This window comes from Oratosquilla oratoria, chromosome 16, assembly GCF_046742065.1.
Source record: "Oratosquilla oratoria isolate Oo_2021 chromosome 16, ASM4674206v1, whole genome shotgun sequence".
Taxonomy (NCBI): Eukaryota; Metazoa; Arthropoda; class Malacostraca; order Stomatopoda; family Squillidae; genus Oratosquilla; species Oratosquilla oratoria.
In genome coordinates, this window is record NC_134792.1 from 46,062,201 (window position 1) to 46,174,700 (window position 112,500).

General features: G+C 39.2%; 2 protein-coding genes across 4 annotated transcripts; one reads left to right on the forward strand and one right to left on the reverse strand.

The window, feature by feature from the left end:
* Nucleotides 1–15,974: 15,974 nt before the first annotated feature.
* On the reverse strand, nucleotides 15,975–43,168 carry LOC143033951 (adipocyte plasma membrane-associated protein Hemomucin-like). Of its 2 annotated transcripts, XM_076199649.1 has the most exons (8): nucleotides 43,077–43,168; nucleotides 41,001–41,110; nucleotides 38,801–39,018; nucleotides 38,390–38,506; nucleotides 38,089–38,257; nucleotides 37,058–37,192; nucleotides 35,160–35,430; nucleotides 15,975–29,382 (listed from the first exon to the last, which is right to left on the reverse strand). In XM_076199649.1, exons 2-8 carry the CDS (start codon nucleotides 41,108–41,110, stop codon nucleotides 28,048–28,050), a joined length of 2,355 nt encoding a protein of 784 aa, XP_076055764.1. In that variant the 5' UTR covers nucleotides 43,077–43,168; the 3' UTR covers nucleotides 15,975–28,047. The 2 variants fall into 2 exon arrangements, with proteins under 2 accessions (XP_076055764.1, XP_076055765.1); XM_076199650.1 differs by lacking the exon at nucleotides 38,801–39,018 and having other exon boundaries at nucleotides 43,077–43,164.
* A 541-nt stretch (nucleotides 43,169–43,709) lies between these two features.
* LOC143033958 (uncharacterized) lies at nucleotides 43,710–98,815 on the forward strand. Of its 2 annotated transcripts, XM_076199673.1 has the most exons (5): nucleotides 43,710–44,818; nucleotides 58,932–58,990; nucleotides 74,036–74,098; nucleotides 82,885–83,073; nucleotides 95,910–98,815. In XM_076199673.1, exons 1-5 carry the CDS (start codon nucleotides 44,335–44,337, stop codon nucleotides 96,267–96,269), a joined length of 1,155 nt encoding a protein of 384 aa, XP_076055788.1. In that variant the 5' UTR covers nucleotides 43,710–44,334; the 3' UTR covers nucleotides 96,270–98,815. The 2 variants fall into 2 exon arrangements, with proteins under 2 accessions (XP_076055788.1, XP_076055789.1); XM_076199674.1 differs by lacking the exon at nucleotides 74,036–74,098 and having other exon boundaries at nucleotides 43,883–44,818.
* The last annotated feature ends 13,685 nt before the right edge of the window (nucleotides 98,816–112,500 follow it).

The following is a 112,500-nucleotide window of genomic DNA, read 5'->3' on the forward strand; positions in this document are numbered from 1 at the left end:
CTATACAGGCACTTCTCCAGTCCTCCGGTACTCTACCCGCTCTCCAGCAAACATTAAATAACCTCACCAACCAGTCCACCATCACTGAACCTCCGTTATTCAGACATTCTGCATGGCATCCATCCAGACCAGGTGCCTTACCTGCTTTCATCTTTACAATTGCCTTCACCTCATCCTTCCTTATTTCTCCTCCATTCTCCTCACTCATCACTCTCATTTTCCTCGCATTTCCCACTGCAGCTATCTTTCCTTCCCTATCCTCCTTCACATTTAGCAACTCCCTAAAATATTCTGCCCATCTTCCCCTTACTGCCATCTCTTCCATTATCATCTCTCCATCTGTACCTTTTACCTTTTCTTCCCTACTTGATTCACCTCCTCTTCCTCTCTTAATTTCTTTCCAAAACATCTTTTTATTACTTTCAAAATTTTCTGTCATACTCCTACTCCATTTCACATCTGCTCTCCTCTTTGCCTCCTTTACCTTTTGCTTTACTTCTCTTTTCTTTTCTTTGTACGTCTCATATGACTCCCCCGTCCTCTTTTGTAACCAATCTGTGAATGCTCGCTTCTTCTCTTCTACAACCTTCTTTGTTTCCTCATCCCACCATTCACTACCCTTTCTTCTATTTCCCCCTGTCCTTCTTGTTCCACACACCATCCTTGCACACTTTAAGACTCCCTCCTTGAACCATCCCCATTCCTCCTCCACCCCCATCTCTGCTCCATCCTTTACTCCCTCCCACTCCTTCATAATAATAATAATAATAATGATAATGATAATGATAATGATAATAACAATAATGATAATAATCAAAATAAAGCCAGCAGGTGAATAGGACTTCGGATCTTTTGACTATCTGTATATGGACGTGTCTTGTTGCAGTTGTAGTATTCAATGCTAAAAAAAATCATGGAGTATAACTTGCGGATACACAGGATTTGTTTGAAAAGGGTCTTGTGACACGAGATCGAGGCCAGTGCATTACAGCTTAACAGTATATATATATATATATATATATATATATATATATATATATATATATATATATATATATATATATATATATATATATATATTTAAATATTTAAATTACGTAAGACCCATCTTACGCGTTTCAGTTGGAACAATGGAACCGACAATGATTCAGCGATAGTATTCAACAATGCTATTGTTGAGTGTGTGATTCACCGTGGCCTTGGATCATGTGCTGGACTCGTGATCGACGATTATTACCCTCCCCGATGAGTGCTCAGAGATCATATACTGTAGTCCAATTACCGGGTGATGTTGTGACCTACACAGAGCGTTGTGAAGACGCTACCCACAGCATCGGAAAGCAGCGCGTTTTACTTTGTTACATTTATCTGATTGCAATATACAGGATAGGCACTATGCTTGTGGATTGGTTCCCGTCGGTCTCCATTTATTCAGTTTCACTTCTAATTCATGTATTGAATGAATGTTTTTGTACGGAGAGTTGTACTTTGTTGTATTTTACATTTTCTTATTCATTGATATATATTTGTCTATTTGTTTTTTATCTATCTATTTATTGTTGTCCTCTTGATAATTTTCGGTCCGTACAAGGATAACTTTTCTGTCAGTCTTGTCAACATTTCCGTAGTTCCTCTTTTCTTCCCGTACGGGAAAATCCCAGCTGTCTCGTTTTTCCTTGTCGGCCAGTTAGGCTGTGAACCGTTTCGATGCTGGTAACATGTCAGAATGTCTCAACATATAATATATATGTACATATATATATATATATATATATATATATATATATATATATATGTGTGTGTGTGTGTGTGTGTGTGTGTGTGTGTGTGTGTGTGTGTGTGTGTGTGTGTGTGTATATGATTTGGAGACAATATATTTTAGTCCGTGGTCTATATAATTTATATACACAAAGAATAGAAGTGGCCCAAGAACGGAACCCTGAGGAACTCCACTCGTAAAAAAAATTCCATCTAGAAGTTTTGCCATTTAAAACAACTCTCTGTAATAGTCCAACTTAATAGGCTAGCACTTACTCCTTGTGAAGTTAATTTAGTAAGTAGCCTTTCGTGGGGGACGGTATCAAAAGCTTTTGCACAGTCTAGGTTTATTAAATTTATATTGTTTCTTTTGTCACAATACGAGATCTGTGTTGTAGAATTCGAGTAAGTTGGTCACGCAAGAACGTTTCCGTCTGAATCCATGCTGGCTATAATTTATCAAACAGTTCTTCCTGTGAACAAACAATGAATACCCAGATCTTACATTATTTGTTTTTTACATTTGCATCCTTTTGGATGCCGTTTCCATAACCATTCAACGGCATTTCTCCCGTTGCTGTTTCCTCTTATTATTTGGCGAGTACGCATTCAGTTTTTATTTTTGTTTCAATACATACTATTTAATCTACTTTTCGCTTATACTTTTGTCTCAATTTGTCATTTCCAAATCTATATATCAGTTTTGGGTGTTATTTTGGTATGCGACCTCATTTATGGCGTGATCTCAAAATTTAGGATTTTGCTTTGGTATGCGATCTCATTTATGGCGTGATCTCAAAATTTAGGATTTTGCTTTGGTATGCGATCCTAACCTAACCAACTTAACCTAACCTAACCTACCTAATCTAATCTAACACAACACGCATTTCTTGCTTATTTGTTAGGTTAGGTTAGGTAGGTTAGGTTAGGTTAGGTTTAGGTTAGGTTAAGTTGGGTTAGGTTGTTGTTTTTTTACCTATTTTAAAAATATTGAGAGCGCATACCAAAGCAAAATCCTAATTTTTTAGATCACGCCATAAATGAGATCGCATGCCAAAACAGCAAAAAAGATAAGATGAACATAGATCGCTACTATCAGGTGAGATCGCATACCAAAACAAAAGCGCGACTTTGAGATCGCATACCAAAACAAAAGCGCGACTTTGAGATCACATACCAAAACAGCACCCAGTTTTGGTATTAATATTGTTCTATAAAGTAATTTTAAACTTCACACTGGCCCACACTAAGGATCCCTTTATCATTACATTTATCACCTATTACATGATGTATCCTAATCTTTATTGTCAACTTTTCTGCTTCCAGAAGAGATATTCCGCATCTGCTTACCGCAAAGATGGACAACACGAAAGGCATCGCCTTGCGCAGGGATGCACTCGTATTTACCTGGGACACTAACAACTTTTGGAATTTGTGAAGTTTTGTCTTACCTGCTTACACAGCATTTTGTATTTTTTTTTTTTTTTGCATCATATTACGACAAATCCAACAACTTTTCTTGGCAACGTTTCTTGCGGAAATTAATATAAGGAATATTGAAATAAATAATTCACACAATTTTCTGCTACATGCCATTTTGTCTCATCCGCTTGCACAGTAATTTGTATATTTTTTGCATCTATATTGTGAAAACTCCAACAAATTTCCTTGATAAAGTTTTTCCCTCAAATTTATAGTAAAGGATGATGGAAAAATAATTCCCACAACCTTCCCGCCACCCGCACGTCGAAGCGGTGTCATGGCTGTCCAGTCATAAAATGTAAGATGTACGTTGGTCCCTGCACGTATTTTTAGGTTAAGTTAGGTTAGGTAGGTTAGATTAGGTTACAATATGGAGAAAAACATACGTTTTCCGAAAAAAAAATAGTGGGTGATGCTCGCAACAAAAATGGCTTCTTCGTTGGCGAGTAGCGGAGAGGTTGCGGTTTTTTTCATCAACCTATAATATTAATTTTCCCAAGAAGCGTTAATAAGAAGAGTTGATAAATTTGTCGTGATATTGATACAAAATATATACAAAATGCTGTGCGAGCGGGCGAGACGAAAATTCACAAATTCCCATTTTTTTCCGGGACGTGATATCCAGAGCTCACCTTAACAAAAATAACTAATAAGTATCCAACTTCTTTATCATGACTATTGGCAACCACATGCGGCGATGGGCGGTAGATTGGGGCCCTACGATATGAAGGACCATACTCGCTTGTAGGCCTATAGTTTTACCCCGTTTGCCAAGCGAGAAAAAAATTCATATCAAGGATTTGGTTGGTTTCGGCACCCTCACTTAAATAGTTTGCCCACCCCTGGTTTAGCATATTTTTCTGGCTTTCGCCTAACGATTCTATTCGGCTAGAGGAAGCCATTTTACGACTCAAAGGGTCCTCCCGTTCTGCAGCAGTATAGTCCTTGAGTTCTCGGATCGTTTGCTCTTGAGTCACGCTCAAAAAGCTCTGCTTTCTCCAGAGTCGTGGAGCAAGCAACGACAACCATGACCCACTCCCGGGGGGAATCCAAGGCGTCTCTGGTCAACTTACTGACCGTTGGTGTCGTCACTAAATATGTCTGCTTCTAATGCACACACACACACACACACACACACACACACACACACACACACACACACACACACATATATATATATATATATATATATATATATATATATATATATATATATAAGTCTAAATAAAAATATTCTAAAAAACGATATGGAAGTCGGGGACAGGTGGTATTACGGTGACACTTTGTCCTAAAAATATTCTTGAAAAAGCGCTTGGGTAAGTTGGGGTCAGGTGGTATTCTTCTTCTTCTTCTTCTTCGCGTTCTCCTTCTTCTTCTTCGCGTTCCTCTTCTTCTTCTTCTTCTTCTTCGCGTTCTTCTTCTTCTTCGCGTTCTTCTTCTTCTTCTCGTTCTTCTTCTTCTTCGCGTTCTTCTTCTTCTTCTTCTTCCTCGTGTTTTTCTTCGCGTTCTTCTTCGCATTCTTCTTCGTGCTGGGGATCCCGTGTTGGGGTTCCGCCCCGAGGCCGAAGGGGAAAACGAGGGATTAGAGCGCGGAAAGCTGCGGTCGTAGGCCGCTGTTTGCGCAGCCAAGCCTCCGGCGAAGCCGAAAAGGGCGAAGCCCGTGGCTTGTATATATATATATATGTGTGTATATATATATGTATATATACGCATATATATATATATATATATATATATATATATATATATATATATTCGCTCAGAATGATCGGCTATTTTTATACACGTGTATTTGTATTATTTTATTCTTTTTTCTTTAACGTTCAAGCCAAATATGCTGCTTACAGGGACGGAAATGTGAAATTACAAAAACCATCCGGAGCCTCAATAATGGCCCGACCTTGCGATTTTGATCAAAATCCAGGGAATATCCCAACTGGGAATTTTTGAGGGATCATTTGGGCGACGTGCTGGGCCCTAGGGCGTGTACATGGGAGAAGGGTTAGACAGGGGTTCTTAACATTTTTTCTCCAATTCCCCACTTTTTAGTGAGCCAACTCTCAATTTCCCACCACAGCATTGGTCTTTGACAAATTCGATTTTAACCCATGCAGTGTTTAGTACGTAAATATACAGTGTTGTCACTTTTACCCAAACATGACTTACAATACCTCATATATTGGTTATTTTTGTTATTAAAACAGTCTGTAAATGGTTGTGATTTGTAAAGTAAGTCAACATTTGGATGTAATGTATTAAATTTTGAAGCACTATCGATTATTTGTGGGTGGAAACAAATTCACGAAATGTGACAACAAGAAGACATCAGAAACAAACAAAAAGAAACAAAAACACATCGATTAATAAAAAAAAAAAAAAAAAAAAAAAAAGACGGTGGTTCTTCTGTCCAACCGGTCATTCCCCACTTGGCAACTCCGCCATTCCCCACCAGTGGGGAATTCCCCACAGGTTAAGAACCACTGGGTTAGAGGAATGCCGCCACTTTATTCCATGCGTGCCGCACAAGATGGCTAGAAGAGTCAATGCAAAAGGAGACATGCCTGTCGTCTTGAACTCTGCAATCTGACGTAGCACGTCACTGAGCATCTGATATAAGCAATGTACGCTCGCAATATTTATGGGCGGCAGTATTTCAATCTCAGATGACATTTCGTTACCAATAACCAGCGCTTCTTTCCTTGGGGATCAGTATCACACCGTAGAGGTGGAACCATGGAGGTACGTAGGTGAGGAGCCCTATGAGTTGCTGGGAATCGGAGTATAGCGCGGGATTCGAGCTTTGAAAATAGAATAAAATAAATGAATGTGTCAAAACAGTCTTTTGATCCCATCCAATATGGTCATGTACTCTACATGTTATTAGGTTGAAGATATGCGATAATGGTGAAGGTAGTTTTGATTAGATTTATATTTTGAATCTCTCCTATAATCTGTTTTTTTTTTCACACTTCGAACGCAGAAATAAATTTGCACGATTATTTTGTCTACCGCCATGCGATTTTATTCAGCGGAGGGTTTACACACATTACCAACGAGGCAGTGGTGGTGCAACTGCAACGGTTTTGCCGTGTGCGTTCCTGCGATCACGAACCGTCGCCGACTGTTGTAATCGAACCGAACGCTGGTGTCATTGCTGGGTTTGTTACTTTGTAGACAATCGTTCGTCAGTTCAAAAAGTTAAATCATAATATCCCACCCCCTCCATCCTCTTTCCTTCCATATCTGATTTATATATTATATATATATATATATATATATATATATATATATATATATATATATATATATATATATATATATATATATATATATATATAAATATATACACATATATTATGTTACCATCAGCTCAAAGAAAGTCTAAGTACCTATTTACACTTTTTTTCTGTACAGATGGATAAAACAATTGTTTCGGATGAAATATCTTCTTAGTTCCACCCATGCAAAATTCTGTAAGTTTTGTTCATATTACTTTGTATGCAAAGCAGTCATTTGTGTTGAGTGCAAACTGAATAAAAATGAGTGGTAAATGCATTTAGCCTAGTTACGATCAAAGCATAACAAAATAATGACATGCACGATTATCCGAATTTAATTTACAGTCTCATTACTGTATCATCTTTCGACATAGATTAATATTTTTTAACGAACAAATGTCATCACCTGTCATCACGAATGGTCACATACAAACGCATAAATGACAGTCTTCCATATTTCATTATCCAAGTATCTCCCCTGGGGCGCGTATGCTCAACCACCCCGATCTGGGCCTCTGAGGAAAACCGTGAAGGACGGTTGCAAAGCTCTCTCCAACCACAGCAACGCTACCGGAAATCATAATGTGGAACAAAACTCCATCGGTTTAGAGGTGCAGGCAGGCAAGTATGTCTTGGGATATTTGAAAGAATTGTACAGTGGTGTTGATGTGCCGGAAATTTAGTTGTCAATTCTAGGAAATGCGCGTTCGATTGCAAGCATTTACGCGATAATGAATTTATAATAGTGTTATTGATGTGGGAAAATATCTTTAAAATTGGACACATTTTTGTAACGATGGAGAGGCGAAGGAAAATGAAGTGAATGAAAGGGGTCTGGAGAAAGGAGGGGAGATTAATGGGTAGCGTGATTGGTATTGATGAGCTGTGATCATGAAAAGGAGTAGTGTCGTGAGTGGGTGATGAAGTGGCGAGGACAAGACGACAGTTGACGCGGCAGCCATGACTCAACAGAAATTGGAAAGATGCGCTTCACTGGTATTGATATCAGCACGTTGATGACAACAACTACAACGGAGAGTCAATACATGACAGTTGATTTTTCCAGGCCTGTGTCTTAGAAAATTTGTCTTGGCTAACACCAGACTATTTTCACATTAAGTTAGACCTCTGAGCTACTGAAGGAAGATGTGATCAATCGAAAATATTCATAGAAAATTACTATTAGAGGAAATAACCTTGGAGCCTTGATATGAAATTATTTAGCTGAAAGTTCCTTGTTAAGACTAGAATATTTTAAAATGACTCATTCAGAAGGAGGGTGGAGGGGAGGGGAATATGTAGGGAATGGAATGGGTGGTAGTGGTTTCTACGCCTTTTTCTTTTTGTCTACCACCCGTGTAAGGGGGAAATAGCTTTTGGTATATGTATTATTATTATTATTGTTATCATCATTATTATTATTATTATTATTATTATTATTATGTGTATACATTATGACGAATGTAGATAGGACATTGTGACGAATGTTCCCTCTCCTCCTATTCACGTTATTATTATTATTATGTGTATACACTGTGACGAATGTAGATAGGACATTGTGACGAATGTTCCCTCTACCTCCTATCCACGTTATTATTATTATTATTATGTGTATACATTGTGACGAATGTAGATAGGACAATGTGACGAATGTTCCCTCTACCTCCTGTCCACGTTATTATTATTATTTATTATTATTATTATTGAAAATGAGCCTGTGGCTACCTGCTTATGGTGGTCCTTCAAAATGGACAGCGGAGTCGCCCATTTTCAATACCCATCAACCCCCTCCACTCTCTCCGTCAGGAGGTGCAGTCCCGAGGGACTGGCACTAGATCTCCGGACTGGGCCCAGGACCTCTCTATCAAATTTAGCTGTATTCCTTACCCCTCTTCATATGTGGAGAGCTGATAACCGGTGACTGCTCTCCTCTTCCTACCACGTAGCCGGTGACAGAGTCCCACACCGATACAACACAAACAGTGGTCCATAGTTGTCCGAAAGGCCTATCTGTAAGAGTGAGGACCGTTGCCAGCCACTTTGGGGCTCTGGGTTTTCCACTCGGTACAGCTCGAGGCAATAATTTATACTGGTACTACTCTTATTATTGTGACTTATTTCTAGCATCATCGGCATCGTCATCATTATTACAATTATCATCACGAATAAAGCTTCGAAGTATCTGGGCTAGAGGCGCTTGTGGAATCAGTTTGTGAAGGTGGTGGGAGCATAGGCAAAGTGTTAGCACAAGCCATTCAGTTTTAGCAGCATAACCATTATGTTACTTGGCTCGCAGCATATACGTAAATAAACTAAATAAATTAATGCATTCATAAATACCCATTAACAAATAGAGATAAAGTTGCCAAATGTCATAGATATGGTTATGACGTTGATAGTTGATAGAGGGGTGGTGTAGATTTGTAGTTCTGTATCTATCAATACATTGAAAGTACTGGTGTTTGGAGAGGCAAACTATACTCGTTGCATCGAGAAATGGCCGTTAGGGCGGAGCACTGGGAGTCCCCCTGTGGTGCCACATATAATTATTTTATAATTTTATTTTATTTTATAATTCTATTTTATAATTTCATAATGTTGCCACTTATAATTATATTACAATTTTTTGTCACACATCATCACTGAGGTAAAAATCAAAGCAATATTTTCTATACAAAGGTTTCGTTTCCTCGAGTCTAGACATGGTATATGAGCAAGAGAGAGCGACGTTGCCGCTACAGCTAATCTCTGGTCCCGCCCCCCTCACACTGCATTCAGAAAACATTGCATCCACACGCACGTTCTCGCCATGGATCCCCGTGTGGCAACACCGGGAAATCTGGCCCCGCCTTAGCGGTCATTTCTCGTTGCGCTGAATATAGTATAGGTCTTCTTAGCTTTAATGTTCCCGTCTTCTCTGGTTTATACAAACATGCAGCCTCCGAGGGAGACTCGGGGGTTGCCAGATTATACATTATATACATATGTACAAGTGTTGCCATATTCTGATCAAGTAAATATTTGTCGCGTCGGTTGGCAAGGATGACAGGAGTATTTTGAGGTCTATGTAGGGACATGATTGATTATTTTAGATAGTGTCTCTAATAATTAAAGTGTTGGAAATAGATAAAGCTTTTTCCCAAGCGGAGTTGGTCCTTGTACCGGCCCACTTGGGCACAAAAGAACCGGCCTACCGGCCATTGCCCAAATGTCCTAATAGCCGGTTCGCCCGTGTGTAGTGTGCAGGGATGATGACGCAGTGGGATTTTAAACATGTTATTTAATATCCCTGTTGCATAAAGGATAAGGGAAAAATGTTTCGTATTCTGTTTATTCTAACGCAAAATTCGTATATTACTGTAAAATATTCAGGGCTCCTTTGACTTTTTTTTTATTATGCTTAATTTGTCGGCCTTGTGGGCGGCATGTCCAGACTAGAATTGCTGCCCCAGGGCATATGCATTCCCCACCCCATGTGAGGGTCCTGCAGACGGGGAAGTGGGAGTGAACTGGGTGGAAATAGGTACGTGCTTCTGATTTGGCTACCTCCCTTATAAGAGGGGAAAATCGGTCCATAGATAGATAGTAATATTCTTGTATATATGTCAGGTTTACACCAAAATTCGTCATTTCTCATAACCGTCACGCACTCACATTTCGCCACAGACACACCGGCGACATGTCTAAGAATGTTTGAATCTGTGGAATTTGGTCGACGAGCTGTCAGTTTATAACGGGAAATATTTACGAATGTCTTTCGTTGCCGTCACATTAAAACAAAATTGACTATAGCATTATTCTTTTCATAAGAACTGTAGTATATTTGAACATGAAATATTCAGCAATGAAATATGTGTTGGCATCTTTTTTATTTCGTGTCGTTCAAGTTCAGGTACTACTAGAGCGTTAGTAATACAATAGGCCTAATTTACGACAGGAACACTGATCATTGTTGATGAGATACGAAAACTAGACCTAACTCTCGTGCTTCCTGCTTGATTCCCCCTCGTGCGTTCAGAGGCCAGGGGTCGGTTCCCAACGGTTACCGATGCCTTTAACCTGTCCTACCAGTCCAAGGAGACTGTATGAAGGAGTGATTGTGCCAACAGCACTGTATGGGGCAGAAACGTGGAACATAAGAGAAGAAGAGAGAAGGAGTTTGAATGTGTTTGAGATGAGGTGTCCGAGAAGTATGGTGGGGGTTACTAGGCTGGATAGAGTGAGAAATGAGGAGGTGAGGAGGAGAACAGGGGTGAAAAAGGATTTGGGAGATAGGGTTGATGAAAGAATATTAGGATGGTTTGGACACATGGAAAGAATGAGTGAAGAAAGACTAGTAAAAGAGGTATGGAAGGCAGATGTGGAGGGAGTGAACATGAGGGGACGTCCTAGGATGAGGTGGATGGATGGGGTGAAGGGGGCTTTGGGGAAGAGGGGAATGTCTGTTGAGGAAGGAAGGGAGAGGACGGAAGACAGAGGTGAGTGGAGAATGGTTGTATATGGATGATAGGGGGTGGGGTAGTATGTGTGAGTAAATTTTGACGCAGCCCGAAGGGATTTCTCCCCGTCCTCGCCTTATATGCAAAGGGGGACGGAGAGGGGGGGTCGCCGATTAAATGAAGCGGCCTTGCTGTGGATGTACTGTGTCTTGCGACACTGCTTCTGACCCAGGGCGGTGGGCAGGGTGCAGGGATGACCCGTCATCCAGGAGGTGCTCAGATGAGAGGAAGGGTGGGAGGGATGTGGAGTGTATTTAGGGATGAATTGGGTGGGAGTGTTGTTATGCCTTTCCCTTTTTGGCTACCTCCCTTGGAAGGGGGAAAAAGCCTTGGTATATATATGTATGTACCAGTCCAAGGTAATGGTGGGAACGGTGTTTGCGTATAAAGTCGTTGACATGGCGTCCAGATTCTGCTGTTGCAGACGCCAAACGATTCCACGGAGTTGAGGAGCAGGTAGCCTTGATCCTGATCGAGGACTCAATCACCAGAACCCCTTTCTATCGGGGGTGGGGGTAAATACATGAAAACTATCTTAATGGAACCGAATCAAAAAGTCTCCGTGATGAAGAGATGTGTTCCACTATTCGATTCGGTTCCACTGTCGACATGGCGTCATAACTGGCTCCACTGTCAACATGACGTCATAACTGGCCCCAGTGTCGACATGACGTCATGCTCGGATCCGCTGTCAACATTACGCCATGCTTGGTTCCGTTGTCGACATGACGTCATACTTGGTTCTACTGTCGTCATAACGTCGGGCCAGTGGAGTGCAGAACGGGGGGTGGTGGTGGGTGACGGTGACCCCGGGCATCTAAATGGGGAAGGGCATCCAATCAACTCATTTGGAGAAAAGAACTAACATCTGAATGGTTTATAACTAAACCGAATAAAGTGTTTATTTTAATTTTCAACTGTGTTTATATATTCAAAATATCTTCCTTTCTCATGCTATTTCTCAATATGCCTTATACTTGCATCTTTGGGACATACAATCAAGGAGTTGGCTCCGGGAATCACTAGACCTCTGCACACCACTGGTCGAGCTCCGTTGTCGACATGACGTCACAATTTGTTCCACTGTCGACATGTCACAATCGGCTCCGCTTTCGACATGACGTCATAATTGGTTCCGCTGTTGACATGTCACAGTCGGTTTCGTTGTCGATATGACGTCATATTCGGCACTGCTGGTCGACATGACGTCAGCGTGTGTGTAGTAGCAGTCACAGTACTCTCTTTCCTGAGATGGGGGAGGCGAAGGAAGTCACGAAGTCGTCGCTTAATCCCTGCCCAACGGCTTTTCCTCGTCGTCGCCAAGTCTAAGTCTCTCTTGCACGTAAGATACACATACCATACATACATATACACATACTGCAACTTTTGCACCCTATTACATAAGTTATTGTACATGTATGCCCTTAGTTCAGCTCCGACAGTTGCACAGTGATCCATTGCAAAATCGACAATAATACTATCAATATAAATTATAATAAAATATGTGAAGCCACTCAAGACGAAACTAGTCAGGAATAAAGTATTTCCCTCCTCCCTTTTGTCGCCTATGTTCGATCCATTGGTTGCCGCCAAACGATTTTATTCAGCTGAAAGAAAACCCATTTAGACGTCCAGTAGGTTAGGCTTATCGTGATTAAACATTTGACGTTTTTTACTTAGTTATTTCATTTATTTTTGCTCCCACCAATCGATTTCATTCATCTGAGGAAGACGTACATCCAGGTGATAAGGCCAGTTCCCTCTAAGCTGAATTAAATCGTCTGGCGGTAATGGTAATAGCAGTAATGTATATGTAATTTGTGTTCATGAATCTACTGGTATCTTGATCAAAACTATACTAGTGCGTGAAAAGGAATGTAGATACTGGTAATCGCTATATTTTTTCCTGCATGGAGGTGGAAGGTGAGTGGAAGAAGGGGAAGGGGATAGTTAGTGAAAGAATGTGGGACGGTATCTATCGATCTTGAATGCCAACATGCCATGTTGTACTTCCAGCGTCCGACAATAGGCTTGTGCGACCCATCAGAAAAGTATTCAAGGTTATTAGTGGTAATAATGATAATAATGTTGATAATAACATTTTAATGTTATGATATTGGAATTTTTTAGTATATTCATTTATTCACTGATAATAGTAATATATCAATGCTGTTATAATATTGATTTTTTTTTATCTATTCTCGAAACCCTCACAATCTGTTATTCAATGCTTAGGGCCCTACAGCTCTTCATGAAAAATTCCAGTCATGAAAGCCCGTTGCAGTTACATCTAGCAGTTGGGTGGTGATAGTGTACATTATCATTTTCATTCCCCGGTTTGGTAAGTTGTGTATGGGAGGTGCGAAATGTCGGTCGTGTTTAATTAATAGTAGTTGTGAATGGAGTCTAAAATGTGGAATCAACTCTATTAATACTGACTGGATGCCAGTACTCAAAGGCGACTGTTGGAATGCTCCTCTAATATCCGCTGTTGAAACCGGGTCTGATAATCTATAAAATGTGGCCTAGTTTGGCAGCTCATATCCTGCTTTAGCGGGTTTGAAAATAATTATATTCACTCTATGTCACCAGCGTCAGTCAGCGTACCGGTACTGTTGCTATAAATAGTGAGTCCGGCTTTTAGACAACCCCCGCCCTGGAAAATGCCTTATCGTTTGTAATGACTGCGTGATTTTCAATGACTGCTCAAGAAGAGATACATGTAAATATGTACAAATATCTGATTAAAATATAGTTTGTGAATCTAGAATTTACGTAAAAAATACATGTAAATATTTTTCTTTCACTCTCCCATGAATGTTGATGAATAGACTATATTGAGTTTGCACCAGGCCCGCTGGTGAGACATCGAAAAAATATTTAAAATATATAAATTATAGCAGTTATCACGAAGTTATAAATTGGGATTTACGACGCAAGCGTCGCCTTGGTGTGGGTCGGTACATAACCGACACCATCCCCTGAACAAGTATTATGCCTAATAGTGAAATCACCGCGATATCTCTTAAATGAAGGAGCGTGCATTTATAATTATAACCTGTTAAATTGTATTCATTTACATTGGATTATGGGGCGGAGATGTTAGCCATGGGCCCATGGTCGCCAAGTAGATCAGTTCCACCAGTATATACGATATATCTTCACATACAAATTGGCATGCAGCCCTCCATGATTGGCCTGTCCCGTATTCTTCCACTCCCCTTCCATCGCCACGCAGGAACATTCCAAAGTGGACGTCCAATTACACGTTTGTGTGGTTGCTATTAAAATATGTGCGAGTCTAGAAGCAACCAAGACGTAACACCGCTAGCATGACTATGATCGTCACCACCAGTTTTCAAATAAAACGCACATTGTGTAAAGACATCTTCATCAATTTGCACCTGATTAATACGTCATTAAGTGCCCGTTTCTGATTTGGTCAACTCTATGCAGATATATTTGTTATCCCATCTGTCTTGGCTCCTTGTGCACCCTGCCACACTGCTCGGATCAGAGGCAATGCAGTAAGACACAGCAGGGTCCGAAGCAGGTTTATCTACATTGCTTCATTACATAGTGACACCGCCCCCCCCCCCACTTATTCACTCAAGAATTTACCGAACAGACAATTACACATCCCTTCAAGCTGCACCAATCTCGTATTCGTTCACAAGCATTCCCCACCCACTCCTGTTTCTTGCACTCGATGACTCTATCGTCCTGTCCATCCACCTCATTCTCGGTCTTCCCCTGGAGTTAATTCATCCATCTCGCCTTCCACATTCTTCTTGCTAGTCTTTATTTAAATTTGGAGGTGGATAATAACGAGAGTAGTCATTGTTATCACCCACTCCTGTTTCTTGCACTCGATGACTCTATCGTCCTGTCCATCCACCTCATTCTCGGTCTTCCCCTGGAGTTAATTCTTCCATCTCGCCTTCCACATTCTTCTTGCTAGTCTTTATTTAAATTTGGAGGTGGATAATGACGAGAGTAGTCATTGTTACCTCAATAGAACAATCAGAAATACTAAATGCCATAAGCAGAGTACATATTCTATATATATATATATATGTGTGTGTGTGTGATTCACCATGGTCTTGAATCACGTGTTGGACTCGTGATCGACAGCTATTTCCCTCCTGGAAGAACTCAGAGCTCATGTATGACCGATCTATGGATAACTGTGTGACTTTACACGCACAAACACCCCCAACTCCCCTTACGAGAGTTGGAGTAACCACTCACAGCACAGCAATACTGAAATTACTCCAGCCCTGGGCGGAATTCGAACCTGGACCGCCATAGTGGCGGCCGGGAACTCTACCATTGTGCCACCAATTATGCTCATTTTAGAAACAACAGAAGAAGACTTGCAAAACAAATTGAGGGATCCAAATAATGAAGTCTCCAACTGGGTTTAAAGTTGAACAAGATGAAGAATATTCAACATTGAAGTTCAAAGTAAAGGAAATGATCAATGGCAAAGATCTTTAAATAGTTGACAATTATAATTACTTAGGCCAAATGCTAAAATAATAAAAATTAAATAAAAAGATGTATCCTTACTGGCTGGTAAATATAGGATCATAACAGGCTCTATCTGTATGTCTGAAATACATTTGCTCACAGACGTGAATCTTGACTGATGAAAAGGATGGAGACTATGTTAATTAGTGCACAGTGAAAGACAGGAAGATAGCAAGCTGGGTAAGAAAGCAGAATAGAACAATATATATATTTTTTCTTTTCTTTTTACTTGATACAGGAGTGGATATGGAATGGAGCAAGTCAGGCAGACTGGAAGTAGGATCAGTTATATAGCAAAAGTTACCAACTCGAAACAACAAAAATACTTACACATATAAATGGACCTTTTTATCAATAATTTGCAGTAAGTTGAAAGAGTGCAATGTTCATACAAAGCTTGAATCAAGGTTAAGAAGACACGATAATTCTTGAAATCTTTATGACAAGTCATCATTCAAAACCAATAAAACATTAAAATAAAATTGCACACCAAAATTCAGCAAAAACCATAACAAAACTAAACACATCTTTATAAACCTTTTACTAAAACAAATATTTGTTAAATTTGTACCACATTCTGATTTTCTGCTGTACAAACCATTTCAGTGACAATGGACATAAGATATTTGATACTGGTTTCTCACCAACTTTTGAAACCCCATTCTTGTGCTGCAGTTCTACTGGGGTCTGTAAAACTTAGAGTCTATTTATTCTAACCTGGCAGAGATTTACAACAAAACACAAATATCAGTCACTAGAATAATAATCTCAGTGTATTCGATAGCATTTGGGAACTATGAGATATTTAGCAATAATATCAAAGAACATCTATACCAAATTAAAGTAAATAGTACAACTATAAGGTTTAGTGTTATTTTTCTAAAGATGAACTTGATCACTGATGTATACTACATAATATCTTGTACTTATACATAACCTTCTTACAAGAATAGCCAATAGGTTTTATTCTTAGAAAGCATTATGATAAAAATAATGGCAACCTTTGAGTTCCACTGACTGGAAGGCTACAGCCCCAAAGTGGCTGGAAATGTTCCTTGGATCCTCCCACAGATCTCTCTGGGGAGAAACTTTGGATTGTTGTTAGTGTTTTCTTAATGTGGAATTGGGGACCAATGACAAGTACCTGTATGTAGTGATCCTGCAAGATGGACAGCAAAGCTGCTGATTTTCAAACCTGTCAATTCTCTTATCTCCATCAAGAAGCACAGCCCTGAGAGGCTAACATTTAGTCTTCAAACTGAGCCCACAATCTGTCTCTATCACCTTCATTTGTATTTCTTATGCTTTTTTACACATAGAGAGCTGACAACCAGTGACTGATCCCCTCCCCACCTACCACTTTCAGCTGAGGACATTGAAGCAGTTCCATACTAATATAACATAAACAACAGCCTAAGTTTCTTCTCAGACAGATCTGTGGGAAGGCCAATGGACCATTGCCAGCTGCTGTAGGGCTTTGGGTAAATTTCTATGTCACTGGCTTACAGTAGTACAAGGGGAACAGTTGTGCCAGTTATCAGTTCTCCTTATATGAAAATGAGGAAGTACAGTTTAAACTGACATAGAGATCTGAAGCCATGTTTCAAGGCAAGGGGTGCAACTCCAGATGGAGGTAAGGGTACTGATGGCAAGATGATTCTCTCTGGCATAAATTTTGCAGGACAACCACTTACAGGCACCCATAATTGGTTCATCAAAAAGCATTTGCACTCAGTTACCAGATACAGTATCCCTAATGGTAGGACAAACACAAGAGTAAACACTCACAAAACACTAAAACTTCAAAGAATAGATACATCTAACTGCACAACTATGTGATACTATTCTGGCTAGTCCTTATTTTTCTTTATCATACAAGCAAAGAATCACTGGGGAATTGGAACCATGTCAGAGGAAGCTGGAAACAGACTGCACATGAGTATGCAGCTGGATGATACTTTGGGTTGGGTAACAAATGAATGCACCTGAAAATTATGTAAATAAATCACAAAAATTTCTATCAAAATGTAAATAGACAGTGCCCGCAGTATTCTCTCAGTCCTCATCATCGAATCAATCCATTGCCCCACGTCTTTCTTGCAGGAGACCCATGGCTGCCAGGTAACCGGCAACAGCCACAGGATTAGCTCATAAATGAATCAAGAAAGAGATATTGTGTTGCGGCATGGGTCAGGCTAGTATAAAGCAAACTAAAACATAAGATTCTTTCCTCCTTCTCCCTCTCTTCTCACATTTTTCTCTTCAATAATAGCCATTCCATTTCTTCTCTCATTCCCTACCCTCTTTGTTCTACTTCCACAGTGCACCACCTCCTCCTCTTCCACTTACCTCTATCATGCACTTACACATCTGCTTCTTCCACAATTATTTCTAAGTACTTATTTTCCACACCGTTTTTGGTTTTCCTTTTCCTTTCCCTGCTTTCATATTTACCACATACACTATTTTGACCTGCCTACTCCTTCCCATTCTCTTCACATGTCCATACAACTTATGGAAAGTCTGTTTATATTTTCCTCTATCCCGACCCAATCCCTAGTGTTGTCATGTTTTCACTTTTTAAATCTTTAATCTCATACTACACACAACCATGAAACAGTTTATCTTTACAACTATTACTTATTCTGAACTTTCACAATTCATTTCTGTATCACCATATGTGTGCATGTATTTGTTATGTAGTGTTGTGGCAAATATATATATCAAAATCCTGAAACCAAATGTTCAGCATAGAGAAGAAAATAAAAGTACAAGAAGATTAAGAAATGCAGTAATGTGCTGCATGTAGTGCACATACTGTAGTAATAAAACAACTGCTTTGGATAAGAAAATGGGTTTCAAAATATGTACATACATACCACGCAACTGCACAAAAGTACTGTACAATAACCATGCAAATTCCATACCAATGGACAATGATAATGTACCTAACAAGTATGGATCATATTGTTGAATCAATGATCAATGTTCCATTGATTCAGTGTTTCAATATCCCAGGAAATTATTAACTGAAAAATATTTGACTTTATGAATAAAATAAATATTGGAAAAAAGATGAATCCCAGTTAAGTACAATGAAAAATCCCCAGAAAAAAAAAAAAAAAAAAAAAAAGTTTATGAAATCCCATTTCTTGACTATTTATTTCAATATGCCACCTTTTCTTCAACTCCCAAATCCTCTGAGCATGGACCACTGTTAAAAATTTAAGCCATCAGTTTACTGTCCTATTTGGTTGCTTAATTTCTTAACATGCTTTGACTTATAACATTTTCTTGCAGTCTGACCTCTTGTTTATGTTTATGTCAACTAGAGAGAGTCCTCAATATCTATCAAGTTTTTTCCTTTAGTGTATTTATACAATGTGATCATGTTGCTCCTCTCCCTATTTTCCTCTTAACTGGGTAATCCCCCAACTATAAGTCTCTCTTAAGGACAACTATAAAGTTGGAATCCATCTTCTGATACTGCTCTGTATCTTTGTAATCTTATTAAATCCTCTCTATCTGCATTCTAAACAACCACACTGTACTTAAGACTAATTACAAAGCACTTGTTACAATTATGTCTTTTCAAACAAATTTCAGTAATGACTACCACGAGGTATATGTTCTTTTGACTATACAGTTTGTGTGGCTTTTAGGGTCTTAAGCTTCTGTTACCGTAACCATTTTTGCAAATCCTTTTCCATCTATAAAGTTCTAATATATCTACCAGTTTACACATATATCTTCTTTATTGTCTTTATACTCTCCTATTTGCAGCAAATGACACTTAGTGACATTAACTCCCATCTGACATTTCTTTTATTCCATGAACATTTTCTACTCTGTAATATCTATCTTTTGTGTGCACACAAGCACTCACTCAAAAAGAGAGAGAGAGAGAGAGAGAGAGAGAGATAAGAGAAAAACAAGAAGGAAGAAATGAGAGATATAAACAAAGGTCTTACATCTTATCCTCAAAAACAATTATGGACAGGATGCCAAATACAACCTAACTAATTATGTAAGTAAACAGTGATTATAAATGGAATTAATAGAACATTTTTGGTCTTACATTTCCAGGAAATATCATGGCCAGATGATGACACCTTGCTATGCTGCCCCACAATTGCAATTTATCTTAAGAAGTACTGCAAGGTGGACCACCATCTGATCTCCTTGCCAGTCCCCTCATGACTCTGAAACTGGACAAGGGTTTTGCCTTGCCCCCATGTGCATAATTCCTGAGGGTAAGTTGTTCTCACTTGCACTAGGGGAAGGTCAAGTGGCACCCACCTGTGCACAGACAGCCCCTGAGGGTTGCTTGGCCCCATTTGTTTGACTGGACAATTGAGATCTTTGGGTTAGTTGGGTGGGTAGGACCACAGTCATCACCACATGCTAAGTCACATTTCAAACTGGTTGTAAATGTGTGTCCCACATGCTATATTCAATCATTCTATCCCCACATACTCCTCTCCCATTCACCCTCTTATCTTGGCTCCTCCTGGATGACAGGTCATCCCTGCATCTCGCCCACTGCTTTAGGTCAGAATCAGCATTGTGAAACACAGCACATCCACAGTAAGGCTGCTTCATTAAATTGCTGGAAAAAAAAGAAAAAAAAAAAGAGAGAGAGAGAGAGAGAGAGAGAGAGAGAGAAGACAGAGAGAAATCCCATTGGGCTGTGTCAATTTATTTTTTCACATATACTCCCTCATCCCCCACCCACTCCCCCTCATGCATCGCAGCATCATCCATACACAACCATTCTCCATTCACCCTTATCTTCTGTCTTCTCCCATCCTTCATCAACAGACATTCCCCTCTTTCCCAATTCCCATTTTACCTCAGCCATTCATCTCATCTTTGGTCACCCCATCATGTTCACTCCTTCTACCTCTACCTTACACACCTCTTTTACTAATTTTTCTTCACTCATTCTTTCCATGTGTTCAAACCATCCCAGTACTCTTTCATCAACCCTATCTGAAACTACCACACTCACACCTGTCCCCTTAAAATAATGATTTTTTTTTCAAATTTCTACAAAAGGGTAAATCAGGACCACATGATTATATGCGAATATGATCTGCATATCTATATTACTGAATATGATTTGGCTCTGTATAATTTTAATTTTTTTGCATGTCAATGTGACAGTGGTATGTTACTGTTATACTTACATTTGGCCTCTTCCATGGAAGATATGAAGGTTAATAGTATATACTGGGATCAAATCCCTATTAAAATAGATATCTATCTTGCACATCATAATTATTTGAATCACTGAAATTCTTATGTAAGAAAATTTAACTCTGAATATTGGGGACTTTATTTAGCTGAAGAAATTTGATGTTGTGAGCCATAATGTATAAAACAATGTCCCTCATTTTTTTTTATTTTCTATTTGTTTCAAGTCAGTCAGTAACATGATGCTACTTCAAAACACGGTAGAATCCAAATAAAAGGTGCTATAGGATAATTTTTATCATAAATATTAGTATTACTTATCTATGTTTATTGCTATTACTATTCCTATTATTACTTATATCTTTATGTGTGTGCTTTGTCTTGACCACCCCCTTTATAAGGGGGAGATAGCCTTTGGTGTGTATGTGTAGGTGTGTATATATACCTAGTTATATCTTACAGGAAGGGGGGGCTACGATCATGGTGTTCTGTCTCAGTATCTCGCCATGTCTAATTTGCTCTTAAATTTGTGTATGGTTTTTGCACACACTATTGTTTTGTCCAGTTTGTTCCATACATCCACCACTCTGTGGGGAAAGCTGTTCTTTTTCAGATCCCTTCTATAACTCCTTTTTGAGCCTCCTTCCATGTCCCCTTGTGTGTGTGTCTGTGTGAATATTGTTGTAGTTGTGTGTTTATGCATGTGTATATGTGTGTGTTATCATTATTACTGATAGCATTATTCTTTTTGTTCAACCTACGAGATCACACAAATTCAAGGTGAATGGTCCTGTCAGGCCATTCACTGGTTTCAAGTTAACCTAATTCACTACAAGATTTATCTAATCTTTCTTAAAACATTTTACCATTCTACCACTCTCTTCCCCCTACCCAAATCATGTTAACATGAAGCTGTATAATATGATTTTGTATAATAAGAGGATTACTCTACAGTATATACTCTATGTATATATATATATATATATATATATGTATATGTGTGTGTATATATACTATATATATAAATTTTGGCTCAACTTTCACTAGGCCAGTCCATTTATCCTCAAACAATTTTCCTCCATAATTTCTTAAATTAATAGAACATACTTTGACAAAATGTTAAGATATCAACTAGGACAACTTGTATGGCCTATCTAAGAAACATTTCAAAATAATTTTCATTATGTGCAGGTAGTATTAATTACACTTTGGAGGTTGGCCTATCTAACCAATTAATTATACTATTAATTTTGACCCAAGTGTTGTTGTTTTTTAAATGTTCTCTTTGATTCCATACTCATGCCAAGTAGAGCCAATATTATCCGACTTCTTGGCGTCTACTCTGGTCACTTCATGATGGTGTTTCCTTGTTTGATTTTTTGTTTTTTAAAAAACTTTCCATAATATGACTCATAATTTTTTCAACTCTTCCTAATCCCTTTCAATTCATCAGGCTGTTTACTTAGTCCAAAACCCTACAAAGACACTTCACTGTTATTTTGAGAACTGCTGATCACACCTTCCCTGTTTCCCTGTGTGCCAACATTTCATACAGTACATTGTTGGTGTTTTCATCACCATAGCTAAGCTTATTTCATTGTCTCCCCTTTTTTTTAACTTTCTGAAGATATGTTTTAATCCAAAGGTTCTTATCTTCTGAAATTTTCTTTTGTTTCACTATGTTTTACATAAATATACATATATCAACAGCTTTTTCCCCCTTACAAGGGCGGTAGCCAAAAACAAAGGTATAATATCTACTCCCACCCATTCAATCCCCACATATTACACTCCCAATTCAACCCCATCCCTCTCAGCAAGCCCACTTCACTTAATCAGCGACCCCCTCTTCGTCCCCTCATGCAGAAAAAGAGAAGACGGGGAGAAATCCCTTCCGGCTGCATCAAAATATCATTCGCACATACTTCCTTACCCCCAATCCCCCACCCACTCCATTCCATGCATCACGGTATCATCCATACATAACCATTCTCCATTCACCCTATCTTTTGTCTTCTCCCTTTCCTCAACAGACATTCCCCTCTTTCCCAATGCCCCTTTTACCCCATCCATCCATCTCATCCTTGGATGCCTCCTCATGTTCACTCCTTCCACACTTCTTTTACTAATCTTTCTTTGCTTATTCTTTCCATGTGTCCAAACCTTCAGACTGCATCAAAATATCATTCACACATTCCCTCATCCCCCAATCCCCTATCCACTCCCTTCCGTGCATCACAGCATCATCCATACATAACCATTCTCCATTCATCCCATCTTCTGTCTTCTCCCTTCCTTCCTCAACAGACATTCCCCTCTTTTCCAATGCTCCTTTTACCCCATCCATCAATCTCATCCTTGGTTGCCCCCTCATGTTCACTCCTTCCACCTCTGCCTTTCACACCTCTTTTAATCTTTCTTCACTCATTCTTTCCATGTGTCCAAACCTCCCATTACTCTTTCATCAATCCTATCTCCCAACTCCCTTTCCACCCCCACCCTCCTCCTCACCTTGCTTCTCATTCTATCTAGCCTAGTAACCCCTACTATATTTCTCAGGCATTTCATCTCAAACACATTCAAACTCCTTCTCTCTTATGTTCCATATTTCTGCCCCATATAGTGCTGTCAGCACAATCATCCCTTCGTACAATCTCCTCTTAGCATCCATTCCAAAAAGTTTGTTTCTAATTACATTTTTAATCCACCAAGGCACTTACTTGCTTCTCTCAATCTACATTCAACTTCCACCTCCACTCCTCCCTTTCCTCCCACATTTGCACCCAAGTGTCTAAAGCTATTCATTTCCTCCAGTCTCTCTCCCTTAATATTCACTTTCAATTTACTGCCACATTCTCTCCTTGTACATCTCATCACCTTACTTCTACCCACATTTATCTTCAACTTCCTTCTTTTACACACCTTCCCAAACTGTCACTAATTTCCTCAATCCCTCCTCTGATCCTGCCACAAGCACAGTGTCATCAGCTTATCTCCCACTTTTCTCCATTTTCTTTAACCATCTCCAGTCCTTGCATTTACCTCTTGCACCACTCCATCCATGTATAAATTGAACAGCCAAGGTGACATAATACATCCCTGGCAAAGTCCCACCTTTATCTCAAACCACTCACTCTCTCCATTTCTAATTCTAACACAGGCTCTACTATTCTTTTAAAGACACTTAACTGCTCTTAACAGCTTTCCTCCTATCCCATATATATGCAATACCTCCCACAGTGCCTTCCTTTCTACCCTGTCATAAGCCTTTTCCAAATCCATAAAGGCCCAAAAATATCTTTACCTTTTCCTAAGACTGTCACATATCTGCCTTACCACAAAAATCTGATCCATGCAACTCCTACCTGTCCTAAACCCACACTGTTCCTCACCAATTACTCCCTCTGTTCCTCTCCTAATCCTCTGAATCAAAACCTTCCCATAAGCCTTTCCAATTACACTCAACAACTGATTCCTCTGAAACTACTACACTCACACTTGTAATGGTCAATAGCACTTTTCCCTTTATTCTTTACATCATACAAAGTACTTTGACTAGCTGAATGGAGAAACAAGCTACAAATATCCTAATTATGCCTTCTATTTGATTATGACATCAGTGTATCATGAACGAATGTTGTCAAAACATCATATACATTTTGATTTCCTTTTTGAATACTACCTTTTCTGCAACTATTTTCAAAAGATAACTCCCCCCTTTTAACTTTCTCCAAAAGAGAATCAAGGCACGAATGGTTTTACTTAGTATTTCACGCATTTATCTAACTTCCAAGTGATCACAATTTTTCTTTGGTAAATTATTTCCACTACAAATCTTCTTCCTCCAATCTCTTTCCCGCACCTCTTGCTAATGCATATGTAGTCTGGGTTCCTGCACCTACCTTCACCATATTGGCCCCTCTGCTGACCTCAGAGCTTTGTTACTTTTTCCATAAGGTTGCTTCCTAGGTGACCTTTCTTTTATTTTTTCTACTGGGGCTCCCAAAACTCCCTCACCCCCCTTGACACTTGCCCTTTTTTCCCTCATTTTCCTGCTCAGATAATTCCTTTGTCTCTCTATCACCAAATCATACACAAACTTCATGTAGTTTACTTATTCTTATTTTTCCTATCAGCAGTAACCCGAGCAGTGAGATGGGGACAGGATAACCCTTCATCCCCCAGGTATTGAGATCAAAGGGGACACGGGTCTTTGTTGGGCATGTGACTTGATGAAAAGGAATGGGTGGGGGATGGGGTTATGTTATGTGTGAATAATATTTTGATGTAGTCCAAAGGGATTTTTTCCTGTCTTCTCTTTTTCTGCATGAGGGGACAGAGAGGGGGGTCACTAAATGAAGCAGCCTAGCTGGAGATGTGCTGCATTTTGCTGGATTGGTTTTGACTCAAGTTAATGGGTGAGATGAAGGGATGATCTGTCATCCAGGAGGAGCCAAGAAAAGAGGGAGGGAGGGAGGAACGGTGAATGAAAGTGGAATGGGTGGGGATGAAATGGGTGGGAGTGGAATTATGCTTTTTGACTTTGTGGTACACTTCGGGTACATATGTGACTTGATCCAGCCACCCGTTATATGGAGGAGAGTTACTTTTAGCATGCATGCATGCACACACACACACACACACACTGATACATATATATACTCTAAAGGGCCCTTTCCCTTTATAAGGCATATTAGTTAACTGGTGTAATGTTTTCTTTATATAATCTGATCATGAATTATTACCAGTACACTTTAAAACACCTGATTTGATGTTTTGCAAGTCCAATTCTCTAGCCAGTCTTTCCATTTTCATACTTTATTTGGTTATCAAGTATTGTGTACATTTCCCTTGTTCTTATTATTTTTGGGAAGCTTTTCTATTACATGAAATGCTATGTTACTTGGCTTTGTCCAGTTTTTGCTGTGTACTGCTGTAGCAGGCTTCAAACCGAACAGAATTTTCTATAATATTTTGGTGTGATATTTCAATGATCCAGATTGGGTCTAAGAAGGTTTGTCTTATTTGTTAGGGGTTTGGATAAACTTAGGACTTGTCTGGGTTCGACTGGATCAAGTAAGGCAAGTTCTATTGGTGTTTTATTCATTTTTATTCAGGGTTGGATGACCAGACTGTGTTAGGTAATGTGCTTTGGATTGGGAACTGGGTTAGGTTGTGTAGTTTGTGCTTTGATAATTTGGTCCTAAATATTAATATTACAACTTTTGTGTTTATTTTATTTTGTTTATGTGCAACAAAGTAATCTACTGTCCTGGTTATCTCTTACAGGTTTACCCCATACATCTTTCTTCAGTAGAGATTTCGTGTTGCTATGTGGGAGGGATCAGTGAAAGGTGTATAATACACTCTTGTGTATTCTGCATGATGGTTGTATCTAAGGAAACAGGAGTGCAATTATTGTCTTGGGACTGAATTCTCCATTGGTTTAGATATAGGTTGGTGGGTTAGAGGTTTAGAATTTGACTGGCTATTGTGGAGTGTTAGTTCTGTGACAAAGTGTGCATATGTCTTTGTATGTACATATTGTTTGTGTTCATTTAGTGAGATGTACATTCACAATGCTAGCTTTCACTGTTTTCTATTCAGTTGACTACTACATGACCTACTTCCATTCAAACGAGGCCACTGAATATTAAGCCTAAACATCATGAACTAAAAAAAAAAAAAAAAAAAAAAAAAAAAAAAAAAAAAAAAAAAAAAAAAAAAAAAAAAAAAAACCACCACCTGCTAAAAATAAGAGATGAACTGCTATATGTAACCATTGTACCCATGGTCAGATATGTCATCCTGAATTGTCTTTAAAGTAGGTTTGTACTTGTTATTCAACTCTGTCCTTCCATCTTTAATTTGACTTACAAAGGAAAGCTCTCCATTAAACATGACAATAAAATTAATCACACTCATGCATCTGGGTATAACTACTAGTAAAAGAATCTGTAATCTTCACATCAATAAGAAATTCCCTCATGAGGAGGGTATAAGAAAGCCATGCCCTAAGTCATGGTTTGTGCATCATGTATGCACACGTATTTACCTAAAAGAATTATACTTTTTGCATCCTCTATTTTTTATTACTTCAAAAACTAATGACTGGTTATTCTAAGTTCCCTGAGTGCACTGGGTACCATCAACCCTATGAAAGTTTGACTGTGGCCATGTCTACTCATTCCCAATGATGCATGGTCTTAGGTCAAATGATAGGCTCATAATTGTATGTTGAAGTATATATTTCCTCCATTTCTGACTTTTACTCTCTGAATTTTTTTACACCCAACCCTCTTCCTCACTTTGACTCTCTCTTCCATTTTTTCTCTTTATTTACTATTCCTTTCTATCTTTTTGTAATCACCATCTCCTTTTAACCTTTACAGTTTGAGCCTCATAAAGTTCCAGTGGCAACCTAGTTCACCTACTGTTCTATTTCCTGGTCTTTCTGTAGTCTGTGCTTTCTTGCTCTTCCTGCTGATGTCTTCACATAAGTTCTTTTCCTGTGACTTTTTAGTCATGATTCCCTAGTTTTTACTTACAGGAATGAGTAAACCCCATACTATACTATCTCTCCTGACTTTTTCTTATCTGAATTTAAATATCTTCCCTTGAACTTAAACACTCAAGATGCCCATTAGCTATTTGTAAACAAACTTCATCATGCTTTCACCTAGTTCAATGACACTTTTATTCTGAGTGACTAAATTCATTGCACCTATTTCATTCATCATCATGCTTACTTGCTCTTTGTCAGCACTATTTTCCATCACATTCCCTTCTCCATCCTTGTAAACTTATTAATCTTGGAATGTCCAATGAATTGTTAATTTCCTTGGTAAAGAAAGATGTCCTCTTATTGTGTATGGTACAACTGAGCACATGGAGGTGTGTACCCAGAGCATACAAGTGTTCAAGAAAAACAAGTCAGAATTTGAGCTCAAATATGACCGAGAGACAGGATATAACCAGGATAAACTCAATCCTATTAACAAGTACTCAGTACATATAACTAGGTAGCTACATCACAGACATTACTAATTTGGCAACTCATTTCACTATAATTAAATGAGACCTGAGCTTCAATTTTGTCAAGCTGCAAAACTGAGCTTATATTTTGCAAAGTATATGTTCAGTGTGGAGTTCTAACTACCAGCCTATATCACATGAAGGGCAGTATCCAGATTTATAAAGGAACAAAAATGACACATAAAATGCAACACACTCTGGACGGTTCATGACAATGTGCACTCAAACTAATCTACTAAACCTACCAATGTCACAGCCTACTATTTCTACAACTCTTCTTTCTTGTGTATTTCTACTTCTGGCACAACCTTTTCTTCATTTTCTGTCACTTTAACACCTTCAACATTATCCTCTGCTTGTGTTTCTTCTTTCTTGACCTCTTCGCTAGGACTTTTTTCATGGTGCTCAATGGCTGCCTCAACTTCTTCCTCAACACCTGCTTTTGTGGGCTCCTCAGCAACTACCTCCACCTGCTCCTCAACAGGAGCTTCAATTTGTTCCCCAATAACTGCTTCAGTGGGCTCCTCAACAGCTGCTTCAACCTGCTCCTCAACAGGAGCTTCAACTTGTTCCCCAATAACTGCTTCAACTGGTTCCTTCTCAGCTGCCTCAACTTGCTCCTCAGCAGCTACCTCAACAGCTGCTTTGACTTGCTCCTCAGCAGCTGCTTCGACTTGCTTCTCAGCAGCTGCTTCGACTTGCTTCTCAGCAGCTGCTTCGACTTGCTTCTCAGCAGCTGCTTCGACTTGCTTCTCAGCAGCTGCCTCAACTTGCTCCTCAGCAGCTGCCTCAACTTGCTCCTCAACAGCTACTTCGACTTGCTCCTCAGCAGCTGCCTCAACTTGCTCACTTTCTGTTGTAACTTCTTCAATGGGTGCTTCATCCGCAATAACTGATTCAGATGTCTCTTCAACAACTTTCACTTCATCCTCCTTGGCAGTTGGTTTACTTTCTTCAATAGTACCTGTTTCAGCCTGCTCTTCTGCTACTTCTACCTGACCCTCTTCAACTACCACAGTTTGCTCCTGTTCAACAATTTCAACTTGTTCCACTGCATCTGCCTTTTCCTCAACAACAGTACCTACTTCAACCTGCTCTTCTGTCACTTCTACCTGACCTTCTTCAGGTGCCACAACTAGTTCCTCCTCAATTGTTTCAACTTCTTCCGCTACACTTGGCACAATTCCCTCCAAAATAGGCTGGTCTTCTTCTTTAACCCCTTCTGCAAACTGAACCTGCTCTTCATCAACACCTTCCCCAAGTTCTTCAACAGCCTCCACTGGTGCACCAGCACTCTCCACTGCTTCTTTTTTCTCTTTAATTTCTTCTTCAACCTCTCTAACAACAGGTTCCTCAACTTCTTTGCCTCGTGAAACTACCCTGACATACTGTCCATCAACATCTAGTTCAGGTTCTCCAATGAAGAGATGGCCCAAATACTTATTATAGGGAGAACCAAAGAAGAGATTATCACCTACCCTTGCAGTTTCAGATATATACTCTCCCTTTCCTTGCAGAGATCCAATAATGGTTCCAGCTTCATCCACTTCGACAACGATAGAAGGACCCATAGTACTTGCCACTGGTTCAAGATGTAAGAACTGAAAAGGTTATATTCATAATTCATAATAATTGTATCATAACAATGACAATAATAGACAATAATAATGTAATTAAAAACTTCAACACTGGCAGGTGAACACTGGATGATTTTGCTCAGTTGATAAAAATATATGCTGTTGAGTCTTGGGTCCCATACCAGCTGAATAAAAGCCTCAATGATTGTATTTCTGCAATGATAACTAGTGTTTTCATGGGGGACCATTTAATGCCATAAAGGGTCATAGAGGTTATTCAAGTGATTTAATAAAGGTAGAATAACAGAAGCTACAATATAACAGCATTCTTGAGTAAAAAGCAGCAACGATTGCAACAGCAATGTAGGAGAGAAGCCAAAAGTAGAGTATGGGATCCAGTATATTTAACATCTCACCCAGCAGGGCTTCTTCAAAATTAACACAGTGGACAAACATCTGACTCCTTATATAGCCCAAGTTTGAGGGGAGAAACAAACATAAAAATAGTGTAAACAAAACTTGCACAACTTGTTTGTTACCGTGTTACTATGAAACATTTTGAATCTGCTTTTATATCTACTATTGATAATATCAACCAAAATAATGGATTCTTTATGTCAAATAAATTTCTAGCAATTCTGGTAACAAGGTAACAAGCAAGTTATGCAAGCTTTGTTTACACTATTTTCATGTTCATTTCTCCCCTCAAACTCAGGCTAAATAAGGGGTCAGATGTTTGTCCACTATGTTACTTCTGAAGAAGCCCTGCTGGGTGAGATGTTAAATATACTGGATCCCATACACTGCTTTTGGCCTCTCACCTACAGCAGCATTCTTCTTATGGTGGAGCTTAGTCTCCAAACATAAAAGGTTCTAAAATGGTTGAAGGTATTAATATCAAGACCAAATGAACAAAAATGACTGGAATGTGAACAAAGAAATATCTGGTATAATATGTAACATTTATGGTTGGGTACTAACATAAGGGTGAGAGCAAGAATTATGGACAATTAAGGACTGGTTGGGGGAAAACACATTAAGTCTTAGTGGTTGAGGGCTACCTCCATTATAAGGGGAGAGAGGCCCTTGATATGTAGAAAGATAAACTTAGCTTTTGTGTCCAACCCTGAAATCAATGAAAGGTAAATGGAGACATTATGGGCTTACATTAAAGAATACAAAGTAATAAGAGCTGCATACAACAGTGTTCATGGATACAAGAAAAAGTGTATGGCTAAAACAAAAAGAAAAATCTATAGCCGGTGCTAGAAACAATGGGTGAGGTAACAACACAGCGTGGCAATAATTGCTGTTTCATTACATAAAGATTCCTTGCCCCAATTTTACTGATAATGGTTGACCCTCCCTACTGATCTTTCTGGCACAGCAGTTCCAAAGCTTTATAACACTGCATGACAACCAACTTACTGAGCTTTGTCTGCAAAGCACTCCCTCAACCCCCACTAACCACCCTCCAATCTCATTTTATTCTCATTAATCTCAATGTGCAGATAGGGTTGATGAAAGATTATTAGGATGGTTTGGACACATGGAAAGAATGAGTGAAGAAAGACTAGTAAAAGAGGTATGGAAGGCAGATGTGGAGGGAGTGAGCATGAAGGGACGTCCTAGGATGAGGTGGATGGATGGGGTAAAGGGGGCTTTGGGGAAGAGGGGAATGTCTGTTGAGGAAGGATGGGAGAGGACAGAAGACAGGGGTGAATGGAGAATGGTTCTCTATGGATGATGTTGTGATGCATGAGGTGAAATGGGCAGGGGGATGGGGGGGTGAGGTAGTATGTGTGAGCAAAATTTGACACAGCCCAAAGGGATTTCTCCCCGTCTTCTTCTTTTATGCATGGGGGGACGGAGAGGGGGGGTCGCCGATTTAATGAAGCGGCCTTGCTGTGGATGTGCTGTGTCTTGCGACACTGCTTCTGACCCAGGGCAGTGGACAAGGTGCAGGGATGACCCGTCATCCAGGAGGTGCTAAGATAAGAGGGAGGGTGGAGGAGTGTGGAGTGTTTTCAGGGATGGAATGGGTGGGAATGATTTTATGCCTTTTCCTTTTTGGCTACCTCCCTTGTAAGGGAGAAAAAACCTTGGTATATGTATGTATGTATGCATATTGTAGGAATAACAAGACAAAAATCAAACAAACCAAAATGCATGGCTGTGAAGTAATTGATCAATTCCTAAATCATGAATCTTGATTAAAGTATGTATATATTAAAAAAACTGAGGAAGGACCTTACATCTCCATCCCAACAAATATCATACACACAACCTCTAGATTGGAAAACACTGGTGTGTGAAGGATGGTTTGGGAAGAAATGCCAATTTAGTGGTACTGAGAGATCTCAATGCTAAGGTAGATGAACCAATAGACAAAGTGGTTGGGAAGTGTGGAGTTCCAGGAAAAAACTGTAGAGAAGAGATGATGGTAGAGATGTATCTAAAGATATCCACTTCCTCCAGTCTCTCTCCCTCAATACTCACTTCCAATTTGCTGCCATCTTCTCCCCTTGTACATCTCATCACCTTAATCTTACCCACATTTATCTTCAACTTCTTTCTTTCACACACCTTCCCAAACTCTGTCACTAATTTCCTTAATCGCTCCATTTTCTTTAACCATCTCCAATCCCTGGCCCATTACCCTTGCATTTACCTCTCACACCCTATGTATAAAATGAACAGCCAAGGCAACATAACACATCCCTGGTGAAGTCCTACCTTTACCTCAAACCACTCACTCTCTCCATTTCTAACTCTAACACAGGCTCAACTACTCTCATAAAAACCTTGCCTGGTCTTAACAGCTTTTATCCTATCCCATATATCTGCAATATCTCCCACAATGCCTTCCTGTCCACCCTGTCATAAGCCTTTTCCACAACCATAAAGTCCCAAAAACATACATACCTTTTCCTAAACCTTTTTCATGTATCTGCCTTACCACAAAAATCTGATCCACGCAATCCCTGTCCTAAACCCACACTGTTCCTCACCATTTACTCCCTCTGTTCCTCTCCTAATCCTTTCAATCAAAGCCCATCCATAAGCATTCCCAACTACACTAAACAAACTAATCCCTCTGAAACTTCTATACTCACACTTGTCCCCTTTTGCTCGTAAAGTGGAACTATACAAGCACTCCTCTGGCACCTATTTTAGACAAACATTAAATAAGCTCACCAGCTAGTCCATCATCACTGTACCTCCCTTTTTTAGATACTCTGCATGACACCTATCTAACTCAGGTGTCTTTCCTGCTCTCATCAATTTAATAACTGCCTTCACTTCATCTTTCCTCATTTCTCCTCCATTTTCCTCATTCATCACAGTCATTTTCTTAGCACTTCCCATTGAACCTATCTTTCCCTCTGTATCCTCCTTCACATTTAGCAACTCCTTAAAATACTCTGCCCATCTTCCTCTTACTGCCATCTCTTCCATTATCATCTCTGCATCTGCACCTTTTACCTTTTTTTCTGTACTTGATTCGCCTCCTCTTCCTTTCTTAATTTCCTTCCAAAATATTTTCTACTTACTTTCAAAATCTTCTGTCATACTCTTACCCCATTTCACATCTGCTCTACTTTTTGCTTCCTTTATCTTATACTTTACTTCTCCTTTCTTTTCTTTGTACCTCTTGTATGACTCTCTCATCCTATTTTGTAATCATTCTGTGAATGCTTGCTTCTCTTCGACAACATTCTTTGCCTCCTCATCCCACCACTCACTACCCTTCCTTATATTTCCTTCCATCCTCCTTGTTCCACACACCATCTTTGCATGCCTTGTGAGCCTCCTTAGACCACCCCATTCCTCCTCCACTCCTAGTTCTTCTCTATCCTTCACTCTCTCCCACTCCTCTCTTAACTTCTTTTTGTACTCCTTCTCCTTATCTTTCCCATTTCAGCGTTTTACTTTAAGCACCTCCCTACCTTCTGTCCTTTTCCTCTTTCTCCCTCTATCCTCCACTCTCAACTTACCTTCCACCAGAAAATTATCTGATATTAACCAACGCTCTCCCCTTAGAACATGAACATCCTTAACTCTTCCTACTATTCTCCTGGGTACCACTATATAGTCCATTAATGCCCTATCTACCACCCTTCTGTCCACCACCCTTTCCCATGTGTACTTATGCTTGACCTTCTTCCTAAACCCTGTATTTGCTATCATCAACTGTCTAGACACATCTCCACCATCATCTCTCCACTACAATTTTTTCCTGGAACTCCACACTTCCCAACCACTCTGTCTATTGGTTTGTCTCCTACCCTAGCATTGAGATCTCCCAATACCACTACACTGACATTTCTCCCTAAACCCTCTATGCACTCATCTTCACTTACTAGTAAAGCCACCCTTTCTCTCCCTTGACCTCTCTTCATTCCTAACACCTTCCCAACTACACTCCCAAACTCAAACTCGCCACTACCTTTCAACTTAGTTTCACTCAATGCCAACACATCCATCTTTCTTTTTACAAACATTCTGCCTATCTCTTCCCTTTTACTCTCATCTGTGCCACACCAACGCACATTCATTTTTCGCCGAACCCTGTGGTAGGGGAGAAAGAATATTGCCACTATGTGTTCCAACTTGAGTCATAAGTGGTGACAAATATTTCTGTACTTCTGCTTTTATTTTCTATGATAGTGGGTTACAATCTAACTTCATTTATGTGTTACTGCATCACTCTACTCGAACATATACATGCATTTAGAATTCAAAAAGTTCCTGATTTGACAATTACTGGGAGTATACTTTCATATCTAAATATAGTGCTAATCAACTTTATGAGTGCAATACATTTTGGCAGGTGTTCGAGAAATCACAGCCTACCTGAATGGTGTATAGGCGTTTCACAGTTGTGGTCATCAAGTCATATGACAACCGTTGTCATTAAATAATGAGAACTCCCCTGCAAATCATATAATTATGTCCAGATATTTTCCAAGTTGCACAAAAATTATTGTAATTTTATTCCAATCTGACCTAAGTAAAATTGTTGTATATAAAAAGAAAGATAAAAAAAAAGTTCATATTTCCCCACCTCTTTTAGTCCACACATCCCTCAAATCTATATGGTATTTATACATTTTTCTCCCCCCTTTGCACTCAACTCACTTTCATCTCCATTTTCCCTCCCTTCTCTTATTTTTCCACTCTACATGAAACACCAGTAAAAATACTACCCAAATGCACTTACTAGCTTTGATCTATGGCACATATACATCAGGTGATTAACCCTTTATCTGCTGCATCCCCTAGTATAAGTAAAACTTTGACACTAGCAAAAACAAACATTCAAAAATATTCCACTTGGGATATTTTGACCATGAAAGGTTAATCAATAATTAATCATTGCCTTGAGTTTCACTAGGTGGAAAACCTGCAGCCCTGCAGAGACTGTCAATGGACCTCAAGCTCTCCCACAGATCTCTGGGAAGAAACTTTGGACCACTGTGTTCTGTTAGTGTTGAACTGTTTTTATGTCACCAGCTGAAAGTGGTAGGGAGAAGGAAACAGTCACTAGTGGCCAGTTTTTCATGTGTCAAAAAGTGTAAGAAATACAACTGAAGCTGACAGAAAGAGATCTTGGGCTCAGTCTGGAGACACGAGTGTCAGCCCCTTAGGGCTACATCTCCTCATGGAAGGGTGCAGATTTGTTTTGAAAATGGGCAGACTCTCTGTCATCTTACAGGACCACTGCATGCAGGTACCTATCATTGGTTCCTTCAATACAGCTCAAATGAAATAATTGATTAAACAAAGAGTGAACTTACCATATAAGAAACTTGAGGAGTGATGCTGTTGGGAACAAGTTTTGTAATCCCATCAATGCAAAATTTTATGATTAAAAGGAATCTTGAAAGGAATTTCCTGAAATAGGACACTCTTGTCAAGTAAGGATTAAGATCAAGCTTTTCACCCTTCGTAACAATGAGAGATACATAGTATCCTCCTTCAGCACGTGGACGAATATTGTCTGGGCTTCCAGGCAGTTTGTCCACATATACATCAACTTTTCCTGATTTGGGTCCCTTCAACCAAAACCTGTAAGGAAGTAAAAAGATGCCAGTACTAACAGAAAATAACATATTCCACAAAGAGGCACATTACGAGTTATATATATATATATATATATATATATATATATATATACATATATATGTATATATACACACACACACACACACATATATATATATATCTATATATATATATATATATATACAACCCAAATTACCCGCACGTTGCTACAGGGAAATGATGATCATTTTAATTTTGATAGAATTTGTGGAGAAAAGTTACACATATCAATATAACCCAATTGAAAAGGTAACAAATAAAATGTTATATATATATATATATATATATGTATATATATATATATAAAAAAATAAAAAATAAAATGAGGAGGGAGACACCCTTTGGAAATAAAATATATTTGGCCGTAAGAGATGAAGTGAACCAACATTTTATTATCTTTGAGCTCGAGTATATTACCACCCGCGAGAAAGTAAAATAAAAATAACCAATAACATTTGGTAAAATTATACAATCATTTTACATTTACATGCTTTCTCCTTACAAAGCCTATCATAGTTTGTGGCAACATTAATTTCACACAAATAATATTTATGAACACAATGGTTTGTTTAACCATAGTAATTTTTTTTCACAAAATGCCAATCGTGTCAAGGGGAAACTACAGTAGTGGCATGTTACCCCACCATACCCCTTTAACCCTTAACCCTATCCAAAATAATATTCTTCTGGAAGTGAATTATTGTTATCCAAGTACCTGGAGTGATAGGGTATCAGAATATATGTGGTTATGGGGGTCTATCTCCAAAACCCTAGGAGTTCATGAACAAACAGACAGACAGAAACTACTACTTTATTATAGTAGATACACATAAATATCAACCAATCCAATACACTGGTTCTCCCTACCTATCCTAAACCCACATTTTCCCTCACCAATTACTCCCTCTCTTCCTCTCCTAATCCTCTCAATTAAGACCCTCCCATAAGCTTTCCCAACTACACTTAACAAACTGATCCCCCTCAAACTACTACACTCACACTTGTCCCCTTTTCCCTTGTAAATTGGAACTATACAGGCATTCCTCCAGTCCTCCGGCACTCTACCCTCTCTTAAACAAACATAAAATAACCTCACCAGCCAGTCCACCATCACTGTACCTCCTTTTTTCAGACATTCTGCATGACATCCATCCAACCCAGGTGCCTTACCTGCTCTCATCATCTTAACAACTACCTTCACTTCATCTTTCCTAATTTCTCCTCCATTTTCCATGACATACTTTGGGTTATATATGTTTTGTGAGAATTGTTGTAAAAATGGACTTTGTTTCATTCTGCAGGTTCTTGTTGTGTAATGAAGTGAGTTTTCAAGGAGTTGTCATATGATTGTGTATCTATCAATTTCATGTACTGATGTACTAACTGCTAGGAAGTATTTTGCTTTCACATGCAAATGGCCAATTGGTGCAGTTTTGGGGCAATCTGTTGTTATTTTTAAGGCTTAGTTTTGGATAACTTTGCATGTCTTCTTAGTGATGATCACCAATGATAGAGATATCTTTGAATGAAGAACAACCTGTGTTTACTTAGACTACACCCATGAGGAAACAGGTTAATACAGAAAACTCACCTTAGCACACGGTTCTTAAATGTTTCAGAAAACAGCACAAAGTCTTGGCTGTGTGCGAGTTGAACACCGTTGGCAAAGTGGACATCTTTGACAAGAACTGTATTGCTTTTAGTTTTAGGGTTATACTTGATCAACCTGCAAAGAATTTAAAAGAGCATATCACACAAATACACTATGAATACAGAGATCTATAAATATTATACATATTCTAAATTTATATAACAAAAAGTTTCTTCCCCCTTATAGGGAAGGTAAGCAACTAAAGCATGCACCCTCCCACCATACCCATTCACAACCTTGTGGATAAAGGACTTGACCAAATTAGAATCATATAAACAAGTTTAAAATTCTATTTTTCCAATTTTATCCATTCCCCACTGTGCAAGGTATCTTGACAGTGAATGCCATTGCTGTGAACTCAGCAACTTATGACTATATGCCTTTATTGTTATCATATATTCACTTTGTTAGTGGGACTCAAACCATAATATATATAACTTCTCACCTCATGGAACAAATGTTGGTTATCTGAACAAAGCGGTCCTGTGAGACAGACATATGAGCAAATCACCTCCCTCCCACTCATCTTCAGAACCCACCAACATCTTCACCTTCATCTAGAGATACACAGCCCCAAGGGGTTGATACTAAACTAAACCCAAAATATCAATAAGTTTCAACCATATTTCTTCCACCTTTTCAAACAAGAAGATCTGACAATTGGCAACGGCTCCTCTCTTATTACTATTAGCTAGTGACAGGTCATATCCTGATGCAACATGGGCACCAGTTCAAAGCCTTTTCCCATAGTGATGTATGGGAGGGTCTGAGTACCACTGCCAGCTGCTTTAAGGCTGCAGGTTCCAGTAAGTGAAAATTGAGACAATTATTGTTCTTACCACTAGATATTAGTGCCCCAGTCTGCTCAGCCACCACACTCCCTTTTCTTGAAATTAAACCTGGAATCTGCTAAGGGGGGAGGGGGAGGGGGAGGAGGAGGAGGAGGAGGCAAAATGACACGATGAACTTACCTTCCGGTGCCATCAGAGAGGTATTCAAGAAGGCTATCTGACAAATTGGAAATGGTAGAAGCATCAGACCAATAAATGTTGCCCTCATCATCCTCGTCCAGGTCATCAATGAGCCGAGGTACTCGTCCAGCAATCTCTTTACTTGGATCTACCAAGAGTTCCTTTTCTCCTGTGTAATAAAGAAAGGCTGTGATGGGCCATTTCAACAGATTTGAGAGGATAGTTTGTTCACTGCACTGCCCCCAAAACATTGGGTTTTGTCAAGTATACAACCTCAAGTAAAATGTGTATATGATTGTACCTGTTTCAACATTAACTGCAAAGATACCCAGATATGCATCAGCTACAAGGAGCCGACCATCAGCAGCAAACCTAAGTCCAAGAGGACGACCACAAATGTGTTCTTCCCATGGTCCCTCTGAAACAAATGGATGTATAATCACTACTGAAGAAGAAGAAAGAAAAAAGAAGACAATGAAGATAAAGAAGCAAAGAAGTAGAAGATGAAGAACTATGCTGCATATACCATTTTGATGAACACAACTGTTCGATGTTAATTTTTTCTCATTTCATTATCTGTATGGACTATATTATATTCCTAAGACTATCTAGATAAATCAAGTGTAATTTTCCATACTAGAAATACTCTGTAATAATATTCTGGGCCTTACACAATAATAAGTGTATTCTACAATTTATAGTCATTACTTACCACATCCTGGGCCAATAGAGGTAACTATCTTGATGTGATCCCATTGATCCCCCCAAATGCGAGCAATCTTTCCTCCATGAACACTGACAAATATTTCATCAGGACTACGACTAGCAATTGATTCTGGGCCAACTATTTTGCCGTCAAACAAACGATTAATGCGTTCCAACTTATCATTTTGGGATAACGGGCCTTCAAGTTTCCTTGCTTCATCTGTTCTGCAATAATCATTATGATATAATACATACATACATACATATACCATGGCACTTTCCCCCTTATAAGGAAGGTGGTCAAATCAATGCATACACTCACTCTTCACCCCTCCCATACCCATCCAAAAACCCATTTGTTGTCTATCCCATCTTAATACCTCATGGATGAAGAGCCATTCCTGTCCCTTGCTACACTGCTCAGGTCAGAGGTTAGAAGCAATGCAGCAAGATACAGCACCTCCACTACAGCCCAACTGCTGGGGCTGGTTTACCCTTAGTGCTTCATTACATGGTGACCCCCCACCATTCACTTGAGGACTATACAGAGCAGGAAATAAGAAAGGCTGTTGGACTGTGTCATTTCCTCAACATTTTACAACTATTCTTCATCTATCTCTTCCTTACCTGACAGGCATTCCTGTAGTATCCAATGGTCCAATCATCCATCCATCTTATTCTTGGTCTTCCCCTCTGTCCATTTTTCATTACCCAGTACTACATACATATACTAATGGCTTTTCCCCCCTTATAAGGGAGGTAGCCACAGCCAAAGGCATAAATCCACTCCCACCTATTTCATCCCCACATACTCCACTCCCACTCACCATCCATCCCTCCCTCTTTTCAACTCCCTCCTCTCCATCCCCTCATGTAGAAAAAGAGAAGATGGGGAGAAATCCCTTTTGGCTGCATCAAAATCATTCAGTTGTATTCCCCCACCCACTCCCATGCATCACAACATCATCCATACACAACCATTCTCCACTCACTCCTATCTTGTCTTCTCCCTTCCTTCCTGAACAGACATCCTTTTTCCCAATGGCTCTTTTACCCCATCCATCAATATCATCTTTGGTCACCCCATCATGTTCACTCCCTCCACCTGTCTTCCATACCTTTTACTGATCTTTCTTCACTCATTCTTTCCATGTGTCCAATACTCTTTCATCAACCGTATCTCCCAACTCCCTTTCCACCCCTGCTCTCCTCCTCACCTCCTTGTTTCTCATTCTATCCAGTCTAGTAACCCCTACTATACTTCTCAGGCATTTCATCTCAAACACATTTAAACTCTTCCTCTCTTACATTCCATGTTTCTGCCCTGTACATCTGTTGGCATAATCACCCCTTCATATAATCTCCTCTTAGCATCCATTCCCAAATGTCTATTTCTCATTACATTTTTTAATACCCCAAGGCATTTATTTCCTTCTCTCAATCTACATTCTACCTCCATCTCCACACCTTTTCCCACCATATTTACCCCAAAGTATCTAAAGCTATCTATCCACTTCTTCCAGTCTTTCTAAAAGATAGTGGACAAACAATTATTGCAGTTCAGTAACTCAATAATTTATTCAATATCAAATGATCAGTAATTAATCTTTTTGATTAAAAAAATTCACAAATAATGGTATGCCAAAATAATTCTATTTTACAATACTAAAGTAAATATAACTTATTATCTTTTATGATCTTGCAAACTTAATAACCTTGTATAGGTTACTGGATGCATGTTTCATGCAATCAATATATTATGGATTTTGTGACATCCCTACAGACCAAGTTACCACACTTTCAACTTTGGCTGTTTGGCACTGCAGTGGAATTGCTAAATCTTGCTGTACTGCCTCTGACCAAGCAGTGTGGCAGGAGTCAGGAATGACTTCATCTACAAGGAGCAAGGAGCTGAGATAGAAGAGACAGGGGTTTGGATGGGTGAAGGGTGGATGTATGCTCTGAATCAAGCACCCCACTTATGAGGGGGAAAGGACTTTTTGGTACATGTTCATGTATATGTGTATAAGTTAAAGCTTAAGGCTAGTATACTTATGCACATCAAAATATGATGCACTTCTAACAACAACAACAACTTAGATCTTGGTACATTTCTTGGAAGTACATGTGTGAATGGTGGTATGACACATTTGTAAAACATGAAAAATTATATGATTTATATTATACCATACCAAAATCCAACTTACTTGTAGGACTTATAATTTGCATATGGGGGAATGCCTGGGATGAACACAAATACTGCAACCACCACAAACAAATCAATAAGCAAGCGCTTCAGCAGGCCTAATGCACCCATCTGAAATAAATAAAACATTTGTAACCATATAAGTCATTACTCACGCATCACCATGATTCACACATGTGTCAAGGCATGAGAATAAACCTCCTTATCATGTAGTGAGCTCATGATGGACACATGATCAAGGCAGATGCCTAATATCACCAACCACTCACATCACCACTATACTCTGTTATGATATACATAGATACATAACTCAACATTAAACACAACCATACACCTTTATTAACTAAATGTAATTCACAGCCACCACTTACACAATGATGTAATGTGTACAAGAGCCTGGCATTTATGTAGTGAAATGTCAGGTCAGCAGTTTTGACCTGGGACATCTGAGACCGGTCAAAGGACTGGCAGTCTCACAGAAAGAATGCTTGCAACCAGTTGCTCTTATATCTGTATTCCATTTGGCTAATACAGACTCAAAAGGATTTCAGTATTTTAATTCGGTGATATCCCTCCAGCCGAGGATACACATTCATTGAAATAATGCTTACAGAATAATTGCAGCACACATCACTTATCATATGGAGTGGCATTTACTGCTCAATTCTAGTTATGAATGGAAGGACACTGAAAGTGAATGAACAAAAAGTTATGTACTGAAGACATTGTTTCAGACTGATTCTTGGGAGAGCCTGAAGCAGTTGATAAATTAATTTGGATGGGTCTTTGAGAGAAGAAAGTTACAAATGAGCAAAAGTAAAGTGATGAGATGTTCAAAAAATAATGAGTGACAGGTTGAGTGTGAGATGCACAAGAAAGAATTTTGGCACAGCCAGTTCCTATTCTCAAAGCCTTGTTATGTTTTTTTTCTTAATTGCTGGATACCATGAGCTGGAAGTCTAGTGTAATTCTTATGAGATTTTTGCACATTTTAATGTGCTACCCCATCTCAAATACTGCTGCCATCTCTGGTCCCCAAACAAAATTTCAGAAAAAACAGAGCTGGAATGCCCACAGCAATCTTTCACAAGCAAGATCCAAGGGACACCTTAGCTACTGGGAAAAAATTGTAAAGCTACAACTGTCCTTCTAGCAGCAGAGGTACATCATTATCTACTCGTATACCTGGAAGATTTAGGAAATAAGGTCTCCAATGTTAACACCACAGTAAAGACCCACCCAAGAAGAGGAAGGCTGTGTTATGTCAAGACCACCCCTGGAACATCTCATAAAATAATGACACCAGTTTCACCTACAAGGGAACACGACTTTTCAACTGCATCTGGCAAAAATCAGGAACCTGAGTGGTGTATGACCCAACACCTTCAAATACCACCTGGATGCATGGTTGGCCAAGATTCAAGACAAACCACCCATGCCAGGATACCCAACTCCAAGTACCTACTAAACTGAATCATGGAGGGAAGAGAGATGGCTGGGCTCAGTGGAGATCCATCTCTGCTGCATCAATAATGGATGAAATGAACTTTATGGTATTTGTTGCAAACCTCTATGCCCACAACCATTCTAAGTCTATTTAGTTTCTTACTTGCATTTGCAAGAGTGTCTTTCATTGGGAGGCAATGGTCATGTGTAAAAAAAATTAGGGCTTTTGCTTTTGAGTGACCTCTGTCAAGTGGCCATTGTTGGTTACGCGGGTGCTGTGGGTCTCCTGAGAGACTTAGGGTAACAGACTGATTAATTGATTGTCCTAAGGAGGAGCTGGCGATTCAATGTGACCCACTCCTCTTTGGTTTTAGCACGACTGGAAAGAGGACATTGCGCCTCGATCTTACAATCACAGCTTCGTTCAGTCATGTTTCCCTTTAGCAACTTTTTTCTGTTATTGATTTCCACCAAGAAAAACATATATTTTTATTACATCAATGTATTATAATTTTCAAAATTAATTGTTATATTGTGTAGGTGTGGACTTATGTTATAAATATTGCTTATGACAATAATAATAAAATCAGTATCTGAGATGCTTGGCATATTTTCAAGCTTTTATTGTTACTTGTCAGTTATGTTGGAGAGTTTGTCCAGAACTGTCCTGCTTCTTAAATATGATTTTAAAATTTAGTTAGTACAAGTAGTTTCACTACTAAGGTCTAAGTCTAATTCACACAACCATGTACAAACTCAACTGAAACGAAGGCTGGAGCCTACACAGGGTGATATAGATAATTGATTTAGCCTTGAAAAACAGATAACTTTTTTCTAAATATGCCTTCAGTCTCAGATAAGAACCCCAGCAACTCCCAAACAATCCTGGTTATATAACACCTTTAACGGAATGTAACCGAATTTGCATGTACCCAATGTAATGATAATGAAGGCACGTATACACTTTTACGCAATACAAATTACTTATAAATTTACATGAACCTTTGTAAATATGCCTTTATATGTTCAAATTTATCTTAATAATTTCATCACATTCGAGTTCATTGCTCATCAACAATGAACTACTAGTTTAATACAAGTTTACATCTTCCACAGATGAATTATATTTGATAGGCTGACAATCAGAATTATTATAAGCGTGTATACATATTGTATGGTTATGCCTAACCAGAGCTTAGCAACTTAAAACAGTCTTAAGTATGGCCCTGACCTTTCCCTCTCCGTCGTTTGAGCTTCACAGCATTGCCAATAACAAGCTAAAAAAAATATAATATTATTTTCATTTTTAAGCAACATATTCATCATTCAAGTCAAAGAATAAATACAAAAATCTCATCCATACTACATTTTGGTACAGTGGCAACAAAGAACATAGTGAAATTGAAAACTTGAGTATAATTTATTGTGGAGTAGTTTCTTAGCCTGTTTCCTGTAAATACCAAACAAATAAACACCTACGTGCGCATTGTCCATATATTTCAATATGATTATTAACATTCCAGTCGTACTAGCATTATAAAGTGGATAAGGTATATAATAATAATTCATTGTTTGCAAAACTGCGGGAAAATGAAAGTCTGTTTTCATGAAATTACCACAAAAAGGTCAACCAATCAGAACCAAGGTTTATGACGTCACTGCAATCAGCTGTTGCTTATTGCCGAGTTTCGTTTACGCCTTAGTATGAGTGAAGCTGTGAGGAGATGGGGGTGGCTGCGCATTTTTTTCTGTAAAACGAGCTGTACGTATTAAACACCATGAATAATCGTGTGTGAAATTAGTGAAGTGTTTACTAAATCCTATTCGCTTCTGGAATATATATGCTGCCGAGATAGCGTGTGTTGGGTTACTTAACCCAGATAATCCTAATGTTTAAAAACCTGAGGCTGAGGTCTTTCGAGAGCTACGCACGGCAAGTGTTTAGTTCAGGGTCTGAGACGTGCAAACGGCCTTACAGCTTCCTAGGTACAACCAATACATTGCCCCACAACAATAACTGCCCGACCACTTCCGCCTCTATTAACAACAACACGGGCGGGAACACCAGTGTCACAACCACAGTGACAAACAGTTCCTCTGCAGAGCCAACTAGCACGTCAACTGCCGCAACGTACGACTGGATCTATAGGTGTTCTGGGTCGACTATGCCTCCTCTCGTAGGCCGCGCTGACCCGCCCTCAGGTTCCTCCTATCTCATGGCAGGTACCCAAGACGCCAATTGTGAAGTTAAGGCCAAGCTTAAATGCGTTTTGGTTGGGGATGGATCGGTAGGGAAAACTTCGCTTATTGTTTCGTACACCACCAATGGATACCCGACGGAGTATGTCCCAACAGCCTTCGACAATTACAATGGTATGTTTATTTTTATTTTTTAAAGCTAATGTGGAGAGGGTATCGAGCATACGCTCGTAATTCCTTGAGATCGGAAAGGTTCTGGAATGGTCAATGATGGAGGAGTGGAGGGACACCTGGCTAGCTTTGTTTACATTCATTGACGCGGTAGGCGAGAAGGACGATTTTTGGTCCCCGAACTCAGTTGCGCCACAGCGATGTCCGGGTGTCCCTGCATTCCATTGATGACTATGTCACAACTACTATTGGCTCGTGAACTAAAATATGTCTGTTACAGGGAATTTGTTGTTTGGCCTAGGGAGTTCACCCATTTATAGTCGTATCTGTGTGCACGTCTGTTTCCGTGCAAGGGGCTTCGCATAACAGTGAATTTGTGTATTATGTAGATTTAATTTTTCATGTTATTTTTTGCAACAATGATATGCGCATTTTATGAGACATGTTACTCATGGCTATGGTTTGTTGTCACTAATATATCTGCCATCAGTTTGAATGGAACAAAATTCAGTCAAATGGTTATGCCCAATTAGCCCTTCTGCCATATCAAATTATTTCCAATGAAACTGTGAAACTAAAAATAAAATGTTCACTTATAATTCCCTATAAGCATTGTTTGAAAAAAATTGTGCTTATTTATTTTTTATGAAGCAATAGAATTAACATTTTAGCTCTGACATGTGACACACCAAGTGTTAATTTCTCACAAAGAGCAACAGTTTTGATCTTGTCATCTCAGTACACCAAGTTGCGGCTCCCCCTTCTTAGTCTGTCAGGCCATTGCCATGGTAATTTCATGCTGCATAGGTCTCTCTACTTCTTATTTAACTTGTTCTAGGGTGAAGTTCTTAAACTTTGACCTCCTCCTCCTCTCTCTCTCTCTTTTATTCCAGAATGAAGTTCCTAAACTATGACTTCTTCCTCTTTTCTCTGTCTCCCTCTACTATTATTTTTTTGGGGGGGGGATGAAGTTACTTAACTTCGCTTTAACTCTCTATTTATATATATATATATATATATATATATATCCCCTCTACTTCTTAGTTTATTCCATAATGACATTCCTAAACTGTGGCTTCTTTTTCTTTTCTTTCCCTCACCCTCTACTTATTAGTGTATTATAGGATAAAAGTTCATAGATTGTGACTTTCTATTTTTCTTCAGTATTTTCTGATTTTTCACGATCCCTGGACTTTGATATAGAAATAAAAAGGAATATATTTTTCTTGCACAAGACATTTGAAAAATAGGAAAATGTCTCCTAATAAAACACAAAAATTGTAAACAATTGCAAACTTGGCTAAATTCTGGTTGACTTTTACATTTAGAAACCTTGTCACCCAATGTAGGCCACTGACCAGCAGGATAACATGTAAACAAAGGGTACACTATTATATGCATAAAAGAAATGGGTAGAAAGTTCTGATACTTCCACTCCAGTTTAATACCTGATCATGGTGCTTCTGATCTCAAATGTTCACATCTGATTTACAGCTCTAATTCAAAGGCCAACTCCCTGAGCACACTGGTTACAAACTTTGCCCAACTTATATTGGAAGGTTGTGGTCTGACAACAGGTACTTGCTAGTGTTGGTCCAGGAAGATTGATTTTCAGATCCTGTCAACACCCTTATCTCCATCTGGAGGTACAACACTTAATGTCTGTCAGCTTTTCATGGAAGGAGAACTGACAACAGCAACTGCACCCCTCCCCTTAGTACAAGTTTATTGCATAGAACCAGTTCCACACTTGTATGGCACAGGCTGCTGTCAAAATTTTCTTTCCAAAGAGATGTATTGGATGACCAAAGAACTATTGCCAATACTGGATTTTCATTGAAGCTCAAGAGGCAACAATTATTATTGTTGTTGAAAGACTTCAACAGGAAAGTGCCACATGACAGAATAGTAATGGTGGTAATAAGCAAATAAAATTTTTGACAGTCCTCAGACATTTGCATTTTTGTTACAGCAACTCTAGCACTTTTAATGTTGTGGACAGTTTCATGCTGTAAGATGATACATTCTCTCAAAAGAAAAAAAAAATAATACACTGAAATGCACCACAATGTCCAGGAAAGGTTGTCAAACTTCCCAGCCTGCAGAGAATGCCTATCTCAAAACCATTTATCAGAGAACAAAAGACTACAATGATGCCCCCCCCCCCCCCAGGTTGCAATATTATCTTTGTACTATTTAATCTATTTACTTGCATCCTTCCCATCTCAAACCTGGAGCAAAACAACAAACCTGTCATACATTCAGATGACTTAATAAAGGCTGAGCATAGAAACTATATATGAAATAACAACCAGGAACATTCAAAGAACTAGAATTATGGCTAATGCAAAACAATGTCAGCATCCCCTCAGAAGTCCTCAGTGATTACAGTTACCCCTGACTACCATGAATCAAAGAAGCACCCAGTGGTCAATCTGGAACCCATTCTCTACTGCAGGAAACTTGCAGCCCTCAGAAAACTGGTCATGGGTACCAATTAAACCCATAAGTCACTCAGTGAAGATATTTTGTATTGTTGTCTTGAATGAGTATACAATGATTTCGTAAAAAGCACTTTGGAAAAAGGTAAGGTTGTTTTTTTGGGCCTTTATAGGTTTGGAAAAGGCTTATGACAGGGTAGATGGGAAGGCACTGTGGGAGGTTTTGCAGATATATGGGATCAGGGGAAAGCTATCAAGGGCAATCAAGAGTTCTTACAAGAGTTGTAGAGCCTATGTTAGAATAGGAAATGGAGAGAGCAAGTGGTTTGATGTAAAGGTGGGATTGCGTCGGAGCTGTGTCATGTTGCCATGGCTTTCAATGTGTACATGGATGGGGTGATGTGGGAAGTAAAGGTGAGGGTAATGAGTAGGGGGCTGGAGTTTATTAGAAAATAGAGAAAAGTGGGAGGTGAGCCAGTTGTTGATTGATGATGACACTACTTGTGGCAAGGTCAGAGGAGGGATTAAGGGAGTTAATGATGGAGTTTGGAAAGGAATGCAATAGGAGAAAGTTGAAGGTAAATGTGGGTAAAAGCAAGGTGATGAAATGTATAATGGTAGAGGATGGCAGTGAGTTGGAAATAAATCTAAAAGGAGAGAGACTGGAGGAAGTGGATAACTTTAGGTTTTTGGGGTCAGATGTGGCAGGAAAGAATGCAGAGGTGGAGGGAGTGAACTTGAAGGGATAACCAAGGATGAGATGGATGGGGTGAAGGGGGCATTGGACAGGAGGGGAATGTCTATTAAGCAAGGAAGAAAGTAGGAGATAGAGATTAATTGAAAATGACTGTATGGATGATACTGTTAAACAAGGAAGGGGGATGGGAGTGCTTGTGTGTGAATAATGTTTTGGCACAGCTCAAAGGGATTTCTCTCCATCTTTTTCTGCATGAGGAGACGAGGGGGTTTGCTGATTAAATGAAGTGGCCTTGCTATAGGTGTGCTGTGTCTTGCTGCATTGTGTTTGACCCGGGGCAGTTGGTAGATGCAGGGATGGCCCATCATCTGTGAAGAGCCGAGATGGAGGGGAGTGAAATGGGTGGGTATAGGTGTGTGTCTCTGACTTGATTACCTCCCTTGCAAGGGAGAAAAAGCACTTGATATATATAGATAGACTAGGTTGCCTCTAGTAATTTGTTTGTTGTTTAATTGATTTTGTGTTGGTAATGCTATAGTGTAAGGTAATCAGAATGTAGGCACTCCAATGTAATGTCTGCTGGGTTGATTTCTAGGAATATTTGGTGTTGGTTCAGGAGTGTTTGCTTTGTAACCTGAGTGTGTGTGTGTGTGTGTGTTTTTGTAGGAAATTTTGAAAGGTCAACATCTCACACTGGATAATTGTTGCCTTGAGTTCCACTAAGTGGAAACTCACAGCCCCTTCCATAGATCTCTGGGAAGAAACATTGGATTGTTGTCTTTATGTGGGATTATTTCTATGTCATCAGCTTATAGTAGTAGGAGAGCAGAGAAAATGTGGAAGAAATATATTCAAAGCTCAAAGATCTTGGGTCCAGTTCACTTACTTTACTTGGAGTTTACTTGGATGTGTCTAGAGGACTTCTTCACAGCCATGGTGATCCACCACTGTTACCATTCCTGGTGTCCAATTTCTTTAAGGTCACCTGGTCTGGTATGGTGTTTGTCGACCAGCATCCAGCAGTGTAGCCTGGTACTGGTGGTTCGTCTTGTACTGAAGACAGGAATTTATCTAGTCCAGCCTTCAGTCTGTCCACCTCTCTTCTGTGTGGCGTGTCACATGCCTTGGCCTCAATTCGCGCCCAAAAATAATAATCTAAAGGGTTTAGGTCTGGCGAATTTGAGGGCCACAACTCTTTGTTCCAGAACTGCACATTTGACCCTTCGAGAAGGTTGGTGGTCCTCTTTGCTGTGTGGGCTGGAGCCGAGTCTTGTTGGAAGACAAACTGGTTGCCACTAGCCTTATCTTTCATCCAGGGTATTATTTTCTCTTCTAGAACTTTGCAATAGACAACGGCATTGACTTTCTCCTTGTTGTTGAAGAAGTGAGTGAAGACGTCCCCCTCAGTTGACACCACACAGAGCACCATGACACTTGCTGGTTTCTTCGTCGTTGTCTTGTGTTGAACCTCTGAGGATGAGGAGGCTATCCAGCGATCATTCCGCTTATTGAAAGTCGCATCAACCGTGAAAATCTTCTCGTCAGAAAAAAACTTGATGACTGAGCCATTTGACTTCATCCAGTTCAACAGCTTTTGGCACCTGGTGACACGAAAAATGAAAGAAATCCGCTTGACCAGGTGCCAAAAGCTGTTGAACTGGATGAAGTCGAATGGCTCAGTCATCAAGTTTTTTTCTGACGAGAAGATTTTCACGGTTGATGCGACTTTCAATAAGCGGAATGATCGCTGGATAGCCTCCTCATCCTCAGAGGTTCAACACAAGACAACGACGAAGAAACCAGCAAGTGTCATGGTGCTCTGTGTGGTGTCAACTGAGGGGGACGTCTTCACTCACTTCTTCAACAACAAGGAGAAAGTCAATGCCGTTGTCTATTGCAAAGTTCTAGAAGAGAAAATGATACCCTGGATGAAAGATAAGGCTAGTGGCAACCAGTTTGTCTTCCAACAAGACTCGGCTCCAGCCCACACAGCGAAGAGGACCACCAACCTTCTCGAAGGGTCAAATGTGCAGTTCTGGAACAAAGAGTTGTGGCCCTCAAATTCGCCAGACCTAAACCCTTTAGATTATTATTTTTGGGCGCGAATTGAGGCCAAGGCATGTGACAAGCCACACAGAAGTATAACAACCCTGAAGACAGACATCAAGAAGGCTGTGGGTTCATTATCAAAGTCTGAGATCATCAACGCTGTATCCAAGTTTCGTAAACGCGTTGAAAGCATCATAACAGCTGAAGGTGGTTACATTGAATGAAATCATTGTTCTTATTGCCTTTTCTAAATATACTGAAAATTTCATAACTCTCTGTTTATTATAACCCGAGATATTAATCTTAAAACATGTGATAAGAAGTTGTACGGATTTATCTGTTAGACCCTTTATATGCCAGTGCCATTACTCATGGTTTTCCAAGCAGGTCCCCATATACCCCCCCCCCCCCATCCCACTCCAAACTGCTATCAGGACAATCACAGCTGACTTGCTCCAGCCATGAGTTCTGTATCCTCCTTATCTCCTCCACAAACAGTTATCTCATGTAGAACCATGTCACATGACCTTGTAGCCAAGGTTGACATTCACAATTTATGTTAGTGACAGTCCTTTATTTCTCATGGATTAATCACTGGTTTAGTACAAAATCATACCAGTGACATTTCATAATGCAGCAAAAGCACTTGGTACCAGAATGTTGAAACACCTCTTCAAACAAGCAATGGTTGTCCATGTCTGACAGCCATACAACAAGGCAGGAAAACAAACAACTTGAAGTACTTGGTCCTCTTGTATAATCATTTACAACACCATATATAGTTGTTGTTGTTGTCATTCCCAAGACTGTCTGGCTGAGTGGTCCTGCATCCCATAGGAATGCTGTGGCTGGAACAGGGTTTCCTCACAAACCCCTTATAGAGTGTATATTGTGTTGTATGAGTGATTGTGTACAATCAAGTCTTCTATAATGTGTTGTATAGTATGAGATGAAGTGTTGCATCCTGGACTGGATGGTGGCTGCACTGCAGTCTGGCCAGGTGGACTCTATCCTTATGGGGGAGATAGGATTTAGAGGGATAGATATCAGAGGTTCTGGCATGCAGTAATGTTTGTTGCTGGAGCAGTGAGTGATATGATTTTAGATATACTTGTAGAAGCTGGTGGTTGTGGAGGAAGAGAAGAGAGTATTTGTATGTGATACAGTGAGTCCTTATAAGGTAATTCTTTAACTGGTAAATTCACAGTTATGGTATTTGGTAATTACTACCCTCCATTCTATTTACGGTAAGAAAGATTCACAGATACGGTATCTGCTAGATATTTTGAAGAGGAAAGAGCAAGGAGAAGGTACATCTGCCATATCCTATTATTACATGTTGTAATGGGTTTGGTATACAGTAATTTCAATTTGCAGTAAGGTTTTCAGGAACACATATGTACCGTATAATGAGGACTTACTGTATAGATATTTGGATGTTGTTTTGGTGTTTCTTTAGTGTGTGTGGGTATTCTGCTATGTAGTGTAGTAGGTGTGCTGTGTTTGTGGAGGCTGCAGCAAATACTTGTGTGCCTCTCGTGTCAAGGTGATCCTTGACTTTGAGGACTTTTGTTTCATGCTGTAGATGGTCTTTAGGTGTTGTATTTGTGCAGCCTGTAATTGTCTTTAGGGCTTTGTTTTGTATGGTCTGTAGGGTGTTGTGGTGTGTCTCAATGAGATTAGAGGTCCATGCAGGACTTGCATAATTCATCACTGAGCATATGAATTGTTTGTATACTGTAGTAATAGGATCTTTGCTTTGTCCAAATGTTGTTCTTGCAGTTGATATAAGAACATTAAATCCATATTCATTTTGTTCTTTATGTGACTTGTATGAATGACATGGATGTGTTGTATGTTACACCAAGAATCTTGGGTTTATGTGTGTGTGGTAAGAGAATGTTGATGATAAAGAGGTGTGGTATGTATTCGTGTTCCACTGTCCAATTGGTGAGAAGTGTGGCTGTAGATTTGGTTGGCTATTTTGAGTATTTGTAGTGAACCAGGTGTTGAGTGTGTTAAGGCATGGTTGTAGTATTTCTGTGGCTTTGTCTGCACTATGGTGTGTGCATGTACTGTGTTGTCTGTGTAGAAGATATTTGTATTTCTGAGGTGCCAGGTGTGTGTATATTGTGCATGTATGGATTAAAGAGTGTGGGAGGTAGAACTGAGCCCTGTGGTACTCTGTTCTTAAAGGTCATAATACAATAGACAAAATAATTTTTTAAACCTAGTACTAGTCATGACAGTCTCAGTCTTGTGTCATGTAGGGATAGGCCAACTACATATGCCATAACTTGGAAGTATTGGGACAGCCATATTCAGCTCCTTGGTCTATCATAGGGTATGTGGGATATCATTTGTGTAGGCTGTCATACATATTTTGTGAATCTGCACGGGTTATGAATATTTGATAAAATGTGTAACACCAATAGTGAATTCATAGTTAGATGCACATATAATGAATCCATTAGGCATATGTTATGAACTAAACTTAACCTAATCTTTTTACAAATCTTCATAATGTGTGCATGTCAAATAGATTCATTATATGTGTGTCCAATTATGTGTTCATAATTGGTGCTGCACATTTTATGAATATTAATAATCTGCAAATTCACAAAATATGTGTTACATCGGCTATCTAGGAGTCTATTGGCAGTGGTGGGTTCTCATGTTCATGGAATATCCCCTAAGTTACTCTTCAAACTCATGAACTAGACCATGAGAGATGACAAAATAAAATTGAGTAGACTTCTGCTGCCCCAGTATTAACTGAGAAAAATGTGTGGGGGTTATCTGAATTGATGCCATATGTAGCTAAAATAGGCATGGTCTTGCATAAGGAAAGAATTCAGTTTATAATTTTGAGATATGAAAATATAGAGAAGACATTTATTGTGCCATACATAGGTAAAATTTGACTGTTAGATGATGTAACCAGTATGAATCCATGACAAAAAAAAATATTTTTCAGTCTGTAAAATGCCATGTTGAATATCCTGCAGTCAGAAAGGGAAGGAATTTTATATTGGTACTTTAGAAGGGAACCTTCTGCATGAAAATTTTTATATTTATATATACATATACCAAGGCTTTTTCCCCCTTACAAGGGGGGGTAGCCAAAAAGAAAAAGGCATAAAATCATTCCCACCCATTCCATCCCTGAATACACTCCACACCCCTCCACCCTCCCTCTTATCTTAGCACCTCCTGGATGACGGGTCATCCCTGCACCTTGTCCACTGCCCTGGGTCAGAAGCAGTGTCGCAAGACACAGCACATCCATAGCAAGGCCGCTTCATTAAATCAGCGACCCCCCCCCCTCTCCATCCCCCCATTGCATAAAATGAGAGGACGGGGAGAAATCCCTTTGGGCTGCGTCAAATTTATATATGTTAGGTATATATTATAAGGGAGGATCCCAAAACATCAAAAATAGGAAGGGGACAGATCAACAGGTGTTGGAATCTTAGTCCTAAAGATGTAGAAATCCAAATTATTGACAGTATTGGTTTTTTTGGTACATTCCTTAACCATTTTTACACTCAGCAGCTACACAATAGACCATAATTTATTAAATTTTCTCACTGCTGTTCAGTAGATTCAGTGTTAAACAATGGCATGTGAAGAGCAATGTTTGACTACTCATACATTATACTTCCAAAGATTCCAAACAGTAGTTGGAACTGTTTTTGAAATGCAGGTGATTTATTCAGAGTTGAAATTCAGGTTTAATAGCAAAAATATTTTCAAGTGTCTCCCATTGTACATTTTGATCTTTAAAGTTTCTTGGGTGTGATGATTGGCCATTATATGGCACATAAGCATTTCTACTTGCCAGGTAATTGGCCAGCCATCTTTTATTATTATTGTGCATGTTTGTGAGATTGTGATGGGGGGTGGCATCAAAAGCTTTACTATTGTCTAGTGTTCTGTGTGGGGGATTATCTGAATTGATGCCATTGAAAACTGTGCGAGGTTTATCAAAAGAGTGTTTGTGGAGTGTTGTGGTCTAAAGCTGTGTTGCGACTCAGTAAAGGGACTATGTGGTGTGACAAGTTGTAGTATGAGGCTTTCTGTGACTTTGGAGGGGGTGCAGGAAAATGTGATTAGTCAGTGTGATGCTGGAACTGTTGGGTTTGGGGATTGTGATGATTTTCCCAAGCTTCCAGGTGTTGGGTATAATGTTGTGCGCATAGCTGTAATTTGCAGTGTTAGTGAGTGCATGTGGTCCAGTGTGTTTCAAGTGGATGTTACTTATGTTGTCAGGGCCACATTTGAATGAGTGCTTGAGGTTATGGATTATATGCTTTGTCTGGCTGTCTGTGAAGGGTGTTTAGTCAGGGTATGCAAGGAAGTCTTTCTTATGTCGAAGGATGCGTTGGTTGTCAGGGTGCAGGGTGGGATGGCTTGTCTTTATAAAATGATTTATGAATGGGTTTACAACATCAGACAGACAGACAGACAACAAGCAAACCATATATCGTACTCTGGTTGAGTGGGTCCATAACACCATTGGCCATGACAGTTATTCAAAGGGCTTTATGGCATAACCCACCATTATTAAACCACTAAGGTATATAAAGGTTTCTAATGCCTTGATGCCCTTACCAAATGCATAGACACACTGAATTGTATCATCCATCATTCCCCAAATCCCTGGACCTTGGTCTTGATCCAGAAAACCTGGACTTTTAGTGGTCTCTATTCTCTGTGCAGTGATGTAAGGGCTGCATCTAGGTCATGCAACAATACTGCAAGAAGTACAATGTCTTAGGCAAAGGCAAGATCAGTAATCTTATTGTTACCAGTGGATGCTATGTAGGACATTGATCAACACCTCTATGTAATGCCCAATCCATGTTGGTATTGAAAATTTTGAGGACAGCCCTAATTCATTCCTGAATTAACAGGAGAAAGGCCAGACATACCTCCTCCACACTTCACAGCATCCTCTCTCTCAAAGGAAAGGCTGTAAATCATATCAATAATCTTCTGAGGGATCCTATGGATCTACAGAAGATACCTATTGGGAAATGGTAGCTGTCAACAAATATGGCAGAGGAAACAAAAACCACTAGTCTACCTTGAAATCACCAAAGGTTGTCAGTAACTAGTTAAAAAGTTAAGATTCGCATTATTGCTCTGCAAGACATAGGCATAGAAAGTTTCATACTCACACAACACAAAGATCAGTGTTTTCTTCCCATGAAAATCTGTGAAAGGGGTTTATGGCCATCACCCTTCAAATCATACAAAACAAAGCCCTAAAAACAATTACAGGCTGCACAAATACAACACCTACAGACCATTTACACCATGAAACAAAAGTCCTCAAAGTCAAGGACCACCTCGACATGAGAGGCACACAAACACTTGCTGCAGCCACCACAAACACATCACACCCGCTACACTACATAGCAGAACACCCACACACACCAAGAAACATTAAAACTACACCCAAAGACCTTTATTACGCACAGATACTCTCTTCTCTTCCTCCACAACCACCAAATACCAGCCTCCGGAAACATATTCATAATCATATCACTCACCGCTCCATTAACACACTGAAAGACAACACACTGAAAGACAACACACTGCTGCATGCCAGACCCCCTGATATCCACCCTTCTGAATCCTCTCTCCCATGAAAGGACAGAGTCCACTTGGCCAGACTGCGATGCGGTCACCACCCAGCACTTCTAAGCTACCAGAAGAGGCTGGACGACCGTGTTGTGAACAGCTGCCCAGGATGTAACACTTCACCCCATACCATACAACACATAATGGAAGACTGCATTATACACAATCATGCACGCAAACAACACAACATACACTCTATAAAGGATTTGTGGGAAAACCCAATTTCGGCTGTGGCCTTCCTTGGGGAGACGGGACTGCTCGGACAGACAGTCTAGGGAACGACAACAACAACAACTGTAGGGCTATGAGTTTCCAGTGAGAAAAACTCCAGGCAATAGTTAGTTTGTGAATACAAGGCAGTGGAGGGTGAAATGTTCTGTGCTTTGAGTTTGATGTGGAGGGCTTTGGAATATGTTAGAATTTTTTTTTTGTATTGGATGGTGATATGAATGGAGGCAGACAAGTGTAATTATGTGTTTTGATTTTCTTTTTTTTCTGGGATTATGTTGGGAATTTCATGTTTCTATAGCCATTATGTTTGTGTATAGTTTGAGTTTTTATGATAGATTCTTTACTCAAAAATAGGGGGCTGCACTATACACAATGTTTTTGAATATGTTGAAATAATGCATTTTTGGTTACTGTAAATTATCTGGCTGGCCTACAGTTTCATGGTACTTTCAATTAACCTAACAGTACCAGTAAGCTCTTTTAACCTGCCTCCCATAGCCTACATTCTTCCTTTCTTTTGCTACATGACTATCAGGACTTCAACCACTGCGTTTACAATGAAGGCTTGATTTTTTTCCTCCAATCTACATGCACCTTTGTTTGCACATGTTTATGCTGCTGATGTAAACACTTGCAAAAGAAGATGCACACAAAATTGAGACATGAAAAAAATATAATTGATTCTTCATTTACATGAGGTATTTGTTGATTTGTAGAATACATAGTGGGTGAGAATTTGCTCTTCATGCAACAACAAAAGGAAAAAAACTTAGGCTGCGTAGGAGACATGCGCAGGGTAAAGGAGCAACCATATTCTTGCATGAACAGAGCAAAAATGCAGTGTCTAAATCTTCATTCATATCATATGTTTTAAGTAGTTTTTTGACCATTTTGTGATATCTTTCTTCGGAAAAAAAAAAATGGAGACCATTTATTTGCTATAAGATATGTCCGGAATGATGACCAGCATTGAATTATTCAACTATGGTAGGCCTACTAGTAATGTTTAAAAACTGGGGTCGCATTATACATGAGGTATGTGGAAATATCAGCTTCAGCTTTTAAAAAAAATTGTGGGTCACACTATACATGAGTATGTACAGTATATTTTTTGCATTCTTTGGGTCTTATTTTGCTTTCTGTACACAGAGCCCTTCATAATTTGGCACACGTGGGGCTTTAGCCATTCCAAGATAGGTCTAGTTTTCATTGAAAAAAAGAATATATATTTGTTCCAAAATTAAGAGATGTGAATTACTTGCATAATATTAAAACTAAACTGTTAATAGTCTATGGCATCATTTCTCAACTTTTTACCCTTGCATAACCTTTAGAATAAATTGCATGTCTCAAGGAACCCATGCGCAAAAAAAACCCCACATATACCATATCTTTCTCATTTTATTTTCATTGTAATAATTGGTTAGATAGCATGATGTCTATATTACATTATTACAATAATCTTTTGTGGAATCTTAGGGTTCTGTGGAACCCTGGTTGAGAAATGCTGATCTGTGGCCTTGTTCTTTTCATTAAGACTTAATGACTTAAGCTTCATATTGTAAGGAGTGTCATGTGCTCAGGATTTTAGTGTTGTCATGTCAGTGCATGTACTTAATCACTGGACCCTTGATACGAGTATAAGGGACTTCAGTTAGGAGTTTGTGTAAGTGTCTCCATATTCATATTGTTTTTTGGTTGCCTCCATTGTAAGGGGAAAAAAGCTGTTGATATATGTATGCCTCCATATTCAAGAAGTTCTGCATGAAATAGGCTTTTTCAGTGTGAAGTACCTTGAATTTAAAATCCTTGAAATTGAGATCTGAGTGTTGTTTACCATGAAAATAGTGTTAACTTTTAACACATTAGTATGACATATCATTGACAAATGTACCAAAAGGTGAACAAAAGTTTAAGAACTTCATATGTCAGTTGCCATTTGCATTGAACAGATAACAATAAATCAGTAACATCAGTGGTATTACACCCAAGCAGTTCATTAATCAACGAGTTTATTGGTTTCTTGCCCGTTACATGCCAGTATCTTTGATCATAATGTTCATTATCATGATGATGCATTAATTATCTTATCAGCATGTCATTGCACAATTGTAGTAGATATTGAGTGCCATACCATCACATAAAACAACTGCAACCATGCACTTGTTACAATACATGCATTTCACTTTGGATACCTCATTCTTTTCTGCCGACTCGTTACTCTGTTGCCCAGATTCACCCAAGCACCTAATTGTATTATCTAGGAAAATAGCTAAATTTGTGTGGTCCTGTCTTAAATTTTCTAATTATTGTATCTCATTTTGAATTTATATACTGGATATTCTTGGCTTTTCCAAGAGTTTACAGGTATATGTGAGAAGCTAATTTTTTGTATTGTTTGAGCATATGGACTTTTTATGCCATGATTTCCTGGTGATTTTATATCTCAAATAAAGATGTATTTTCTGTCAGATTTGTTCACTCTTCAGTGATCTGAACACTGCAATCAACTCCCCTTTTTCTTTTTGCTCCTTATGACATTCAGATGCCTTATTTATGTCATTGGTCACCAGTAGTGTTCTGTCAGGTGAATCATGTTTACTCATTTACTCAGATGTATCAACAGAAAATATTACCAAGAGCAAGTACCAGAAATGCATCTCTATCCAAACATGTGATCCTCATCTTTTGAATATCTTTACTATAATATCAATTGAAAAATGCAAGTCTGGAATTTTAACCTGTAATTTGTTTGTGATCTAAGGTGGATTGTGTGAGTTTTTTTTTTTTGTTTTTTTTTCCCTTCATCCAGTGATGGCATGTTTGATAGATATTGCTTAGTACCACCTCATTCAAGTGGTTCCTAGGTTACATGTATCAATTACATCCTAGATACACCGCTGCTTTCATGTATGTGTTAGGATTTTCTCTCTAGAAACCTTCACCATCTTTATGTCCTCCCCGTCCTTCCCCATTTGCACCACCACACTTCAATGGTTGGATTGTTTTGTCAGTGTCTTATGTATTTTTTTTCTCATTCTTTTTGCAGTGGTTGTAACTGTGGATAACCAGCCCATACGACTGCAGCTGTGTGATACAGCTGGACAGGTGAGTTGACAGTGCATCAAGGTTGATTTATTTACACTCTGACACTTAAGGTCAAATGGTAAGATTTTTGACCAAAGACTAAAAATGGAGTGCCTTGTAGGTTTTTTCTGAAGCCTCTTTTTACTTTCCATAAATGATCATAACTGGGATTTAACATTGCGTCAAGTTTGCTAAAAGTTCAAAGGTACCGTACAATAATGTTTCACTGACCAGAGCCTGCAGTGGCCGGTAGTGGTCCTCAGGCTCTCCTATAGATCTCAGGAGGTAGTGTTAGACTTTCTATATCACCATGTTTTAGTAATAGGAAACGAGAAGTAGACACTGGTTGTTAGTTTTCTTCACATGAAACAGCAGGGGAAATATAGTCCAAGTCTGGAATCAATGTGCACATCCAGATAGAGTTTAGTTTGTTGACAGGTTTTGGAGATGGATGGTGGGGAGATGATTCCCTCTGATGTCCATCATACACCCACTTGGAGGCATCTGTCATTGATCCCACAAAGCTATCCTACAAAATCTTTACTGTATATATACATCAAAGGCATTCATCCCTTTATAAGAAGGGTGCCAAGCAATGATACACCCACAACATAAAATAGAACAGGTGGTATATGCTCATGTTGTCAGGAAGTCTCACATGTCTTCATGGATTACACAGCACTCACACAAGATAAATACATTTGGAGTAGTCTCCTGTGGGAACCTGTAAGGGTAGTTTGCTTCTTTTGTTGCTGTGTTGTTACGATTTAATGTCACATGAGCTGATCAAGAACAATGATTCATGCAATTTCATATATATTTTGCATTTCATAATACACAAAGGGATGTCATTTGTTTCATAAATTATTTTTGAGTGGATGGGGAGGGGGGTTGCTGTCATGGAGTGGTGGGGAAAGTCATAACACTGCTGTGAGCTGTTATATATCACATTTACTGGAAGTGAATTCCATCTTTCAGTTGCCCTGTTTAGGAAGTTTTAACCTACAATGTTGGATGCAGCTATATTATAAACCAAAAACCCTTTCCCATTGTGCATTTATAAGAGGATCAGTTTGCTATTATTTCCTTTCTTCAAAACTATTAGTCCAGTAACGATTTCCAGCATTCCATATTCTGGACTTTGTTCATCAGGGACCCTGCAGGTAAACTTCAATTTCAGGGACCCTGCAGGTAACTTCAATTTCAGGGACTGATAGATAGATAGATAGACTTTATTTGGCAATGAATCAATGTACATGAAGTGCAAATAATGACAAGAACACATAGTTCGGAATAATAAATCCAAAATTGCCGAGGATAACACAAAAAGCATGTACGCTTTTCCATTGTGGTCTGCGTATTTGTAGCTTGATTTCAGATATTAGGTTGTTAATAGAGAAATTATATATTCAGTGGAGCTCTGGATATTTATAGGGTGACCGGTACCTCGCGTATCCATGAGGAACTTTCCTGTTTGTCGACACAAGAATGAACCAGTTAGCACCAGGTCCTGCGACTGTTGGCATGAGTGGACCACTCTTTGTCGCACCTTTCATACAAGACCTGTTCAATATGGGTGACCTAAAGAGATCTCTTGATCGATATACCTCTTGTAGTCGTAAAGATACTCAAGCCAGCGCACCAAGGTCAAGGTATCGGCCCGTGGGAAGCTCCCTTCCTTAAAAAGCCGTACTTATTCTAGTAGTCACATGGCAGTCCTGTAGGGAAGAGATTATTTTACAGACTGGGATTAGCTTTGGCACCTTTGCCTTGTATGTCTAGATACTAGATAGCCAGGGTACGTGGTGATTATAAGTAGCCTAATGGGGAGCTAATGCAGGTTTGGGGAGGGTATGGGAAGTGGGAGAGTTGGCGATGGATTCTGTGGGGTCTCGGTCGTTGATGTTTAATTTCCTCGTGTGGACCAAAATTGCAAAAAGTAAGTCTTACAAAAGAAATATACGTCCATACATACACATGCACACACACACACACTATATATATATATATATATATATATATATATATATAGTAAAAAAAAATGTAGCATGAGAAAGTTTAAGTGAAAAAATGTAGTAGATGAGTAGTCATTGGCCCATGACGAAGCTTCCCGCCCGCCCGCTGTCGACCGACAGTCTAATGCCGCTGGCATGCCTGTCTGCTTAACGATGAGCGGTCTAAGCGTTTCATGAAATTTAATACGAAATGAAAGGAAATAACTTCATGTTTTTTCCGTAGGGTTTTCGTGACTGTTTGCCGACTCCACAATGAAAGACCGGTTAACTTGCACGCCATCCGAATGCACTGTTATATTACACTGGAAGAGAAGTTTTGGAGGAAAATAATGATAATGAGAGAAAAAAATACTACATAAGGAAATGCCGATATTAAAGGGAAGGAAGTGACGACATAAAAGTAGATAGCGATATTTATATGGAGGAAAATGGAGAAATATTAGTGGCGGAAGAGAGAAAGGGAGGACGGGAGGGAGGGAGGTGGAGGAGGCATGTGATATAGGATGCTATTGTAGGAACTCCTAGTGCACACCTGCCCCCGCTGCTGCTTGCCACCTGCTCGCGCTCCCTCTCCACCACTGCTGCCGGAGGCCGCCCTCTTGGCTAGCCATTCCTGCCCCCAGGCTCCACCTTCGATCCGTCCAACACCTTTGCCTGCACTGCTCTCTCTTTCTCTCTGTTTAAGTGCACACAAACACACACACACATTGTGTGTGTGTATGATATATATATATATATATATATATATATATATATATATATATATATATATATATATATATTACACTGTGTATAGACATATTTGATGTATGTAAACATATTTTATACATCGCTATCTCACTATATATCTTTTCCCTTCCCCTCGTTATCATCAACTCCCCTTCCTACTCCACGTCTTCACTCCTCTCATTCCCATCCTCCTTTGTCTCCTCCCCCTCCCCTCACTCCGCCACCGGCACCTCGTCCTCGGCTTCGCTCTTCCGCCTGCCGCCGATGTTCCTGCTCCGCCTCGTCCTCGGCCTCGTTTACCTCCTCCTCTTCCTCCTCCTCCTCCTCCTCCTCCTCGGCCTCCTCATCTTTCTTCTCTTCAGCCTTTCTCCCATTTCTGTACCTCTTTATTAATTTATTTATTTTTCTGCGTCTTCCTCCTTCCATGTTTTCCCTCCTCTTCCTCTTCCCCTCTCCTCCTCCTTCCATGTTTTCCCTCCTCTTCCTCCTCCCCTCTCCTCCTCCTCCTCCACCTTTCATTCTCCTCTTTACCCCATATCTTTTTCTTCTGCGTCTTTTTCCTTCCTCCTCATACCCTTACCCGTCCTCTTCATTTTAGTCTTTCACTCCTCTCTCCTCCTTCCTTTCTCCTTGCCCTTTTTTCCTCTGTGTTATCCTCCTTCCTTTGCTTCACCTCCTCCTCTTCTCTTCTCCTCTTTTCCATACCTCCTTATCTTTTCTTCTGTGTTTTCCTTCTTTTTTCTGCCTCCTCCACTTCCCCTCCACTTCCTTTTACTCCTTCACACCTCCTCCTCCTTCCATCTTCCTCCTCTCCCTTCCTCCTTGTTCCTCCTCCTCCTCCTCCTTCCATCTTCCTCCTCTCCCTTCCTCCTTGTTCCTCCTCCTCCTCCTCCTCATTCCTCCTATTCCCTTTCTCTTACCTTTCTCCCATTCCCTTTTCTTTGTACTCCCTCTTCCTCCTCCTCCCCCTTCCTCCTCCTCCTTGTTATCCCACTGACTCTCATTCTTGTCCACACTTCCTCCTCCTCCTCTATTTCCACCAATGCCACCCTCCATCTCTTCTCAATTGTCTCTGTGTCTGTTCACTTGTGCCACCTCCCTGATTTTCAATATAAGTTGACAACATCACCTCTTCCATATTCATCTGCTCTGTCTCATTGCTCTTACTCCTTCACATTGGTCTCTTCATGTCCTCTCGGTGCTCTCTCCCACTGCTCCTCAGCTTGCTGCCTATTTATGTGCTTTTCTTTTTCATCCCTTTTTCATAGCTTCCCTTCCCCTCTTGTCTTTCTTGTCTCGTTTTCTTGCATGCATCCATTCTTCCTTTCATTGCCTTCCCCTCCTCTCCTTTTCATGCCTCTTCTCTTCATCCCCCCTTTTTTCTTCTTTCTTTTTTCCCTTTTTTTCTCTAATGTTTCCACCTTCATTTTCATGTCTTCTCTTCTCTCCCCTTGCTTTTGTTCACAATATATCTTCTTTTATCACCCTCTCTCTGCTTCCCTTTCATCCTTTCTTCTTTGCATGTCTTCTTATTTTATATCTTCTAACCTTCTTGATTCAACCTTCTCCATGCTCTTTCGCTGTGTTATCCATGCTCCATCTTTTCATCTTGCCAACCCTAATCCTCATGTGTCTGGCTTTGCCTTCTATCTCATCCCCTCTATTCACCTGCTTTCTATTCCTCATCTTTCTCTTCCTCTCCCATCTCCTTTCCCTTCCTCTCCCATCTCCTTTCCCTTCTCATCATTTTCCTCATCCTGTCTATGCTTTTTTGTTCCCCATGCTCATCAATATTTTAAGGAGTTTAGTGACATCCCTATGAACCGAAGTCATGCAGTATTCTTTTCTTATTGGAAAATGATCACTCAAAAAAGAATTCTGATCACTTTCAACTTCCACTATCCCTTCTGTCTGCTTGACCACCTCTATGACTTCACCTCTTTGGTGCAATATTATCCCCAATGACAGAAGTGCCATTTATCACTGATGAAATAATCCCATTTCCCTTGCATCCCTTCCCTTTCACTTCCTTATTTTTCCACACCCCTTGCCTACTCATCTCTAATCTCTTCCCTTTAAATTTTGTCCACTTTCTTGTTCCTGATCAGAGGAGTTATGTCACCTTTTTTTCTTTTATGCCCTAATGAAGGAAGATCCAGTTTTTATAACCTTTCCTTATAAAGTCTGTCAGCTAACCAGGGAACCATTTTGGTCAGTGGTCTTCATTCTCTTCCTCTTACATAAACAATACCTTTTTTTTCGTGTCCCCACACAACTACTGCAAATAATCTGGAGCAGATCAAGTTCTCTATAAGTTTTTTCATCATCTCTTTGTCCATGCAGTGTAATACCACTTCTATGATCATCAACAGTTTACATGTCTGACAAAAAAGTCTTGTTCATATACTTATTGGGTGACAAATCATGTGACCAACTTTCTCAGGTCCATCTCTTTCAGTCCCATAATTGTTTCATTACCCATTGAGTAAATCATTATTGGTCTCTGCTTTTACCCATTTACAAAATTTTGTATTTAATATTGATATTTAATTCCCACTCATAGATCTAGTTGATAATTCTGTCTATATCTTTTGTATCATTTTGCGTTATTTTTAATCCATTCTCTTCAAGATCTTTGGATCATTCTTCCAATATGGCATCTACACAAATCAGAAATATTATGGGTGCCAGTGCTGGTCTTTGTAGGACTCCAGTAGTTGCTTTCCTCCAATGTGATATCCATACTGCTGTTGTATTGGTCTCTCATGAAGTCTCCAATCCAGAAAGCGCCCTTGTAAGACCTCCAATATGCTTCAAATAACACAAATCATTTGTGTGGTAACTTCAGGGGTTTCTTTAGATGTCATTACACACCTAGATTGGCCAGTTTTTATCAGCTGATGTTAATCAGTTATTTAGATTGCTATTTAATTTTGTTATTAGTAATAGTAGTAGCAGCAGCAGCAGCAGCAGTTTTGAAATATTGATGTAAATACTAGTGATGTACCGAAGCTTCGGTATCGGTAAATATCGGTTTATTTTCAAGCTATCGGTATATATCGGTATCGGTAAAATAGAAGGTATCGATATATCGGTATCGGTATTGAAAAATAAATACCGATACCGATACCTTGAGAGAAAATTTAAGTTAAATTACTTTCATTCATGAAACAAATAAATAATTATATAAATATATAAAGTAAAGGGTGTCTTTCACGCCATGTGGTTGTGGAATCATTTGCGTCTTATGTAAGAAGAGAAGAGAGCTAGCTGATGGCTATTATCCTATTACCCTTTTCGATCTCATTCTTAATATTTATTTATTGTAATTATTTATTTATATTTAATATTTGAACTTGCATTTTTCAGATAGTCAATATTGTGATAAATTTATTAAATTACAATTAGAATTGCCAGAATTAGCAATAATGCCTAAGTCAAAGTAAAGTGTTATATGGAATCTAGTGACAGTATGCAAAGATGATTCTTCAAAAGTATCCTGTAATTTCTGTAATACAATATTAAGCAGAGGAGGAATAAACAGGCAAACCCAAACAACAACAAATATTAGAAAGCATCTTCAACATAAACATCCTGATGAGTTTGGAAATGCCGAATTGGAGCAGAAAAAAGCAGCTGAATCAAACCCAACACTTGCCTCATTCTTAAATGTTCCACCTACCAAAAAGCTAAAAATTTCAACTTCAACTTCTAGTCAAAGTCAAACAGGCTGTTCAAGTGCAAAACAGGTATCTCAACAGCCAACTCTTGAAGCTACTCTCCAGTACAAAAAGATTTGGGACATCAACAGTGCTCCAGCAAAAGAGGTACACAAATATATTGCTGAAATGATCACAATAGATTGTCAACCTATATCTATTGTAGAAGATCTGGGATTTGCTAGGCTCCTTAATCACTTAAAACCAAACTATAAGATCCCAAGCAGGAAATACATCTCTAACACAACTATCCCAGAGCTTTATGAAAAAGCGCACAATAAAGTACAAGGCATTGTGAGCAATGCGCAAAATATCGGTATCGGTATCGGTAACCCATTAAATTCCTGTATCGGTATCGGTATCGGTAAAATGCTAAAAAAAATATCGGTATCGGTAAAAATTTTGGTTCTGGCACATCACTAGTAAATACATACATATACTAAGGGTTTTTTCCCCCATACAAGAGAGATAGCCAAAGTTAAAAGGTATAATTCCACTCCCACCCATTTCATCCCCACCCACTACACCCCCATTCACCATCCCTCTCTCCCTCCCACTCATCTTGGCTCCTCCTGGATGATGGATCATCCCTGCATCTCACCCATCACCCTGGGTCAGAAGCAATACAGAAAGACACAGCACATCCACAACAAGGCTGCTTCATTTAATCAGTGACCCTCTCCGTACCCTAATGTAGTAACATTGAAGATGGGGAGAAATCCCTTCAGGCTGCATCAAAATATCATCACACATAACCACTCCCTTCCATGGATCACATTAATCATCCATACATAACCTCCATTCTCCACTCATCCCTATCTTCTGCCTTCTCCCTTCCTCTCTCAACAGGCATCCCCCTCTTTCTCAGTGCCCTTTTTACCTCATCCATCCATCTTAACCTCAGTTGTCCCCACATGTTCACTCCATCCACCTCTGCCTCCATCCACCTCTGGTGTAAATAAGAAATGAAATATGCAAAGGATACATTTTGTTCCAAGGATAGGAGGACCGTAATAGATCATGAGAACAAATTGAAGAAGACTACATGTCTAAAAGATATGAACAAATAGTTTTCCATGTAGATGCATAAATACTCAGAATAGCTTAGAAGGTGATATAGCTTAAGGTGGAACAATACATGAATTCAGATCTAAATATGTTAATTGGAAATCAAAGATATAGATTAAATTGGAACTGTACATGAACTTAAGGCTAGGTATGATAAATTTGAGAGTGGGAGGTGGACCCAACAATTGTTGCTCCTTTCTTATGTATTACAATTATGTAAATACATATACCAGTAGGTAGCAGCAAACAAATTGACTTCCAGCCTTGCAGATAAAACATCCAGAGATTAAAATCAATAAACCTGACATCACTTAAAGAAAGAATAGAAAGAGGTAATAATGGTAGTGTTTAGTGCTCGTTCTGCCAGCATCTTAGTGTTGCTTGTAATTGTACCTTTGCCAGACTTGTGTTCAGACAAGAGATCTGTTTGGGATTGGAAAGATTCAGAGGTCATGGTAACAAATTAAAAAAGATCACATGTAAAGAAAAAGTTTCATATATTACAATTCAGTAGATACAATGTGGTATTATGAAATTGAGTGAATTCACATAAAGTGAATGCTGAAGTCACATTTTCATACAACAAAAAAGTTCAACAATTTATGGGGGTATAGAAAGTAATAATTACACAATTTGTATAAGTGATAGAGGTAAGGGTGTTGATGGGTTTTGAATGTGGGTAATAGGGATACAGTTCCCTCTACCATCCTTTGATATGATGATGCCTACATAGGCATCATAAGGAGCAAGTAGGTATATGAGGATGCTGGCATCAGCATCTTGATTATATTTATTTTATACTTGGAGCTGAGTGACCCTCGTATTCTATGAACTGGTGTGATCATATTTTCTGTGGTTATTAACATTCAAAGTGAAAGAAAACAAGTAATACAGCTGCAACTTTATATTCTATAATGTGAGTATTGTGATGCATCATCATACGTCAGGCAGCAAATGCTCACGAGAATTTGACTCGTATTGAAGAGGTTAAGGGATACTTTGTCATGGTACTTTTGAAATTAGAATTGTATTAACTACTTGCTTAGCTAGTAACTTGTTAGTATTTTAATGTTTGTGAGAAATGGCCATATGCTCAAGTAGTAAAATTTATAATGTTATGGGAGCATAATGAAGTAAGAATTCCTCGATTGCTTCACCCCAGCACCAGTAACCACACTATTTTTGTTGGTATTGCTATCATAATTAATTTTTGTGTGGGGTAATGCACTGTACTTCACTCATTATGGTATACAGTAGGTACAGGATATACCATGTACAAGTATTATAAATTTGTTGAAAATGAAACTAGGATATACTTCTTGGTGCACATATGACACAAGTAGCATACATTAAAATTGAATTCTAGCTGAGGCATTATGGTCACAGTCTAAATGTTGTTGTCCCTGCTCATAGAGGGTCTATATCTAAGAGAAATTACCCAAAACAATTAAAACCAAAAGGGTAACCTTGAAGGATATGATTGCATTAGATGACTTTTGTATCTGCCTAGAAATGGCCTGGGAGCATAAGAAATGATCCATAGGATTTGAGAAGAGTGATTGTGTAATTTATTGTCTTGGTGTTTGCCTTCATTAATTGATAAGACCTAGTATTTGCATCTAGTCAAAATAAATGTCACCCCCCTTATAAGGATTAAAGGTCCTTTTGGTATATGTAAATGCAATTTGTTTTATAGGTTTTATTAAACATTGTTTTCCTTATTGAGTGAAGAATAATAACTACAGTCATGTAGTTGAGGAAACATTATAGTCATATCTTTTCTAAATAGGCTGAGCTACTTTTTATGGACTTTATCTTATGAATGTCTTGGTGACATTCCTCGAGTCAGTGATGTTTCATTATACGAGTTGAGCTATGGGAAGAGTACAGTCAAACCTCGCTTGACGAGCACCTCACATAATAAGCATCTATGAAACATCCTTACCTTTTCCTATAGCTTTCTCACATATGTCTTACCACAAAAATCTGATCTACACATCCCCTACCTGTCCTAAAACCACACTGTTCCTTACCAATTACTCCCTCTGTTCCTCTCCTAATCCTCTCAATCAAGACCTTCCCAACTACACTCAACAAGCTGATCCCTCTGTAACTACTATACTCACACTTGTCCCCCTTTCCTTTGTAAAGCGGAACTATACAGGCACTCCTCCAGTCCTCTGGCACTCTACCCTCTCTTAAACAAACATTAAATAACCTCACTAGCCAGTCCACCATAACTGTACCTCCTTTTTTTAGACATTCTGCATGGCATCTATCCAACCCAGGTGCCTTACCTGCTCTCATCATCTTAACAGCTGCTTTCACTTCATCCTTCCTTATTTCTCCTCCATTTTCCTCACTCATCACTCTCATTTTCTTAGTGCTTCTCACTGCAACTACCTTTCCCTCCCTATCCTCCTTCACATTTAGCAACTCCCTAAAATACTCTGCCCACCTTCCTCTCACTGCCTTCTCTTCCTGTGGTGGGGGCAAAAGAATACTGCCACCAAGTATTTCCACTTGAGTTGTAAAAGGCGACAAAAAAGGGACGGGGGATGGGATTAGGAGTCCTAATACCTGTAGCCCCAAAAGGGGATATTCCTAAAAAAAAAAAAAAAAAAAAAAGTAAAGTTAAATGATAAAACCATGATTATCTATTATTTTGGGCTATTCTAACACATTTTTTTTTTCTATGGTATTTCCATAGTAAATGGCACATTTTCAAGTTATGCCTAGTTTCTAGCCAATCATATATAACTATGAGTGTCATGGGACTCTTTTTGCCAGTCAACGTTTATCCTGCGGGGCTGCAACTCCTGCCTTTAGTATGAAGTTTGAACACGGTGGATATAATGCTAGGTTTTGCATGTGTACGATTGGGTAGGCTAGCTAAGGTTTGGTTTAGTTGGTTAGATAAGAATTACCCACTCATCATTTACTTCCCCACCCAAAACCCCCGATTCCCAGATCCCAGGCTCTCATTCCCAAAATTGTGAAGGGGAAAGGGGTGGTATACCTCAAAAACGAGACATTTTTAACAGAAATTTCATTGAACTTAAGAGTTGTAGAATCATCCACAGTGGTGTACAACCCCATTTCCATTTTGAAAATTTGAATATTTTGCTGCTATAATTGTAGGGGGTTGCATAACTTGAAAATACGACTTTTTTTTTTATGAAAATATCATAGAAGAATGTGTCATATAATCGTCCAAAACAGTAGAAAACATGTTTCTACAATAAAAATTTCTGTGGGTGCAATTCTGGATATTTTCCAACCATATTGTAATAATTGCATTGTGGTAATTAGTGGATCATGAAATGCAATTGGAAACAAAACAAATGTTAACTTGGTGATTGATTAGTGATGAACTAATGCGTCATAGATCAGTTTGTGACATACATTCAGTAAGAAGCCAGTGATGGGAGCTGGACACATATCATACGTATAGGAAGTGAACATTCTGTTCATGTTACCAGGAAGCTCGGCTATTAGTCTGTGTTTAGTGCTCGTTCTGCCAGCATCTTAGTGGTGCTTGTAATTGTACCTTTTCCAGACTTGTGTTCAGACACATTATTTGTGATTTTTTCAGTGTAAGAATGTCCCTGAAGAAAAAAATGCAAGAAGATAGGGATAAGAGAGGACAAATCACTGTAGAAGTGAAACATGAAATCATTGAGAAGTGAGAACGAGGTGTGAACATGGCTGATCTAGCACACACATACAATTGGACTATATCAACAATTTGCACTATCCTCAAGAATAAGATTAAAAAGGTAGATGCTTTAAAAGGAGTGACATAATATCTATGCAACGGCCACATATTCTTGATGATATTGAAAGATTGCTTAATATGGATCAATGAAAAGCAAATGCAAGGCAACACTATTAGCGAGAGCATCATTTGTGAGAAGGCAAAAATAATTTTCACTGACCTTGTTAAGAAAATGCCAGGAGCAGCAACAGATAAAGAAGAAGCATTCGAGGCAAGCCGTGGGTGGTTTGAGAAGTTTAAAAGAAGAACCAGCATCCACAGCTTTGTGAGGCACATTGAAGCAGCAAGCTCTGACAGAAAGGCAGCAGAGAATTTCGCTGGTGACTTTAGGAAGCTTGCAGATTCTGAGGGTTTCCTGCTGCAGCAGGTTTTTAATTGTGATGAGATGGGTCTTTTCTGGAAGAAGATGCCAAAGTGAACCTATATAACAGCAGAGGAGAAGGTGTTGCCTGGCCACAAGCCAATGAGAGACTGTCACACTGCTGTTTTGTGCCAATGCAAGTGCTGATTTGAAAGCAAAATTGCTGCTCATTTACCATTCAGAAAATCCATGAGCCTTCAAGATGTGTAAAGTATAGAAGAGCAGGCTATGTATGATGTGGAGGCCCAGCAGCAAGGCTCGGGTGACACATGACCCTTTTACTGATTGGATCAATGAGGTGTTTGGTCCTTTTGTAAAAAAATATTTGCCCAAGATGAATCTGCCATTTCATGTCTTGCTTGTTATGGACAATGGTCCTGCCCATTCTCCAGGTCTAGAAGATGACTTCCTTGATGAATTTTAATTACCGTATTTTACGGCTTACAAGACACACTTTTTTTCCTAAAAAATACCCTGAAAAATGCTAATGTGTCTTCCAAGATGAATGTTGTATTGCAAGGCAACACCCAGGCTCATGTAAGCTTGGACACTTGACCGATAGCGACCTGGATTTGTATGTTGAGTCATTACACTATGATGTTAGCTTAAGTACTATTTAATTCAACCTTTTATATTATGTAAACTCAGTACTTAGCTGTTACAAGTATTTCCAATACCATAATCCTTCCTGGAGCCTACTCAGCGTGTGGAGAAAACGGGCCGTTCCCTTGTCTCATAGCAACACACACATACACATGAATGCATGCAAATGCCAGGTGCCTTTATCAGTTACCACCAGGCTATCACATGTGTCATAAGATTTTTTGTCCTGGAAATTATCACCCATGGCTAGTTCATCAAAACGGTTTAGTTATACTATCGCACACAAGCTATAAGTTGTACGATATGCCAAAGAACACTATAAAAGAGCAGCAGAAAGAAACTTTGGACCACCGCCTACCGAAAAAATGATTCGGCAGTGGAGTTTTATATATCTACATCCATATTTTTGAAATTTTTATCTTATTTTTATGAAAATAAAACCACCCTTAGACAATGAAAAATGTATAGTATATTTACTAATCACCAACCAGTATCATCGCCATACAAACAAAATCAGACAAGTGATTTCGTAATGTAAACAATACGTCCAATACGTGTCGTCCTTGCTTCTTATGTTTTTGTGTTCAGTGGTTGGGTATATGGTGAATGTGTTCTTGTATGAGAATGGCTTCTTTTTTTTTCTTAGAAATTTCTTTCAAATATTAGGGTGCGTCTTCCAAGATGCAGCGTCTTGTAAGCCATAAAATATGGTAATCAAGATCCAATTCCTGCCTCCCAACACCACTTCTTTACTTCAGTCCATGGACCAGCAGGTCATCTCAAACTTTCAGAAGCTCTTCACTAAAGCATTCTTTGAGCATTGTTTTGAGGTGATTGAGGGGACCAATCTCACTCTCAGAGAGTTTTGGAAAGACCACTTCTACATCATTGCGTGCTTCAAGATGATTGACGAGGCATGGGTGGGGGTTACCTTGAGAATCTTTATTTTGGCTTGGAAAAAGCTTTGGCCAGACAGCATTGTTGAACATGAATTTGAGTAAATGCCTATGGAGCCTGTAGTCAACAAGATTGTGTCTTTGACTATGACAATGTGGCTGGAGGTGGATAACAATGACATTGACGAGCTTGTGGAAGAGCATAGACAGGAGATGACCACCGAAGAACTTATGGAGTTGCATTCTGTTTCACAGCAAGAAATTGTGGAGGAGATTTCATCAGGGGAGAGGAGGTAACATTCTCAGCAGAGCAAAAACTTTTCAGTGCACAAAGGGAGATGTGTAAAGTATAGGAAACTGTTTCATAGTACATTGAGAAGTATCGCCCTAATAAGGCAGTGGCTATGCGCGCTACAAATTTATTTAATAATAATGCTGTGTCACATTTTTGCCAAATTTTGAAGCGTAGACAAAAACAAATGTCTCTAGACAGCTTTCTAGTGAAAAAGGATTCTAAAGAAAGTGCCAGTTGTGCCAATGTTTCTAAAAGATTTAAAGCTAGTGAGTCAGTCGAGACTATTATAGCAGCGAGTGAAGAGGAATCTCCCTTGGTGGAAGATTCTCCTTCTTCACCTCAATAATCCTCCCCCCCTGTCTGTCTCCATTGTGCCAGGAGCTACCTTCTTTTTTTCGTAAATTTGCAAGTTTTTTATTTATTATTTTATTTTACTAATTATTTATTCATTCCCAGGTTTGTTTACTGCACATTAAAATCTTTCTATTTTATGCATTAATAATTTAAAAATCTATTTTCGATATTATTACAAATTATTTTTAGGTATTTTTTCTAAGCATGGGACGCATTATCGTATTTTACATTGATTCCTATGGGAAAAATCGTTTCTCTTAATGAGTGTTTTGCATTACGAGTAAGATTTGGGAATTAATTATGCTCATTAAGTGAGGTTCCACTGTACTTTGGTTTTCTGGGAACCATGCATGTGTTAAGTAATTATGTTCAAGGGTCTATTTTGGAGGCGAGTTAGATGTTTTACTGTATTTTTTGGCTTATACCACACTTTTTTATTACTAATCAAACTTAAAAACTAACCCTGCACATTATACAGTGAAGCTATGATTTTTTTTGGAAGGGGAGTGGGGAGGGGAAAGATAGTCCATATCCGTCCCATTAGTGCCAAGACAGCCCAGTGCTATGTCTAAATACTGTACTCTAGCAACAGATCTCAAATGAAATTTTTATCAAAATGATGATAAAGCTAAATTAGTAATGTTTGCACTTGTGTAAATTTATGGAATGGTTTCTAAAGTATATTCAACCAAAAAAACTTACCAATATTCACTATGTTTAATAATGATTGATGATCACACTTGTTTTTATATTAGTATGGGACTTCAATCACCAATGTGTGATAGGTAAAAGGATTCAAAGACACACCTGATACACTGCCATGAGTTTGTTTACAGTTGCTGCACCACTAACCAGCTAGTAACATACTTCTTCTTTGTGACAGAAATGGTTATTAAATTCATTAACAACACACCTAAATCTACCAGAAAAATGTATTCTTTTCTTGAGTTGTGAGATGGGAACTTTGAGATTTTGCCATGATTCGTTGGCATCTTAAGCCCCCCCCCCCCTTTTTTTTTTTTTTTTTTTTCCCAAAATGAACTTATCAGTTTTAAGGTGTGCGGTATCTGCCTGATGTATGCTGGAAAATATGGTACTTAAGGGTTTTTGGAATTCCCCTTTTATTCTATTTCCATCATCAATTAGTTAGATTTTCCTAATGTTTCTCTTGCTTCTTTGTTGTGCTTTTTATTTTTGTGTTCATAACCCCTTTAGCACACTTTCGTTATCTGTAGCCTTTCCTGGTAGGATGGATGGAGAAAAGGCAGGATGCAGAATGAGGAGGAGACTCCCAGTTTGGGTGAAGAGGAGGTAGGTTGGAAGAGAAGTCCAATTCAGAAGTCGGGAATCAAGTTGGTCTTTCCTGTGTTTGTTGTAAACATTGTCTTCAGTTTGTTGTGTGCACTGATGTTTTCGGTAGATTATTTTGTGCATGTTGTACCTATGCTCAGTAGAAGTTGAGTTTTTCTTTTGACTTTGTTACCTCTGCATGATGTGAACTGTACCTTGTTGGTTATTGTATTGTTCTTGGGTACATGTAAGTGGTTGTTCTGCAGGACAGATGTCATTGTCCTGCAGCAATGTCAAAATTCAGTATTTGGATCCAGTCCAAGAATCCCTCTATCAGATTCAACTGTATTTCCTCCACCTTTTTTACACAAGGAAAGCTGACCAGTGAATGCTCTGCTCCTCCTCCTCCTACTTTTGTAGCCCAATGACAAATGGTCCCACACTAATGCAACACAATCAGCAGTCTAGTGTATCTACCCAAAAAGGCCCAAGGACCATGCATGCACACACACGCACATACTTATGTGTTTGAAGACATTTAAAAGTTGTCAGTGACTTGAGTGACATTCAGAAGTGAACTTGTATACTTGCCAGGTGTCTGACTAAATCTTTTCCCAATGATGCATTATACTTAATGCTCAACAATTTTATTCAGCAGACTTGGAGAATGAACTTAAAGGGATCTCAGTTTATCAAAGCCCAGGTTTTTTTTTGTTTATAGTCTTTCTCTTGGCTGAGTAGAACTAACTAGTGTTAGAACAAAATCTGTAAAGGAAAGCATTAAGACCGTAATGTATAGAATGCATCAAGTTTACTTCATTGTGATGCTATGCTTCAGGGTATTGTTGTATTTTAATCCTAGATTATTTATGTATGAGAGTAGGACAACAGACAACTGGAATGTCATATCTGAATCCATACCAGTGATTGCTACCTGCTAGGGCTGGAGTTAAGTACCTCCTGGTGTAAGCTGAATGAAAATGCATGAATCTCACCCTGGGTGAAATATTTCAAGTAGCACACTACATCACTTCATTGAAGGGTTGATAAATGTTTGAGTGTTGATACCCTGCCAATCAAGTGTCCTATTCTTGGATACACTTGAGATGGCTTCCTTCACTGGTGCACACTGCTCACTTTATATTACAGTACATCTTTGTTTTCATTAGGCTTTACTAGGTAGGCAGCTACTATATGCTGCACATGTCTTAAGTACTTGCTAGATGTTCGTTCCGAAATATGCATACTCACCACCACATTCAAAGAGATAAAGGATAAGGCATGCTAAAGACCTTTTGGCTAGTAATTATATCACACACACACACACGCAATGCAAATTTATGCTTAGGTAATTATCCAAGTGAATTTTAAAAATTCAAACAGTGGCCTTAGATAGAAGTTTATTTTATTCATTGATGACATAATTAGCAAAATTGTGTCCACTTAATTCTAGGTAAAATCTGTATCCAAACAGCTTGATTCCGTTATTTCTTGTCCATTTGATATTTAGTGTGGAGATATTTTCAATTTAATGCTACCATTTCCCATTGAAATCTTAAAGGTTTGTCCCCTTAAGTTTGTTTTTTGAGAGAGAATATGTTCACATTGTAATCAGTTTTCATATGCTTTGTTTCATATATTTAGTAAGTTTCATGGATTGCCACTGCACTCTTTCCACCATTGTCTTATTAAAGTTTGAGGACCATATAAAAACACCATATTCCAAGTTTGGGCTGACCATTAATCAATATAATTGGCTGATGACTGCTGGTCTTGTGAAATAAAAAAGTTGTACTACTAATGTCAATGTCATATTTGTTTTCTCTGAGGCAGAAATATAATGCATAGATGTTTTAAGATCATTACTGGTAATTACACCAATATCCTTTTCACCCTCTGCCATATATTTGTTCTAGTACGGTAATACTGTATATATGTAACAGAGTTGCTTTCAAAGTTTCTTCAGATTGGCAAACAAAATAATGTTTGTCAATAAGCATATGTCCTAAATGGTTTCAAATGGAGTTCCGCAATCTGAAATAATCTTAGTAAACATTCTTTTCCTGAACTTCCCAAATGTAGTACTGTTTACACAACAGCCCTAATGTGACTGCTGGAAAAATATTGTAATTCAATATCAGCCAGATGATATACTATAGGATACCATCATAGCTGAAACTCTTGAGATAGATTATCTGGCATAAGAAAGAATAAAATCTAATATATGTCACTAGGTTGAAGTGGTCAAGATGTGACTTTTACTGATGTAAAATGAAGCCAATAAATGTGTTTATTCCCAAATAGCATGCTTTGTATGGGTTTGATGTGGTGGTATGCTGTGAAAAACTAATGATATAGGGTACTTTCATTTTATCAAGTAGATGTTGAATTACAGTAGAATAAGTATGTGCATGTTGCAGAATTCAGTTAAAGAATGATTAACAAGGTACCCATCATTTTAATCTTATTCATGCTAGGCTGCTATTGCATTCAACCATGTTGTATCCCAATGAAGATAAAGATGTGAAACCTCAGATCACATTTTCTGTACTGGATAGGGGGAAAGGGAGAGTGGAAAGAATTATACATATTTTCGTGGGGTAGCACAAAACTGCTACTTGATTTAGCTGTGTGACCCCTATTTATTTATAATGTGGTTAACCTATTTGGACTTCTTCCTTCTGAATTGTATGGTGGTTGGGTAGGTTGTGCACTTTTTATTGTGACTAATACTAAGTCTTGTGTGAAGTATGACTTCTTAATTCTGGTCATCCAGCTGTCTATTATAGTTGGAGACTAATCTTCACTCCAAAAAAGAATGCTGATAGTTTTTCAGTTTGACTAATTCTCTCTTCTGCCACTTTTCTTGAATCTGCTTTACCATTTTTACCTCTTCAGTGCAGTATTGTCCCCAGGGTAGACACATTGGATTTTGGTGATGAAATACTAATACTCTCATCACTCTACTTCATTGATATGTGTGGTGTCCCTTTAGTCAGTAGGCTAAAAACTTGTTCATCTTTTCCACCTTGGTTAGAGATTGGGGTTAGAGAAATAATTAAGAATATTACTATGCTCTTGAATACAAATTCAGGCCATCACCAAGCTGTTTCATTCAGTGCTGTGGTTCCCCTATGGTGATAAAGGGGCCAACTTTTTATCAGTTTACCCTTTTTGCATTTGGCAGAAGGGGTAGGAATTAAGATATATATTCTATAATTTACATGTGGACTAAGTAGGCTTTTTTATTTGTGGTACTCCTTTAGTAGAGATAGACCCAAACCTGTTTTACCCTGCCATTTTGAAAAGTTAGGGGAGGAAAGTGTAAAGGATATTGATTATTATATTTTAGGTACAGTGTAAATCTGATGTCAGGGACTTTGTTGAGCTCTTTTCTGTTGTCCTTATGTGGAGATTGTATAGTTGACTATTCATTTATGATGAGGAACATGACTGGTATAGAACTAGCACCAATGCTTGTCATTCCTTCCTTCCTTCCTTTTTTGCTCTCCATGAATGAGAGGGTGGGGGAATATCAGATCATTTTTTGGTGGAAGGTAAGTTGGGAGTGGAGGATAGATGGAGGAAGAGGAAAGGGACAAAAGGTAGGGAGGTGCTTAGAGTGAACTCTTTAAATGAAAAGGAAAAGGAGAAGGAGTACAAGAAGAAGCTGAAGGAGGAGTGGGAGGGAGTGAAGGATAGAGTGGAGCTAGGTGTGGAGGAGGAATGGGGATGGTTCAAGGAGGGAGTCACAAAGTGTGCAAAGATGGTGTGTGGAAATAGAAGAAAGGGTAGTGAATGGTGGGATGAGGAAACAAAGAAGGTTGTAGAAGAGAAGAAGCGAGCTTTCACAGATTGGTTACAAAATAGGACGAGGGAGTCATACGAGAGGTACAAAGAAAAGAAAAGTAAAGCAAAAGGTAAAGGAGGCAAAGAGGAGAGCAGATGTGAAATGGGGTAAGAGTATGACAGAAAATTTTGAAAGTAATAAAAAGATGTTTTGGAAAGAAATTAAGAGAGGAAGAGGAGGCGAATCAAGTAGAGAAGAAAAGGTAAAAGGTGCAGATGGAGAGATGATAATGGAAGAGAAGGCAGTTAGGGGAAGATGGGCAGAATATTTTAGGGAGTTGCTAAATGTGAAGGAGGATAGAGAGGGAAAGATAGCTGCAGTGGGAAATGCTAAGAAAATGACCATGATGAGTGAGGAAAAGGAGGAGAAATAGGGAAGGATGAGGTGAAGGCAGTTGTTAAGATGATGAGAGCAGGTAAGGCACCTGGTCTGGATGGATGCCATGAAGAATGTCTAAAAAAAGGAGGTACAGTGATGGTGGACTGGCTGGTGAGGTTATTTAATGTGTGCTGGAGAGAGGGTAGAGTGCCGGAGGACTGGAGGAGTGCCTGTATAGTTCCACTTTACAAGGGAAAAGGAGACAAGTGTGAATGTAGTAGTTTCAGAGGGATTAGCTTGTTAAGTGTAGTTGGGAAGGCTTATGGGAGGATCTTGATTGAGAGGATTAGGAGAGGAAGAGAGGGAGTAATTGGTGAGGAACAGTGTGGGTTTAGGACGGGTAGAGGTTGTATAGATCAGATCTTTGTGGTAAGACAGATATGTGAGAAAGCTATAGGAAAGGGGAAGGATGTTTTTTGGGCTTTTATGGATCTGGAAAAGGCTTATGACAGGGTAGACAGAAATGCACTGTGGGAGGTTTTGCGGATATACGGGATAGGAGGAAAGCTTCTAGGAGCTGTCGAGTTTTTATGAGAGTAATAGAGCTTGTGTCAGGATTAGAAATGGAGAGTGAGTGGTTCAAGGTAAAGGTGGGACTTCGTCAAGGATGCGTTATGTCGCCCTGGCTGTTCAACTTATACATGGATGGGGTAGTGCAAGAGGTAAATGCAAGGGTAGTGGGTCAGGGATTGCAGATGGTTAACCACTTCCATACGGTGATGCCTACGTAGGCTTCATGAGGAGCAAGTGGGTACGCGATGGTGCCGACGTCGGCGTCTTGATTATATTTATTGTAGTCGTACCTACGTAACCTCCATTCTCTCTAAACTGGCTTCATCATATTTTCTATGGTTATCAGAATTCACGGGTGAAAGAGAACGAACGAATGAGCACTGACTTTATTTTATATAATGCGATTATTATGACGCAACATCGCACGTGGGGCAGCTAATGCTGCCAGACGTGCGATGTGCCCCGGAGTGAAGAGGTTAAAGAAAATGGAGAAAAGTGGGAGGTGAGCCAGTTGCTGTTTGCAGACAACAATGCACTTGTGGCAGGATCGGAGGAGGGATTGAGGAAGTTGGTGACAGAGTTTGGGAGAGTGTGTGGTAGAAGAAAGCTGAAGATAAATGTGGGTAAAAGTAAGGTGATGAGATGTACAAGGGGTGAAAGTGGCAGTAGTCTGGAAGTGAGCATTAAGGCAGAGCAACTGGAGGAAGTGGATAGTTTTAGATACTTGGGTGCAAATGTGGCAGGAAAAGGTGGAGTGAAGGTGGAGGTAGAATGTAGATTGAGAGAAGTGAGTAAATGCCTTGGTGGATTAAAAAGTGTAATGAGGAATAAACATTTGGGAATGGATGCTAAGAGGAGACTATATGAAGGAGTTATTGTGCCAACAGCACTGTATGGGGCAGAAACATGGAACATAAGAGAGGAAGAGAGAAGGAGTTTGAATGTGTTTGAGATGAGGTGTCTGAGAAGTATGATAGGGGTTACTAGGCTGGATAGAGTGAGAAATGAGGTGAGGAGGAGAACATGGGTGGAAAGGGAGTTGGGAGATAGGGTTGATGAAAAAGTATTAGGATGGTTTGGACACATGGAAAGAATGAGTTAAGAAAGACTAGTAAAAGAGGTATGGAAGGCAGATGTAGAGGGAGTGAACATGAGGGGACATCCTAGGATGAAGTGGATGGATGGGGTGAAGGGGGCTTTGGGGAAGAGGGGAATGTCTGTTGAGGAAGGACGGGAGAGGACAGAAGACGGGTGAATGGAGAATGGTTGTATATGGATGATGATGTGATGCATGAGGTGGAATGGGTGGGGGGATAGGGGGTGAGGTAGTATGTGTGAGCAAAATTTGACGCAGCCCGAAGGGATTTCTCCCCGTCTTCTCCTTTTATGCATGGGGGGACGGAGAGGGGGGGTCGCCGATTTAATGAAGCGGCCTTGCTGTGGATGTGCTGTGTCTTGCGACACTGCTTCTGACCCAGGGCAGTGGACAAGGTGCAGGGATGACTCGTCATCCAGGAGGTGCTAAGATAAGAGGGAGGGTGGAGGGGTGTGTAGTGTATTCAGGGATGGAATGGGTGGGAATGATTTTATGCCTTTACCTTTTTGGCTACCTCCCTTGTAAGGGGGAAAAAGCCTTGGTATATGTATGTATGTATTAATGACTTCCATTTGCTTTCCTTCTGTGAAATTTCCCATGTACTTCAATAATTTACTTCCACAGACAGATTTCTGTGATTCTATCATGGTGAATTAGAAGGTATTGGAACCATGATCTTTCTGTTGTAAATCTGGATTGGTCGCTTTACTCTTACCTGGTATCCCTAGATTAATCATACTGGTTAGATCAATATAGAGTGGCAGTGGCCCAACATTAACTCATAGAGGAAATGTATTGCAGTTTTGTGTGAAAGTAAAGTAGTGGAAGATGACATATTCTATATCTTCAGTGTGGTTTCAGCATTAGGGACATGCTTTTTCTGGAGCCATGCCAATTTTATGTTTTTCTTGTTGTTTCATAATTTGAATGTATGAAGAGAGGAGGTTCCCATATTGTGAAGTGATGATGATAAACCAGTTTTTATTGTTGGGCACTGCTCTGGAAGAACTGTGCCCTGCTGCATTACTTATCACACAAGCAGTGTGATAGGGGGCAGAGATACCCCTTCATTGCTGAAATAGGAGGGATGGTTACATTGGTGTTTGTTTGTGGTATGTGTATGCTTTAATTTGGCTATTTTCCTTATAAAGGGGAAAGGGCTAATAGTGTGTGTGTGTATTTACCTAGTTGTATTTTACGGGAAGGGGAGCTATGCTCATGGTGTCCCATCTTCATATCTCGTTTTATCTAGGCTGTTTTTAAATTTGTGTATTGTTTTTGCATACACCACATTTTCATCTAACTTGTTCCAAACATCTGTTACCCTGTGGGGAAAGTTGTTCTTTTTCAGGTCTCTTCTATAACTGTCTTTCTTGATTTTCTTTCTGTGTACTCTTGTATCTCTGCTTTCCCATTTTATTAGGTCCTCTATCAATAATTTCTATGCCTTTCATGATTCTATAAATAGTTATCAAGTCTCCTCTCTCCTTTGCTCTAATGTCTGTAGCTCAAGTTTTGCTAGTCTCTCCTCATATGATAGTTCTGAGAGTGTTGGTGCCAATTTTGTAATTGCTCTTTGTATTCTTTCAAGTTTTGTTATACATTTTTTTGTACTTGGTGACCACGTTGTCACTGCATACTCCAATCTTGGTCTTATCAAAATTATTAGTATTTTCTTCACAATTTCTTCGTCTAGGTATGTAAATGCCACTGATTGTTCTTATCGAATTATAAGTTTCTCCATTTTTTTTTTTTTTTTTTTTTTTTTTTATATATTTCTCAGGTGACATATTATTCATAATAATGACTCCCAGGTCCTTCTCCTTTTCCACTTTTTTTATTTCTTCCTCTCCCAGTTTATATGATCCCACTATTCTTTTATTGCTTCTTCCAAATTCCATTATACTACACTTCTGAATATTGAATTCCATCTCCCACTTCCTACTCCATTCCCATATGTTATTGAGATCACTCTGCAGCAACTCAATCTTCTTCAATGTTCACTTTTTTCAATAGTTTTGCATCGTCCGCAAAGAAGATCATATAACTTTCAATTCCTTCATCCATATCATTAATATATATAGCAAACATTATTGGGACTAGAACTGTTCATTGTGGAACTCCACATTCCATTGCCTGTGTGGGAAGTTTAGTGCTTGCCCATTTTATAGACAATGCTGTGTAGCAAAATTTTCATTGTATCACATACATAATCAACAAAGCAATACTTCTAATAATTTAAAGTTAGCTAAAGTTATCTCAACAAAAATCAGTCACTTAATCTGCTGTCTCAGTTCTCTCTTGAAGGAGACCATGGGCCCTAGGACATCAGCTTTGGAAATCAATTCTGCTCATAAAGTCACTAACCAAAGAGATTTTGTGGTGTTGTCAGGAGTCAGTGTTGGACTTTGTCCTATGATATGATTACTGTCTTGTACTTCAAGAAGCTTGCTCGCTGAGTGGGTTAGTGCATCATTACTTGCGGGGAAGGTCGAGGGGAATCCTGACACCAGCGAAGTTGAACCAAGGGCATAGTTCATTAAATTCCACACTTCATAGTCCTCTGTAAGGGGTACTGTCCTAGCCTTCCGATGGGAGGAGTGTGTGATGTTAAACCATATCACTTCAAAAAGCCCTCCATGAGGAGGCATTCTCCTAGTCCTCTCTAAGAGGGGAGTTTGTGACACTGAACTGAATAAGTCAAACTTAATTGTGTCTTATCTGTGGTGGTTGTATGTGGGGTATATAGTGTCTTGTTGGGCCTATTCTTTGGTGGTATTGCTTCAGTTTAGGGTGTGCAACAACATTTAAGAATAAGAAAAAAAAAATTGGAAAAAAAGGATCATCACCCCAGAAAGGGATATATATGGTTTTGAGTGTATCTTTGTTGTTAGAGTATTCTGATTATCATTCATCATAGAAACATTAAATTTTTTATATTAAAAAGCTGATTCTATTTTTTCACTGCAGGATGACTTCGATTCGTTGCGGCCACTATGCTACCCACAGACAGACGTTTTCCTGGTGTGCTTCAGTGTGGTCTCTCCCACGTCCTTTCACAATGTCAAGGAGAAATGGCTTCCTGAAATTCGACACCACAACCCTAGGGCACCCATAGTGCTTGTTGGTACTCAGAGTGACCTGAGAACAGATGTAAAGGTGAGTAGGTTGTTATGGTGATGTTTGTTACTGACCTAAAGATGAATTATTTACTATTAGGTTGGAAATTAATATGAAAAGAATGAGTTCAGAAATATCATAAATGTGATTAAAATTCATCTTTCAGGTCAACACCCTCACCAGCTAGAGGGGCTGCATTTTTTTTATCAACAGTAACTGGCATCTGCTTCCTTCCTCCTAATAAAATTATTACTACTATAAGCCAGTGACATAGAAACTTTCCCACACCAATACAATGTAAACAATAGTAAAAGTCTTCCCACAGAGACCTTCCAAAACAAACATTTAAAAACTGACCCCCAATTTTCTTATGCCTTCAAACCCCTCAAGACATTGGCCCTACTGAAAAATCCCTCCTAAGAGAAGCAAAAACCACACTACTATGACTATGTTCATGTCATCACCCAGCAATAAAGCAGATAACACCCATTCACCCTACTGGCTGCACTTAACAGACATCTTCTAGAACTACTGCATTCATAATTGTCTCTCTTTCCCTAGTATAGTGGAGTTGTACTTGCACTTTTCCAATTCACTGGTATACTTCCTCCTTAGACACATTAACCACTTTGGTCCAATGACGCCCACATAGGTGTCGTGAGGTGTGAGTAGGTACATGAGGATGTGTATGGATGATACTGTGATGCATGGAAGCAAATTGGGTGGAGAATAGGGGGAGTTAGGGAATGGATATGTGTGAATGATATTTTGATGCAGTCCAAAGGGATTTCTCCCCATCTTCAATGCTTCTGCACAAGGGGCCATAGAGAGGGGGGATGAGAGGAAGGGAGGAGTGGTGGATAGGAGTGGAATGGTTGGGGATGAAATAGGTGGGAGTGGAATTATGCCTTTTGACTTTGGCTACCTTCCTTGTAAGAGGGAAATAGCCCTTGGTATGTGGATTATGTATGTAATAAATTATTGAATAAAATCTCATTAGATATTCGCCAAAAAGTGTGGGAGTTCAGTAAATGAGCAGATTGGACGTGAATTCAAAGTTGTTGAATCATGGCTTAAGATAGGAAGGAATGTGAAAGAACATGATGCACACAAGATTTCTTGAATTAGGTCAAATACTAATCACATAAGTTGTCTTCTTGTCATATTTATCATTCGCTGACTAGTTTGAGAAGAAATGATGAATTATCAGATGTTACACGTGTTCTGTAAACTGCCTAACCCACTAAATGGTTCTTTTTTAAGTATAGCATCTTTGCAGGGACCAACAGTGGGTGCCAGTAAATGGTAGTCCTGCAAGAGAATACTCTCCCTGCTGGCCATCCTCAAAACACATCAACATCCTCACCTCCATCATGAGGTACAGCCCCAAGAGGCTGACAATTGGTCTCTGGACTGAACCTAAGACCTATCTCTATCCACATCAAATTATATTTTCTCCACTTTTTCACAAAAGGAGTACTGGCAATCAGGGACTACCCTCCTTTGATATAAGCTAGTTAAAGGAACAGTCTCACATCAATACAACAAAGACAACAATTTACAAAGGATTTTCAAAGAGCATGCTGACTGAAGACCTTTTGGTCCATAGCTAGGTCAGATGCAAGAAAAATAATTGAATAAAATAGATGAAGAAATAAATGAATAAATAAAATAGATAATGATGAATAATGAACAAACATCAGTAAATAATAAAAAAATACAATGAATATATAATATGTACATATACCAACAGCTTTTTTCCACTTACAAGGGAGGTAGCCAAAGTCAAAGGCATAAATCCCCTCTCACCCATTTCATCCCCACATACTCCACTCCCATTCACCACCCCTCCCTCTTTTCTTAGCTCCTCCTGGATGATGAGTCATCCTTGCATCTTGCCCACTGCCCTGGGTCAGAAGCAATGTAGCAAGGCACAGCACATCCACAGCATGGCTGCTTCATTAAAATGGTGACCTCCCCCCCTACCTCCTCTTTGTCCCCTCATGCAGAAAAAGAGAAGAAAGGGAGAAATCCTTTTGGGCTGCATCAAGATATTCATACATACTCCTTCACCCCCCCTCATCCCCCACCCACTCCCTTCCATGTATCTCAAAATCATCCATACACAACCATTCTCCACTCACCCCTATTTTCTGTCTTCTCGCATCCTTCCTCAACAGACATTCCCCTCTTTCCCAGTGCCCCTTTTATCCCATCCATCAATTTCATCCATGGTCACCTCCTCATGTTCACTCCCTCCATCTCTTTTACTAATCTTTACTCATTCTTTCCATGTGTCCAAACCATCCCAATACTCTTTCATCAACCCTATCTCCCAACTCCCTTTTCACCCCAGTTCTCCTCCTCACCTCCTTGTTTCTCACTTTCCCCAGCATAGTGACCCCTACCATACTTCTCAGGCACCTCATCTCAAACACATTTAAACTCTTCCTCTCTTATGTTCCATGTTTCTGCCCCATACATTGCTGTTGGCACAATCACCTCTTCATACAATCTCCTCATAGTATCCATCCCCAAATGTCTATTTCTCATTACACTTTGTAATTCCCTAAGGCATTTACTTGCTTCTCTCAATCTACATTCTATCTCTACCACCACTCCTCCCTTTCCCATCACATTTTCACCTAAGTATCTAAAAGCTATCTACTTCCTCCAGTCTCTCTCCCTTAATCACTTCCGATTTGCTGCCTTCCTTTCCCCTTATACATCTCATCACCTTTTCCAAACCATAAAGGCCCCCCCAAAAAAAGCCTTATATTTTCCTAAAGCTTTCTCACATATTTGCCTTACCACAAAAATCTGATCTACACAACCCCTACCTGTCTTAACCACTTTGGTACAATAACACCTGCATGAGTTACCCCTGGAGTCTGTGAACTGGTTTGATCACATTTTCTGTGTCTGGGGTATTTGGCTGCATGTTATTGTGGCAAAATGGCATGCAGTTGATACTTTAGGGTCTATATGAGGCGCCCCTGCTGACCGGAGCCACACATCATTTTGGCTGTGATAGAGGAAAACTCTGTTCATAGAGAAATGATGACACTTTTATACTACGACTGTCCCTCCGTTATGCTGTCCCCCAACCCCTTGTTACTGTCCTGTACAATTTCTCTGAATATTCATTTCCTTTTTTGCCTACCTTCCCTGTGGTGGGGGAAAAGAATACTGCCACCAAGTAATTCCACTTGGATCGTAAGAGGCGAGAAGAAAGGGACGGGGATTGGTACTAGACATCCTTCTTCTTGTAGCCCCACAGGGGACATTCCTAAAAGAAAAAGCAAAGGCATAAGAGGGTCTGGGAGTTTTCCGACCAGCACCCTAAGGTTTGGGTCTTTTAATGTGCGTGGATGTGGTACTGATGAGAGTAAAAGGGAAGAGATAGGTATAGTCAGTGCAACGAGAAATGACCACTCAGGCGGGGCTAGGAGATTTTTCGGTGTTGCCACACATGGGCATCCATGGCGAGAACGTGCGAGTGTGGATGCAATGTTTTCAGAATGCAGTGTGAGGGGGGCGGGGCCAGAGATTAGATGTAGCGGCAGCGTCGCTCTCTCTTGCTCATATGCCATGTCTAGACTCGAGGAAACGAAACCTTTGTATAGAAAACATTGCTTTGATTTTTACCTCAGTGGTGGTGTGTGACAAAAAATATAATATAATTATATGTGGCAACATTGTAAAATTATAAAATATAATTATAAAGTAAAATATAATTATAAAATAATTATATGTGGCACCACAGGGGGACTCCCAGTGCTCCGCCCTAACGGCCATTTCTCGATGCAACGAGTATAGTATGTTTGTGAGAAGGAAGGTGGATGTGTTGGCTTTGAGTGAAACTAAGCTAAAGGGAAGGGCGAGTGTAAGTTTGGGAGTGTAAATGGGAGGTTATCAGGAGTGAAGAGAGGGCGAGGGTGGGAAGGGGTGGCTATACTAGTAAGTGAAGAGATAGGTAAACGTGTAGTGGAGTGGAAGGAGGTTTCCTCAAGGATAATGTGGATGAAGGTGAAACTGGGAAAGGAGATGTGGGTTTTTGTAAGTGCGTACGGGCCTGGCAGTGAGAAGAGCGTAGAAGAAAGGGAGGATTTTTGGATAGATTTAAATGAGTGCATAGAGGATTTAGGGAGAAATATCAATGTAATAGTACTGGGAGACCTTAACCCCTTCCATACGGTGCCGCATACGTAGGCGGCATGAGGAGCAAGTGGATATGCGAGGCTGCCATATCGGCATCTTGATTATATTTATTGTAGTTGCCCCTGCATAATGACATACTCTCTAAACTGTCTTCATCACATTTTCTATGGTTATCAAAATTCACGGGTGAAAGAGAACGATCGATATAAGTGGTGACTATATTTTATGATGCGAGTATTATTACGACACATCGTATGTCTGGCAGATAATGCTACCCGCGAGATTTTGGCCCGGAGTGAAGAGGTTAATGCTAGGGTAGGAAATGATCCAATTGATGGAGTGGTTGGGAAATGTGGAGTTCCAGGAAAGAATCGTAGTGGAGAGTTGATGGTGGAGATGTGTCTAGAAAGAGAGTTGATGATAGCAAATACAGTGTTTTGGAAGAAAGTCAAGCATAAGTAAACATGGGAGAGGGTGGTAGATAGAGCATTAATGGACTATGTAGTGGTTAATAGGATTATGATAGGAAGAGTTAAGGATGTACATGTGCTAATGGGAGAGGATGGGGGAATATCAGATCATTTTTTGGTGGAAGGTAAGTTGAGAGTGGAGGATTGATGGAGGAAGAGGAAAGGGACAAAGGGTAGGGAGGTGCTTAGAGTGAACTCTTTAAATGAAAAGGAAAAGAGAAGGAGTACAAGAAGAAGCTGAAGGAGGGAGTGAAGGATAGAGTAGAACTAGGTGTGGAGGAGGAATGGGGATGGTTCAAGGAGGGAGTCACAAAGTGTGCAAAGATGGTGTGTGGAACAAGAAGGACAGGAGGAAATAGAAGAAAGGGTAGTGAATGGTGGGATGAGGAAACAAGGTTGTAGAAGAGAAGAAGCGAGCAATCACAGATTGGGTACAAAATAGGACGAGGAAGTCATATGAGAGGTACAAAGAAAAGAAGAGAGAAGTAAAGCAAAAGGTAAAGGAGGCAAAGAGGAGAGCAGATGTAAAATGGGGTAATAGTGTGACAGAAAATTTTGAAAGTAATAAAAAGATGTTTTGGAAAGAAATTAAGAGAGGAAGAGGAGGCGAATCAAGTAGAGAAGAAAAGGTAAAAGGTGCAGATGGAGAGATGATAATGGAAGAGAAGGCAGTAAGGGGAAGATGGGCAGAATATTTTAGGGAGTTGCTAAATGTGAAGGAGGATAGAGAGGGAAAGATAGCTGCAGTGGGAAATGCTAAGAAAATGACCATGATGAGTGAGGAAAATGGAGAAATATGGAAGGATGAAGTGAAGGCACTTGTTAACCCCTTCCATACGGTGCCGCCTACGTAGGCGTCATGAGGAGCAAGTGGATTTGCGACGCTGCCATATCGGCGTCTTGATTATATTTATTGTAGTCGCCCCTGTGTTTTTACATTCTCCCAAATGTGCCCTGAATCCTATTCTCTGGTTTTCAAAATTCGTGGGTGAAAGAGAGAACGATCAATATAAGCGGTGACTATATTTTATGATGCGAGTATTATTACAACACGTCGTATGGCTGGCATTGGCTGCTGCCCGCGAGATTTAAGTCCCGTAGTGAAGTGGTTAAGATGATGAAAGCAGGTAAGGCACCTGGGTAGGATGGATGCCATGCAGAATGTCTAAAAAAAGGAGGTACAGTGATGGTGGACTGGCTGGTGAGGTTATTTAATGTGTGCTGGAGAGAGGGTAGAGTGCCAGAGGACTGGAGGAGTGCCTGTATAGTTCCACTTTACAAGGGAAAAGGGGACAAGTGTGAATGTAGTAGTTTCAGAGGGATTAGCTTGTTAACCCCTTCCATACGGTGCCGCACACGTAGGCGTCATGGACTTAGATCTCGGTGGCAGCAGCCAATGCCAGCCGTACGACGTGTCGTAATAATACTCGCATCATAAAATATAGTCACCGCTTATATCGATCGTTCTCTCTTCACCCGTGAATTTTGATAACCATAGAAAATGCGATTACAAAAGAATTAGAAAGAATGTCATTATGGAGGGGCGACTACAATAAATATAATCAAGACGCCGATATGGCAGCCTCGCGAATACACTCGCTCCCCATGACGCCTACGTGTGCGGCACCGTATGGAAGGGGTTAAGTGTAGTTGGGAAGGCTTATGGGAGGATCTTGATTGAGAGGATTAGGAGAGGAACAGAGGGAGTAATTGGTGAGGAACAGTGTGGATTTAGGACAGGTAGAGGTTGTGTAGATCAGATCTTTGTGGTAAGACAGATATGTGAGAAAGCTATAGGAAAGGGGAAGGATGTTTTTTGGGTTTTTATGGACCTGGAAAAGGCTTATGACAGGGTAGACAGAAAGGCACTGTGGGAGGTTTTGCGGATATACAGGATAGGAGGAAAGCTTCTAGGAGCTGTCAAGAGTTTTTATGAGAGTAGTAGAGCTTGTGTCAGGATTAGAAATGGAGAGAGTGAGTGGTTCAAGGTAAAGGTGGGACTTCGTCAAGGATGCGTTATGTCGCCCTGGCTGTTCAACTTATACATGGATGGGGTAGTGCGAGAGGTAAATGCAAGGGTAGTGGGTCAGGGATTGGAGATGGTTAAAGAAAATGGAGAAAAGTGGGAGGTGAGCCAGCTGTTGTTTGCGGACAACACTGCGCTTGTGGCAGGATCAGAGGAGGCACTGAGGAAGTTGGTGACAGAGTTTGGGAGAGTGTGTGATAGAAGAAAGCTGAAGATAAATGTGGGCAAACGTAAGGTGATGAGATGTACAAGGGGTGACAGTGGCAGTAGTCTGGAAGTGAGCATTAAGGGAAAGCGACTGGAGGAAGTGGATAGTTTTAGATACTTGGGTGCAAATGTGGCAGGAAAAGGTGGAGTGAAGGTGGAGGTAGAATGTAGATTGAGAGAAGCGAGCAAATGCCTTGGTGGATTAAAAAGTGTAATGAGGAATAGACATTTGGGAATGGATGCTAAGGGGAGACTATATGAAGGAGTGATTGTGCCAACAGGACTGTATGGGGCAGAAACATGGAACATAAGAGAGGAAGAGAGAAGGAGTTTGAGATGAGGTGTCTGAGAAGTATGATGGGGGTTACTAGGCTGGATAGAGTGAGAAATGAGGAGGTGAGGAGGAGAACAGTGGTGGAAAGGGAGTTGGGAGATAGGGTTGATGAAAGAGTATTAGGATGGTTTGGATACATGGAAAGAATGAGTGAAGAAAGACTAGTAAAATAGGTATGGAAGGCAGATGTGGAGGGAGTGAACATGAGGGGATGTCCTAGGATGAGGTGGATGGATGGGGTGAAAGGGGCTTTAGGGAAGAGGGGAATGTCTGTTGAGGAAGGACGGGAGAGGACAGGAGACGGGTGAATGGAGAATGGTTGTATATGGATGATGATGTGATGCATGAGGTGGAATGGGTGGGGGGATAGGGGGTGAGGTAGTATGTGTGAGCAAATTTTGACGCAGCCCGAAAGGATTTCTCCCCGTCTTGTCTTATATGCATGGGGGGACGGAGAGGGGGGTCGCCGATTTAATGAAGTGGCCTTGCTGTGGATGTGCTGTGTCTTGCGACACTGCTTGTGACCCAGGGCAGTGGACAAGGTGCAGGGATGAGAGGGAGGGTGTAGGGGTGTGGAGTGTATTCAGGGATGGAATGGGTGAGAATGATTTTATGCTAAGTGGTGCTAAGATGAGAGGGAGGGTGGAAGGGTGTGGAGTGTATTCAGGGATGGAATGGGTGAGAATGATTTTATGCCTTTCCCTTTTTGGCTACCTCCCTTGTAAGGGGGAAAAAGCCTTGGTATATGTATGTTTGTATGTATTATTACTCAGAGTAAAAGAGAAGGAGTAATATAGTAGTAACTTTACATTTTATTATGCAAATAGTGTGATGCAGCATACATGTGGGAGCCGATGCTGCACACAAAAATTTGGCTCGCACTGAAGTGGTTAAACCCACACTGTTCTTCACCAATTATTCCCTCTGTTCTTCTCCTGATCCTCTTAATCAAAACCCTCCCATAAGCCTGCCCAACTACACTTAACAAACTGATCCCTCTGACAATACTACACTCGCACTTGTCCCCTTTTCCCTTGTATAGCAGAACTATACAGGCACTCCTCCAGTCCTCTGGCACTCTACCCTCTTTTAAACAAGCATTAAACAACCTCACCAGCCAGTCCACCATCACTGTACCTCCCTTTTTTAGACACTCCTCATGACACCCATCCAACCCAGGTGCCTTACCTGCTCTCATCATTTTAATAAATGTTTTCATTTCACCTTTCCTTATTTCTCCTCCATTTTCTTCATTCATCACTGTCATTTTCTTAGCACTTCCCATTGCAACTACCTTTCCCTCCCTATCCTTTTTCACAGCATTATCATCTCTCCATCTGCACCTTCTACCTTTTCTTCTCTACTTGATTCACCTTCCCTTCCTTTCTTAATTTCCTTCCAAAACATCTTTTTATTAATTTAAGATATTTCTGTCATACTCTTACCCCATCTCACATTGCCTCTTTAATCTTATGCTTTACTTTTCTTTTCTTTGTACCTCTCATATGATTCTCTCATCCTATGTTGTAACCAATGTGTGAATGCTTGTTTTATCTCTTCCACAACCTTTTTGCTTCCTCATTCTACCACTCACTACCCTTCCTTGTATATCCTCCCTTCCTTATTCCCCACACCATCTTTGCACACCTTGTGACTCCCTCCTTGAAACATCCCCATTCTTCTTCCACTCCTGGTTCTATTCTATCTTTCACTCCTTCCCACTCTTGTCTCAGCTTCATGTACTCCTTTTCTTTCTCATTTAAGCAGTTTACTTGAAGCACCTCCCAACCTTCTGTCCTTTTCCTCAATCTCCATCTATCCTCTAAACTTACCCTCCACAAAAATTATCCGATATTCCCCAACTCTCCTCCCATAGAATATGTACATCTAGAATTATTCCTACTCTTCTCCTGGTTACCACTATATAGTCCATTAAAGCCCTGTCTACTACCCTTCCATTCACCACCCTCTCCCATGTGTACTTATGCTTGACTTTCTTCCTAAACACTGTATTTGCTATCATCAACTCTTTCTAGACACATCACCATCATCTTTCCAATACATTTTTTCCTGGAACTCCACACCTCCCAACCACTCTGTCTATTGGTTCGTCTCTACCCTAGCATTGAGATCTCCCAATACCACTACATTGACATTTCTCCCTATATCTATTCACTTGTTTAAATCTATCCAAAAATCCTCCCTTTCCTCTACACTCTTCTCATTACCAGGCCCATATGCACTTACAAAGACCCATATTTCCTCATTTTCACCGTCATCTACATTAACTTTGAAGAAATCGCTCCACCACACTGTTTCCTCACTAGTAGAGCCACCCTTTCTCTCCGTTGTCCTCTCTTCACTCCTGATACCCTCCCAACTATACTCCCAAACTGAAATTTATCCATCCCTTTCAACATAGTTTCACTCAATGCAACTTATCCATCTTTCTTCTCACAAACATACTGCCTATCTCTTCCCATTTACTCTCATCTGTACCACATTCATGCACATTTAAAAACCCAAACCTTAGGGTTCGAGTTGGAAAACTCCCAGACTCTCTTATGCTTTTGCTTTTTTTTAGGAATGTTATTGGGGCTACAGAGAGTAGGATGCCTAGTCCTATCCCTGTCCCATTTCTGTCACATTTTATGACGAGTGGGAACATTCAGTGGCAGTATTCTTTCTCCCCTACCACAGGGTTCTGCAAAAGAGGAATATTCAAAGAAGTAGTACAGGACAATATTAAGAGTTAGGGGACAGCATAATGGGGGGGGGGCAGTCGCAGTATAATAAAGTAGCATTATTTCTCTATGAATAAAGATTTCCTCTATCACAGGCAAAATAATGTGTGGCTCTGGTCTGTTGGGGTGCCCTATATAGACCCCAAATTATGAGCTGCATGTTACTGAGCAGCTTGTAGCCCCACATTAACATGCAGCCAATACCCCAGACAGGGAAAATGATAAAGAATAAACAGATGAATAATAATAATACATAAATAATGATGAAAAATTAGAATGAAATAAAATAAATGGCAGGCATAGCAGGTGTTTATCTAAATGAATCTTAAAAACTTGAAACTGTACTACATTGCACTGCCTCTGCAGGAAGTTTATTCCATTCATTTACTACATGGTTGGTAAAGTTGTTTCTACCCACCTCCACATTAAATCTACTTCCTTACAATTTGAGACCATTATTTCTTGTCTACTTTGCATTCAGTATGAAAATATCACCACTTTTGATGTCAATTACCTTTGGAATCTTAAAGACCTGTATAAAATCACCTGAGTGCATTTTTATAGAAAATAGATTCATGTGTTTTAATCAATTTTTTGTATGATTAATTTTTCATATTTGGAATCAGTTTTATGGCTCACTGTTGTACTTTTTCCTATCTGTCAATGTCTTTAATGAGATTTGGTGACTATACAGAAACAGCATATTCCACTCCCTTACAAGGGAGGTGGCCAAAGTCAAAAGGCATAATTCCACTCCCACCCATTTCACCTCCACTCACTCCACTCCTGTTCACCACTCCTCCCTCCCTCCCTCTTTTGGCTCCTCCTAGATTATGGGTCATCCCTGCATCTTGCCCATTGCCCTGGGTCAGAGGCAAGACAGCACATCCACAGCAAGGCTGTGTCAAAATATCATTCACATATAAATGCTCCCTAATCCCCCTATCCCCCACCCACTCCCTTCTATGCATCACAGCACAATCCATATACAACCATTCTCCACTAACCCCTGTGTTCTGTCTTCTTCCTTCCTCAACAGATATACCCCTCTTTCTCAACACCCCTTTTATCCCATCCTTCCATCTCATCCTTGGTTGCTCCCTCCTGTTCATTCCATCCACTTCTGCCTTTCACACTTCTTTTACAAATCTTTCTTCTCATTTTTCCCATGTGTCCAAACCATCCCATGTGGATGGTTTGTGGACAGTGTGGACAAAGAAACACTTTATATAGCTTGTCAATGACAGATGTACTTTTAAAATCAAAAGATTGTACAATCAGTCCTAGAATCTTATTTTCTTTCTTTGATGTGGAAATACACTGGTTAGATGATTTGAGATCATTACTGATAATTACACTGAGATCCTTTTCACTATTCACTTTTGTTAACGAATTTCCAAATAACTTGTAATCGTACTTAGTGTTATTTTTACCTGTGTGCATAACCTTACATTTGTTTGGATTAAATTTCATTAGCCACTTTTCAGACCATTGCTGTAGTTTAAGTGGTCATTTGCTTGCCAATTTTGTATCAGCAAATTTGGAGACAATAGATTTCATTCTATAGTCTGTATCATTTATATGTACTATGAATAGAAGTGGCCCAAGAACAGATCCCTGAGGAACTCCACTCATAACATTTTTCCATCCAGAAGTTTTGTCATTTAGAACAACTCTGTTTATGATTGTTTAACCAGTTACTAGCCCAGCTTAATAGGTTACCTCTTACTCCATGTGAAGCAAGTAGTCTTTCATGTGGGACTGTAGAAAAAAAAATTCAACACTATTCTTCCCAGAGAGATCTATGAGAGGGCCCAAGGACTGTTGCCAGTCATTGTGGGGCAGTATTTCTAGTCAGTGAAACTCAAGGCAATATTATCTTGTTTATATTATTATTTGAAAAGAATACATTGGTATTTTGGAAGGAAGTGAAAAGAATGTGAAGAGGCCTCACTCTCTCCTCAAACCACTACTTTTCCTCAGTTACTACCTCTGTTCCATGTCTAACCCTCTCAATTAATATATGAGGTATGTTCAACAATTGATGAAAATTTTTCAGGAGTGTGTAGATGGGAGAAGCCATTATTTTAAAGGAGACAAAGTTTTTTAAGCTTATGAAAATAATAAGTGTCTCTCCTGAAAATTTCTCATCACTTATTGAACATACCTCATACACAATACATCTTACTGACCACACTCAACTGATTGATCCTCCTAAAGCTACTACACGTAACTACTACAGATAATGCTTCTCTTCCTTTTGTATAATAGAACTATACATGTGTTTCTCTAATCCACAGGTATACTTCCTTCCTATAGACACACATTTACCAGCAACCAGATCTTGTAGGGTTGAGCAGTTGACACTGCTATTGTCTTTGTTTTTAAGTTTGTTGTATGTCTCATTAACATTTGGATAGGTATGTGACTGACTCAGTTGACATAAACAGCATAAAGTAAATTCAAGATGAGTCACATTTTATATTTTATCACAATATGATGGCCATCTTAGCTTCTAAAGTCACTTGAAGTACCAACAGTATTTATTCCCTTGTTTACAGTGATTTTTGGTATAAGGAGGTTAATTCATGTCTGTGGTCAAGGATGTTTGTTAGATGATACACACAGGCTGATTCAAGAAGCCCTTTTGCCTTGGAAGTTTGAAAACAAGAATGTGTTTCTGAGACATCTTTGAAAAATATCTAATATTGTTGTAGTAGGAAATGGTTTATATAATAAAAAATCTATAAAATTTTTGTCCTCAGCTTAGGCCAGAAGGTGCAGGTCAACTTTAAGGTACTTTACTAAAAAGAAAAAGAAAAAGAAAAAAAAAATGAATAAAGAGGTCCCAGAAATTTGCTCAATAGTCTCATTTACTTATGATTTTGATCTAACCTGTTTCCTCAGATCTGATGACATTTATTCTCCTACAGGTTTTGATTGAATTAGCCCAGTATCGTGAACAGCCTGTTTCGGAGAGTGCAGCACGAAAGTTAGCTCATCAAATTGGTGCAGTGGCTTACATCGAATCTTCTGCTCTGACACAGCGGAACCTGAAAGAAGTGTTTGACCAGGCTATCCTCTCAGCACTTGAGGGTCGTAAATGCCACTCTCTTACGAGGTCATCCTCAAAACGTGGGTCATCAAGGGTCAAGAAGAGCGAGACTTTGGAGAGGAGACGTGGTGATTATGACCAGCACAGTGATCATGCCTGCATTGAGTCCTGTGGGGGAGATGATCATGGAAGTGTTAGGAAACGTGGCTGGCGCAAGCTCTGTTGCTGCTTTTCGTGATGTCACTACAGACAGCAACCACAGCAACAGCAGCAGTACCACAACTATCACCATCACTGCTGTCATCTTCGTTGTCGTCGCTGTTGTTATCATACTGCACTTTTGATAGTGACCAAAGTATGTATATCTACATCAAAAACATTCACAACTGTATCCAAAATGTTAACTACTGCGACCCAAACGTCGACGAAAGTGACAAAATCCTTGACCACTACAACAGAAATATTGACAAATGTGATGAAAATGGTGCAGGCTACATTGGGTTTCATTACTATGTGTGGGAACACAGGAAGTGAAGTGAATGTTACTAGGAAGTGGAGGAGGAGGAAGAGGGTATACTGGAGGAGGGGGAGGAGAAAGAGGGAGAGGAAACAAGGCTTTGTCAAACTTTATAGATCTGTTCTTGATAGTGAAGTCAATCATGGAATACAAATTGTAGTACATAGTGAGGGAGTGGGAAAAGGAACAGGAGGAGGTAGCCAAGGATATATGAGTAACCCTCTTCCATACTTTGGAACTAGGAGTGATGTCCACCATATGGCTGGACCTAGTATAAGGGACAAGGGTAGTGCCAAAGCCTCTGGCAGCACAGCTTCTGGCATTGATGTCACTGGTGCTAGAGACAAAGGTGGAGTCCCTCGAGGTAGTGCCAGGAGTGGCATGGATAATAATAGGTCTGATGCAAGTGGAGCCTTGGCAACTAAGGGTGATGATGAGCTTAAAGGGCCTTAAGGTCCATCTAGGGGACAATGCAGCATTATAAAAAATCAAAGTCTTTATATTTATTCATAGATTTGAAATCAAAGATTTATTGGAAGTCTTGTTTTTTCAGGAGATGGATTGGGTAAGTGTGCATGCATATGTGCACACATAGTGTGCACACACATACATACATGCATGCAAATGAACACACACATACACACACATACACAACTATTCTTGTAAAGGAAAGGATTGAACAAATTGATAATATAGTCCTAGTGAGTTGCATCAATATTAAGGAGGTAATATGGGAGGAGTGCAAATCAAGTGCATGTAAAGACTCAAGGGGTAATACATTCTATAACAATGGAAAAGGCAATTACCCAATGGGTTAAAACCACAACAAGATCAAGAGGAGTGAACACACCAATGATATTAGATGAACTACTAACCAAAGAATGTGGTATAATTCTTTAAAGTACATATGACCTATAGGAAAAAGTGATCTGATAGCACTAGAATTTCAGTAAACAGGAGATAGATTCAAGAAATAATTACATTGACAGGGCAGGTATAACTGGGAAACAGATTTAATAGTTTCAGGGAATTCTCTGAAGAAATGGATTGGAATAAATTTATGAACACAAGAGGAACAGAAGAAAATAGGTATGCTTTTAAACTATAATTTGAGCATTGAAAAACTTGAATGGGGGATTAGCAGGAAAAAAAAAGAAAAGGATTGGTTCATCAGATGTGAGGCAGTAAAAGATTTGGAATTAGATAAAAGAAAAAATAGAACTTAGAAATAATACAAAAAAGACCGAAATGATTACAGGAGGATACAATCAGTCAGTTCATTGCCCAAGTTTATTGCAGGAGAACCACAGCCATCAGACTTAGTTGTGGTTCACAAGTCACTCAAGGAAGAGATATTGTATTGTTGTCTGTTTAAGGGTAGAGTAGGGCATTGTAAGATGAGGTGAGGAGAATCCAGAGGGAGGAAGAATATTTGAAAAGGTACAATTTTCAAAGACTAAACTTATTCACTGATGATGACAAGATAATAAAAAGAATGAAAAATGAAGAGTGTTAGGAGTTGCTACAGGAAGACTTAGGTAAGGTTTATCAATGGAGCTGGGAGTGGACAATCAAAGTTAATGTAAAGAATTCCATAAAAATGGGAAAATAGCTTAAGCATGGAGAGGACATGGCGTTATACAATGAAAGATGAAACAATCAATTAGGCAAAATAGGAAAAGTATAAGGTAGTCTTGGTTGTGGATGATCTCTTACCAAAGAAATATTGGTAGAATAACAGGAGAGACATGTGATATTTCATTATATTGGTGAAGATGTGATGAAAAATAAGAAGTTAAAGATCTTATTTGCTGCATATTGGAATAAACAGTGGTGGTGTCATCACACAAAATGAAAGATATAAGAAAAATAGGAAAAGAATAAAGGATGGCAGCCAGAATGATCCTTAGCCGGGCTGACAAAATGCACAAAAAGAATGCATTAGAAGAAAAAAAAGGGAAAATATTATATCATATCCATCTTGAGAATGGTGAAAGAAGTGGGAAAAAAATTATAGCAAGTGTGGGAAGAAAGGACATAAATGATGTAGAAAAAAAAAAAGACATTGCTTAAAGGATGTAAAAAATGTCTGTCTATGCAGGCGAGTTAGATTTGAAATAGATTAAACGAAACAATCCTGGTGGACAACATAAATTCATTTAAAGCAAATTTTGATTGGAGAGATACAGGACCCCATGGCCATAGCTTCAATCATGTATATTACAGATGATTAATTAGGTAAACACACAGACACACACACACACACACTGGATGCGGAGAGATATGAAAACGGGTCACTACGAGCATAGCTCTTGTCCCATAAAATACAACTGGGTAAATACACACACATACACACACACACACACACACACACACACACACATACACATACACACGTGCTTGCACCCGCATACCCGCCAAAATGTGTTTGGCTGTGGTTTGAGGTGGCATTATGGCACCAACTGCATTGCTTTTTTAACTTAAAAAACCAAGGTACGTGTTTTTACCTAGTTGTAAGGTAAATACAACTAGGTAAATACACACACACACACACACACACACATACACGCTTAAACATATTTGTACACACATACCCGGCAAAATGTGTTTAGCTGTGGTTTGTGGTGGCATTATAGCACCAACTGCATTGCTTTTTGAACTTAAAAAACCAAGGTGGTCCAAGGTGACCACACACAAGTTGTTTCTGCAATCCATGATAATCTAATTCATATTATCACCTCATCATTGTGTATTAATGCATTACAGTATATTTAACTTTTCTCATGAGTGGTCAAGGGAAAGCTGAAGGGAAAAGAACTTATTTGGAATTTAGGACCTACTGTTATGGGAAAAATCTTCAAAGTACAGTCCAACATTATCTGCACAATTTTCTTAATACCCCACCACCCACCCAAATTCATCACCGCACCCTTCTGTCCCAGTCACCTCTTTGCATGAGTGTAAAGATGTATAAGATGAAGAAAGGTGATAAGGACAGAAAAGAATGAGAGAGAGGTTTTCCTGTAAATATTATATAGGTGACAGATAATACAATAGGTGTACTGCTGAGATGGTAAGATAAAGATGATGATATTAGTCTAATGATATAACTTTATGGCAGATGCTAGTGTGTGTTTGTGTGTATGTGCGTGCATGCATGTTTTATTTGTTTTTGTGTGTTTTCCTCTTTAGTAAGAATTCATATTTTATAAAGTACATCATCATATATTTTTGTTCTTTGTGATTTGGAATGTATGTGTGTTTGTAATTACCTACTGATATGTGTGTATATGCCTGTGTACCTGTATCTATTGCCATGTCTGTGACCTTTGATTTGGTCAAAAAAGACTGGTTCTGAGTGTAATGTTCTTCAGTTTTTGCAGAAGTATACAATCCTTTACATTTTCTGGATGTTAACATGTCAGCTATCTTGAATTTTAGAAATGGCAACTACAAAATGCAGATTTTTTTTGAGCAATTTAACTTTAATTTGATAATTAAGGAATATGGGTGGTTAAAATCACTGTTTATTAGTCATAATGAATTTTCACAAAATGCATGAAAGTATGAATGAGACAACAGCATTATAGGAGTGATAGGGGTAAGGATGTTTCTTTCCCATGCCCAAACAGCTCACTTTGCAGGTACACACATTCAAGCAGAGAATTGAAATTTATATTTCTCAATATGTATGTGTGTGTGTATGTACATATATATATATATGTGTGTGTGTATGTGTATATGTGTGTTTGTTTGTTTACCTAGTTGTATTATATGGGAAGGGAGCTATGCTCATGGTGACCCATCTTTGTATCTTTCAGCATTAAGTTTGTTCCTAATTTCTTGAATAGTGTGTGGGAAGCTATTCTTTTTCAGATCTCTTCTATAATTATCCTTTTTGAGTTTCTTTTCATGTCCTCTTGTTTTTCCATTGTCCCATTTTAATAAATCATCTTTATCTAGGATTTCCATTCCTTTCATGATTCTATAGTCAGTAGATCTCCTCTTTTTCTTCTTTGTTCCAGAGTTGGTAGTTCCAATTTGGACAATCTTTGTTCGTATGTTAATTTGGAAAGTGTTGGTGCCATCTTTGTCTTTGCTCTTTGTATTTGTTCCGAAGAATACAAACTCTTCGGTACTCCTTACACTAGGATACTCTCGCGTAGCGCGAATATCCGAGTGTAAGGAGTACCTCAGGTTTGTATCAGGGAAAAATTAATTTTCCAGCGAAAATTACATTTTTTTCTGATTTCTTTATATTCTTTTTAGTACTGGGTGTACATAATGTTGCAGCATACTCCAGTTTTGGTCTTATTAGTGTAACTAATATGTTTTTTTTTTCTCAGAATTTTATTGATATGTTTGTCTGGTGACATGTCTTTGTGTGTGTGTGTGTGTGTGTATGTATGTATGTATGTATGTGTATTTACCTAGTATTATACGGGAGGAGGGTGGAGGGGAGTGAAATATGTAGGGAATGGAATGGGTGGGAGTGGTTTCTATGCCTTTTTATTTTTGGCTACCCCCCATGTAAGGGGGAAAAAGCCTTTGGTACATGTATGTATGTATTATACGGGAAGGGAGCTATGCTTGTAGTGACCTGCCTTTGCATCTTTCAGCATCTAGTTTGTTCTTAAATTCTTGTATAGTTTTTGCATAAACTGTTATCTCATCCAATTTGTTCCAGACATCTACCACTCTGTGTGGGAAACTATTCTTTTTCAGATCTCTTCTATAACTATCCTTTTTAATTTTTTTCTTTTATCCCACTTTAATCAATCTTTGTCAAAGACTTCCATCTCTTTCATAATTCTGTATATGGCCAGTAGATCTCATCTTTCTCTTCTTTGTTCCAGGTTTGATAGTCCCAGTTCAGACAATCTTTGTTTGTATGTCAATTTAGAAAGTGTTGGTGCCATCTTTGTCATTGCTCTTTGGCTTCTTTCTAATTTCTTTATAATCTTTTTTGTGCTGGGTGTCCATAGTGTCGCAATGTACTCCAGTCTTGGTCTTATCAGTGTTACTAATATTTTCTTTACCATTACCTCATCCAAGTAGTCCAAGGCCACTTTTATTGATCTTAGTAAATTGAAGGTTTCTCTATTTTGTTAATATGCTTGTCTGGTGATATGTCTTTGTTAATAATTACTCCTTGTTCCTTTTCTGATCTAACTTTTTTTACTTCCTTTGTACCAATTTTATATTGCCCTGATATTCTGTTTTTACTTTTTCCAAACTCCATTATACTACATTTTTTGATGTTGAAGTTCACTTCCCACTTTTGGCTCCATTCCCAGACTTTATCCAGGTCTCTCTGTAGTGATCCACAGTCTTTTCCTGTACTTTCTTTAGTAGTTTTGCATCATCTGCAAAGAAGTTCATATAACATTCTACACTTTCATCCATGTCATATATATGGCAAACATTATCGGAGCTAATACAGAACCTTGTGGGACCACTTATCATTTCTTCTCAGGTTGAGTTTTTGTTTCTAAGTACCACCCTCATTTTTCTCCTGTTCAAGAAGTCTTCCATCCATTTCAATAGCTTTCCTTGTACACCTCCTGTTGTTTGGAGTTTTCTTAGTAACTTTTTCTCTGGTACTTTATCAAATGCCTTTTGTAAATCAAGGAAAACACAATCAGTCCATCCATCCCTTTCTTGCATTATTTCTATTAGCCTTGAGTAAAAGCAAATCAAGTTAGTGGCACATGATCTTTTGTGTCTAAAGCCAAATTGTTTTGGATTAAGTTTATTATTTTCTTTCAGATGTTTAATCCATCTACTTTTGTTCATTTTTTCACATATTTTAACTATTGTGCTTGTAAGGGAGACTGGTCTATAGTTTGTTGGGTCTTCTTTATCTCCCCCTTTATATATTGGTATAATATTTGCATTTTCTCAGCCTCAGGTCTAGTACTCTTCAAAAAGCTTGTTCTTCTCAGTCTCCGTTCTTCTCTCATTTTTTTTTTCATTTGCTTCATTTCTTAGTTTCTTTTCTCTCATTTTCCTCATTGCTCTTTTTTTTTATCCATATATTTTTGTAATTTTCTTTTTTTGCCAACTTGTTTTTTATAGTACTTCTTTTGCTATCATTTGAGACCTTTGATTTTTAGTGGTCTGTTTTTTCTTTAGAGTATTGTTTGATTCTATGCACTTCTATTTCTTCATTGCTTGTCCCTCCTCTTATATCTCTTTCAGAATTTCTTTAGTAATTTCTTTCTCCTCTTTTTCTTTAATACCATAAACCACTATGCACCCTTTTTTTTATCCACTGAGTCTTTGATCCAATTCTTTTTTTCCTTAATTACTTTAATTACTGTTTCTTTAGCATTTTCTTCCACTTGTTGCTATACTATTTCTTTAGAAGTTATTTTTTTTATTTTCTTGTTCCACACTCCATTTTTTTATTTCTTGGAGATCTGTCTCTTTAATTGTTTCTCCAACTTTCTTCGTCACCGCTTGTAGTTGTTCTTTTCTTTTTTCAATGCCTTATTTTTGTTTGTATCTTCGTTTTTCATTCTTTCATTTTCTTTTTTGACTTTGTTTAATTCCTTTTTTAGATCATTAAACTCTATTAGTTTCAGTATTCATTTTTTTTTTCAGTTCATTCACCTTTCTGTATGTTGCCCTATTTTCAGCTTTCAGATCTATAATTTCATTTATCAATTCTGTAATCTCCTAATTTCTTAGGATATTTTTAAACCTTGATTCTCTTTCTAATTCTAAACCTCTACCTAGTATTCCTTTTTCTTTTATAAACCCTGAATTTTTTTTATTATCAAACCTTTGAGTTGATTTCGGCATTTCCATATTACAAAACTTTTTAGTCATGACCCCCATCGGTGATTCCACCCAGCTTACTTCCAATCTTCTCTTCATTGGTTCACTATATTTTTGTCTTTCTCCATCATTCTCTATTTTGTGTATTTATCACTAATGTGAAATTATTTTATTTTATCATTTCGGTCACTTGTTAAACACATTTCCTTATCCCGAATATAAATACAAAGCTAGGTGTTTCCTTTGAACTTATCGAAAAAGTACTGCACGTCAGAGCTCGTTTCTAGCTGTGTGTATCCTGCCTGTGGTTTATGTGTGTGTGTGTTTGTTTTAAGGGGATAAGTCTCCATACAATGAAGCAGTCAGAGTAAACCAGTTCCAATTGTTAGGCACTGCTATTGAAGAGCTTTTACTCACTGCATTGTTTTGACCCAGGAAATGCTTAAATGGGAGGAATGATTGAATGAGTTCAAATTGTTTACGATGTAGGTGTGTGCTTTCACTCACCCATGCCCTATATAAGGGGAAAAGAGCCTTTGATATATATATGTGTGTGTGTTTGTGTATGTATGCATGTATATATACATGTGTGTGTATATGTGTCTGTGTGTGTATATATATATATATATATATATATATATATATATATATATATATGTATATATATATATGTATGTATGTATGTATGTATGTATGTATAAATTTGTGAAAATTTAATATGATGTTGGAGAAGCCTAACAAAATTGGGTACCACTTTTGCAAGAGATTTAGAAGATAGGAAAAGGTGTTAAGGGTGACAACATATGTGCTAATTGCCAGGTGCAAGCTGATAGATAGAATTCTCATTGCCATTAATTGTTGAGGGAATTTGTGTGCATATTAGAAAAGTGCAGAATATGTTTTTATGTAACCAAAATATTTGTGTATTTTGATATTAAGATGAAAATTTAATATTCATATACTATTCCTCTTTTATGAGTTATTTTCTTCTTCCTCAGATGTAATTTTCTTTGAAATCTAATGTAGAGCACAAAATGACTTCTTGCTTGCTTGCTTGTGAACTGTAGGATATGTTGGAATGACATGAGAACACCTAGAGAGCAGTGTACAAATGAAGCAGTAGGGTGGATGTAGACATAACTGCTAGCAGAAGGCCCTTGGCATCACAATGCACCACTTTCAGGCTCATATGTAGTTAGCCGTCCAAACACTATACCAATTCTTTCTGTAATGAAATGCACCTTTTTGAATGACAAGTCTTCTTTGTCAGCTATGATCTAAAAAGAAAAAAAAAATTATTTGTCTTATAATTTTCAATGTATAATTACATTAGGCTTTTTTTTTTTTTCTTCCTTTAATACCTTACACTTGTATAACAAATTTAGAGAGCTTAGTGCACCCTATACACTGCACTGTGCTTTAGCTTAATATACTTTGTGTTTATGTGTTCTATCTGTGAGGTGCATTAATTAAGGGCAGTTTCATGGACTCTGCTGCTGATTTTGTTTGCCTTCACATATAGATTTTATCAGTATGCAAAGTAGCTTCCAAATATAAGGTTGCTTAATTAAACAAGGCAGTTACCAAAAATGTAGTTGGTGTTTGTGATCACTGCTCATCAATGTTAGAAAAAAAAATGGCCAAAGTAAATTGATCCATGCAATGGCACTTTCCTTACTCAAGTCAGCATGGAGTCTTGCTCTCAGTTGAATAGAATTGTGTAGCATTAGCTAGAACACAATCTCTAAGGAGCATACTTGTAGCAAAAGGTTGAAGGTGATGATTCTCACAGCATTCAAGTACCACCAAAAGTGGTCCTCTCAAGAAACATAACATCTTGATGCTTCTATTGTCTGTGTATATGTATTGTGTCACCAATAAACAGCACTTCTATCCTTGGGGACAATATTGCACTGAAGAGGTAAAGAAGGTTTTTAAGGAATATAACAAGAAGGATGGATAGTAGAAGTTGAAAGTGATAGACAATTTTCTTGGAGTGGTAATTTCTGTTGTCTGTATTGGCCCTTACTTGGAAAAGGTGACATTGATACCTACTGACAGTGGAAGCCTGTCCATCCACCTGCATCTTGAACCAAGCCCAGAATCCAAGTTGCCAACAGGGGTAGGCCATCTGCCAGGACCCAAGTTTGCACAATGTTAGGAAGATTCATATAATGCAAGTCTGGCATCCATTATGTATTTATAACTTTTTAACTCAAGTTAGTGTACTAGTTGTGAGAAAGTGTGATAGATGCTGGGAAACCTTGGCATATACTGGTTGACTACATAATGTGCCTACACAGAAGCTTTTAAGGTGGCAAAAAGGCTAGAGTCTGTATTGATTGCATGTGATATTGTTCATACAGTAATTTTCAAGTTTTGTTTAGCTTAGTTTCCCTTGCTTGAACACAGCACTATAGAAAAATTAAGATATTTAGCAGAAAAAACACATATACATGTAACTCCATTTAATATACTGAAGGGGGGACCTTATTCCATTAATTTGAATTATCTGCAGTTGCAGGTTGGTAAAGGTGCTGGTAGTTTTAGAAAAAAAAAGCAGAGGTAACATAGACATAAATCCAAAACAACACACACACATAGCTACATTTTACAATAATTGTGTGTGTGTGTATATATACATATATATATATATATATATATAGTATATATATACATATATATATATATACTCTAGAATTCAAATGGAGGTTTAGATCTGGTCACTGAAAGTGTACATAATGGGAGTTTAAACATTGCACCACCTCTGCCACCATGCATCAGTAGTCAGTTATGGATTCATGGGTCACTGTCCAGTCATTGTGAGAATTTTAGAATATGGGCAGACAGATTACCAGAAGTTTCTTCAGTACATCTGTACCTGTTGAATGGAGGTATACTATGTTAAATGGAGAGACTAGTGCACATAGATATGCACACAAACACACACACACAAACACACACACATAAACACACAAACATACACACGCATGCACACACACACACACACACACACACACACACACACACAGAGAGTTGAACCTTGTTTGATATTGGTGTTAGGTTCCAAAAAACCATAACATTAACTGAAATGATGTTAATGAAACCCAATAACTTCATAGAGTCAATGTTATAAGTATGGTTATGATCAAAACATTTCTAGGTTAATCATGAATGATATTGCCTTCCTTTGTTTCAAAGATTTTTTTTTTCATGTCAAGTTCAGAGAAGTAATATTGAGCTAAGACCTCTCATTGTGTATATCTCTCAAGGTCTGGTGAAGTGCATTTGTTTGGAGCAGATAGATTCACTTGATAATTTGTTAATATAGCCATATGGTTGTATTATGTTGTACATTATATTTTTATGTACTGTATTTTGTGCTATTACTTTTAGTAAACAAAAATTTTCATTTATAGGATACGGTGTTTATAGATATGTTATTTCTCATATAGAAATATGTTTTCTACATTTCCTATTGGTACTATAGGTTTACACAGTTTTGTTTTTTTTAACTTATATTGGATAATATAAGAAAACAAGATGGTTTGCCTGTCTCGTGTCTTAGGTTTAAATATGTATAATTTTTCATGGCAAAAGTGAAATGACATTAACTGGGGCAATGTTAAACAAGATTTAACTATATGTATACACACACACACACACACACACACACACACATATATATATATATAATGAAAATTTGACCACACTTATCTATGTAAATGGCACCAGAAAAAAAGAAATGCTGTGGTTTCTCAATGCAGATATATGTATTGTTTTCAACATGGCCGGTCATTGGCATTGATAGTAATGTTAATTATATGTTGATGAAGTTTGATGTTGGTCATTATAGGTTGAAGGTATCTGATAGTGATGATGATGGTAGTGATGACGTTGGGGATACTAATGATAGTAATTTGATATATTTGTAAAAAAGATTAAAAGATGTTTCAGTGCATTTGATTTCATGCTAGTGTGTAATAGCATTGTAACTGTTCTTGCCATGCGGGGACAGTGTATTATTCCCCAGTGTCATCTTAGCCAGTATGCTAGTGCATGTAAATATCATAATTATTATCATATGATGAGACTGATATACTGTGTGAACTGCAACCGTCTGTGATGATATGTGGAACCCAGGTGAAGTGATGTGACATCATAATTGGGAAAACGTGTATGTATATAGAAGGACAAGGATTTTTAATTCTTCCTCTGTTGTTCTCCACCTTCATCATCATCTTTTCTTTTATTTTATTTTATTTTTTTATTATTATTTTTTTAAATTATTTTTTTCTCATCTCCTCTTCCCCTCATTCACCTCACACCTCCTACTTTTATATCATAACAGCTCTGAATTTTCCTATTCATTTCTCCTAACTTTTTTTTTTCTTCCCAGTGAGCAAGCATAAGAGGTGAAGACAGGGATAAATATTTGTTGGGTGCAGTGTACAGATGCACTGAGAGTTCCCAAGATGGCATCACTTGACCTGAGAACCCCAAGAACCTCTTCTTCTTTGTACAGCTCATGTATTAATGTCGACATGCTCTTACTTTCATTAACATGTTGGCATCATTAATATGGTCTTTCATTTACCCCTTTTGATATGGTAATGGATTTATTGATCTTATTGTGATGTATGGGATAACACGTATGGACATGGCATCCCATCTCTGGTGCCATCAGTCAAGCTTTGCTTCAAATTCACTTATTTAATCTGACTCTTTTGGCACTTCTGTGTTTTGCAATTCAATGCGTCTGCATGGCGAACTGTATTGCTTGATATATTTCAAACACCTTGTATTTTTCAGATTCTTTTCATAACCACTTCTCTGGTTACTACTATCATATCTCTTTCAAATGTCAGCTGATCCAAATTATTCAATCTTTATTTTCTGTCAGCTAGGCTGAGAGCCATTTTGGTTGTAAATTTCATTTTTCTCTATACTTTGTAACATGTTTAATCATGTCCATTGTGTGGAATGCCACTTGTGTTTGTCATTATTTTATAAATCTTATAATCTTGACTTTGTTAGTCTTTCTTCATTCTTTCTGTATGCTCAAACTGCCTGAACACAGAATTGTTTATTCCTGCATTAATTATTGTGGTATAGATACTTCATGTGCAGCACTGGTACAATGATGAAAAGTATGCCATGTCTCTTTTGTGAGAGAGTATATATTGTGGAAGACTATACATACACACATACATTTTACAAACCTTTTTAATCTTGAGGTTGATGGGTATTGAAGAGAGAACCCTGAAAAAATAGACAAGGAGAGTAAGTATGGGATGGCATTGATTAAGTATTTATGTATTTATTTATTTATTTTGGATATCTCCCTTGTAAGGGGGAAATAGTCATTGGTATATGTACGTATGTATTTTTTTTTTTTTTTGGGGGGGGGCTTATTTTGCATGTGTGTGTGTGTGTAGGGGGGGGTCTTTATATTTTTCCAATCCAGACAGCAGCAGGAGCCCCAGTACAGCCTCCAGAAGCAGTTTCTACAAACTTCTCAGTGGAGGAAAAGGAATGAGGTTAGGATAAGAGTTGAGGGTGGGATCAGAATTAAGGTCTGGCCTGGGATTAGGATTGAGGAGAGGGAGGTGTTGATGGGTGATTCTATTTTTAAAAGTATAAAGAGTGGGAGTAGGGAAGAAAAGGTAAAAGGTACAGATGGAGAGTTGATAATAGAAGAGATGGCAGTGAGGGGAAGATGGGCAGAATATTTTAGGGAGTTGCTGAATGTGAAGGAGGATAGGGAAGGAAAGATAGCTGCAGTGGGAAATGCGAAGAAAATGAGAGTGATGAGTGAGGAGAATGGAGGAGAAATAAGGAAGGATGAGGTGAAGGCAGTTGTAAAGATGATGAAAGCAGGTAAGGCACATGGTCTGGATGGATGTCATGCAGAATGTCTGAAAAAGGGAGGTTCAGTGATGGTGGACTGGTTGGTGAGGTTATTTAATGTTTGCTGGAGAGAGGGTAGAGTACCGGAGGACTGGAGTAGTGCCTGTATAGTTCCTCTTTACAAGGGAAAAGGGGACAAGTGTGAATGTAGTAATTTCAGAGGGATTAGCCTGTTGAGTGTAGTAGGGAAGGCTTATGGGAGGATCTTAATTGAGAGGATTAGGAGAGGAACAGAAGGAGTAATTGGTGAGGAACAGTGTGGATTTAGGACGGGTAGAGGTTGTGTAGATCAGATCTTTGTGGTAAGACAGATATGTGAGAAAGCTATAGGAAAGGGGAAGGATGTTTTTTGGGCTTTTATGGATCTGGAAAAGGCTTATGATAGGGTAGACAGAAAGGCACTGTGGGAGGTTATGCAGATTTATGGGATAGGAGGAAAGCTTTTGGGAGCTGTTAAGAGTGTTTATGAGAGTAGTAGAGCATGTGTTAGGATTAGAAATGGAGAGAGTGAGTGGTTTGAAGTAAAGGTGGGACTTCGTCAAGGATGCGTTATGTCGCCCTGGCTGTTCAACTTATACATGGATGGGGTGGTGCGAGAGGTGAATGCTAGGGTAGTGAGTCAGGGATTGGAGATGGTTAAAGAAAATGGAGAAAAGTGGGAGGTGAGCCAGCTGTTGTTTGCGGACGACACTGCGCTTGTGGCAGGGTCAGAGGAGGGATTGAGGAAGCTGGTGGCAGAGTTTGGGAGAGTATGTGATAGAAGAAAGCTAAAGATAAATGTGGGTAAAAGTAAGGTGATGAGATGTACAAGGGGTGAAAGTGGCAGTAGACTGGAAGTGAACATTAAGGGAGAGCGACTGGAGGAAGTGGATAGTTTTAGATACTTGGGTGCAAGTGTAGCAGGAAAAGGTGGAGTGAAGGTGGAGGTAGAATGTAGATTGAGAGAAGCGAGTAAATGTCTTGGTGGTTTAAAGAGTGTAATGAGGAATAGACATTTGGGAATGGATGCGAAGAGGAGACTGTATGAAGGAGTGATTGTGCCAACAGCACTGTATGGGGCAGAAACGTGGAACATAAGAGAAGAAGAGAGAAGGAGTTTGAATGTGTTTGAGATGAGGTGTCTGAGAAGTATGGTGGGGGTTACTAGGCTGGATAGAGTGAGAAATGAGGAGGTGAGGAGGAGAACAGGGGTGAAAAAGGATTTGGGAGATAGGGTTGATGAAAGAATATTAGGATGGTTTGGACACATGGAAAGAATGAGTGAAGAAAGACTTGTAAAAGAGGTATGGAAGGCAGATGTGGAGGGAGTGAACATGAGGGGACGTCCTAGGATGAGGTGGATGGATGGGGTGAAGGGGCTTTGGGGAAGAGGGGAATGTCTGTCGAGGAAGGAAGGGAGAGGACGGAAGACAGAGGTGAGTGGAGAATGGTTGTATATGGATGATGGGGGGTGGGGTAGTATGTGTGAGTAAATTTTGACGCAGCCCGAAGGGATTTCTCCCCGTCCTCTCCTTATATGCAAAGGGGGACGGAGAGGGGGGGTCGCCGATTAAATGAAGCGGCCTTGCTGTGGATGTACTGTGTCTTGCGACACTGCTTCTGACCCAGGGCAGTGGGCAGGGTGCAGGGATGACCCGTCATCCAGGAGGTGCTCAGATGAGAGGAAGGGTGGGAGGGATGTGGAGTGTATTTAGGGATGAAATGGGTGGGAGTGTTTTTATGCCTTTCCCTTTTTGGCTACCTCCCTTGGAAGGGGGAAAAAGCCTTGGTATATGTATGATGTATGTATAAAGAGTGGGACTATTGATTACATGAGATGGAGGATGACTCCATTCTTGGATGCTGCAGGGCAAGAACAAGCACTTACATATGTTTGTGCTTGATTGGTATAAGTGATATTTCAGGTTGTGACTGCCTCAAGTTGTATTTGTATCTGTTGGGTGTAAGTTTCTTTTATATTAAATTGTATGTGATTTTATACATCATTTGTCTGTGTATTAATCTTATTTCAAGTGGCTCATGTTTAATGTCTTGTTTTAACCTAGTGACTGATGTATTGTCTGTAATCATATCTGATCCACCTTGCTGCATTGTTTTGTAAGTACTCAATTTATAAATGTCATTGTGTGTGGATCCCAGATGGAGTCGACCTCTCTCAACCTGGCATTGTCATGCACCTCTCAACCTATGGTAAGTCGCAGTTTGCTTCTCCAGGCCTTAAGTGTTTTTTACAGCGATTGGAGTATGACTTTACAAATCATGTTAATACATCAACACCCCGACCTCCCATCGTCATTATGAGGACATCAGGGGGATATCGTGCGTGGGGGTTGATAATTCTTTGGAACAGCCCTATGCTAAAGTTCCATACCTCTTTAACGCAACCATGCAACTGAACTCGACAGGGTCACACGTGATACCCACGTGCATCTCTCTCGACCCTCAAAGTAAAGTTTATACATGCCGTCTTCATTACACCCGCAAATTCGTAAACGATTACAAGTTGTCGCCACGAACGTCTGGTGCTTTTACCAGGGCCCTCACCAGGGGGGGGGGGCACATTTTTGGGGGCGGCGATTCTAGTCAGGACATGCCGCCCACAAGGCTGAGAAAATAATTATAATAAAAAAGGTCAAAGGAACCCTGACTATTTTACTGTAATATACGACATTTGCGTTAGAATAAACAGAATATGAAATATTTTTCCATTATCCTTTCTGCAATAGGGACATTATATACAATTTTTAAACTTCGTTTATTTCGCAAGCCAATGGCTATGACAGGCTGTAAGGGATGGTGGAGATGGTAAGTGGTGATGGGGTAGTGGGGGCGTCACTGAGAACTTTGCCCTGGGGCGGCACATTGTCCCGAGGCGGCATTTTGCCCGGGGGTTGGCTCTGGGCATGTAAGGGCTCTGACTTTTAGATATTATGCTAAATAAAAATCTACAACTGTTTACATTCACATGTGTTCTATATTTCTTTATTGCAAATGTAGTTATATTTACGACATAATTCGGAAAAGCAAATCTTAGCTAAAACTTGCGAGTGTGAACAGTATTGTGGCTGCCATGAGGACGCCTAAAACTGCTCTGATTTCACTCGTTAAAGTCGGTACAGAGGCAGATCATCATTCTGGATATTAACGTCATTTGGTATAATACCTCTGTAGTTGATTCTTTCCTAGCCTTGCTCTGCCTTGCTGACCTCACGACCCACCCACGAACGAATCCAATACTGACGCATCGAGACGATGGGGT

What these genes read in the sequence shown, in the direction of transcription:
- LOC143033951 (XM_076199649.1), bottom strand. Translation starts at nt 41,110, where the DNA reads ATGGGTGCATTAGGCCTGCTGAAGCGCTTGCTTATTGATTTGTTTGTG. An exon ending in GCAAATTATAAGTCCTACAA is followed by an intron (nt 39,019 to 41,000) that starts GTAAGTTGGATT and finishes TGATTATTGCAG; the next exon opens with AACAGATGAAGCAAGGAAAC. An exon ending in CTCTATTGGCCCAGGATGTG is followed by an intron (nt 38,507 to 38,800) that starts GTAAGTAATGAC and finishes CATTTGTTTCAG; the next exon opens with AGGGACCATGGGAAGAACAC.
- LOC143033958 (XM_076199673.1), top strand. Translation starts at nt 44,335, where the DNA reads ATGTTTAAAAACCTGAGGCTGAGGTCTTTCGAGAGCTACGCACGGCAA. An exon ending in CCAGTTTGGGTGAAGAGGAG is followed by an intron (nt 74,099 to 82,884) that starts GTAGGTTGGAAG and finishes TTTTCACTGCAG; the next exon opens with GATGACTTCGATTCGTTGCG. An exon ending in ACCTGAGAACAGATGTAAAG is followed by an intron (nt 83,074 to 95,909) that starts GTGAGTAGGTTG and finishes ATTCTCCTACAG; the next exon opens with GTTTTGATTGAATTAGCCCA.